Source organism: Sipha flava, unplaced genomic scaffold, assembly GCF_003268045.1.
Source record: "Sipha flava isolate LNK unplaced genomic scaffold, YSA_version1 117_pilon_pilon, whole genome shotgun sequence".
Classification (NCBI taxonomy): domain Eukaryota; kingdom Metazoa; phylum Arthropoda; class Insecta; order Hemiptera; family Aphididae; genus Sipha; species Sipha flava.
In genome coordinates this window covers 1,404,477-1,548,655 of record NW_020271741.1, presented here as the reverse complement: position 1 = coordinate 1,548,655, position 144,179 = coordinate 1,404,477, and the positions used below count along the sequence as shown (strand labels likewise).

The 144,179-nt window shown below is 29.8% G+C and overlaps 5 protein-coding genes and 3 pseudogenes across 7 annotated transcripts in view; 7 read left to right on the top strand and 1 right to left on the bottom strand.

The window, feature by feature from the left end:
- The window catches only part of LOC112693319 (ADP-ribosylation factor-related protein 1-like), a 3,181-nt gene extending 2,677 nt beyond the window's left edge, over positions 1-504 (top strand). Inside the window, exon 6 of the mRNA XM_025568312.1 lies at positions 223-504. The gene's annotated coding sequence lies outside the window, so the exon portion shown is untranslated. The remainder of the gene's footprint in view (positions 1-222) is intronic.
- A 4,762-nt stretch (positions 505-5,266) lies between these two features.
- LOC112692973 lies at positions 5,267-5,867 on the top strand (annotated as a pseudogene).
- An 11,176-nt stretch (positions 5,868-17,043) lies between these two features.
- LOC112692964 (tigger transposable element-derived protein 6-like) lies at positions 17,044-20,104 on the top strand. The gene is made up of 2 exons (XM_025567810.1): positions 17,044-18,498; positions 19,928-20,104. The coding sequence occupies exons 1-2, from the start codon at positions 17,044-17,046 to the stop codon at positions 20,102-20,104; spliced, it is 1,632 nt and encodes a 543-aa protein (XP_025423595.1).
- A 5,907-nt stretch (positions 20,105-26,011) lies between these two features.
- Positions 26,012-31,675, top strand: LOC112693403. 2 transcript variants are annotated; one of them, XM_025568451.1, is made up of 3 exons: positions 26,012-26,145; positions 30,493-30,756; positions 31,000-31,675. In XM_025568451.1, exons 2-3 carry the CDS (start codon positions 30,534-30,536, stop codon positions 31,146-31,148), a joined length of 372 nt encoding a protein of 123 aa, XP_025424236.1. In that variant the 5' UTR covers positions 26,012-26,145; positions 30,493-30,533; the 3' UTR covers positions 31,149-31,675. The 2 variants fall into 2 exon arrangements, 1 of the variants encoding a protein (XP_025424236.1); XR_003149473.1 differs by lacking the exon at positions 26,012-26,145 and having other exon boundaries at positions 30,500-30,756; positions 30,922-31,675.
- A 7,673-nt stretch (positions 31,676-39,348) lies between these two features.
- On the top strand, positions 39,349-40,554 carry LOC112692957. The gene has a single exon (XM_025567798.1). The coding sequence runs from the start codon at positions 39,349-39,351 to the stop codon at positions 40,552-40,554; it is 1,206 nt and encodes a 401-aa protein (XP_025423583.1).
- Positions 40,555-56,292: 15,738 nt separating this feature from the next.
- Positions 56,293-59,102, bottom strand: LOC112692951 (annotated as a pseudogene).
- Positions 59,103-59,882: 780 nt separating this feature from the next.
- Positions 59,883-118,918, top strand: LOC112693357 (leucine-rich repeat-containing protein 70-like). Of its 2 annotated transcripts, none has more exons than XM_025568374.1 (4): positions 59,883-60,117; positions 110,432-110,540; positions 116,504-116,887; positions 117,952-118,918. In XM_025568374.1, the coding sequence occupies exons 1-4, from the start codon at positions 59,942-59,944 to the stop codon at positions 118,627-118,629; spliced, it is 1,347 nt and encodes a 448-aa protein (XP_025424159.1). In that variant the 5' UTR covers positions 59,883-59,941; the 3' UTR covers positions 118,630-118,918. The 2 variants fall into 2 exon arrangements, with proteins under 2 accessions (XP_025424159.1, XP_025424169.1); XM_025568384.1 differs by lacking the exon at positions 59,883-60,117 and adding an exon at positions 109,892-109,917.
- LOC112693366 lies at positions 113,798-114,355 on the top strand (annotated as a pseudogene).
- Positions 118,919-144,179: the final 25,261 nt, after the last annotated feature.

The window sequence follows — 144,179 nt, the reverse complement described above, 5'->3', positions numbered from 1 at the left end:
TAGTTGACTTCCAACTCCGATTTAAAATTGTATATATTTTATCATTTTTTTTTTTAGCACACATTGTTAACTAAGCTTACTTTAAAGTTGACAGTCCTAAGCTTGTAAAACTGAGAAGGAAAATGTGCGTAATTAAACGGGAACCAATTCGGCTGTACTTAATAAAATACCATTTTCAAACGGGAATCAATTCGGCTATACCTAATAAAATACCTTTTTCAGATGGGAAACAATTCGGCACGGGAGTTGAAGCTCGGGAACCAATTCGGTACCAGCCAGGATTAAATATTTTTAAATTAAATGAAAGTCGTGAAGCCCCTAAAATGGCGAAGCTCTGCCCTTTCTGTCTTGCCCTTCCGCCGGCTATGCCTTACTGGTAAGAATGTGCAGTTCCACCGATTACTTAATGAACAAAATCATTAGGCCTTGTATGCTGCTTGCCAGTTTGGGTCGTATTACATTTAATTACCTATTGTTATAGATCAAATATATTTAATATATTATTGTTTATATGTATGATTATTAATGTTGATAAATTATGTTCACCAATTAAAATTATAATTTTTGTGAATAAATAGCACCTACTGTAAAAATAAATAAATATTATCATCTGTCGGCAATGAATGTGTTATTCAGTAAAATAATGAAAACGATTTGTATACTATATGAGTGATCAGAAAAAAAAAAGATGGTAAATTGTGGAATGCTGTAACGAAAATAACGATAAATTCAATACAGTACAATACAAGACCATGGGTTTGATCCCAATCCGAAATGTTTTTTTGGAATTTCCCACCTCTTTTTCGTTACATATATATATACACTGAATTAAATTCTCTCATTTTGTCTCTCGTATTTGCAGAGATTGCGCGTGATCCGAATTTTAATTTTATAAATTAATATTCCCATGCAAAACCGACATATATGAACGTATCATATATTGTGCGATACCTATTCATGTGTATATAAATTAAAAAATATCCATCTGAACGATCATATGAATTTGGCTTTCTAATTTCGAGATAACAATTATTTATACACAGCATATTACAATATAAAAAATATTTTTACACAATATATTATTAAAAATATATATTTTATGCACAAAAACACACGTGTAATTCTATGCGAGTATTTTGTTTTCTAATTCTATTGTATTTTAAGTAGGTCGTAGATAGATGTTTTATTATTTCACATGTGCAACTGTAATCGTATATATCATGAATTATAAAAATTTCGTTACACGAAGGCCGATCGCATGAAATATAGGCGTTCGAACGAATAAAAAGTTTTCAAATAATACGATTATACCAACAGATAAAAATGTTCAACTCTAGTTATCCATTTCGAAGTAACTTTAAATGTTATCGCCTGAACTTTTGTTTTGTTCTTATTTTACTTAACGGTTTTTATCTGTACCTATAAGAAAAATTATATAAGTATTATATATACAGGGCTGGCAAGAACTTTTAAGGGCCCCGGGGCTGATCGGTTCCAGGTCCTCTTTACCTGCACTTGTTTGACCAAGATGTACATACTACTTTTACATATTTTAGTACAATAAAAATATTGTAAAAAAGGCTAAGACGATGGGTCCCGGAACTCTAGCCCTGCCTGCCCCACCCTCTCGACGGTCTTGAATATATATATATACAGGACCGGATTTAGACTTTCGGATGCCCTGGGTAAATCGATTTTTCGAGGCCCCTAGCAGTACAAAATTAACATTATCCATGTAGTAAAGAAAAAATTAAAAATTTACATACTTGCTCGTTAAAATGATCAGCCTAAACTTTTTTATTTCAAGTTTAAAATACCACTGTTCATGCTTCAAAAATCACAAATTTCTGTATGTATAATAATATCACAGTTTAATTAAATGTAATATACAGTAAATACTAAATAGTTAGTAATAGTAAATAATAAAAAATAAATACATTTTTATAAATGTGGTACTTTTAGAAGTAATAAGTCTGACTTAAAAAAATTAGATATACATTTGGTTTTTTTAATGTCATTTTAAATTTTTGATTAGTAGTGCCACTTCTCTGGACTCTTTTCATATTTTGAAATTCAAAATATTTCATACCTATCAAAAATTGTTACTAAGACTCAAAAATAATGCCTATAAATTAAGTTGCATTAATTAATATATATTATCAAAATTTAATTACAAAAAAAATTATATAGTATACTTTAAAAATTGTTTGTCAAGCTTTTTTGTTTAAATGCTATGGTGTATATAGGATTTTATTTCCAAAGGTCAGTAGCGGTTCGTGTCTAGGTGTACAGGTGTAATAATGACTCGTATCAAAACAATATATCCGGTTCTCTATTTGATAAATTTTACAGTAGTAGCTTACTGTAGTAGACTATATATTAGATTCATATATAAAAAATGACGCTGACTTTCCACCAGAAATATGGTCAGAATATTTATCATCAACATTACGCACGACTAACAATAACGAATCTTTCCATGGAAATTAAATAGTTCGTTTAATTCTATAGATATTTTAAAAAATATACAAATTGATACTTATATGGCGTTACGAAGTCAGTGCTCAAGGAATAGAATAACAATTGAAAAAAAAAATGGAAGAATTAGAAACTAAAGAACTAAAAAATTACTAAAATTGAATTTGTGAAGCAATTTTTATTCAAATTTTTATCTACATTTCGACATTCCGTAAATAGTGTCGTTTTTTTGTAATTTTTCATAGGTTTTCCGCAATTATTGGGAAAATGATTGAGAAGTATAAAATGAACTAATACAACATTTGCTATCGAAAACCACCTCTGATGTTGTTGATAGGATCAATTTTACTAAGAAAAATCGTGTCCACATTCATAAAAAATAAAAATATGTATATATATATAAAAAAAAAAATATTTATAATTGTATAGAGTCCATGGAGAGTTAAACCCCCATCCTTGATCATGCCCATGTATATAAATATATTCATAAAAGGGTAATATATAAATAAATATAATATACTAAATGTCTATACGCATAATTCGAGCATAAAGCGATTTATTAAATAGCGCAGAAATAAAAAAATAAATAATTTGTACAAAAAAGAAAAAAAAATGAAGACGACAAAAAACGTATGATAATATATTTCATTTTATAAATGGACATTTACATTACAATAACTAAATTACACATAATTCGCTTTGAACATCACGAGCCGCCACTGTTATAGGTACGAGTAGAATGTTGTGCCCTATTTATTTTAATCATTGGTTTTATAATATCAAATCAATACTTAAATCAAATTTAAGAATAAGTTATTATGAAATAGGTACCTGTATAAAATTAACTAAGCAGGGAAGTGTACATAACAACACAGTTTAATACATTTTTGAACAGCATGGAATAAAACTTACAAAATGTATTTCGGATGCGGAAAAATTCAAAGTTGTCTGCCTCCACACAGTGGACTTGAAATTCTATACCAAAACACCTAACAAATTTACGCACACTAAAACTGAACAGTAAACATACATAAGTGTCGCTATTTTGTTGTACGTACATCCATTCAGACAATAAAGAGCATAACATAGATAATGACGAAAAATCAAAATAACATGGACTGCGCTTTTTTAATATGGTAAAGTGATACGTAGAAGTCAATGTTATGCTTCATCATTATCAGACTGTTTTCCGGTTACTACCACCTCGGTGTTTAAAAATAAATCATTTAACGATTCGAAGGTTTATAGTTTAATACCATATCATTGATTAAAAACATATGTATATTTAATCAAAGCCTATATACTAATATATTTGTGCATTCGCTAGATGCCCCAATCCCATACTGTTTCCACTTAACATTTTGACGTACTCATTTTATAGATCAAATAATTCGAACATTTTGTAAGCAATTAATGGCGCAAGCGCCATTCAATATACTAGAATTAGAAGCTGTAGTATCAAATACAAATCCTTGTTTTTTTTTCTAATAAACCCCATATTACTAATTCATCAAACACTGTCGAACATATTTCATTGCCTGTGGCGCTTGAAAATTGTGGGACCTCCAAAAGTTGTTTGATTTTTAGGTCATTATGATAACTGGAAGTCTATCACACTTTTCTTTTCCAACTAAAATAGGCATAATCTTAGAATCCCAATGCACAATTCCATAACTTAAGTTTAAATCAGTTAAATCAGTAAATTTAGATTTTATATTACTTGTAGTATTTTTTCTAATTAACTGTCGTGCATTTCTTAAATACATTCGGGGTTTATTGTAAAATCGTTTGAATCTAATCACACCTGCTTTGATGCACGCCGTTAATAACTCTATTACTGAATAATCTATGAAGACAAGACAATAGTTCGTTTTCTAATAGAAGTATGTGAAGTTTGAATATTTAATTCGATTTCGAGTTGATCAATTATTGTATCTTCAACTTCCGATACATCAAAATCGTTTTCATTCAAAATATTTGCTAAAAAATAAGTTATTTATGGTAATAAATAATACTTATAATGTATTTTAAAATGTAATTAATTATAATATTATATAAGCAATAAATATTAATTACCAGTTTTTAAATATTCAGAATTTTGTTTTTTTTTCTTTTCTTTTCTTTTCTGTGTTTTCTCGTGCGGCTTTTCGTTGTTCCTTTTCAGATAATTTCATGTCTCTACCAAGCATGCATCCAACACGTCCTCTTTGTCTTTGCAATAATAGGAATTTTTTTTCTTCATCAATTTTTATTAAATTCATTACATTTGAATGGACGATGTCAAACAAATAGTCTAAGGTTTCTTCAAATTGCTTTTCTCTTACTCGATATATGAGTATATTTCCATTTTTTGTTTGATTTTTTTTTAAATTTTGTATCTCAGTCTTCGTTCGCACTGTGCACGAAGCACACCTCTTCATGTTAGCTCCGCGGAATCGCTGCTGTTTCTACTTTTTTGTTAACCGATAAAGTTAAAATTTACATCAAATAATAGCTAACGCTGAATGCAATCAATTGTCAATAATTGAATCAGCTTTTATCCTTATTGTTTCCGTCGTACTTAAAAATGTAGTTTTTCTAATATTTGACAAGTGCAATTATTTAGTTATCGTTGTGCCGCACAGGCAGAACGTTATCGCGTTTACTGGTCAACGGCTCGTGACCTTCGCTCATTAATTATGCCCCCCAAAACAAACATTAACTATTTATAAAATGTGAAAAATAACAAACGTGATAAAAATCCAATACTATACAGCCCGCTAGTCTAACAGAAACACAAAACTCTGAAATGAACGACCCAGGCCACAGCACTTAACACAACATTACGAACAGCCCTGAAAATGAAAACTGGACTACTCAAACAGGTAAAAGAAGCCTGTCAAGCTCATCATCCGGTTCTACCACCTCCAATATCTTTTCTGCAAAAAAACCTCAACCAAAAACCAAAAAGCTCTTTTTCTCAACACGTAATCGCTATGAACCACTTACGATTGCTGAACCTACCAACTCGGTTTTTGACGCATGCGGTATCCGAAGATCCCGACATCACGGTCCGAGCTAAACCACCTCCCTCGATTTTTATGAAAGGAATAAATGACTTTCCAGGCTTCTGTATAACTTTAATTGAGTTAATAGGAGTTGATAACTTCATTTGCAAAGCCACTACAAACCGCTTAAAAATACAGACCGCCAATCTCGAATCTTATAGACTTCTAATACATTATTTAAATGAACATATCGCCAAATACCACACATACCAACTTGCTGAGGACAAACCCACGAGGATAGCTATCCGCAATATACACCCTATTATGCCAATTGAACTAATAAAATCTGAACTCGAGACGCGCCTCTTCGGAGTCAGACAAGTCACGAATGTCCTACACTAGCAAACGCACACTTACGTTGTTCTTTTTTGACTTAGAACCCACCGACCACTCTAATTAAATCTAGCAATTATCTTCCCTTCTGCAAACAAAAATTAAGGCTGAAGAACCATACAAGCCTAAGTTAATAAGCCAATGTCAAAATTGCTAAGATTACGGCCACACCCGAGCGTATTGTGGTTATTCTTCACGCTGCATCAGATGCAGCGTGCATCATCCATCGTCCGAATGCACTAAGTCGCCCGATTCCCCAGCCAAATGTGTACTATGCTCCGGAGATCATCCAGCCAACTACCGTGGTTGCAGCGTCTACAAAGTACTCCAGTGCCGAAAAACGCCGACCACTAAAAGTAATTTCTTACATGATGCTATCAAACCAAATTTTAAACCTTATAATGTAAAAAAAGCTATCCACATGCTAACCTTTCAAAAAAAATGAATCTAATTTCATAAAAACTTATGCACAGGCCACAGATAGTCAACCAACTCAACCTTCTCCTCCCTCTGACTTAACTCAACTCATGTCCTCCTTTGTAGGTGAACTAAAATCTCTTATCAATCCATTAATTGCTCTCCTGACACAAGTTATCACTTCACTCCTAAACAAAAACAATGAATAACTCCTACATTAATAACTCATTATTATGTTACTGTTTAATGCTAACGGCCTAAAAAATCATGTTAATGAGCTCAAGACAGTACTCTTTGACAAGCGTATAGATATCGCTTTAATCTCAGAAACTCATTTTACCAAATATTCTCATATTTCTATCCCAGGTTACCTACTTAAATCTAACCACCCTGATGGCAACACACATGGTGGAGCAGCTATACTTATTAAAACTAACTTAAAATTCCATCCTCTCACTAAAATCACATCCAATCCTGTGCCATCTCAATCACATTTAATAACATTCCTATTGTTATTGCAGAAGTCTATAGTCCTCCTAAGCACCGTATAACAGACACTAACCTCACCAAATATTTTGAAACATTTTCTAATAACTTTATAGCGATTGGTGACTTAAATGCTAAGCACCAAAGCTGGAGTTGCCGAGTTACAAATCCACGCGGCAACCTACTTCAAAACTTTACCAATATTAAAAATTTCCAATTATTTGCATCACCTGATCTTACATACTGGCCAATATCGCTTAAGAAAAAACCTGATATATTGGACATATTTGTCTCAAAAACTCCGAGTAATTTATACGGTTCTGTAAACAACATTTTAGACTTAAACTCGGATCACTCATCTGTGATACTAAATTTCGATGCGATTTCTCAAAAAAATTCAGTTAGTCACTCTTTTTTCTCACCATCGACCAATCGTTATATATTCCATAACATAATTGCCCAAAAAGTTAATCTTTTAGTTAAAAAAAGTTAAATAAAGTTAAAAACTGAGCACGATATTGACGAAGCAATCAATAACTTATCCAAACTTATCAATAAAACAGCCTCCTTATCCAATATCTTAACTTCCTCCAAGCACTCAACGCAGAAGCTGACTCCCCTACCTGAACAGATACGTTCAATAATTGTGGAAAAACGTAAAGACAGAGCAGTTTATCAACGCACGCGACTACCGTCACACAAAACCGTTTATAATAAATTAGCCAACTCCCTAAAAAAAACCCTAGCTAAAAATAAAGCGGAGACACTCGAACAAAAACTAACCAATCTTTCATATTCTGACAGTAGTTTATGGAAATAAACCAAAAATTTACTTAGTCTTAAAATTTCTTCTACCCCTTTAAATAAACCTGATCATACACTTGCTTCTTCTGAAACCGATAAAGCTGAAGTTCTTAAAGCACACCTTCAGGAAACCTTCCAACCACATCATAAAATATTCATACCTTAATGTATCGACTCGGTAAAGGCTGGTTTAGAACTTCCTTCAACTTTCAATCAACTTGAAAAATATTTCACACTCAATGAAGTCAAACAGGCTATCCAAAAATACTCCTTAAAAAAATCACCGGGCTACGACCTATTAACGGCAGAAGTAGCTAGATGCCTCCCCAAAAAAGCAATATTATTGGTAACATACATATTTAATGCAAGCCTAAGACTCTCCTACTTTTCAATCCTCTGGAAATTCTCAAAAATTGTATTATTTACTAAACTTAATAAGCCCTTGGACGACCCATCCTCATATAGGCCAATAAGTCTCTTGCCCTTCTTATTAAACATTTTTCAAAGACTTATCCTCAAATAAATGACTCCATATATTGTCAGAAACAATATTCTGTCGAACACCCAATAAAGATTCAGATCCTCACATAGTAACATTCACCAAGCCCATAGAATTGTCGATGAAATATCGCTCTCGTTGGAAATAAAACTTTACTGAACCAGCGTTTTCCTTGATGTATCCCAAGTGTTTGACAGAGTTTGGCATGACGGGTTACTATTCAAACCCAAAAGTTTTCTTCCCTACCTATTCTTTCTCCTAATTAAATCTTAGTTAACTGATCGACACTTTCAAGTACATTATTGCTCTGCATACTCAGAAATAACCAAAATCAATGCTGGCGTTCCACAAGGAGTCATCCTATCTCCAACTCGATTCAACGTCTATGTCGCCGATCAGCCCGCCACGCCTCAAACCATGGTGGCTGATTATGCTGACGATAAAGTCATTTTGTCAATTAGTGAAAATCCGGTAACCACCTCATCAAACCTTTAATGTCACCTCAACCTAATGACTAACTGGTACGACAAATGGTGTATCAAAATAAACCAAAACAAATCAAGTCACACTACATTTACTCTCAAGAAAGACATATATCCAACTATTACATTAAAAAACATCCCAATTTCCCCATCGGACACAATAAAATACCTGGGATTCAATCTTGACAAACGACTAACATGGAAAAATCATATACGAACCAAAAGACTAACACTCAACATCCGTATGCGCATCCTCAGTCTTCTAATATCGAGAAATAATAATACTAATCTGAAAGTTAAACTTCTAATTTACAAAACCCTTCTGAAACCTATTTGGACTTATGGCATACAGCTCTGGGGCTCAGCAAAAAAGTCTAATACCAATAAAATCCAAGTATTCCAAAACCTAGCACTTCGTCGACTCTCCAATGCACCTCCATACGTCTCAAACCTAACATTGCATATGATTTACACATGAAAACCATCAATGAAGCAGCTTAATCCTTTTACTTGCGTTTCCGCATTCAAACTATATCCTATCCCACGTGACCTCCTACAATTACCAATTTAATATATATATATTACATACATAATATATACAATTCAACCACAAAAAAAAAAAAAAAATTAAAAAATATATAAATAATTCATGCTAAGTGTTGTCAGTGGGTGGCTTCTTATTCAATTTCTCACGTCCTATATTCTCTTAACATATAAGCTTATTGTACATTACTTGTATAATTGTAAATAATTACTTGTATAATTATAAATGTTTATTTCTAATAAAAAATGAAAAAAAAATGTTGTAACTCTGAATATAGTTTTTTTTAAACTTTTTTGAACAATTATCACGGTCTTGAGTTGGAATCCGTGCTTTTTTCCAGTATGTTAAACATTCATTAATAGTTAGCCAAACACTTGAGTTTAAATTTAAATTAACAATTCGCATATTATAAGGTACTTGAATAGTTACGTTTTGAAAACAGTTTACTAATTATAATTTGGTTATTCATTGTACCAACGAGAATAATTTTATTTTGTAGGGTTTTAAATAGTACTACTAAACATTTAACACTATGTTCGTGATAAAATCGAATCATAATGATGAAATACAATAATCGAGTGTTCAATTTACTAATATCTGAAAACTAATTTGAATCTGCGATACAGGGGTGGATCCAGTGACGGTGCTAGAGTTTGCGAGGCCCTGGGCAAAATAAATGTTGGGTCTTATAATTTAAATTAAAAAAACATTTTAAGTTCATTAAGTTCAGTTAAATCAGAACTACAGGGCCTTAATTATATATTATAATATTTCTTATCAAAATTAATAACATAATGACAAAATGGTATCAAACATGAACATAGCATGTTTGTGTCATAAGCAGGTAAATTAAATGATAAACAGCTATATAAAATTAATTTATCCTTAGACTCAAATTTAAAAATGATATATGAACTAGAATCGAATGTTGCTGTTTCATTAAATGAAAATGTAAAAAAATGTAAGAAAACAAATAATAGATGACTTGAACGAAAAATACGGGTCTTGTTATATCCATATTGATTCACAGTTTGACCATGTATATGGAAAATAAGACAAATAATATTATGCTACAAAAATAATATTTTTATAACAATTTTATATTTTATTTTATGACTATATTAAATTGAAAACAACATTATTATTATTATTATTTTGAAAACAATATTTTTATGACATTTTTATATATTATATTTTTATATTTTATGATTATGACTATTATTTAAAAAATATAATTTATATTATTATTAATTTTTTGTATGTTCATGTTGATACCATTTTGTCATTATGTTATTAATCTTGATAAGAAATATTATATTATAATTGATAAGGAATTTGCTCGTGGGCTGTCTCTAGACGCTCAGGAACGTTCAAACACAGGAATGCACCTTATGCATTCTGTGCATGCGCGTAATTTATTCACCACTATCTTAATGTTAGGCTGTTATTAATATATTATATAAAATCACTATAATACGATAATAATATTATTATAATAATATGAGTTGAATCAAACTATTTAAAATTTGTATTTACTACTTACGTATTTTACATTTTTTTTTGTGCTTCGACCATTTCAGTAAATAAATTATTATACATACCAGATACATTTGAAAAAAAAAATCAAAACAGCAATAACTGTCTAATATGTTGAGATGGTTTTTAATAATGTTTATTTATATCTAAATTTACCCAATTACCTATTTGAACGTTTCATAAACCAGACTTTATCAAAATTTATTACACAAAGGCTATTCACTAAATGTTTTATTAAGTATTAACAATACAATTCACAAACATCTTAAACATAAAAATTCAATATTATCTAATATCTATATAAATGACATTATCTTAATAGTAAGTACAAGTATGAATTATTAAAACCAACTAGTGTAGTGTGCCGAGTTGTGAGTTCGACACGGTTACGCAATATTAGGATGTAAGGATTTTAGAGTTAAATTAATAACTTTGAGAGAGTACAAGAATACTTATTACGGTATTACTGATATTTTATTTAACACTTTATAAATTAACATAAACATAGACAAAGTAAATGATAGTAACAAATATAAGCAGAGCGTATATACTGGATGGTTGGATATATTTAGTTGCCAATGCTGTTTTGCAATTTTTTCTTATTCGAGATTTTGCTATTCGCACGTGATTCATATTACTTATATTAATTTGTTTATGGTTATAATTGTAAATTGTAAAATCATAGTAACTATAAAATACGTATGAAAAAATATAAAGTATACATAGTACATTACACTAGAGTTGAAACTAAACATCTCAATAATATACTACTACAAAAAAAAAAAAAATTATTATTATAAATAATATAAATAATATAATTATTATAAAAAATATATTATTTACTTAGGAAGTACCTATGTAGTTAAATTTTGAATAGTTTGATTCATAACTCATATTATTATAATAATAATACTATCGTATTATAGTGATTCGATATGATATATTGATAACAACCCATAGAATAACTCTATAACTACTGGGTACCAAGAAGTTTTTATTTGTGGATCATTTTTTAGATAGTATGTTGTACCATAATACAGGCCCATTTGCAGGGTTTCAGAATGGGAAGTGTTTAAAAAAAAAAAAAAAATGTATAAAATAGATTCATCGATGGTTAAATAGTATTATACAGGTATTTATATACATTTTTTAAATATACTAAAAACGTTTATATCGATATTATATTATAAAATGCAAATAATTGTTGTAGTAAATTTATAAATACAATTGTAATATATTTATAAAAACACAATTTATATTTTTTTTGTTATGATGGGAGGTTGGGGATTGACCCATAGTCATACCACAGTATAAGACTTATAAGCTGCCCAAATCTCAAACTCTTATTGCACCCAATACCTTGAAAAATAATACTACTATTAGTAACATTTAAAAATGCGCAATAGCTTATAAAGAATATTGCTACCGTTTCATGATGGAATAAAATGTTACTAACTTCCTACTGTACCTCAAATAAAATGGCTGACTGATTTCTTTATTGTCCTATGCTGCCCATGTAATTTGTTATCAGTGTCCATTCTATTTTATTCTGGTAACAGCTTAACATTATGATAGTAGTGAATAAATCATGCGCATGCGCAGAATGCTTAAGGTGCATTCCTGTGTTTAGACGTTCCTAGACGCTCGTAGTACCCAAAGATATCTATATTATACTAGATAACGAACTACCGATGTTTTCCATTGAGATAAGTGAAGCCCGGGGACGCAAGATTATCATACGTCCGCCATGTTTTCGGTTGGCGAAACAATATTACTTTATACTATATAAAATAGTTGAACACACTAAATTATTAAATTAAACATTTTTCATTACGTTTAATCAAAATTAAATTTCATTACAGAATTGAGAATATTAATTTAAAATTGCACTATTAATTATTTATATAATATATATTGATTATATTATACTCGTAATCAATGAGTATACAATAAATAAAATGATTTATTTAAATACACAAAACCAAATCACTATACTTATTATATTTAGTTTTAACTATTATATATATATATATATGTATTAATTAAAATATATAAAATAAATGTTTATGTACTGATATACTGTAGTAGGGTTTGTTTTCCAAGTTTGGTTACTAAACTTAGCACAATTGATTGAAAAGCCTGAATTGGCCTAAGGTTCGAGGGATTTGCTGGACCCCAGATTGCTATTCCATAAGACCAGACTGGTCTTATGATTGACTTATATATAATAAGTTTGTTTTGGAGTGTTATTTTGGAGTTTAGGAGTGGTCGGAGGAGGTGAAGTCTGTTGTTTGATGATTTTCTTTTTTTTTTTTGATGGGGCCCCAAGTTAGTCTTTTATCAAGCGTTATGCCTAAGTACTTGATTTTGGTTTGGACAGGGATTGGGGCGTTGTTCATAATTAATTGAAGGCACTCACAGGGGGATTTTTTTAATGTGAAAGTAACTTATACAGACTTTTCCGTATTAATTTTTATTTTCCATTTTTTAGCCCATTCTTCAATTTTATTAGCATGATCCTGGAGTTCAGCTGAAGCTAAGATAGGATTTGGACTGGAGGAAGGAATAGCTATGTCATCAGCGTATGTTGCTAGACGGGTGTTACTAGATTGAGGGATGTCTGCTGTGAATACATTATATAGATCAGAGGATAGATCACTACCCTGTGGAACTTTAGCATACATTGGGTGAGTAGATGAAATATCGTTCCTCTGTCGTACGACCAACGAACGATTTTGTAGGTAAGATTTGATAATAAGATAGTAGGGAGCTGGCATGAAAAGTTTTAATTTGTATAGTAAGCCATCGTGCCAGACTTTATCGAATGCTTGAGCAATATCTAAAAAAAATCCGGAACAGTATTCTTTATTTTCGAGAGCAGTTGAGATTTCATCAGTAAGACGATGAACTTGATGGATTGTTGAGTGCCTGTTTCGAAAACCAAACTGATTATTCGGTATGATATGGTTGTTTTGAAGGATGGGACGTAATCTTTTCAGGAGGGCTTTTTCGAAAAGTTTACCAAGGACTGGAAGTAAGCTTATGGGACGGTATGACGAAGATAAGTGTTTAGGATTATTTGGTTTGTGTACAAGTATAATGACTGCTAATTTCCAGATTTTAGAGGAGTGGGAAAATCTTAGCATAGAATTATATAAGTGGGTGAGCAATGATAATATTCGAGAGACAGATTTTTCAGAATTTTGTTTGTAATGAGGTCATTTCCAGGTGCCTTGCCGGAAGGTAATTTTTTAATTATTTACTGAATTTCACCAGGAAAGATGGGTTTTGCAGGTAACGACATAGGTAGCGAAGCTGATAGAAATTGTTGAATTTCAATAATTGTGTCGTTTTCGGGATCGGTGCACGAATGAGGCTGGAATGTTTCAGCTAATTGAGAATATACAGATACAGAGAATGTACAGAATATACGTTGCAATTAAAAATGTAAAAGTTGAGGTGTTTTTAAATCATATTATCTATACTTCATACGTACCGAAAAAAGTGAATTGAGAAATTACTTTTAAAGCGAATTGAACAACCGTATGCAACACAAAAAACAGGCATATTTAATAAATATTAGTTACTAAATAGTGTATGATTAATATTGTGATGTATGGGGAATAGTGTTGATGCAATATTTTGCCAACCCAAAATATGGCGGACAAATGATAACATAATCAATGCGTGCTTCAAGTGATATCGGAAGTTCGTCATCTAGTATAATATAGATATCTGTGGTGGTACCGAACGATTTTTACGTTGGTCATTATCAGTTATCACGTTTCGGAAACACCGACAAACACAAAACTTGGTTACGAATATTTAACATCATGATAGTAGTATATAACTATATCAGTATATCACCAAATAATAAATATAAGTGATAATATAGTACCAGCATAAGTTTGGTATAAGAAATAATAGTTTAAGATTTCCCTATTTACCCTTGAATTAATTACGTCAAAAACTAAAGTCTGCTACAGTGAACGGGGGGGGGGGGGAGGATCACCTCAGTCGCCCCCCTCTAGATCCTCCCCTTCTGCGATATAGTATGTATTTATAAGATATCAAAATAATTTATAATAATAATTATTATTATTATTATAATAATAAATAAAAAATAATGTGATAGTTTATCGTTATCCAAAAAAATGGGTTACTAAAAAATAACAGTAAAACAGTAAAACAACCCTCAATTACAATATTTCAACCTTGATTCAGCACCTTAAGGGGTTGATTCACATCTTCAAAATTATATCGAAATTACTTTCTCATGTAACTTAACAAATCTATGGGGAACAAATTAAAAAAAATTAAGTTAAAAAAATAAGGACCATCCTAATATATATATTTATAATATGTATACTAAACCTGATTCATAAGCATGAGCACAGCCAATTCCATGTATAGGAAAACATAGGAAATTAAACTATGGCATTTTTCAAATTCTTCGTTTTAGATTGAAAAAGAGGGTTTTAAAATCACCTGTAATTCATAATCGCAACTAAAATAAAATAAAAAAAAAATTGAAATCAACATATTTAACTGAATCTCGATTCCTGAGATTCCTTTCAAATTATGTTTACTTATACAAAACACAATTCTTTTATTTTGTTTTATAACGTTGAAGATACCCATGAATCGGAATCGAGTTATATAGTAGGCATTATACAGAATGTATGTTGTAGGTAATAACTTGTTACTTGTCAGTCGTCTACCTAACGGTCAATATCTAGTTTTCTTCCGTTTCTAAGTCATCTCAGATGTATATTAGAATAATAATAATAATAATAATAATAATAATTATTATTACAATCAAATATAATATAATGTATTATAATAATGAATATTGACATTTAAAAGTTAGGTTATGAAAAATAATGTTTAGAAACATAAAATGGAATAAAAACTGATTATAAACTGTCAGTTATATTATTGTAAATTTGGGTCTTCTTGAAAATTAAAATACTGGATATAACCAGTGAGAGGGAGATAGTTCGAAAGAACTTCAAGTTCATTTTGAGAGGATTCTCAATGTTTACATATATTATGTATTATATTATATTTAGAGGGCCGGATACAGGGGTGTTGAAATTTGGGGAAAGAAATAAAATTACTTAATTTTTTCGGTAGGTAACACACTTTTTTTTATTATTTTGTTGAAAATAGATATTAGTTTACGTTCATTTTTCTAATACATATATATTACAATAAGCTATTGATTTAGAAGACAGTTCTTCATTTAACAATAAATTTGGTATTTTTGATAGATTACACCTTTTATTTGTGGTAACTATATTTGAAATAGTCTTACGCTTGGGCTTATGTTTCCAGACTTCCCATTCATCTGGCTTTGTATACTTATAATAATTCTATTATTCTAGTATTTGAAGAACGAACGAACAATGTATTTATTGGTATTAAAATATTATACTTGCAGTTTTTATTATATTTATTTGTTATCATTATTGCCTTAAATTAAATATGAATTTAACGAACTATAACAGTATAGCCGTAGTATGGTATTAATTTTAAAATCCCTAAGTTTTTAAATCAATTAAAATGTTACTTACGCTGAACCTCACCACTCACCAGTCATATAATAATAATAATAATATAAACGTAAACTTTTCCATAATTTTTTCTATTATTTAACCTTCAATAAACAATGAATTCGAGGAAATTATTAATAAATCATCATATTTATTTTGCATGCCAAAAGTTTTGAAAATTGAATAATTCACGAGTTTCGAAAATAAACACAGATTTTAATTTCCGATATTATTCCATGAGATTAATGAAACAATACTGCGGATTTCTTTTGTGGGGAAATTTATTAATACTGAAAAACTTTACATCAAAAAGACATAATTATGCGGAAATAAATACAGCAGTGTATAATCACAGATTACATTAATACGATTTATAATACCAATTGATTGGACTCATAGTCTATTAGGAAATATACTATTGGCAAAAACAAAGATACAGTGAAACCTCTCTTAACGGACACCTCTAATTAGCGGACACCTCTAATTAGCGGACACCTCTCAATAACGGACAAAATTTCCGGTCCCGGCATTGTCCCGTTGAAAATAATAGATAATGCTCCTCTAAATAGCGGACACCTCTGAATAACGGACGCGGACAGGTTAGGTAGTCCGAAGTGTTTAAATATATCTAAATAACGGACAGCTGTCCAAGAAATACAAACTTATTGTGTAGATATACAATACAATATGTAATATACAATATATTTTACCGATAAAGACATTTATCTAAATCGTAATTTAATGAATACGATAAGGTATGAAAAATTACAAAATTAAATAAGAACCTATACGAACGATAGTGATGTTATGACTTAGGTATCAGTACCTATCGATAGCATTGTCCGTTAGTATCGTATTTACCATGGCTCCGGTACGGTCGCGTTTGACGATGAAAAATAAAATCGACATAATAAAATATTATGATGCAAAAAAACAAAGTGTTCGTGAATTAGCGACTCAATTTAAAGTTGGTAAAACTCAAATTGGAACCATACTCAAGTCCCGGGTAGATCTATTGCGTAAATGGTGTGATGAAAACGTGAATGGAGAGACAAAAAAGAATTTTATTGAAGGTAAGGGCTTTGAAATAGACCATGTGTGTTATGAATGGTTCTGCCGCGTCCGTGCTAAAAATTTGCCTATCTCTGGTCCTCTCATACAGCAAAAAGCTATAGAAATTGCTAAAACTTTGGGTAGAACTAATTTTAAAGCGTCTAATGGATGGCTCGAAAAATTTCGCAAACGTCACAATATTGCTTATAAAGCTATCTGTGGAGAAAGTAGTTCCGTTGACCATGATATTGTGGACGACTGGAATAATAAATTAGTCGAAATATGTGAAGGATTTGTTCCAAAAAATATTTTTAATTTAGATGAAACTGGCTTATTTTTTCGTGCTTTACCCAATAAAACAATGTGTCTCGAAGGTGAGAACTGCAGTGGTGGAAAAATAAGTAAAGAACGAATTACAGTTATGTTGTGTGTTAATATGAAAGGCGATTTTGAAACACCTTTGGTGATTGGAAAGGCGTTAAAACCCCGGTGTTTTAAGAACATAATCGTCAACGATCTTGGAGTAACGTGGAAGGCTAATCGTAAAGCTTGGATGACACAAGAATTAATGAAAGAATGGTTATCGAATTTCGATAGAAAAATGCAAGGCCGGAAGGTTATCCTTTTTCTTGATAGTGCGACTAGTCATCCTCATTTGAATTTACAGAATGTGAAACTCGCATTCTTTCCACCAAATGTAACTTCAACTTGCCAACCTCTTGACCTAGGCATTATAAAAAATTTCAAAACTCATTACCGCATAAATCTTTTAAAACACGTAATTTCGTTTATAGATAACAAAAATATACAAAAACCAAATGTGACAGTTCTTGAGGCAGTTATGTGGACTACAGCAGCTTTAAAAAAAATAAACAAGGAAACGGTCACTAAATGTTTCATAAAAGCCGGGTTTCCGGGGTCAGATAATATTGGTAAATTAACACAAGTAGAGGATCTGAGTAATGAGATAACGAAACTAGTTTCAACAATATATCCAACAAATGCACAGGACTATTCGTCAATAGATGAATGCTTACAAACCGAAGACTTATCATTGAACATTGAAGACATAATCAATGATGGCATGAGTGAGGATGAAAGTCATGACGTGGAACAAGAAGAAGATAGTACAGACGGTGTAGACGAAGAAAAAATAACACTCAAAGAAGCATTACAGTTAGCGAATAAACTAAAGACGTTTTGTCTCAATAAGAGTGATGCAGTTTCATTGTCACTAGTTATTCAACTCCAGTCTAATTTTGAGGCAATTGCAATACAAGAAAAAAAACAAACTAAAATTTCAGATTTTTTTTTTTCAATAAGTAATTTTGTATAACATATTTTATTACGTCTAATTATAATAAATTATGTAATGATAAATAAATGTTTAAAAAGTCAATAAAATTTAAATTTTCAGACATAAATACATACATATTATTTTATCAATTTTTCCCAATAGCGGACACCTCTCAATAGCGGACAATTTGGTCGGTCCCGTGAGTGTCCGCTATTCAGAGGTTTTACTGTATATGAAAAAAAATAAAATCAATAGATTTTCACCTTATTGAAATACTAACTTATTAAGTTATTTTATTTGAAAAAATGATTTTAAGTGAATCCTTTGGCAGAAATTAGGCATTGATCCTGGGTGTTTTTTAATCACATAAAGCTCTGGTTAGTCCTTAACGTATTTGGCTGATGTTTTTCGCAACTAAAAATGTGCAGACCACTAATATCTATTTTTATAATTATTTTATATATTATATTGTTATGTTTTTAACTATTTTTGTGATCGTGAGGCGAACACCCTGTATACATGTCTTTTAGGTGCCTCCATGAAAGTGATCGGCTAAATTTCGGTCGGAGAAATTGATTGGCTGACTTCAGTTAAACTATACGCGGACTTAAACCGATAGGCTATACTGTGCAGCATTTTAAATCATCAGAAACGAGTAACATATATAATCTTATGAATAGATATGCAATGGACCAAAAAAGTTGTTCTTTTTGTGGTGAGTATATCACTCGAGTTATACGAATTGACATAGAGGAATTCATAAATCAAAGTCTGATGTGATTATAGAAAAGCTACTCGTTAAAGAAGACGACAAATGTATTGATTGTATAATATACAATAAAAGGAATGCTATGCACATATTATGTGCCTTTATGGTTAATTTGAAAATGTTTGTAAATCAGTAATTATTAAAAATTATAATTTATAGGTATAAAAACTATAATATAACTTATTTTGTTTAATTATTAATAATTATTATGAGTTTTAAAATATGATTAAGTCAAGACAGACACCAAGACATTAAGTCAATAACTCGTCTTATTTTGAATAATTATTAATTTGTGATTAATTTTTTATGCTGAAAACTTTAAATAAATTTTTAAGATTTTTTTTTTTTGTTATAAATCCGTAGATTTGTTTGTTGCAATTCTTCATGCTTCTCTATCGTAGCACAATTCTTTCAGGTCTGTTGAGATATTGAAGATATATTTTTATATTTAAGATATGTATATTATTAATGTAGGTAATTAAATATAAGAAGAAAACTGAATACATAAAGACTTATGTATTCAATGTTATATGATAATCGAAAGCTACTTATTATATTATATTACCTACCTATTATATTTTATGCGAAAAAGTGTTATTTTTTGAGTCATCACCACATTTGCCCCAGTCTACTAACCAGATAGATATAGTTTATGAGACTCAATTAAGACTTCAAAAAGCTAAAAATGTGATATTGTTTAATATCGTCAAACCCGCTATTAACGAACCTCAAATTGCTCTCGAAACAGCTAATGAATTAGTCTCAGCTCTAGACTTTCAAATTCCAATACTTACTGTGAGATGAATCGAAAAAGAATCGTTAAAAATTCGCCCACAACTAATCGAACCTAATGATCTTGATAGTGTTTTAAAAATTCTTAAACTTAAGTCTAAACTTCGGTCCTTAGAGAAATGGCGTAAAATATGGGTTAGTCCAGATTTGACAGTGTTCTAGGAGAATCAAATGAAGAAGTTAAGAAAAGAGCTAACCCGTTGTCGAGAACAAGGCGATTCCAATTTAGTTATAAAATACATCAAGGGAAACCCTTCAATCCGTTCAAAAAACTAATTCTGTATGCGAGTAACTATAAGTTTTGTATTATATCTTCTAGCAATACTGTATCTTCTAATGTAAATAATGTTAAAAGTAAATTTAATTCTGTTTATAAAAAATATTTATGTGGTTATTACCAAAATGTTAGGGGCATAATTACGCACTCTTCGTTGCAATATAGCTACTATGAATGGGATCACGACATTGGGCCGACAACCATTAGGCAGATAGATTATACGGCCGATGGCTGATGGGCCGAATAGTATATCGGGTTATGGCTGACGGTAGATAGGCTGACAAAATTATAATTGATTAAAACAACCAATAATAATAAACTCAATTATTAAAAAACTTATTTCATATATTACTTAAAAATATTAATTCAGGTAATTATTAAAAAAATAAGGAAAAATAAGAAAATTAATAATTTAATAAAAAAAAATTGAAAATTTTCAGAATAAAATTTAAAAATATCAATGTCTAAAATAATTAAAATTTAAAAACATATGAATTAAAAATAGGTTATAAATTTATAATTTTTTGCTATAAGCTATACCTTTTAAAAATTCATCCAAAGGCCTATTTTGTTTGTCATTTATAACTGCATCCAACCGCTTTTTGCGTAAAACATTCTTTGGATTCTGTCGAAGTTTCGGTTTGCCAGCCAAAATTAATTAAATTTGTCCTACAAATAATAAAATAAATATATATGTATGAATGTATAAATAAATAAAATATTTTTACCTAATATATGTTATTGTTCTTTTTTCAATTCTGAAATGATGCGTAGACAACTTACATGATTTGCTCAAATCAAAATGTTCCATTTTTTGTGCCAAGACTCTACCTTATTCTGAGCTCGAGGGATTCCATTTTCATTATTAAAATATATTGACCAAAACGAAGGTGGAAATAAAGGTGGTGATCGGTTTACTGTGCCGTCTCTTAATGGTCGTCGAATTTTCCCATCTATATATACTTCATTAAACCATACAGAATTTCGGTTGGTAAATCATTTTTTATTATTTTAAATACTTGTTTAAATTCTCCTGGTGGTAAAAGTGTTAGTGCTGGAATATTTCGTAGTTTTACACTAAAATCTTCATCACTGCCATACTGTATAGCAAGTCCAATAGATTGTATTTTTCTCCATACATTTTTTCCTAAATAGAAAAAATAACCTTTTTGAATACATTGAGGGAATATGTTTGATACTGCATTTATTGCTGCTTTTTTAAAATATGTAATTATACACTTTGGATTGAGTTCAAAACCATAACTGTCACATATGTCAATTAAATCTTCAAACAACTGTTCATTTCTACTCGACATCAATACATAAACAAGAGATAGAATCCTAGAAATTATACCACCAACAGGAGCGTGAATTTTATAAATTTGTAAAAATATATTTGGAACTGTCTTGAATGTCCCATCCATAATCCAAAAATTAGCTCTTATAAGTTTTTCTAGTTCAAACTTGGTTGAAAATATTAAAATCATGTCGTCTACAACTTTCGATTCTCGTAATAAAAAAGCATCACCATTCAAAGCATTTCGAAGTCTATTAGGAATGTTAATATCTTTTAATAAAGTTGGTTCAGTTGGTAACTATTTTCTTATTTGGCGTTTTATAATTTTTTTTGCAGCTTCTGTTGAAATCATATAAGGTGCAGTAATAAGTGGTATATTAATTGTTACCTCTTGTAAAATTTGTGATGGCTTATCATGGGTGGATTGTGCATTTTCTTTAAGATTTTTACGTACTTCTATTATTGTTTTTCGATGTGCTCAGGTGCATGTAATAAAGGAGTCCCGTAAATATTGTGTACGCCATTAAATACATTTGTTATAGCTTTAGCATTACAAAAATTGTCGAAAGTATCCCGTGATCTTTTTTTGTGACACCTTTTTTCACATTCCCAATAATATCGGTCATCCCGAACTTTATTTTTTATCATTACATAACCGTTTAAAATTAATTTATTTTTCACAATCTCCATTATAGAATAACAAATAAAACTTAAACTTAAAAAGAAACGTGACGCGATGTATAAGTACTTAATTGTAACTGAATGAAAACGAAAAACTATCATTTCGATGCAATAGGATATGATTATTTTTGATATTATTAGCGTAACATGTGAAACAGCTCCGTTACGCTGGCACCCGTATATTGAAAATTTGACTCGAAATTTGCGTCAACGATTGTTATATCATTTGTACAGGTTTGTAACCAAGGCTTTGCACCCGAATAATTTTTTCGGGTTTTGGGTGTTAATAACCGTTATTATTCGGGTTAATATTGATTAATACGGGTGTTAAGTAGTCAAGGAAAAATATTATTTTTCATTGGTGGAGGGTGGTTGAGGAATTGAGCTCCCCCTCCAATAATGAAATATTTATATTTTTTGTTACCTGTCTATGTAATAAAATATAAATTTCTTATACAACTGTGCAACAGTTTTTTAAATTAAACTATCCTTATGTTAATTTAAAATAATGGTGTAACTACAATTTATTTTCGGAGAAGAGGGGGTTATTTAATATGTTTATGAAGCTTATAAATTATAATATCTATTAAAATTAAAAATACTAACACTATGTCCTACTCCTAGTTAGTGCGGGCATATCGCATGCGACAAAAAACAAACTATTTTGTATTCTGCGTTTGTGGTTGTGGCATAGGCGGAAATTGGGGGAGACTTGAGGGGACTAATCCCCTCCTCAGAAATATAAAGTACAGGTCTTAGCCTCCCTAGCCCTAAGAATTGTTAAGTGACTAAAAATACAATTATTATTATAATTGTAAAATGCATTTTTAATAGCTGAATTAAAAAAAGATATTCTGTTATTAAATCAAATTCGTAAAATTTTACAAACTTCTTGTAATGACTCGGAACCATCTCAATTAATGTAATATTAATAATATGTAATAGTACCCGTATACGTTGTTTAATTTAATAAATTAATAATTTTTTTAGAATACCTACTCCAAAAATGTTTAAGATAAGGCACCTAATTGTTTTTTTGTTTAAATTGTTGATTAAAAATGTCAAATTGTCAAACTTCGTGAATTGCCTTGTTGAAATAAATAATTGCGCACAGTGGTATCTATAGGTGTAATAAGTAAATAATGCTCACCCCCCACAAATTTCACCAAATTTCCCTTATGGTTTGTGGTGTATGCACACACTAAAAATGTACTAGCTAGGATATAGCGTAATACAAAAATAATAACAATTTGTACTTATGAATGTTACGATGAAATTATTACACCAACAAAAATTGACAATTCACGCCATAGACATATATACTCCATGTCATACACTGAACAAATACGAATAACACGAACTACAATTTAGGTAATCATACGCAAGACATCAATTCTATTTCAGACTTATAGTATTGCAATAAATAACGACTCGGTGATTCGTAAAAGATCTATTACCTATAAAATTATAATAATACGACGTATCCGCTTGGGATAATTTTAAAAATAGTATCCCAGTTGTTTACACTTGAACATTCAACATACCATACCATTCATACACATCTGTCAATATGATATATTGCTATTGTCTTTATTTAGATAAATTTAGATTAATTAACAATTTTGTATATTATTTATGAAATTATTCCTGTGAATAATAGTTTCACTATTAAACAACTAATGACAAAATTGAAATAACCATAAAAATACATACAAAATTATATGTCACATAAAGATTGTAAAATAAAAAATTATTCGGGTTTCGGGTTAAAATCAATATTTTATTCGGGTTTTGGTTAATTCAAGTATTTAAAAAAAAAAAATCATTCTGGTTATATGGGTTTTGGGTGTTTGATTTTTTAAGGGTTTATAGGAGTGTTACGGGTTCGGGCTGATTAGGGTGCAAAGCCCTGTTTGTAACCACAAAATTATAATTTGTGCAACCACCTAAACTCAATGATAAATCACCTACTTTGTAATTGCTTCGTCGAAATTCACTATACCATAGTGTTGCATCATGTGAACTTCATTGTTAGTAGTAAATTGTTACAAATCATCTAAATAATCAGGTAGATAATATTGGTAGTTTCAAATGGGCACCCGTAGGTTTCTGCCATGCTCGGTTGTGGGATGGAGGTCTCTCTCTTTAGACAGTTGTCTGCCCAGGGAGAAGTGCAGCCTGTGACTGAGGTTCGAACCGGTGATGGTGCACGTTGCTACAGATGCTTTAGTATGTTTGGACACTCCGCTCCCTTTTATTTATTTATTTTATTAAAATTGTAGTTGATGAAGTTTACAGATCCCAACAAATTATAAAGTAATATAATAACTATTTAAGTGGAAGTTAATTTTTCAATCAAATGGAATTCAACTTTAAAACACTAGTTTTGTATAAAAAATTAAATTATTTGCAGTTTAATAATATAGTGTCAAACATATTATCGGCGGCGTTTAGAAAAGAGAAAACGAAGCAATTACAAAGTAGGTGATTTATCATTGAGTTTGGGAGGTTGTACAAATTAAAATGTTGTGGTTACAAACCTATACAAATGATATAACAATCGTTGACGTAAATTTCGATTCAAATTTTTAATATACAGGTACCAGTGTAACGGAGCTATGTGAAACAGGCTAATTTATGTGATGACGGAAGTATTTACTGTTATCATAGGTGATAACCTTATTGTTGCAAGTATGCATCGGATACTAAAAATACAAAACCTATCGAAGACAGTAAATATTAAAAGATTTTTGTGGAATTTTGTTATCGTTAATTTGTTAATCGGTTGTTAAAGCATGTCAAGCCAAAGGTTTGTATTTTTTATATTATATATAACAATTATTTATCATTAATTGGTCTATGAACTTATGACACTAAAATAGTAAAAATTGATAGGTAAAATGAAAGATGTATCAATTGTATCTTTAATTAAAAATAAAAAAATTGTATACGTTTTTAACTGAAAAAAAGTTTGTAAATGTACGTTATTTTGACGATATTTGTTAACATTTGAACTTCAAACGCTTATAAAAAAAAAAAATGTACTTATGTATCTTACTATTTTATATATTTTTTAGTTATAGAAAGTATAAAAATCACTATTATATGAAATCATGTATTAATATACAATTAAATAATATATAACATAAAATATCATTTATATTATATCATGTTTATTAGCTCTAAACATATGTAATTTGAAATATATAAGTTTAAATGTATAGGGATTGGACATAGTCAGTTGAACGAATTCACAGCTTTTTTAGAACTACCATCATTATCGTGTAGTATTTTGTTAAACACAGGCTTTTATAGCCGAAATTGTTCACGATACTGCATGGGAATAAATGCAAAAGGCCGTTGAGGAAGAAAAGAGAATAACTATAAATTGTGGTAATATAGATACAGATGGCATTCCTGTAATTACAGTAATTGCGGATGAACAATGGTCCAAACGCAATTATAAAACAAAGTATGACGCGTCATCTGGTGTTGTGAGTAATTTTAATTTGTACTCAATATGTGTATCTGTTAATAGTTAGTTTAGTAAATAGTAATTAAGTACATTTTAACAGGCGACCATAATTGGCCATAAGACCAAAAAAGTTTGGTTGTTGGTATTCACAACAAGTATTGTGTTATTTTCCAAAGATCAGCGTCGAGGAAAGAAGTTGTACCAGATCATAAATGCTTCCTAAATTGGAAAAAAATCGTCCACTAGTATGGAAGCTGATGGTGTGGTTGAAGGCTTTTTAAAAAGTCAGGAAATGCATGGACTTAAGTTTAATCAAATTATTGGTAAAATAAAAATGCTAACATTTATTTGTATAATAGAGAGATACTTGGTTTAGTATTTAATATAACTCGTAACATACTAACATGTTTTGATGTTGGGGATGATGATAGTAGTGTGACAAAAAAGCTTCACGAAGTTCAGCCGTACGGATCAAACTTTTACATAAAAAAAATTGAATACATCTAAATTGACAGCGTTAGCTAGAAATTCAAAATATCCGCAAATTTATATTTACAAACATTCTTCGGTTCCGGTCTTATGTCACAAAAGCTGCTAAGCATTGGTGAAATTTAAATGATTTAACTATGTCACAAAAAATTAAAGATAGGTGTATTATTTTAAAAATTTTTTATGAAGCCACCCTAACTGGGAATCGTAACTTTCTATACGAGAGTAACAGATAAAAACTTACATACGATTTTTACATATGTGATGTGTATATAAGTTCCTACACGGCAGAAGATAGGCAAAAAAAATACTAAAATTTTATATAAAATTATTAGTTTTCTAACTGATGATACTGTTATAAAAAAAAAAAATAAAATATCATAATAAAAATTTTATTTTTATATATTTTAATTTAATATTTCAATTGTAGTTATGTTGAAATTATTTTTAAAGTATTTGAGGTAAATACACACATAAAAATAAGAACTACAGATAGTCACACAAAAACAAAAATATGCAGAAAAATAAAATTGTATAAATGAAAAAATTGTAGAGGTACTAACATATAAAATTAACCAACATGATTATATAAGTTTTTAAAATAAACCACATAAATGTATATTTTTTTCTTTTATTAAAATATATGACAATATCATCAGATTAACAATTTATTATAAAATATGGTTGTGTTTATATGCAGGTACGGTACCTATGCATAAATCGTTATATGCAGGTACGGTACCTACGTATAAAACGTTATATGCAGGTACTGCGTCAAAATCATTCAGACATGAAAATCATTAAATTTTTTTAAGGTATATTACGTCATATTATTTATTACAATATTACATATTTTATTACATGAATAAAATGCGTCAAATAGAATATATATATATCAAACTATTTGATATGCTGTCACTTATTATAAGTACCTATATTATAATTACCTGTATTATAAGGTATTACCTTCATCACTTTTTTTGTTTTTTTGAGGGTGGCTCACTGCTATGTTTTTTTTTAGTGGCTCTATCAACACTTGTTTTATTGAAGGAGCAAAGTTGTTAACTTCTAACTTTCAATTTATCCTTAAACTTCAGTAGTAATCGTCCAGATAGATCAGCAGGCTTGCTTTCGTCTTCAAGTGTGGTTGATGTTCCTTCGCTATTGTCCTCTTCGTTCAATGTTTGTTGTACTGGAGGCTCGAATTCGATTGCGAGTGTTGACTTTGGTTTAGTTTCTATAGATGCACAAGCGCTCGCTGCAAGTAATGAACAATTTTCAATTTCAGAACCAGATCGTATGATACGTTCAATTTCTTTCATACCCTTAAGGTAAGCTTGAAATTGGTCTGTTCCATGGCAAGCAGATAGGCTAGCGATGCTGAGGGCGATAGGCAACATCATATTGTATTTTTGACGGTTACTCAATACCGGAACTTCTTCCTCATCTAGACGTACTCTATTTTCTATCTCATCTAGTTGTACTTGATCTTCTATTTCATCTAAATTACGCGTAGCTGTATAATTAAGCTCTACATTTCTTCGTTGATGATAACGACTATGAAACAGAGACAATTCGAAAACGGCTGAGAGTGACCCACATTGTTGTTTTCTTATTAGTAGTATATGGCGGCATGGAGACTGATTGTTAGCATAGAACGTACAGGTACATTCAGTATTCGAACATTTATAAACGACTTCATCCTCTTCATATCGTTCTCGTACACCTCCACATTCCAACTTCATAAACTCTTTCCGGTCTTGTAAAGCTTTCAAGCTTTTATGAAAAAGTACACAACCACGGTCATTCAAGGCAAGTGATGCTTCAGCATTCAATTTACAGATGTTAGTGTCTTTGTCATGTATTTTCAGCGATCTGAGATTTGCCGTAGAAGGGGATTCAGTAAGTCTTTCTGAGCAGAACGATACAAGATGAACGATACTTTGAGAAATTTCAGGAAGCGAAGAGAACCTTGTATGAAGACTTTGTTTTAATGTCCAAAAAGATCTTTCAATTCTGTTATTTGTGTTGTCTCCTAACGTCGGAAGGTTATTTCTAAAACATTTAACCCACATGTTTTTGCAACTGTCCCAATTGTTGTTGAATTGGTCTTTTAGTGAAACGTACTTCATGTTGACTCGAACCTGAATATCATTAACTGAAGCGAGAAAAATATTTTTATTTTCATCGTAGAGCTTTTCACTCTGAGCATACAACATATTTTTGAATTTACTCATAATGTCATTTTTAATTTCAACCACTACGGGTGCTGTTGCTACATGATTTTTAACATATTTTATTACATGAAATGTGCATAGTAAAATGGTTGCTTTTTCAAACACTTCCTTCAAAACAGAAATTTCATTAAAATCTTTGTCAACTATGAAAATATTCGTATCTTGAGTGCATATCGTTTTAAAAACTGAAAAAGCTATGCGGAGATTACTGCTGGTCTCTTCAGATAGAAACGCCAGCATACACATCTCACTTTTATTGGTAGTAGGATTGAGATAACAAAAGCCACACAATTTATATTTGGACATGTCAAAATCAAACGATGTGTCAATTTGAACGACAGTTGAGCATGAAGCTTCAAAAGATTTTTTCATAATATTTGAACTAATACAAAGCACTGAAACGTTTCCTTCAACATCTAATTTACTGACTACGTCACCTCCCGCTTCCTCAATTCCTTCCAGAAACATCTGCAGTTCCGATTCATCGGACGATTTGGGAACTAACTTTTGAAGCAAATTTCGAATTTTTTGCGATGAAAGTTTTTTGTCAAATTTACTTTGAAATACACGACTGATCTGACTGACTTTACAGTTTGCGTCGTGAAGATCTGTCAACACGTCTTTCTGTTTACCAGTGAGTTTCATTCTAGTCGTTCCAAACGCAGACCTACTTATTTCGTGATTATGTTCTAAACTAACACTCGTTATCTTGACCCGAGTAGAGTTAGCAGGCTTGAAACAGGTAATTTTAGCTTTGCACCCAATGTAATTGTAGTATAGTTTAGTTCGTTTACCCGTACTATTTGAAGGCCGGTTGTAACCATGTCGGCAAAGAATTGTAACTTGACGCTTATTGTTGTTGGTAACAATTAACGGTTGGTAATTCTCATCACAAAACGTTTTAAAAGTTTCAAAAAATTGTTCATGACTGTTGAATATTTGGCCCACTTTAATATCATTCTTAATATCATCCATGATAATGAAAGAACTCAAAAAATCACGCTTCACACAAAAAAACGCAAAAAACCGAACAAATAACTATGCATAGAACACAAAATTAAACACAGAAAGGACCACGGAGAATCACGGAGCATAGAATAAAATGCAGACAAGTGTCTGCGAGCAACTGGTTTCATGTAATATACTTTTGTACTTTAACTTTACTGTTTTTACAATGTGATAATATTGCGATGAGTACAATTCAAGACTGATTAACGGTGTGGTGGAAAATCTTCACGTCACCTTATCGAGACAGTGATAATCTTAATGTGATGAAATAATCTGCCAATTACTCTTATTAAGTTTTATACCAAGCGTGCCTAACCTTTTCAACTTGTGGGTACATTCGAAATTTATATTTATACTACGGGCCGTATACACTTCACGGTTTTTTTTTTGTTCATTGTGATAAAATGTACATAACAATAGACATGATATTATCTTTTTTCACTTATCGAATTTATCACTCTAATCGTGTATGTTCAAACTGTATGTACTTCAAGTACCTATTGTATACAATATCCATGATTACCGAGCAAAGAATGATTGACTGTTTTTTTTCAGTTTTATATTTTATTTTCGATACGAATGTACAGTACCTGCATACAACATTTTATGCGTAGGTACCGTACCTGCATTTAACGTTTTATGTATAGGTACCGTACCTGCATATAACGATTTATGCGTAGGTACCGTACCTGCATATAAACACAACCATAAAATATAGTATTTTTATTATTATTCAATATAAATGTATGTAGTGAATAGGGACTTATACATACCTTTTTTTTACCTCGTGGAAACTTACATATTATATGTATATCTATTTTTCAGGAATTCGAATAGATTTGGGTAATAGTCCATTTCATCGTTTAGGCAAACATACCAACTGTGAAACTTATTTTTGTAATTGTTCAAAAATAAATGAATTAAATTTAATTTCAGAGGCTATTAATGGAGGAATTATGTTTGAAATCTAAAGTTGCATGTTGAGACTAATTATGAATGCGGAATATATGTTGGAAAATAAAGACAACAATATTTGTGAACAAATTAATTCGATAATTAACAAACACGTTGCTAGCAAAAGAATTAATTTTTCTAGCCGAGGGAACTATAATACACGTGTTGAAGCTGCTGTTGTTTCATTTAATAGCAAACAATTTTTACGAAAGCTTCACAAAAAAATGACAAATAATATCAGTCCAGGTATATTTAGTGTTATTATTTAAAATTAACTTAATTTATAATTATAAAATATCAACGAATAACAGTAATGTATAATAATGGAACTTCTCTAACAATAAAAAAATAAATACTAAATAAATATTATTAAAATATATTATACAATCGATTAATTATGTATATGTTTAGGAACATTTGGAAAAAATATTTAAAAAAACCATATTCGAATAGTAAACAATACTAAACGAAGACGAGTATTATTTCTAGAAACCCGCATAATTAAAAAATCTCGTACGGAAAACGGATCAGATGAGGACTACGGTTTGGCAGAGCCTCTAGTCGAAGAATTGTCACTAGAAATGTTTGAAAAAAAAAAATCAATTACTTGTTTCATTAAAAAACTCAAATCTGGATGAAATTGAATTGGAAACTCGTGGACAAGCCGATAGTGACGCACGGTACAGATAACGTAGATTACGTCTTACGGTTTTTCGGTTTGGTCAGATTTGTAAAATGCGTAGAACTATAAGTTGTAAGAACACAATGTATAATATATTATATATATCTGAAGCTCAATAAAAATCATTAAAACATGGTCGTGACATGGAGGATATAGCTCTATAAGAAGTTCAAAAAATTATTGGTGAACAAATTCAGGCCAGCGGTTTAATAGTAGATCCGATAATTTCATTTCTAGCTGCTAATCCAGGTATAATATTCTTAAATTTTAGTTTATATAGTATGAATAAAATATATTATACAATATATTTAATTGTTTCAACATATTATTTTTTGATGGCTTAGTTGGAAGTAATACAGTCGTAGAAATAAAATGCCCGTTTGCATCACAAAATACTATTAGTGCACTTGACGCAGTAAAAAAAAAACTAGTTAGAATGAGAATTAAAAAATTTTAATTAGATTATAAAAATAATTTGATACGTTTATTGTTTTTAAATATTTTAGTTACAATATTGAAGTTTAATTAATAACAAAGTTGTACTAAAACACGATCATGCATATTTCTTTCAAATCATGGGACAGTTACATATTTCAAAGAGAGAAATATGTTATTTTATTGTACGCACTTTCAAATGGATTCATGTTGAAATAATCCAATATGATAATGTTTTCTGAGAAAATAAAATGGTGAAAGCACTACAGTCGTAATATTCCATCATATTATTTGCAATAAAATTCGAGTAAGTTTTTAAATAATACAATGATATTATTTTTTTAGATTTTACTGGGAATGTTTGTTACTAGAATTAATAGACCCTCGGTTTCCAAAAAGAATGTTAAAGTCGGACATTCGAGAACCGATTCGAATTAAAAATGTTATTAAATCAAACGAACAAAAAAAAAAAAAAAAAAAAAAAAAGAGGAAAATATAAAGTCATTAAATTAAATAATTTAATTTTGCTCTTAATTCTAAGTTAAAACGTATACCTAAATGTGTTTATTTTTTTTTTTGTATTTTATTATTATACATCGTAATTCGTAAGTAAATAGAAAGGTAAGATCTTGTATAAAAAATAGTTGATTTTGATATGTGCAACTGTATCATATTTATAAAATACTTAAAAACTGTCATAAAAAAATATACGTGGTAGCAGATACACATAAGAAATTATGACATAAAATAAACGCAATAATGCAATATATTTAGATACATACACTAGAAATCTTATATTTAGATATTTATGTAATATTAGTTAATATTATTGTTATAAATTAGGTAAAATATATATTCCTTTTAAAGTATCTAATAATGCAATAAATAAAAAATCGGGTGAGTACCCGCAGATATTAAGAATATTACGACTGCATTTACGTGTATATTTACGCGAATCGCCATCGACAAAGGTTCAGAAAATAATAAACGTCGCTCCCGAATGAGCACAACCGTATGCCGGCCGCTCATTATGAATAGTGGGCGTGGCTCAAACGTCGCCTGCTTGCGGATTGCAAAAACACTTAACAGTGCGTTCTCTCGGCGGTTGTATACGTTCGCTTTATGTGTAGCCTGTTCTTAATACAATTAAAATTATGAATATTTTTAATTATCAAATTTTAAATTTTATAAAGTATTTAAATTGAAATTATTAATGTAAGTTACTGGAATAATAACGGGTATTTCAATACAGATGCTCGAACTTTGATCGTTTATATTGGGAATGTCGTTAAAGCTTTACCTGCTAAAGTGTTGTGAATTCTTTAGTAGTGTATGGCGAATCACTATGAATAGTTATAGCACTGAACAATGTGTGTTTATAATTAAATTTTACTATCAAAATCAGTGGTCTGTTTTAAAGAAACGTTCCACCCATTACTTGATTTTTATTCTCGACACAACTGTCCCGCTAAGTCGACTATTCTTCGTTTGGTGGCCAAATTCGAGTCAATCGGTTCAATAAATTATCAGCCAATACCCATGCGTCACCGAAATGCAAGGTCCATTGAGAACATCGCGTGTGTGATAATATAGAGGAAAACCCAAGGTAGTCAATTTCTCGTCGTTCACAAGAACTTAGTCTTCCTGCGACTTTATCTTGGCGAATTTTGCGATTTGGTTCTGCACCCATATAAAATCCAACCAACACAGGAAATTAAGGTAAACGATCATATATAATATAACGTGTATTCGTTGATTGGGCTCTGAAGAAGTTGGAAGTTGACCCAAATTTCGCTAAAAAAATATTTTTAGCGACGAGGTCCATTTTTGGATGAATGGCTAGGTCAACAAACAATATTGTCGGGTTTGGGACGATACAAATCCACACGAGATACACCAGAACAAAATGCATCCCGAGAAAACCACTGTTTGGAGCGGATTATGGTCTGGTGGAATCATCGGTACTTCTTTCAAAACTAAACAGGTATTGCCATAACCGTAAACGGCGGGTGCTACAGATTAATGATCAGCAACTTCTTGTGACCTAATCTGGAGAATGTAGATACTGAATACATGTTATTCAAACAGGACGATGCTACATGTCACACAGCGTATGCAACGATGGACATTCTACGTGAACGATTTGAGGCATTTTGATTTCGCCCAACGGCGACATTAACTGGCCTCCGGATTATGTGATTTGACGCTTTTAGATTTTTTTCTTTGGAGCTATCACAAATATAGACGTAATTGAATTTTGATGCATCGTATCTAGTGTATTCAGTGTGCAGATTCGTATTTAAATATGTAGAATTTATTAAGAGCTCATCATCGCAACGGACGTCGATGTATTTAGTGTGAGAATCAGTGATGGGAATAATCGAATGATTATTAATTGATAAAAAAATAATCGAATGATTAGTAGTCGAAAACAAAATAATCAAATAATCGAATGATTCATGATTTAACTGCTTGAATTGGTTGTATAAATCAATGGTTCTCAACCTTTTTGTTTTCGCGGACAACCTAGAATCTAATATCTAGTTTTAAGTAGGAATACGGACTACTTTAGGTTTTGATTCAAAAGATAAAAAAAGTAATGCTTTAATTTTTTAGTTTTGCCTGCAGATTAGTGTATTAAATTTAATAAAAAGTTAATAGCATATATAAATATAAATAAAATATATCAATACCGGTGTATCAATTATAAAAATAAAAATAAATATAAAATTTGTAAATATTTAAATTAAAAAAAAATATTTAATGAGAGCGTTGTACTTGTTTTGTTTTGACTGTTTTATCGAATCTTCGTTCCAATGTAATAGTCAAAGTTACACGTAGACTATATGTGGCATCGAGCCTATATCTAGTTTTCGTTTTTATGTGGGTCATTCCAGAAAATCCATCTTTACACAAATATATCGAACAAAATGGAAGGAGAATTTTCATTGCTTTTTCGAAAAACACGTAATACTCATCCTTGAGTTTAATCCAAAATTTGGTTACAGACATAGTTTTAAATTTAGATTGTAGACCAGCATCTGATAATAACTCTAACAAAAGTTCTTGTTCTTTTAGGCACAATTCATGTTGAAAGTTTGTTAAAAATGGATTTTGTATCCACAAATATCCGTCTCGTGGATCTTGATTCATCGGATAATAATCTTCAAATGTATCATGTAATGATTGCAAATGATTTTCAATAATAATTTTGATACTATTATTATCAATGTCTACCTCATTAGTTTCTATAAATGACGAAAAAGATTGAAACATCTCATAGTTTTCTTCTTGAATAGGAGTTATCCATAGTTTTATTTTTATTTTTAAATGCATAAACTTTATTATACATGGTGAAAATTGTTGTAAGTGGAACTTGTAAATTTTAATTAAGGGTATTTATTATGTTAAAAATATCAGATAAATAAATACATTTTGCGATCCATTCAGTACTATGAACAATTGAAATATAATTGATATTTTTTTGAATTAAAAATAATTCTATTTCTTTTCTTAACTCAACAAACCTATTCAGGACTCTAACATGGGATAACCAACGAACAGAGGTTCGTATGTATCAATAAGTATGTATCAATAAATGACAATGCTCAGATCCCACTTCCTCAGATAAAATTAAAAATAACCTTGAATTAAAGACATTGCATTTAATAAAATTAATTATTTTTATTACTGCCTCAGTCAATACTTCATTCAAATCTGGTAACATTTTTTTCGCAACTAAATGTTGTTTATGTATAGTGCAATGTATATGAATAAAATGTTTGTTTGCTACATTTTTAATTTTGAAAACTACAACAGAATGTTTTCGGGTCATACTTGTTGCACCATCCGTGTACACGGACAGTTTTTCCAGTTTAGTTGGATTTTTTTTACGTACTCATTTAATTGTTTAAATACTTCACTCCCTGTAATATGTGAAGGTATTTCACAACAACATAATAAATCTTTACACAATTCTGATATTTGAAAATCAATAAAACGCACTTAACATAGCAAAATGGCTTTTTGAGATATATCTGTTGTTTCGTCAAGTTGTATTGAAAACCATTTCGATAATTTAATTTTATCTATAACTTGTTCTTTACTATCCACAAAAATATCATTTATTCTTTTACAAATTGTGTTATTAGATAAAGGTAAATCATTCATTTTTTTAGCAGTGGAAGACCCTAAAAGTTTATTAGTAACATAAAGTAAACAAGGTTTTATTAAAGTTTCCCCAATATTATACGTTTTTTTTACATTTAGCAATACGAAATGCTACCAGATAAGATGCTTTAATTAATGAGTATTCAACCTTAGAAATGGTAGACATAATTTTTTTTTTGAGCCGTTAACTCTTTACTTTTTCGAATAAAAAAGTAAAAGTTTATTATTTAATTCTTTATGCTTTGATTCCAAGTGATGAATAAGTTTAGGCTTCATTGCTTCATTAGATATAATCACAAAACACAATACACATTGTGGTTTTGGTATGTCGTTAGAGCCAGAAGAAAAACAAATAAATCCATATTTAGTATAATTATCATTATAATTACGAACAAATGTACCTTTTTTTCTTCTTCTTAGGTGGTGACGCAATGTTATTATCAACGGACTCCGAAACTGAACTAACAGCAATATCAATATTATTTTTTTTGTAAAAATTAAATAAGTAAGTTTGTTTAGAATTCATTTTTGAAAAGTGTTTATTGAACAGAACAAACGTCATATAGACGCAACGGCACAATGACAATTGAAAACCAATATTATTATTTGGACGTAGATACGTTGCGATAGTATGATGAGTAATATAATATGGTACTGATAAATATTTCTTAATATACATACACGATTTCCAATACTACACTAAAAATAGATTAGATAACAACACAATACGGACCGGCATCTTTTTTATTGCAGACAGGTGATTGAGAACCACTGGTATAAATGATTAAATAATTATTTATAAGCGTGAAAATGAAATGCATTTTCAATCCAAATATTTATACGTAACGGTAAACCAATTAGTGTGGTGATTACCGATACCGGGAATTATACCAATGATTAAAAATAAAATAAATAATAATACAATACTGATGGATAGTCGACTTCTTAATTTAGTACTTAATGGACAATGAGTAAACACTCAATTTTTTCGAATAATTCAATTAATTTACTTTTGATAAATATGTCTGGTACATTATTAGGACTATAAAAATCATTCTATTATTCCATTCAATTATTTCCATCACTAGTGGGAATGCCTTAAGTAATTGTAAATTCTTAAGACGTCACTGATTTTATTTTTATAATATACATGATTACATATTTTAATTTTAAATTATTTTCACCTCTACATTTTCTATATATTTTTTTCTTGCAGCTTAACTTATAAATAAATAAAAAAAAGGGTATTATTTTTTTTAAGAATCAAGATTGAATATAACATTTTAATTCATTTCATAGTCATGTATATCAAAGAAGTTAAATATTCTAGGTTAACTGTTATTTCACGTACCTAATTTTTCTATTTTTCATATTTTAGAATTTGTTTTATGTTAAATTGGGTTTCTTCTAAGGAAGTATCATAATATGATTTGAAGAGAGTTTGAGTACTGAACAGTACTCAAAATGTCAAATAGGTTTTGCATATTTCTCGATTACTTGTTAGTTTATAAGTTATTTTATTTTAATACTATATACAAATAACGCACTGAATATAGTGTTTGAAAAGTCTCCGTATTCATAATATATACACATACAGGTGTTATCAATAGAATTAAGACCCAGCATGTATTAACAGACTAACTTAGTGTAACCATTAAATATTAAAAAAACTCATAAGATATCAGATATCAGTACTCGAATCCAAAATTGTAATAACAACAACAAAATTAAAATATTTTAAATTATCGACCATTCCATCCCTAACAGAAAATAAAACGCTAATCAAGCCACCAAAAAGCTTTCTCACAAACAGAATTATCCTTATTTTGAACTTTATCTTTCATTGATATGTTACTCTTAGTTATAAACAGATACACATATACACATATAAACATCTAAATTCACCAAACTTAAAAAAATTAAACGAAATATATCGCTGGCCTTTCCTCCTTGAATTATCAGGAAAGTTTGAAGTCATTGCCACCAGACTCCAAATGGACACATATATATCACATAGATTTCTGAAGTCCAATGAGGACATATCAACACGGGTCGCATGTGGGATTCATATCAATTTAAAACACATTTTACTGAAAGTTGCTTAAGCAACACGAATACAAAATATTATAAAAAATTTCTGGAATCTCTAGAACCAGGACTCATATCCAACAATATACATTTCATCATCTCAGCAAGCTAATTCAACCGTATAATATACTTTAACTCTATGTATTTCTAGTATATGAATAAGTTTTTGTAGACACTTGAAATTTTCGATTTATTCAAATTCTAGATGCTTTTTTTGTGTATGAAAATTAGAATTTAAAATGATCAATATACCTTATTAAGAAGTGTGATTCTTCTACTATATTAACCATCATTTGAAATATAAACTGATTACCAAGACTTCTTTCACATAGAAACATCTTTTTGAGAGCAATAGTACATTGATTTTATGTTTAAATATATGTGTACGTCCATTCCCTGCCCCCCCCCATCCAGAAATGTGTGATTTTTTTCATGCTTATAATTAGTACGTAATTTGTATGAATTTGTACGACTATTATCAGAATTTGCACGGAGCTCGTTCACCAAAAAAAAATTCGTTTTTCGCGAGAGGGACTGGAATACAGTTATTCCAGTCCCTCCCACCAGTAAAAATACACGTTTTACAAAAATTTATTTCGCGAATAATTAGTAAGTACGTAATTTGTATGAATTTGAACGACCGATTTACCGCTTTTATTGATTAGCAGTGTTATATTAACAAAATATAAAATATTTTTAGAAAAATTCTGTATGCTTAAAATCTTTTATATCATTATATTCATAATTTTATTATTAGTATTTATACAAATTTCCCTGTGGTCGGGGGCTAGAATACACCAACAGCAGTCTATGCCCATCGTAAAGGGCGACCAAAATGGATCTAACAATGGGTAGCAACATAGTTAGTATCAAGTAGAGATTCATCTCTACTTGAATAGCAACCCTTAGTAATAAGATATGTCATTGCGATGCAGAAGGCAACGGGAAACCATTGCATTAATTTTCCCAATCATCAGGCAATGAAGGTCAACCATAAAAATATTAAACAAGATAATGGGATTCGGAACCCGGAGTCCGACAGGGGGAGACTGAGCATGGCTACCTAGGTCGTCAGCCAGCGAAATCCATGCCAAAACAACAAAACAAAAAACAACAAAAAACAAACTATTGGAAGTAAATTCGGAAATAAATTCAAAAACAAAACTATTCCAACTAAAATCGGAACGTGGAACGTAAGAACGTTGTTAAGACCGGGAAAGTTAGAAGAACTTAAACAACAAATGAAACTAAATCAGCTTGAAATTTTTGGAGTGTGTGAAACTAGATGGGGTGATAACGGAGATTTCTGGAGTGATGACTTTCGAAAAATACATAGTGGAGACAAGCAAGGAAAAAACGGAGTTGAAATATTATTATATAAAAAATGGGGACTACAAGTATAAAATACCTATCATGTGAATGATAGAATATTACTAATAAAATTGAAGATATCCACAGTAAACATGATAGTTAATCAAATTTATTTTCCAACCTCGAATAGTGAAGACGACGAAATTGAACAAGTGTATGACTCTTTAGATGAACTGCTAGGAATTTCTAGAAATAGCGATAATGTAATTATTATAGGCGATTTCAACGCAGTAGTAGGGGAAGGAAAAGACAATCAAATAATAGGCAAACATGGTTTAGGAACAAGAAATATCAGAGGTGAAAGATTAGTCAATTTTTGTAAACAGAACAATTTTTTAATTACCAATACAATGTTTGAAGTACCGAAAAGAAGACGTTTTACATGGGTAGCATCAGGAGATATTAATCGTTACCAAATTAACTATGTATTAGTAAGGAGTCGTTTAAAGAAACAAATAATGACAGGTCACAGTTTTCCTGGTGTGAAAATAGATAGCGACCACAACCTAGTAGTGATGAAATATAAAATAGCACACAAGAAAATTACAAAGCGACCCAAATGTAACATATGGGACGTAGAAAAACTCAAAAGTGAAGAAACGAAACAAGAGTTCCAAAATAAAGTTTATAATGGACTGAGAGTTGTTGGTACCGATTCCCTATGGGATGAAGTGATTAACAATATTCGACAATTTGCTGTAGAAACAATTGGATTTAGAAAACTGAATCCTAGGAAACCATGGATAACGAATGAAATAAAGAACTTAATAAAACATCGAAATAAATTAAGGAAGAAAGATGAGGCGATGTATAAAATAATAAAGAACCGTATTACTCAAAAATGTAGAGTTGAAAAAGAGAAATGGATGGATTTAACATGCGAAAATATTAAAATAAATATGACAGCAAATAGAATGGATAAAAAATATGGAGTGATTAAAAGATTGTCAAGATTATCGAAGCTAAGAAGCAAAATTGTTAAAGATAAGAATGGGAAACTGGTCCTAGATGGAGGTGAAATAGTAACGAGATGGAAGGAATACATAGAAGACCTGTATGAAGGATTGAAAGGAGAAGACATGAATATTGAAAATATAATCGAGTCAAACAAAGAGGACATAGGGCCAATTATAACAAAATACGAATTCATTAAAGCACTAAGGGAATTGAAAAAAGGTAAAGCAGCAGGTGTAGATAACATTTCGGCTGTATTATTAAAATACGTTGGAAAAGATACTGAACATAAGATATTTGAAATTGTTTGTACGCACCGTCGCGGAGCTGTTGAAAAATATTGATCGCCAGCCGGCCGCGCGACACTCGCGAACGTGCGCTCTGAAGAATATTAAGTAATATGGTGAGAGGAGGAGATGATGGTGTTTAAGGACAACAAAGGGCCATAGAAATAATAGACCAATAAATAATAGGCCCTTGGGCACAAACCACACTTATTATTATTAAAGTTTACAGACAATGAGTAAATAAAAACAATCTTATCTCGAGTGGTGGTGATAAGGGTCCAACTGAAAATCGTTACACCTGTCCCCTAGATGGCAGCGTAAATACGTAGTGCTACCAACCAGCAGACCGCAACAGACAACACTCGTGGCAATGGATTGCTTGTGTCGGGAACGAAGTTGGTACTACTGGCGTACGCGACGCGCACCACGAACCGACTTGTAAAAAGGACCACGGGTGAAAACCACGTGGACGCCAACATAACTAAAGTGATCGCGACCGAAAAACAGGTTAACGTACGGGAAACGCACTCGAAGAGGTGGTATCTAACACACACAAAAGCGAGTTCGTGAAACACGGGTGCACGGTGATGGCACAATACCACTGTCCACCAATCAACCGACGCGATAAACAGGGCGTACGGATGTAAGGCTGCGAAAGTGACCACGAGGTCGATATTATATAAAAAAGGACGCGTTGACACTATACGCGGTGACACACAAACGAGATCGACCAACGGTGGCGGATCAAAAACGCACGACCAAACGACACTCGCGTACAAAAAAGAAGGAATCGACCTTAAGAAGACAACACACACGGAAAAGGCGGCGCAGGCACGATAGTTATCCGCCGGCCGAACGCGAACGAATCCAGAACCGAAAACAAGTTTTTTCTCACACACCACCGCGATCGACAGCCCGGGCGACCGGGTGCGCGTAACCGGTGGGGGTAATAAAGAGGGGTGCCGACGGTGGTCTTGGCGAATCCTCGACGACCGTCACGATGGTGCATAAACAGAAATGATTGAGAAAATGTACAAGGATGGCAACATTCCGAAGGACTTTACTAAAAGCAAAATTATACTAATCTCTAAAAAAGGAAATCCCACAGAATGCAAGAATTACAGAACAATAAATTTATTAACACATGCGTCAAAGATACTTCTTATCATTATAAAAAATAGGATATGAAAAAAAAAATCGAAGAAGTGCTCGATGAAGATCAATTCGGGTTTAGACAGAGAATTGGTACAAAAGAAGCAATTTTAGCTCTTAGAGTACTCACGGAAAGAAGGCTAAATGTAAATAGAAATACATTTATAATTTTTATTAACCTAGAAAAAGCCTTTGACATTGTCAACTGGGCACTATTGATGAACTCTATGAAAAAAACACGAATAGATTGGAAAGACAGACTAATAATGTAACTATACAAAGAATAAGATACCTTAATAGAAGTAGGAGAACATAGTATCACAGCAAAAATTAAAAGAGGAGTAAGACAAGGTTGTTCCTTATCTCTTTACTTATTCAATTTATTCGCAAAAGAAATCATAGACAAGTATAAGAGAAACTCTCACAGAATAAGCATAAATGGAGAAAAGATCCACTGAATACGATTTGCAGATGATATTGCCTTAGTGTCTAGATCAGAAAAAGATATGTAAAAATCCTTAACCACATTCAAAAATATATTACAAGAATACCAAATGAAAATAAATTCAAATAAAACAAAAGCAATGGTGGTGACTAAAGCAAAAGAAATTCCCGTAGTGAAGCTGAAGGATAATAATAACTTAATAGAGCAAGTCCAACAATTTAAGTATCTAGGAAGTACGATTTCAAGGGATGGTAAATGCTCAATAGAAATCAGACAAGTAATAGCTATGGCAAAGAGAGCATACGTCAACTATTTGTAAACAAAAATCTTAATATAAATATGAAAAAAAATTTTGCCAAATGTTATGTGTGGAGTGTATTATTATATGGCTATGAAATATGGACCATCAATAGGCAAGACAAGAAGAAGTTGGAAGCCTTGGAAATGTGGATATGGAGAAGACTGATGAAAATCAGTTGGATAGAAAGGAAAAGTATTTGAAGGACGAATAAATGGTTACAAAGGGAGAGGCAGACCAAGGAAGGTATATATAGAAGAAATGATAAAACAAGCTGATTGCAGTCGATACATAGACATGAAAAGACTGGCTTTTAATAAAGAAGAATGGCGAACCAGATTTGCAACGACAAGGCAAGGCCATTAGTAGAAGAAGAAGATTTATACAAAGTCGTACTGCAAACATACTATTTCTGTTTTAAACATTTATATGTTACATAACAATGACATGGGATAAAAAGAGAAATTATTTTTATTTTCTTAAGAAATATCTGATTTTTAATTTTTTTGTTAATATTCAATTTACATATGTCGCTGCTGTCAGCTCTTATAAAAATAAATAAAGGTGCCTTAACAGCTGTATAAAAAAATGGAAAATGTAATAATATGCTGTGTGAATAAAAGAAATAGAAAAAATAAAATTAAGGTTTAAATGGATTGTATAATTTAATAATGATGATAACAATAGTGATAAAAAATATGTAATGTTGCCTGGTTGGCACAATGCACTAAATATAAATTTAAATAATGAAAAATTAGTAATAAATATAAATAATGAAAAAATAATAAATATAAATATAAATAATGAAATACGTGGCCCACACGGCGCACACTAAATAAAAAATCAATAATTTATAATAATAATTTGCCTATGACGGCACACCGCAGTGTATGAATAATTATAATAAAAATAACAGCCGTTGGTGGCTAGGCTCGTCGGCCTTTACACAATGATAAAAAACAAATATGGTCGACTAATACTCATATGTGACTATGTTGAATGACTGATTTCATCCACGCGACCGCAACAATTCTGTGATTAGACAATTGCCTACGCCGCAGTGTATAAATAAAAATAAATCACAGAATTGGTATGTGCAACCACCTAGCCCTGGACAATGACACAATGAATGAAAAAAACCACGTTAATCACAAAGCGACCGCTAGTAAACTGAAAAAGCAATGAATTACTCGCTGGACAATATTAGATTTCCTCGAACGATACGTTACCAGACGGTCGATTCACAAACGAAAATAACACTATTCGACAACGTGGTTTGAACGAAAATGGCTGCGAACGTACGAAGACTTAACAAAAATGAAGCTTGATGTGCACACCATGAAGACACACAGAAGAGAGCGAGACGGTGCTGACGACATTTACCACGAAGGCTCTGGTCGCTGGATACCAAAATGAAGATTAAATGTCTCAGTGCCACCCCACAAAATTGAAAAACACTCGAAATTAATGAAATTTGTGGCACTGAGAGCATGATTTAAAACTTACACGAATCATTACCGACAAATTTGAAAACGTGGAATAACGAATACATTTACGTGCGATGATAACAGCGCGATTACGTACCCGTCCGGTTGCGCACGGAGGCTTATCGCCGCCGACGGCAATGGCCGCAGATACGCACCGCACCGCTATGCATCGCACGAAAATGACAACATGGCAAGTGTTCGCAACGTGAACAACATACAACAATTTGACTTAAAAATAAAAATTCTACTAACTAGTTTTTATATTGAATACATTATAATTTCGCATGAAATATTAGTAGTTTCATTGACAGGTATTGGTTTTTTTTTTAGGTCGTCAAATAACTCCCAATGTATGTTACATCTTTCCATAAACATCAAAACATATAGATGTTTAAAGTAGAAATTGTATATTTACAATACGCCTTTGTATAAATATTAATAATAAAATTATGAATATAATAATATAAAAGATTTTAAGCATACAGAATTTTTCTAAAAATATTTTATATTTTGTTAATGTAACACTTTACTAATCAATAAAAGCGGTAAATTGGTCGTTCAAATTCATATAAACTACGTACTAATTATTCGCGAAATAAATGTTTGTAAAACGTGTATTTTTACTGGTGGGAGGGGCTTGAATAATTGTATTCCAGCCCCTCCCGCGAAAAACGAATTTTTCACAGTGCACGAGCTCCGTATAAATTCTGAAAATAGTCGTACAAATTCATACAAATTACGTACTAATTATAAGCATGAAAAATATCAGACCTTTTTTAATTTATGTAAAGTGGATGATTTTACAAAAACTTTGCTCTGCCCAGAAGCACCTACGTACTACCTGTATACTACGTTTGAGAACGTTGAAGGCTGGCTAGAAAAAAGAGTTCTCTCTGAGTAGAGCTTATACTGTTTATTCGAATAATACAGAATGCTATCACCTTTGAATGATTCTTCATAAGATCGGGACCTGATTCTGTATGAAGTATTGAAAACTGTAAATGGTCAGTTTTACTTACTTTTTAATCTACGTGCAAGGCTTTAGAGTTAGGTACTTGACTATGGTTAGTATTTACATATAACACTAGAAAAGGTAGCATATTTTGCCCATCACCACACATGATTTGGGATCTATTTACAATTATTTTAGTGTTCTGCCGAGTTAGTTAATTTCCCTGCATGTTTGGAGGAAATTTAATGAATATCTATCTGAAGATTTAAAAAAATAATTAAAATGACAGGGAGCTGTTGGTGTAGAATACTTAGTGGACGCAGTCATTAACAAATGCCTATCGATAAAAGAAGATATAGTGTTAACATTAGGTGGCCTCTTAAAGAGTATGACTTACTTTAGCTAAGCTAATCAAACAAATTTGCAAATAGAGAGTATCAAGTATGAAATGTAAATAAAAAAATTGTTTTATGAAAACAAGTTATGACTTAATAGTCTTAGAAGACGCTGTAAGAAATAATGAAGGATTTCTTAATAATGAACAAAAGTTATTACTAATTTTAAAAACTTCTGAGACTCCCATTTGTAATGAATTAAAACAAAGTAATTTTGTGGGTGTATTAAAAAATAATAACGTGGAACGAAATTACAATGGTACATTATGGTGGTGTATAGGTTTCAAATTGATCTCTAAAAGGTATAAGAAGAAATAAAAAGTTGATGTGTGGTGTAACGGTTTTCCTGGCTAGATACTTTAGGCAGACTCTACCAGTAGTGCTAAAAGCGACCAGAACTTATGAAGTCAAGTTGTGCCGAAAGAGATCTACATATTGGTCTCAGGTTAACATACTCAAGCTGTTAAAAAATATGAGGGTCCTCTTGTGAAGAAAAAAGTGTGCTGGTAGATTTGTAGATCTCCTACTTAAATTGGCAACGGTGTTTATTCTATATTTTACCGGAAAATGTGTGCACAGTTGTAACTAATTTTAGGAGTAATATCAAAAAATGTATTCAGATATTGGTCATATTCACGATTAACCTATAAAATGGTTGTGTGAATGTGTCATACTTACTCCAAAAAAAGATTAAGCAGCTATCAATAATAAACTGCTGATTTCTTTCGTGGGGGAAGAAAATGTACTCGTATATGTTTGGATATTAATCATTTTGTTGAATTTTTAAATTTGTTGAAACCACAGGGTCAGGGCCGTCTCGAAAGGGGGTCTTGGGGAGTGTCTCACCTCTCCCTCAACGAAAACACCAGTCGGTGGTCGGGCTTGTTTCGTTATAGCTTAGAAGCTTCGTTATAGAAGGACCTAATTTTACTTACGGAAAACAAATATTACATATTTCGTAATACAGTGTATACACGAATAAAATATATAGAGCTATTTATTATAAAATATAAAAAATTATTATATACGAATATATATATATATATATATATATATATATTTATATAATTAAATTGTTAATTTTAAGAACGTGCGACATTGACACATATATACAATATATACATGTTAATTAGTAAAAATACGACTACATATAGTTAATTCTTCTACATACATTAAGTAAAAAAACTGAAGTCGGCATTTTTCATATTATAAGTTTATGCATGTGGGAACTCCTATTATGTTGTGAAATTTGAAACACCTATATTGTGCAAAGGGATCAGGCTTAAAGTTAAAGCCTTACATTGCAATACAGTGGAAACTTTTTTTTTTTACTGGATGTGCGCAAAGGGAAACTATATTTGCATCACAAATTTATTTGATTTAAAACGATATTCCGTTCGAATTTAAACGATTACAGGTTCTCCTCAAAGTCTGATTTGTAATGATTATAAACAAGTCACAAAATTAGACTCTCAAATTTGTTGAAATAGACTCAAGAGAAAACTGTTTTTCGTATAAGAAAATTATACGTAGCCTGCTCACGCTTAAGCTCACCAGTATACCTATGTTACCAAAGTTTAGACAAATTTGTTGCTATGATAGTCTTAGAATATCAACCCGTATTATATACGCTCTACATACTCGTTATATATTCCTCACCATCAACAGAGATTTGTTTAAGTAGTTAACGTACAAATAATTTCGTACGAAAAGAATTATTCATCCAGAGATGTATTTTTCTTCCTTCTGCACCTATTCGTATTATTTTTTTTACTATTATAAAATATCAATAAAACAAAAAAAAATATATATATAAATAATATAACGGTTTATAGTTTCATCGTTTAGTATTATTTTATTATTTAAACTATTATACTACTAGGTACGCCCTCACCGATGGGAACACGTAATATTCATTCGGTGATGAAAATATTTACCCAAATGGCCTAAAACTGACCGTCAAGAGTACGAGTACATGATCCATGTTTTCCTACATCAGTCACACTTTTTTCCTAATTCGAGCGCAAACTACAGTAAAATCTCATCAAGACGCTTTCGAAGGTTAAGTTGTAAAACCACGTATTATGCGGAATGGCGTAATATGCGGTATTCTGCACAATACGCTCTTTAAGCGTGTTATGCGAGATTCCGCCTGATTAATTTTTAAAGCATTTTAAATGAGATGATAGACAGAATAAATAAGAAAAAAAGTTCATAGTATTAAATTTTATTTATTACATATAAATAACACAAAAATGTATTTATAAAAATAGAATGATGCATATATGTTGTTAAATTATACGATATATATATTATGTTAGGTTATATTATGTTATATTATGTACATACTATGTATTATTTTTTTTAAAAAGTGGTAACAGTTTATTGTTTCACTGAGTTCGTTTTGTAATTATTTAAAAGTACGTTTTCAGTCATAAGTCGCAGTAAATGTCTGTCTCAATGAAGATACTGATTATATTGTATACAAATTGTAATTTTTTATAGACGTATAAATTAGGGTTTTTTCAATGTATAATAGGTACGTGTTTCAAGGAAAGGAAGCGTATTATGCGGGATTGTTTATCAATTGTAGTTTATTAAACGTGTTTTTTCAATATTAAAAGACCTACACGTACTGGGAACCGGAAAAAAACCACGTATAAGGGGGAGCTTCTTAACGGGGTTTCACTGTACTTATTGCTAACGGTAAAATACGATTGAGAACGCTCAATATTTAATTTTTTTTTCCAACGTTGTCAAATTGAACGATAATTGGCTATCGAACAATTAAGAAAATTATACCATTTGGTTGAACGATTGATATGGTTGATATTTATCGGATTAACCGGATGTTGTTAGTAACTTAAATATCAGATACCTACACGAGATACCTACAGGTGTCGTAGTCGTCGCAAAATTGGTCAACTAAGTATTCGTCAGTTTAAAAAATATATTACGTAGCATATTCCTTTTCGTGAAATAATGGAAAATAATGAAATTAAAATTATACGAAGTGAACGAGGTGAAAATCTAGTATTATATCGTTTTATTTAGAAAAGTAAAGACACAAGCAATATTTAGAGTATGTTTGAATTCAATAACCTGCTATAACTAATTTATAGATACCTCATTTCTCTTTACATATTTTTTATTAATTTTTATAATTTTACATTTTTGAGATTTTTTTAAACATATTTACTTTACATATATATATATATGACTATATATAATTTACAAATATATAACTTTTTTCAACAATATTTGATAAATTATAAATTATACGGCAACGTTGCACATAAAATCGTTCTCAATCGTATTCGTTTTTGTGTTTTTTTTGGGTCTTAGTGGTAAGTGCTTTGTTAATTTTAAGTGTTTTCAATCATTCGGCCAAAAAGCTATAACGTTCTTAATCGTTCGATAGCCGTTGCTAACATTGCGTGTATAACTATATTCTCAGACCCTCAGGTTCTGTAGTTCTTCCATGCATGTGACACTATTAGCAAGTTTTTAAAAAACCCTCTACATCCCCAGTGAATAAAATCTCTTAAAAATCACCGGCTTCTGGCATACAAGTGCTATTTTTCTTGTTTCCAAATGTTATTTCTTTTTCATAATTTATTACACTACGTGGGAACTTGTAGTTCTTTAAGATCTCTTAGTCTTTTGATTGTATCGATCACATGAATATTCACGAAAAAACTGTTGGAAATCAAAAGCCAAAGACGTATATACTTTATCTTGATTAAGTTCTATTAGAAAACTAACGATATGAAATACCGCAAGACCTTAAAAATACCAAAATCTACTCTTGTCTTTATAAATCTCTGTATAACTACGATAAATATTAAATACATTATATAATTTGTGTGACACCCATCATTCAAGAAAATAAGAAGAAGAACAATTGCTTTTACGTACCTTCGATTTTTTACGGATCGCATGTTCTATCTTGATATCATTTTACTATCAATAAATTACGTGATTTATTGCAAAATATTTCCAAAATAATAACAAATAAAATTATTGATATATTTATACTATTTAATTTATAATATGAGATTTGATTTTCTTTGTGATCCCTTTGAATTGTTATTCCACGATATATTGGTTTAAAAATGATGTTGTTCATTTATTACTATGACATGAGTGTCGTTTCAGTGAATTATATTTTTTGATGTTGGCTTAAACTCTAAATATACGACTTATACTCTTCTGAAATAAATACAAATATATTTAGTCCTTCTAAAATATATTTAGTGGCAAATTAGTAAGTATTATTATATCATGTAATTTAATTACCACCATAAGTGATCTCGTAATATGTATTAAGATAATTAAATGCTTAATTCAAGCATTTGACTCTCTCTTTCCATCTCACTTATACTTATACATTCACTTATTTTGTCTTTGCTTTAACAAATTCTATATTTATCAATTCTAATTTTATAATTATTTCCTGGAAATAACATGTATGAAAAATGTATTAATTTGCATTGCTTACATATAAATTATACGAACCTTAGAAATGATTTGATATTAATGATTTAATATTAATAATTATTATATATGTGGTTTAGGGATGTTTATTATAAAAGAACATATTTTAATAAAATATACATTCATATATTATAGTTGTTTACAAGCCAAAAAGTTGAATTTGAAGAGTAGAGCACATGCACTGTGACCAATTATTTTGACCATATAATGAAGATCGAATGTGGTGTGAAACGAAAAATCAGCGTTGCAACGACATTGATCATTCTTATCTAGTTTTGTATGTTTTATAATTTGTTCTAAAATATTATACGTAAGAAATATTCGATTCATTAACGTAACTTCCGTCGACGTTATACTTAATACAGTACGCGCATATGTCGTACACGTCAAACATAGGAACGGAGAAAAACTACCAGTTCATCCGTTTGTAGTGAACGCCATAAACGTTATATCACTTATTTAACCAAGTAGACTATCTTAACATTTATTTTTTTGCAAGTCTTCAGATAGAACGTAGCCAATTTAAAATAATTTTTCCTTCTCGTACTTGCCTAAGGCTGGCATATATAAAACTGGCTATAGCGTGTTTCACAATTATTTGCATCCAATATTTTGATAATGAAATTGTTGAATTTCAAAAGTTCTTTTAACATGAAAATGCTTTAAACTTATTTTACAGTATTATAACTTAAAAAAAACTCATAATAAACATAAATTTAATTATTTTTTCATAATTAAATAAAAAATATTTGAAAAAATAATTAAATATTTTTAATTTTAAAATTGTATTTTATAATATTATATAGATAAAATAGTAAATATTGTTGTGATATTTCTAAAAAAAAAAAACTGTAATATAAGCAAGAAAAGTCCAAAAAAAAATCATGTTTCCAAAGTGATGATAGTTATTTTAAAATTGTATTACAGAACAAATAATGTAGTCCACCGAATGCATTGATATTCTCAGTACATACAAAAATATGTTTGGCTCTCATTGCCGTTTATTTTATTTATAATTTGTAAATATTTCTTGTATATAAAATTTGGTTATAGTGAAAAGCTAATTAATACAAATTCATGTTTTAGTGTAATTGTTACAGTAACTTTTTGGTTTCAGATTTATGGTCATCATTAAAGTAAATTATTAAGTTTTTTCCCTAAAATAATACATTTTCTACAAGTTTACAAAATATAAGGTAATTTCTGTCTCTGAAAAAATATGATACTTATTTTTAAACATTTTTTTTTTGTATATGAAAAATACATTTTTTTATTATATCTATTTACTGGCATGCAATATATTACTCCTCATATCTATTAAATGTATGGTTTTTTTATTAAATCATTTGTTATATGATTTACTTTGATAAAACCAAAACATTTTAAGAACTATATCAATAATATAATAATTTAACTACATTTTATTATATAGTTCAATTATAAAATATGTAATTATACTTAAAATTTTTATATTCTAGTTGCATTATTTGGTATGATCATTATGACTTTATTTCCTTTACGTGCAGAATTCAATTTATTTATATGATTTTGTGTAATATTAAATTATACCATAAATAAATAATAATAATATACGACTTTCCCTATTGTTTAACTGTTTACTCCTTGTTAATTTCAAAGTAATTTCTATAATATAACACGTAAATTTTCTCACACTCTATGGAAATATATAATTAGATTCCTTGAATGTCATATGTTTAAGAACTATTTTTTTCATATATTTTACTATGGAAGAATATTGCTTTAGGTATTTTGTCATCACAACTGAGTTATATTTATATGTATTTTTATTTTTAAAAGTTATTTTTTTTGTTCAGTATATTAAAATATACAACAATAAGAATAATTGATGAAAATAATCAGATGAATATAAATAATAATAAAAAATAAAATAACATATTAGACAGACCGCAGAATTTTCTATGTGCAATTGACATATTTTGCCATTAGGTATTATCAATTTTTAAAATTAATATTTAAATCATAAAAATGCTCCAGTAGCACTAAAACCTCTTCTAATGTTTATGGCGAGTTACCTAATCACCTACCTACTCATTTACCAAAACACTGTATCTTCTTCTTCTTTTTTTTCGTTGTTCGATTTCGAACGTCATGGTTTTTATGCAATTTTGTTGTTTCTATTGGATACATTTCTACAAAATTCTCTGTTTCCTGTATTCCGGTTGCTTTCTGACATTGTCATTTTTGTTAGGGTCTTAATTTGGTCTATATAGCGGATGGGAGGCCTGCTTCTGCTTCTCTTTCCTTCGACTTTTCCTTGGATAATATCCTTTTCGATACTATGTTTTCTTAACACGTGGCCAAACAATTTAAGTATTTGGTTCTAAATTGTGATCAAAAGGTGATCTTGGGCTTCTATTTTAAGTTCCTGTATTATAGATATGTTCGTTTTATGGTTGGTCCATGTAATTCGTAACATTCTTCTATATACATAGATTTAAAATGCTTCTATTCTTCGTTGACACGATAAATTTAGGACCCATGATTTGGAGCCATATATCATTATAGGGTATATCATTGTTTTCATAAAATATAATTTTGTTCCTTTCCTGATGATCCTTCTATATTTTGACAAGTTTGGCAATCGCAGTTTTAGCTATACCTATTTTTCGTTTAATTTCCTCTTGCGAGAGAAGATTTTTGTTTTCAAGATTAAGATAAAGAAAACATAATTTTAATTTAATTTAAGAAAATAATTACTGTAACTTTTCATTTTAGCGTGATTGTTTTGAGTCCAGGGCAGATTTAGGAAAAGTTCAAGTCTGCTGACCCGCAAATAATATTTGTTGATAAAATTGGCCTCTTGAAGACTTATTATATTAAGTGTACTGACTATAAGTTTAAGTTAAAACTAAATTGGCAAATGCTCCATTTTCTCTCTCCCCCTCCAAATGATGCTACTGGTTTAATTGAATAGTAAAATAAAACATCTCTATGCCAGACTCTTATGAATAAACTTAAAAACAAATATTACATGATCATATTCTTTTTTTTGTTTCAATAAATACATTTATGATTTAAATATAAATACTTTCAGCTCTAATAAGTAGCCTTTTGAAATAGCCTGACCCACAATTCTCTAACTGTGGATCCGCTCCTGGTTGGACACTTATTTTAAGAATAAATCTTAGGGCCCCCGACAATTGCCGGGTATTCGGGTGGACCAGACCGATATTGCGTTGTACAATTCCAGAAAGAGGATAAACCAACAGAGGATGAATTCCCTAGTGTTTAAAAATAATTGGTATATGATATTAATATTAATTCTAATGACTTTTAAAGTATAACACGAATAAAAAAAAATTGTATTATTGAAATAACTAGTAACTCCCAATGGGCATGAATTTGGTTAAACTTTTGCTGATGTTAAGGTCCAACAATGTGCTGTTGCTTATACCCTTCCTCATACATACGTATACAGTAACGGAGAAACGACTTCTATGAATATTATATGTTTTGACTTATAACTAGAAATTTTACAAGGGCTTAAAACTTTTTCAGGTAATATGTTCCTCTGAGGGTTGCCTCACCGATAATATAGCGATATGTTTATGGAGTAATTACTGGAAATTTTACTTTCAAACCTAAATTGTTGCTGCTACACCTCGTAAATGTATATTATATTTATTTGTACGATTTGACTAAACAAAATAAACGAACACAAAGCATTAAAAGTATCTGATAAATCTTATTTTAGTCTTTAATAATTCAATTAGGAAACAAAACGTTTTATTGGATTTACGTATTTCATTTTACAAACTCATAAATCATGTGATTTTATTGAAGGCACAAGTATTTGGTATGCCCATAAAGTGTTACTTATTATATTATTTGATTTATTTATTGGTTAATTGTTTATATATATATAAATGTTAAATAATTATTTTCAACCCGTTCATCATAGTCAAAGAAAATAATCCGGCAAAACAGATTTATATTCAATAATAATTTATGTCGATGATTTTTTTATTTTTTTATGTCACTGGTATAATAATCATGCAATATAGATTTTGTATTTATTTTGTAGTTAATACATATAACAAAGTATAATATATGCCTACTTTAAGAATAAATTGTAAATAAATTGTATAAATATAAAATTTTCCGTGTTTATGATTATTGTGTTATGATAATATCGTTTTTTAGATCATTAGATAAATAAAAATTGTGACATAAAGGGTGATACACATTAAATTTTTTTTTACCATAAAAATATTTAATGCGAGAAAGTTTACCCTAAAGGTTTACATAGTCGTGAGTTATAACTAAAAAACCATATTTTATTTTTTCTCGAAAAATATAGATGAAAACTTAGCAACGGACAATAACATAGCCGTTTTTTTTTATTGTTTTTAATTGGAAAAAGTTTTAAAATTTTTAAGACTTGCATTATATATATTTTTTATATAATGTATAGAGTAAGATGTACTTATAGCAGCAAAAAAAAAAAATAATAAAAAAAATAAAAGAAAAATACCCACATTATTGAACAGTAGTAAAAATAATTACAATAATTTAGCTTGTTTGAAAGTTTAATTTTACTGACTATATCACTTTTAGATAGTTAATTATGAGGGTGTTGCTAATGGGTCTCTTTTCCAAATCATGTTACTTATATAAATTATATTAATATTACTATCATATTCACTTATTTTTATGTTATTGTATGGATTGTAAATTTTTTTTTGATAAAAAAAGATAGTTGATTTCCGCATCGATTGCTAAATATTCAGTGATTATAAAACAACGGATGATATAATAAGTAAGTAGATTTAATTGAACATTATTACAGTTTACATTTCTTGGTTATTTTGTCTGAAGTAAATCTATAGAACCATCTATATAAATATAGTCATTTTTGTTGTATTTCTATACTGAAAAATTACGATTGTATAAACTCTAAGAATTATATTTTGACAAATATATGTGAATAATTAGTCTCAATAGTCAACAAGAAACAAAAAATTAAAAGAAAAGTATTGAGAAGTCACTAATGGAAGAATAAAATAAATTATTTGGTGTACATTAGATATTCATGGTTGAAGGAAGTATAAAAATTAAGTAAGATCGATAAGTTAATTTAATTAATTAAGAAAAATAATTAGTGTATTTTATTAAAAATATAATGTTACTTTTTAAATGGTATGTTATGAAGAAAATTATTAAATTTGGATAAATGTCAATAGATATTACACTTATAATACTATATATATATAGTTAATGTTTGGAAAATACGTTTAAGTGGGTTGCGGTTTAGGGCGAATATCTATATTGTAAGCATGATATCAATTTGAATGACAAAAAAAAATATTGAATACTGAAAAATAATAAGTTAACTGTTCATCGTAAAAATTCAAAATTTAAAGTATTTAAAACTGTTTTTATGTATTTATAAAATAGTAAATTGTAAAGATTTGCGAATAAAAAAATGTATCACCAATTAAACGTTTTATCTCTTCCTTTATCAATCTTATAAGAGGTCTAAAAATTAACCATTTTTAAGTACTCAGTATATTTCCGATTTTAGAGTTATAACAAAATTTTGAGGTTGCTTTTTATAGTAATAAAAAATGCATTAACGGGTATAACAAAAAGTAACATATCGTAAAAACTTAATAGTGTCTTTGTTTCTTGCAGTAATAATGACCGATTTTTAACTACAACTATTATACTCGTACATGAAATATCAACTAAAAATTATGCTTTATCATAGCGATGTGTGCTATTATGTTATAGTAAATAGTATTGAAAATATATGAAATATAACGAATATTTCTTGAAGACTAGAAAATTATTCACTATTGAATTATTAAACTAGGTTATAGAAACTCAAATAATTTGTGAGATTAATTTATAATTAAGTATGTTGAATAAATTCTAAATATTTATATAAAGTAATGTTTTTGAATTATTAAAAATAATAATAATTTATTTCGATGTGTTTTATGTTAATCGAACATTTCTGGAATTTAAATGAATTAAGACCAAGAAGTTTTATCGTCAAAAAGTATACGAGTACGAATCGAAGAAAAGTGTAGAAAAAATGTAATTGATCAAATTAGTTTTTTAAAGTTAAAATTAAAGGAAATAATCTCTGAAATTATTCTTATTGTCTAATATATTAATTAGTGCTGAAACCACTTAAATAATATGTATATATGTATATAAATATACGCGTAGGGTTGTGTTTACAATCAGAAAATATAGCTTTGTAAACGATATTTTAACATTAAATTTTAATAACGTAATTGCTTTTTTTAATTATTTTATTTTATATTATTAAATATATATATATTCTAAACTTTTTATGCATGACTCTATAATATAAATGAGTCCAGAAAAAAAATTATATCATAGTTAGAATACTTAGAATAGAAATGTACACAAACATAGTTTCCAATGACATTTTTTTTTCTTATTATAAATAAGCCTCGGAAGAGATGGCCATTGGCTGATATTTGATATTAATTATTTCTTAATATTAGTTTTTTTGTAATTTTTTTTTCATATTATATTTTAGTCGTTTACAATTAATTTTCAATATCTATATCTTGGAGGAATTTTAATGTCTGCTTAATAATTGATTTGTGCGGACCTAAAGACTGATAGAGATACCCCAGAATGTTATATTTGGTTCTAGTAGTTTCTGTTTGTCTGCATTAGACGAGGATTTGTTTAATTTTTAGATGGACTTTACATGTTGTGAATTTGATCTGTTAATCGTTGTTCATTAGATATCCGTGTATGTATCAAGTATTTCCTATCCTTAAATGTGTTAATAATACTTCTTCTTTTCTATTAAATTTAGCTACATTTTTCTAACGTTCTGTTATGTGTTTTTTTTGACTTAAGTTTGGTTTCTTTTCCTCTCTATTTGATTAATCATATTTCTCTAATCGCAGAATTAATACATCTTAGTGTATCTTCATAAGTATAGTGTTTTTCCCTTATCTATATTTGCTCATTATTGGCTGCTTCCTTTAATAGACAGTCTACTCTTTCGTTTCCTTCATTGTTACTATGTCCTGGTATTCAGAAAATAGTTATTTCATTCTTATAGGTATTTACTGCTTCAATTATTTTTGATTTTAGGCTGTTGTTGTTTCTATGGTTATTTAAACATTTTACGGAGATTAGTGAGTCAGTGAATATGATGTTAAAACAAGGTAGTCCAGAACTTTTTGTATATTTTATGGCATAGTATATTGCTAACATTTCGAGAGAGAATATCCAATGATATCTGTTTTCTCTCCCTTGGTAAAAACTTTTTAGACAGTTATAAGCTTAAAAAGTTTTCTATGTATAGTTTAAGGTTGGAAATTGAATACAATGATTGTATTTTAAAGAAGTTATTTTTCGAATTTATCTGTATCATTTATCAAAAAGATCATCAATAAATAATAAACGAAAAAGTAAAACAAGATTTATTATACTTGGGTAATGTGATTTTTGTTAGATGTATTTAGAAATTTCAAATGTGATGATTATTACGTTGAATTAATCAAATAAAATAATTTATCTCCCGTGGCTAGTACTCAGTATAAGAGTATTTATAATAATTTAAAGGGTTTATTACATCGAGTTTTTGAAATGAGATATGTCTTTTAATTTGATAATAACACCATAAAAACTAAAACTGTAGCAGGGGCGTATTTAGACTTATTTCTAGGGAGGGGGAGGACTCAAATTTTTCTTTAATTCAGACTCAAAATGTACAAGTCATATATTGGTAATATTTAAATTGGGCAAATCCTTAATATTTGTGATTTTTTTTTTTAATCTAATGTCGGATCCATTTATAATCGTCTTTTGTGTAATTCTTTTTTTAACACCTGTCTATATTTTGAAAATTACGCTTGTATTTTATTTGATTTTTTACTAAGTATAGACCCAAAAAAAGCACAATTCAGTATTCACAGCCACGCGTAATTTGATTTCGCTATAAAATGATCCACATTAAAAAAATTTGTAATGTATATCTCACATACTCGTACAATCGATTTCTTAAATACGGGTTCAGGGGGGAGGAAATCGCCCCCTTTAACTATTTCTAAAATATGCGCCTGAACTGTAGTGCTTGCGATTCTGAAAGTCTAATAGGAAAAAAAAATCAAATCGTCTGCCGAGACGGCATAATATTTTAGTTACACAAGTGAATTATGATAAAAATAAAGAAGTTTACTAACTATACCGGTTGCAAAGAAAACAAATGCGTCGTTAAATTTTAAATGCGCCCAAATTCAATCTTTGTATCAAAATAGAAAAGCGTTAAGTGTTTAGTAGAAGATAAATTCTTATAGCGTGGTGATACGCGTACGTATATGGACGAATTATGACCGTTTCCGGAAACAGGCTCGTGCATTTAAATACGGTTAACCTAACCTACCATTCCACTGCCCAATAAATCCACATCGTTCTAATGGAGAACAGTGTAAGGTTTCAATTTCGCGCGAATCAAAACTTTACGTATATAACCTAAACGCACGCAAACACAGCGAATCGAGGATTACGTTCCTTGCAAACTCGCGACGGATTTCGTCGAAAACGGACGCGGCTACATAGATATAATGATATGCACCGGGATGGGCAATTATTCACAACGACGTACAGAGGAGGGTAGGGGCGATTCGGTTGCTGGGAGAATTTGAAAATTATTTTCGGGATACTCGTATGTACGAGCATACGTTTCATAGCAGCGTTTTCCTGAATAGGTGATTTGTGGGGGCAATTGTAAACTGCCCTAAAAGTGCAGTAGTTAATCCCCCAAAAAACTTTTTTCTACTGAATTATATGTATGTAAACTCCCTTAAAAATATTCGCTACTGAATTTATACTAATAATATTACATTAGGTATTTATATTTTAATATTAGAATCATTTGGCGTTATCCAGTGAACATCACTTAGAGATGGTTCCATTATTCTCCAAACAATTTTTTTTCTGGTAGGAGAACTTTTATTTGTATATTTGTAGCTCGTATATCATCATATGATTTTTTATTATAATCGTCAATAGTTTTTGTTAATTTTGTGATATTAATGTTTGAATGAGTAATAATGTAAGACTGATCTTATGTATTGGAACTTGGTAACTATTTGTTGTTTATAATTTTCTATTAGCTGTTTTAAAAATTTATGTCGTATTTTTGCGTACGTTTGCGTATCTAAATGTATTATGCACATTTATAATATGGTCCACCTTTTAAAACTGTAGGGTTTTAAAATAATATTTCATATTATTGGCATAATGCATTAGTATGTTCTACAAAAACAGGTTTATTTTTGTACAGTTTATTCGTTATATAGAAACATATTCGGTGAACAGAGATAAATTTACTCATGATTTAAAATGAACACTAAGGTTTGTAAAAATATTTTGCTATACATAAAATGACGGTAAAGAGAAGTTTTTTATTGGGCGGTTTACATACGTGAAATTGAGTAGCAATATGTTTTCAGGGCAGTTTACATACGTGTAATTCAGTAGTCAAATATTTGTTGGAGAGTTTTCATACGTGTAATTCAGTAGCAAAAAGTTTTTAGGGGAATTTACAATACTTTAGGGCAGTTTATATGTACTCATTTGTGGGTCGACGTCAGAGCGTCCTAAGTTGTGTTTGAAATGAAAATCATCAAGCATGCGGTCCAATTTGGACGTGACGATGGACAAAAAATGGAACGTTTCACCATCGGTTTGGTGAAGATGGAAAATTAATGCGGTAAACCATTCGAGTAACTATTGTTATTGTATGTCGTAATGGGATTGATTTGGTAAGTAACAACGAAACAGGAACATAATTTTATGAAAAAAAAAAAAAAAAAAAATAAATAATAACAAAAACAACAAAAGTGCGAAAACAAAATAAATGGTAAAAATAATTGCTCACTTCGTGAGTGTAACGCGTGTGCAAATCGGTGTCGAATTCGTGATTTGTAGTTTTAATTATTTTTTACCTAGTCCGATTGATGCCCGGTTCAATTCGAGTGTTGGCGTCGACCGACGACGAGAACGGAAAACGACAATGGGTTTTAAGGACGCGTCTCGCGTTCGTCGTTCGGTCCGAAGACCCGAGAAAACGCTCACCGTTAAAGTTTCGTCCGTGGCGGTGTGCGGGGAGGAGCCAAACAGTCGGTAGACGCGAAACAGTCGGCGCGTGTTCGTAGTCCGCCGCCGCCGCGTATGAATGAGCAGTGCACGGCCGTTTTGTACGCGGGCCAACGTGCCGCCGACTCAGTGCACGGCATGCGATTAACATGGTCACACAAACGGTACCGTCGTCCACGTGCGCAGACGACGACGACGACGACGATCGCTACCACGACCACGGCCGTTCCGGCACCCGTTTACCGCACGAGGTAAGTGCCATCGCCGCCGTTCCGGTACCGTAGAATATCATCAAGCCCGGAACCCGGGGGGAAGGGGGGGGGGTTAGGATTCAACTCACCCGAAATGTTTTCTTTAAATAAAATTCGATAGTTTTAAATGTCTTTTACATTTGAAATTTTAAAATTTGCTACCCGAAAAACATACGTATTTATACGTTAAACATCTCTAAAATATTTTGTTGGCTATCATCTTGAGCACCATCATATATCTATAAAAATATAATACCCGGGGTCCGTCCGACACCGGTTTGCTTTTCGTTGTGTTGATGGTTTTTTTTATTATAAAAAAACCCAATTTATTTACCTTATCTATTCAAACTGTCCCGTTCGTATTAAGTTGAGTTTATGTTTTGTTTTGCGTTTTCTAGAGATCTTGATAATACGGAAATATAATAAAGTTATTATCGTTAATAACTAACCAACTAACTTGACTAGTTGATACCAATCGATGACCAACGACATGTAGTTAGTGGCTTGTTTAAAATTGTATCTACTTACTAATTACCTATAGAAAACTGTTCGAACTAAAATTTATAACGTACTTTGATTTAAATAAATAACGTACGGATAAAGTATTTACTCCTGTCATAATTTTAAAAATATTAAACTCGCATGAAAGATCTAAGTTACATTATAATATTAAAAAAAACTTTTAGAAAAATATAAGTTTAAGGTCAAGGAACTTCTACTACTCCTGTAAATACGCCACTGCACATAATTTTCTCGTCTTCTGGAAAGCCTACGCACAGAATAATATTTTCGATATCCGATTTCGTCGAAAACATTTTGTATAATTTAATACACGTTTTTTTGACGAGATTTGCAGTAACAACTATATCGTGACAAAATAATTGTTAAAATTATTCTTTATCCGTTTCGAATATAAATATAAAAATTTCTAATGAATATTCACACAAGTTGTTGCGAAATGAAGAATTCAAATATTCGTTAAGGATTGTATTTATTATTTTTATGTGTATTAGACACTTATGAAATTAAACGTTGTTCTAGTTCGTAGATTATAATTAATCATTTTAATTAATTATAACTAGAGCGCGGATTTGTTTGTATTTGCATATTTATTCTGATTAATCATATGATATGCTAAGTGAGCACAAAATTTGTTTCATAACAACAAATTAAAAAATGAAACTTTTTTAGCGTATATTTTTGCATATATTGACATTTTTCTATTTTAAGGGCTTATTTTACAATTTTAATAGCGTATTTCGATGTTTTTTGTTTTTTTAGATATTTTTGAAATATATAGTATTATAACATAAAAAAAATATATTATATTTTTATAGTTTCCATTAATATCAAAATAAATTAATAGGTATACTTGTAGGTATAAATGGTTTTCCCAAATATAACCTTAGATCAAAAATCGGGGATATAAAATGCGTATACTAAGATAATATAATAATATAAGATAAGATATAAGATTTTTTTTTATTTTTCGTGGATATTTTAACATATATTTATGCATATTTAGGTTTTTTTTAGCGCATTTGATTGGTTTTTAATGCATACAAATCCACGCTCTAATTATAACCTATTAAAATAATTGTATTTAAATATAGTTTCCAAACTCAAAAGTTTAATCGAAATATACACTGGAATAATAAGTAAAAATAAATTGTCCTACGTCTATTGGACACACTGACATTGATTCAAATTACACCTTGAATTTTGTTCGGGGTGGCAACACATTATAAATTTTATTAAATAGTTACAGGAAAATATACGATGATTATTTTAGAGAATTACTCAAGAAATTTAAAGTCGTTAAACCTTATCAGTTTTAATCAGTTATTACAAGTTACATAATTTTATTGTGTTTTAAATATTGATGCTCATACATTATACTATACAATTATAATTTGTCATTAGTAAATCAATGGGTATAGTTGAATTGCACTTAATTTAGTCGAATTGCACTTGGGTTCAAAAAAGGTAATGGTCGAACTGCACTCGGATAAAAAGCAGGTAGTGGTCGAACTGTAATTGGGCTCAAAAAAGTATTTCAATAAAATTGTCATGTATTTGAAGGAGTTAGATTTATTTTATTTAGTTACATTTATTACCATTTAGTAATCATTAGCGTGGTTAAAAATTATTGTTTTATATATCACATTATTATATGTTAGTTATATATATATTTACATTATAATTGTTATATTATACATTATATTATATTATATTATATTATATTATATTATAATAAACATATTATTACTATTAGGTATACATTTTTTTTTTAATCGTCAAATTTAATTATTGTCATTATTATAATATTTTGTAGTAATGACTAACTGTATTCAAAAATTCTACCCTGGTAATACGCTTCTGAGTATATATGTTATTATATAATATTATCTGCGTTATCTAAATGGCACGAACTAATATATAATGCTATTAAATAAGTACGCTGTAACATTCTTCAACAGTAAGATTCATGATATTTTTAGAGGGTTTTCCATTATAACTCTTTTTTTGAACGAATGCATTTCGACCACTACCTGCTTTTTATTGGAGTGCAGTTCGACCATTATTTTTTTTCAATCCAAGTGTAATTCGACCATTTATCTGTAGATAATAAGTGCAATTCGACTATTCCGAAATCAATTTATTGAATTTTCAACAAATTTAAATTTTTAGCATAAATTAATTGAGATTGAAGTACATTTTTGTTTTAAATATTTCGTTGATGATACACAATCACATAATGTATTTATTATTATTGATTAAATATAATATAAATTATATACTTAAATATTGCAAATTAATTATTTTTTCTGAATTCTACATAATTTCATAATTATTTTTTGTATTATATTAATATTTACTAAGTATATTATTTTACAAATCATTAAATTACTATCCAATATAATTTATATAAAAAAATTAATAATTTTGCTATGCTCTTATGACATTAAATGCTAATACGAGTATATAATTTTATCATTAAAAAAGTCCTATTAGGATTAGTTAAAGAATAACAATAATTTTTTCGTTGTGTGGATGATCGAGTTTTATACACGTGACTCCGTAAAATGCTATTTTGAAATTTAATTTTTGTATCGATACTGAAAATATTTTCCCTCTTTTGTACATAAATACAGCATAATATTTTTTCAAAAAAAGGTTGGGGAAATTTTCAATTTTTTTTATCTTTATGATACTTATTCTTGATTAATTTTATTTTTTGTTTTATCGTTAAAGCATGACTTGATTATAAAAGAATACCCACCTTGGAAAAAATTAGAATACTAAACCTTTAATTTTTTTATTTTAAAATTCTATATTTTAGGGGGGTAAAAGGTCAGAAAATATAATATTTTAAGACATGCAAAACAAAATTATACACCCATTTGTAAAGTTGCTTATTTATTAAACAATTACAAATAAAAACTATCAATATTGGGTAACATGCAGAGTTATTGGTATATTAGTCGTTTTATTTTAGATCCCTAATTATTACCCAAGTATTTTAAAATATCGTTATCGTTAGATAGTTATTTAAAACAATGCAATTGATCGTTTGAATATTAATATATATTAAAGTAGGTTGTAATTGAAGTAATTATATACGCAGTATTTTAATTTATTTTTTTAATTGATTATTTTAATATTTGGAAGTTAGAAACAGCTAATTCGTACACATTAGACTTGTCCTGTACATTTTTATATTCTACTTTTATAGATAATTCATCAATCATTGATAGGTTTGTGACATTAACCAAAACTTTAATTTATTTGTCATACTTATACTATACGAATTGGTATATTGTTCTGTAAATGTTGTTGGATTATTTATTAAATTGAGTTCTAAATTAATAGTATACACATAATTGTCAATTAAAAGTCGAAATTTATGTTTAAATTCCGTTTTTGAATAAATGTTTTTGTTTTAACATTGTATCTTACGAATGGGAATGGTTTCAATTTATTTCACGTATAGAACACTCATGATTAGCATACATTTATATGCATGAATGGATAAATGCGACGGTTTTTTTTTTATTGATGATATAGGTGTTTCTGTTAAAATATTATTTCTACAATAAAAATCAGGTCATCTGATTTCTATCTTGGAGCGGGTTTCGGTTGACGATTTTTTAAATACCACTTTTTTTTCTAAACCGCAAATTATTTTACGATGCTATAATGACCGTATGGATTATTAATTATAATGTTTTTTATAATATTTTATTCGTTACAATAATTTTCAAAAATATGTCGTAGGCAATACAAGTTTTCTTTTAAGCATGATTACGTTAAACCAAATTCAAAAAAATTTATCATCTATCGTAACGTATAACCTGCACTATTTGCCGGAATATAAAATTTATATTAAGATTATTCTTTTTGAGAATTTTTCAGTGTTAAAATTTAACACTTAATTAATTTTCAATATTATCGATAATTTTTAAAATGTCTTCATACTTTGTACTGTTATAATAGATTTATAATATTGCTTTAGGGTGCAAAAAAATGAAATGAAAAATGTTTGACAAATTGAATAATGCGTATTTTATTGTTTACACATAAATAATAGTACTGATTTTAATATCTGTTAAAATGGATTTATTAAATTTGATACATGTTATACTTTAGTAATATTGTAAAAATAATTTTGTACCATGTACTCGTAACAACTGTATACATACAGTATTCATACTATACATGTTGGTTAAAGTCGTAGGACTAACGTTAATTCAGACTTAAATGATCGAATAATAAATAATTATTATACATGAATTTGAAAACCATATTTAAAATTAAGGATCTTTATTTTACCTATAAAAAATATAAACAGATATTTAAAAAATAGTAGTTAAAACTTATCTTTTTAGTTGTATTAAATTTTAGATTATTTGCCATCCATAATGTTTTGTAGTATTTAACGGTGAAAATTGCGATTATCTGTAGACATATGTTCAGAGTGGGGCCGTGAAACAGACGATTTTAAAATAACTCAAAATAACCAACAAGAATTGTTTTAATACCTTTATTCATTCCATCTTGAAGTTTATAAAAATTGATAATTTTTTATATTATTTTTATAAACAACGTCTGCAAGATAGCATTCATTTGATAGAAAGCATTCGTCAATGCGTTTTTTAAGACGGGATATAACATTTCGTAATATTTCTCAAAAGATTTATGTGATCTCTTCTTGTATTCTTTGTTTAAGATCGTCGATTGTCCTTGATGTTGTTTGATATACCTTATTGTTGATATACCTAAGAAAAAAATCACAGGCTGATAAATCTGAAATAATCGTATTTTTAGAATTTATACGGTACGGAAACAAATCTCTCAAAATTTTTATGTTCACTCTAGCTGTATGACTCGTAGTTCTTTCTTATTAATAATATTCAGTTACTCCGTATTGAGCAAGTTGTGGAGTAAAAAAAAATTTACAACATCTGTTAATACTCTTTTTAATTTACGGTGGCTCTACGTTTACTATCGAAAAATTGTCATATCCAGTTTTAATAATAAAAACTTCGACGAATGCTTGAATTTTGCGGACATTGTTTATGAAAAAAAAATACAAAATTAATACTTTTTAAATGCTTCTTTATGTTCTTTAAGATGGTATTAGTATATTTATTTAAATCATTATTTTTGATTATTTTTAGTTATTTTTAAATTGGCCGTATAACGGCTCCATCCAGTATGTCTTTATGTATATATCATAATTTATTTTTATTTTTGCATATAATTTGAATTAGAAAAGTTAACGAAGAATTATTTTGTGGAATAATAATATTTGATATTAAAATAAAATTAGAACAATCAAAAAATGTTAATGTGTTTCGAGTACATCGATATTATATTTGTACGGATAAATTATTTACCTACTTCTTCGCATTTGTCCAGTATGCTTAATTCGTATCATTTATATTTCATTGTGTTAAGTACAAATTGTATTATACAATAATTAATAATTTTATTATGGAATTGATGAAAACGTTAAAAATTAGGTCATAAATCGTGGCTATATAAGTCATGGTTACTACGTATTCAAATGATATCGCTTTTGGAAAGCAGTGCGGCACATACAACTAGAGAACCGCTTACATTGTCCGATCCCCCAGGGATGGTTCATAAATTGCATATTGGATTGGTGCCGAAAGAGATTAAAAGAAAACCCTTCGGTATAATACCCGCGAATCATTTTAAAAATACAATCGCGCATCACGTGGGAACAAGAAGAACGATAGACCGTATTAATTCGCACGTTTTTACCTATTGTTTATGGGCAGGATCGATGCATATATTATGTGGTCCGCGCCAAATTGGTAATGTTCGTCGGTGAAGCTTTAAACATTATATTTAAATAACGATATTTTCACAGGCATACCAAAATACATCCATGGGTTCATCCTGGGAGGGGGAATGTTAGTTAAAATATTTTCAAGCTCAAGTGAAGTTGAGATTTATAAAAGTTTGACTAAGATTTCAAATCATTTATTAGGATTAGAATTTTATTGAACTCAATAGTTCATTTATGATATATTCTCAAGAAAAATGCAATTTAAAAGTCGACTAGTTGCGAAAGAGTAGTTGTACATCGATTTTTTTTTTTTTTAATTTTATGGTTACAAAAATTATCTTTTAAATTCCATATATTTTTCACTACATTCATATTTGCGTTAGTTAATATTGCAATTATTAGTTTTAGTAGAAAATTTTGCTCGATTTGTCACAATCCAAAGTTTTATAAATCAAAAGCCATTTTGTTTTTTAATCGGCAGTATGTAGCTAAGCTGACGTATCACGAAGACATTTTTCAATGATGTATAGAAAAAAGAGAAAGAAGATTAACTACGGAACATATCTCTGATTTTCGGATGGCCCCCGAGCGATCTGAGGCTATGTTTCCCTCTGTTTTGTTCAGTCATATCGTAGTCATACTATCACCGGTTATATTTACCAACGAAAATAAAACATGAGAATTCGAAGAGGAAATTATCCAGCGGTACGTCCACGAAAACGCGCATAATACATATATCTGAGTGTTTTTTCATCGTGCATAACAAAACCGTGTGCGAACGCGTTACGAGTGTGTTCGCCGGGGGCGCGTTACTTGTGTACAACCATTATTGTACAATGTAATGTAATGATTATTGTACGATGTAATGTTTTTATGCATCGTGCGGCATGAAATGTTAAATTCTTTAGTAACTATTTTACTAAATTGTTCATCAAAGTTTTCTACCCTTAGTGCCACGGCGACCGTTTATCTTAATATTTTTCGGTAACTCAAATCAACTAATATTTTTCGTCGTTCCAGAAAAATTCGTTTCACTATTAATAAAAATATTTAATTTTTTTTTTTATTATTTAAATGTAACATAATTTTCAAACAGTTATTTTTCGTTGATATCTGAAGGTATTCTAGGATTACACATGATTGTAATAGATATCTAATATACCTAATATGTGTAATTAAAATGAGTTACTATAAAATTATCGCCTTACATTAATATTTGTTAAGCACGACCGCATGAAAAAAACTATTCCACTTCAAATAATACGTTTAGCATTCGGGAGCGATGGGTGAGTCGAGGTGGATAGGGTTATGACAGGGTTGAGTTAGGACGAACGAAATCGTTTAAAAAAATATTTTTTCGAGCGATGCTTTGCGCCGGTGCGGTCCACGTTCATGAGATAACGAGTGCAACGTGCAGAACGCGTGTGTGTACTATATGTGGACTGTTGCTGAATTAGACAAATCCGTTTAGCCATGCTTAATGTTGGTTAGGTATGTAACGTATTATACATTTAAATATAATATGTGCGTGTGCGTGTTCGTGCGAGTGTGTATACCTTGTATGAGTCGGATAGAAGAATAAATTAGCGGACCGTTGCGAAATATAACACGAAGGCGGTGGTGGTCGAAACACACAACGACAATGGGAGCCGCTGAATCTAATCCTATTAATTGCAGTAGGTCGTACACTACTCTATACTACTACTACTACTACTGCTACTAGCCCTACTGCCACTGAAGCCGGTGCCACCACTGCTATCCGGGCAGATCCCATTGAACAATAATATCCAACAAACACAGGTAGATTATTAATTAACGATAGGGTCCACCGCTTGTGTATTTATGTGCGTGCGTGTGTATGTGTTTGTGTGTGTGTGTTGTATTTAGGTATATTATAATAATATATGTATAAATAAACTATATACATCACGAAGGTACCGTCGGGAGCACTCGTCATAAATATATATATATATATATATATATATATATATGTGTGTGTGTGTGTGTGTGTGTGTGTGTGTGAGTGGACTATAACGCGCGTGTATTGCTGCTGATGTTGCGACAAAAGGATTTTAAAACAAGTGGGCGGTTTAATGTTTCACATGTATACGTGTGACCGAATTACAATGATATTGTAATCGTATACCACTGTACGTACACCGGCTATTACTGCACAGCAATAACGATAATAATAATAATAATGAGAACTGCGGTATAAAAACAACAATAGTAATAATAATACCTGTGTATAATCGTTATAGGACATTATTATATACGCGTCTGCGTTTTGGGCGCCACTGTCGCCAATCCACGGTCTTAATACGTACGTTTGCCAGCGCAGTGCATTTACAACTAGATTATAATAATATATCAATATTGCACAATGATTCACGTGAGTATGTTTCCGCATGCGTATGTACTACTAGAGCAGTGATTCTCATCCTTTTTCCGTTCATATCGCCTTTAGCCACTAGAATCAAACATTACGTCGCCCTAACATCAAAACAATTTTAATTATATAATTTTAGAATTATTCTGGAAATAACAGAAAAATAATAAGTACACCTAAAATACATTCGAGTTGCAGGATTCGATAAACATTGACACTTTAAAGTTTAAATTTTCAAATAAAAATAAAAAAATAGAGAGAAAAAATAATAGTGATTTGTATAAAAACTAATGAGAAATTTGATCCTGGTAGTTTTTACAAAGTTGAGTAAATCGAGAGTTATTGGTGGAAAAATCTAGTCACATATTGTCTTCTAGAGTTGTAGAGCTGTAATACTATATAGCAACTGCAGAATAACTGACTAACGAACCCGGTTAAGTTGATAAGATAGTTGATAATGCAGTGAGCTCTCAAATCAAAATACTGCATGTGTTTATCGGATTTAAAGAGTAAATATAAATAATATAGATACAAACTTAAAGGTATACTATTTACATGACAATTTGGGCCATAATATGATTTTATTCAAATTAATTATTTTCTTATTTTTTTTTCCTTCTCCCGTGGAGATTTCATGTCACTCCTACACTGGGTCCATGTCACCATTTTCACCTTTATTGAGATCCACTGTACTAAAGGGCCCATCAGAAATCGTTTGTTGAAGAAAATGTGAGAATTTATGGGATAAAAAAAAATTAAATAAATATAAAAAATAAAAGTGACAATCGAATAAGTATAATTACGAGAAAACAACTTGCAAAAGACCAGCGCCAACGGAGATGGCTTCATTACACGATTATTGAACGCATTTACTATAACGGTAATAATATACAGTCAAGTCGTGATAACTCGAAAAACTTGACAACTCGATTTTACTCTTATTCCTCTAGAAATTCTCATGACACTCAATGTATTATAAGTTTTGGCAACTCGAATTTTAAAATTGTGATAGATAGCTAAGTCGAAGTACATTATTATATCAGTACTATATAATAAAGAGTAAATGAGTAGATAAAGACTGATTATTAGCACATGCACGATAACAGTATGTATTGGTTAGTATGTCCCGTAATGTACAACCAAATACAACTGTCAATTGTTTCAAAAAAGCTAGATTTTATAGCAGTGTGATGATGATGTATGTTTAGAAAACAATGACGACGATGATGGCGGTGATTGGCAAATTTTAGTAGTTATATTCCGAATTTATTTCAAAAGTATGCTACAGTTGTTGATAATGTTGTAGTCAGTGGACTACATTATATTCTTGTATTATATTATATAGTTTATATGATATATATTTTTACTGATAACGAAATTATTGGTATAAATATATCAAATAATGATCCCTGATGAGCTTGAAAGACCTTTAAATATGATTACGGAGAATCAAGCAATGTCATCATTACTTTTCAAACTGTTAGGCAATTTGTTGAATCTGTCGAATGCATGAATACTTCTACATTCGAAGCCATAGTCAAATTAATAGATTTTGTGTTAACATTTATGTACATATATTTATTATAACGTTTTTTATCGTACATTTTTAAAATTATACTGCATTACATAACTCGAAGTTTTGATTTAATTTTGATAAATTCAAGTTAGTTATCTCGAATAATACATATCTTAAAGTGAATTTTTATCCCCCTTCAACTTCGAGTTTCGTGAGCCGACTATATTAGCAAGTGATTGAATTCGGATAATGCGTATCGTGAAACAATTGTAAGCAATACGTACGATCCAGGCTGAAATACAGTATTTGTTCGCTAATATTATAATTATTTTCAATTTTACTTGTTATATTCCGAAAATACGATCTAAAAAATAATTATTATTATTGTTTTATAAACAATTGTTTTGTAAACAAGTGATAACGGTAAATTGTTTGAGTAAAAGTAAATATTGCGTAACGTAAAATTTTTTGATAATTTGATGTTATTTTTCTGTCAATATAAACTTTAAAATGAATTATTTTAAAGTGTTTTATTATTGTTTAATTAGTATGAAATAAATTAGACAATTTAAGAAAATACACACGTTATACATTTTATGCTACGGTCCATCCCACTTATCATATATATGATTTTTCTAAGTTTGAAAATGTAATGCAAGTTTATTAATCAATTTTCAAAAATGTTTGTGATAGTTTTTTTTAAACATTGATTGTTTGATTCTTAAAATAAGATCAAGCTTTTGATAATGCAATTATAAATGTTTCATATTTCTTTACCAGTCACGCTATAATAATTATTTTATAGGTTCTCATGAGTTTTTATTTTAATTTAATTTTAAGTGATTTTAAAATTTAATTACAATTACAGTTTTCAAAAGATTTAACTATTTTTAAAATATAGTAAAATCTAAGTTAAAGTTGACAATTTCTTACAATGTGATTTTCTGAGTTCTGACGGAGACATTTAAGAAGAATAATTCAACTGAAATAGTATTATATTGTGTTTGTTTATAGCTTTAAGGCTAACAATTTCCGCTATTTTTTTAAGCATAAAAATTAGGACTCGAAATTGTGGGAAACCCAAGATAAATTTGAGTTTACCACACGCTTTTGAAAAAAATGAAGTATTTTGTGGTTAAAAACAAAGGAACAATTTATGAGTTAGATTATATGAAGATTTCATTAAATACAGATTTATTTAAATTTTCCACTGTCGACCTTAATTTTTCTGAATAAAAAATAAAGATAAAATATCTGTTTAATTCGCAGTATGTAAAGTTTTCTAAAAAATGGTGTTACGATGTTAAACAATACGAATACAACACACATATTTGTATAAACGTTTCACTGACACATATAAACATATATATTTTACACTATGCGGACTAAAAGTGCATGTTTATGTGTATGTTTAATGTTAGAGAGAGAGAGAGAGAGTGAGAGACAGAGAAGTTAGAAGTTGTAAATAATTTTTAAAAGAATGGTCAGGTATATTATCATCTAAATAACTATTAATAATATTTATTTGATGTGCACAGCATCTTTGTAGATCACATTTATATTAATTTAATTTATTGAATAATCTATTATATTAGGTTTCTTAAATTACATCTGCATTTTATCGTATTCATAATGTTTAAAATTATTCTTGGATCACACAATATTAGATATAACCTAGCCATGTGACAATAGTAATTGTTCAAAAAAAAAGTGTTTATTCTGAAAGAGAAATATAAGCACACATCGTCAATGAGTAAGGTCGAAATCTAAAAACTAATGGCTTTAAAACAAAAACGTGTACAATGGGTATAGATTGTTATATTATAGAGATGACTCTTTCCTTTAGCCCGTTGGCTACGCACCATTGAAACGTATACGTGGTAATGGTGTCGCGCTAGAATACAAGAGGGGACAAAAAAAAAAATAGGTTATAAACAATAATACTGAACTGAAAAAAATAAATAAATAAAAAGTTATTAAATATGTCACGTGGTATATTATCTCCTTCACGATTAACGAAACTAATAAAGTTTGAAAGCATTCGCGCGAGAACATGGCGTTTACGTTGGATAATTAAAAGATAATTTATAACAATATTTTTAATGGATTTTTCTCCCAAAAAAATGAGAAAAAAAACAAAATAATACAAAAGAAAATAATAAAGAGGTAAAATATGTACCGTTCGTCTGAATGACACGTTGTACAGATTTTATTATTATTCCAAAGTAATATTACGGTTAAAATTTTAAGTATTTCGCTTATTTCTGATATACGTACACAACGTAAATGATTGTATTGTATGCGCGCGCGGTCGGTCGTGTCTTATTGTTTTCGAGTAAATATTTGGTATCGCAGTTATAGTATTACAATATATGATGACGTATCATTATACGTTTTTGGCCGTGCTATTCTCTACACAAATTTTCGTAAAATATTACGTTGATAATTAATATTATCATTTTATATTTAAAAAAGGATACGCTAACGAATGTCTCGTTTAGTTTTTAAGCGCGCACACATGCTTGAGTGGGTTTTAAAATTTCAAGTTTTTCACGGCGATAGTGGCGTAACACCTCTCGTGTAATTCATTATGGTATATGCTGGTAAACTATATAATATCATAACGCATTACAAGAACAATAATATTAATACACTCGTGTGTACAATACGCATACGAGTAAGTCGCATCGACTTGTACACGCACACACCTACCGAATAAAAGTGCCCGCGATATTATATTAACGTAATTATATCGTATTTGCGTACAATTTCATAATCTAGATTTATGTAAAGGATTTCCCAAAGCGTATCATAGATATAGTATATATATATATATGTACGAATCGTACTGCAGTTCCTTCTCATGGTAAACTACTCGACGTGTTGCACTACCACGCGAAAAACGCATACGCACGCGCGCGCGCGCGCGCACACACACACACACACACACACACACGAGTATACCAGTACCCGGTGCAGAGATTTCGGTATAACGAATAATATCATACGCATGTGTGTGTACGTTTGCACGCATGTAATTGTGGCCGTGTATGTGTATTTATGCATTTATTCGCGTATGTGTGCGGGGCTCAGACCGCACTATATTCGTGCTGGAAACAAACGTGCATGCGCGTGTGTTGGTTTCCATCTAAAGCCGTAAAATAAACAAGCACCCCTGCTGCTGCCTTTGGCCCCGCCACCGAGACGCGATGCGACTTAATACAATTAACTCTCGTTTTGTACGTCGTATTATGCGCCGCCGCTCGCCCGGCGACTCTTCGGTAACAATATGTAACCCCGGTCGCGAGGTACGGTAGACAGTACACGGTGTGGCGGCAGCAGTGTAGTCAGTAGCGGTACACAGCTACGGTAACAGAACCAGCACAAGTAATACGACTACACGAATATATATATATACACAGTTCTCTTGGCTATTCTAATTTGTTTAATGCTTTTGCATCTTTATACACAGTAGTACTTCGTACCTGCCACCCCCGTGCCATGTACATTATTCTGCGGCGGCGGTGAAGGTAAACTTGTTTTTTTTCTACTTAAAAAAAAGGTCGGATGAGTATCATACACACATACATATGCATAGCGTTTATATATATATAAATTAATATATATATATATATATATATTCACACGCGTCCGGTAAACGGGAGTCATTATGGCGTAGTCTAGTTTTTATGTCACTCTTTTCGGGTACTGCAGTCATTGTTTGACTCATTATTCGAGCCTTTTGTGTATGGATTTTCAAGGGTGCAACAATTATTCATGGCTCGACTGATAATCGTTGAAAAACTGAGCATTTATTTTTGTAATCGGAAGGAAATAAAACCGACGGAACACCTATATACCACCTCTGCTGTGGCTCACGGAACGTAGAGGATAGACTTTATTCGGCCGACAACCAGTGCCGCATTTAGAAATTTTGCATCCTGGCGCAAAAAAAAAAAAATTGGCGCCCCTCTAAGGGGCCTACTCACGGAAAATATAGGAGATAAATCCTCATGAACCTTTTAGATATTCTAAAATCAATGCTGATAGCTATATCGCTATAAATACATTAGTTCATAGTTGTTTAAATTCCAAACAGTATAATACATTAACGTTAATTTATGATACTATTATTAAAAACAAAAAAAAAAAATAATAATTTCAAAAGTTCAATAATTCGCAAGTGAGCAAATTTCTGACCACAACATTTTGGCACCCTCAAAAACTAGCACCCGGGGCAGTTGTAGCCAGTGCCCCCCCTAAATGCGGCCCTTCTGACAACGAAGATGTTGCTATTTCAACAACGATGTAACGTACATTTATATATTGTGTATAGTGTTATGCATTAATGACACAAACTACGAATAAATACTTCATAAGTAATACAACGTTACCAATTGAACGCTAATTGAAATTATTCGCGTTGGACGTGAAACATGGTACTTTTGCTACTGCATACATATAAATAATATACAAAACATATGGTAATAACACAATAGTTCAATTTATTTACAGGTTATCTTGTATAATAACATATTGACGCCAAATAGACTTTTGATTTGAAAAATGTTCATTAAATGCGTTATGGACAGAATATTTTTACTAACGATCATTTGCTGTAACCAGTGATAGCGTTACGAGAAATTTATTTGTTAAATCTGTATTAACAAATTTTGAGATTATTGTCTTAAGGCAGTTACAAGACCTTACAGTCGTAACGCTTTCGGAGTGTACGCATAAGTCTCTGAATCTAAAGTTTGATTTTAGCGCAGGAATAATAATAATAAAAAAAAAACTGGGCCGCTCATTATGGCTTTCGACTACTTCGGTTTTACGTACCCTAATATATACATTGTACTATGTCCAATTTTTAATAGACTGCGTTCAGAAATATCTATGGGTCGAATAAATGTACTTCGATTTTTCTCAAATGTACTTCATGATATATGGTTATTATAGTGGTTGTCGAATAGAAAGAAATAAGAAAGCCATCATACGAACCACACTCCACGTCTCGACCGATCGAGCCCGGAACAATAACCGTATTGTCATCATATAAATAAGGTCTCAAGAGCGTCATCTGCATAGTATCGAGAACCAATCGATCGTATAGACGGGTTGGGTCGTCTTTCTTCGATCGACGAGTACGTGTGGAGAGATGTGGATAACTCGTTTGCTGGTGTAGATCTCGGCACGAGCCCACTATACACCACTCGGTCGCGATTTAATATGCATGCGATGCAAAGGTACGTGTACGAAGTTAAAGCGAATTTTAGCATGACGTAATGAAATTTGTAACCGGAGCGCAGTAGGTTTCAAATTCGCTCAACGGGATGATATCATAAAAAGTACATCCCTCTGACTTACCGACACCGCCACCAAGTGATATGCTTTTAAAAGATGGCTCGACGTCTCCGAAATACTGAAGTTCAGTCTTTATATATATATATAATGTATATGTATCGTGCCAACACAATGCAACACAATATAATAGGCATCCTATACGCGTGGATATCCATTACAAGTTATTATATTATGTCGAAGCGACTTGAATTTATGTATTGCGCGAACAGTGAGGATATGAAACTGGTCGGAATAATTCATTTAGCAGATTCAAAGAAACATTATACCTATTAATGAAACGTTTGGAATACTTGCAGAATCTAGCGAGTCTTACTTTTGATTATTCCGTGTAGTATTATATTGCTCGCGTTAAACGCTAAATCTTGGAAAATCAAGTGAAACCAGACAGTGTTGTAGGAAAATCATAAAACAGTTGATTCTGCTTCCCTCTTTCGTCACGGTTCTTCTGTTCGGTTTAAGTTGTGCGTATATTTTATAACATGACATCTGCCGTTATTTACTTAAAAATAAATTACATTTAAATACTTTACACGCATTTTATAAAAACTATTGACGAACACTAAAAACAAGAAATTTTACGGAGTAAATACAATTTAAATATTATAATATTTAATATATTTTATGTTTAAAATATAATTATTTAAATATAAATTTTATATACGTTAGTGCCCTAACGATGTATATGTTATAATCACACTCATCCGTTTACGTAAATGACTACTACTGCTTATTTCGAATTAAAAATGATAACGATACTTTTATTTTGTTCTTCGTTACCAAAAGTAAAGAGACAAATACTGAGTGAAAAAAATAAATAATTCTAAGTTTCAAATTTCAACGTAATCGTGAAAATTAATTACTTACATTCTTTCTATAGGTACTACAAGTTTTTACTTTTTTCCTCAACATAAATTGAAAGATCGTATTACAACTGAGTTAAATAATTAACTGTGTACATTTTATTTTAACTGTGTTTTGAGTTGACTGAAATTAATAAATTAGTACTTATTTGACCCGAAAAGAGTTTTCAAACATTTAGTCTTCGAGTTGACATTTCAATATAAATAGTTCCAGACATCTATTCAGAAAATGTAGTTTATACGAGTTTGGTCATCACGGTAATCAGTATAATATATTAGAACAATTTTTATGTATAAACCTAACGCTTCAAAAATATCATTCTGTTTGATATTATTATCTGAATACTTCTTGGATTGTTTGTTGCTTTAAAACAGTAATATTTTAAAAATAAAAATATTGCATTGTCTTAAACAAATGTTCTCATATGATAGTTTAAAAAAATACAGTAATTGTCTTTCAAAATTTCTTAGTTTGTTTATTGAATTACACGTCTATACGTTAAAACATGTAGTACATAAATATATAAATATTATTTATTAATGCATTGCTGATTATTGGTTATTTTAATTTATACTTGATAATACGAAAATAACAACAAAATAAAAAGGTATCTCTATGGATTAAAAATTTAGGGGCATCAAAAATAATAAAAAGTTATATGTACAATTATGCAAAATAAAAATAAAATAAAGTAAATAATGGTTAAAGATTGCCTCTAATTTATGAAACACAAAAAAAAAATAGAATACTTATAATTGCAAATTTCTAATTAATGTCTACATTATAGTAGTATTTAACTCTCTCAAGAATAATTGTCTAGTGGACCGTGTTATTTTTCAACGTTTTAAACCAAAACATTTTTAACTACCAACATTGTTATTGTGTACATTTTTTTTTACTTTTTATATACAACGCAAAATTACTTTTCACATTTATTTTGTATAAACTTATTTGGGATTAAAGTTTATGATAAAAAATAAAAAAATGTAACTTTTAATGTTTGTGAGTATTTATATATTATCTACATTTGTATTAGCCGAACAATAGTAGAATTTACGAGTTGACGAAGTACCATATTTGTATAACTTAGAAATAAATGTATATTATCTGTTTTTATAAAATAATAATCATGTATTGATATCGCAGAATCGTTTTCGGTTAAGGTTTATTAGTCGTTTGCTAGGAACATTTCTATTATTAACGGATTCATTTGTGTATAATATATTTGCATTGAAATATTTTGCATAAGTTTCTACAATTATTATAATTTCAAAATAATTTGTTATGGGTTAATAACTAAACAATATAATATAGAGTTTTTGTTTATAATATAGTCACACTATAGTAATATTATGTGCGTATAACATAATATCTAAATATAAATGATTTAGATATTACATTTTAACAATTTAATTTTCCAAATTTCTTTAATTTCGTAGGCAACTTTTCATGCTACGAAACAACTAAATGCATGGACATAAATATTTTTAGCATGTGAATTCAATTTTGTTTAATATATGGCCATTCATTTTTGAATTGAAATTAAAAAGTTCAGCATAGGGCAACTACAAAGTCATATTTTTGAACTGACTTAAGATTATATCACATTTTTGATCTATGATTTTTTATGTGCCTGCAAAAATTAAACAATTATACAAGATCCTTGCTCTAATCGCGTACTACACGTATGGGTTTCAACATCCTTGTCTGTTACTGTTCTATAATTAGATATAGATATAATGCCATATATATGTTTAGATTAATATCAGAAGTATGAGTCCATTAATATCAATTGACCATTGACGAACCTTTTAGATTAATATGGGTAATGGAATAATCAACTTATTATAATTGTTTGCTTCCGATGCACATTGTACTCCTAGTTCGGAGTAATCAACAATTAAATAATATTAGTATTGTAGTGTATAATTTGTAGTGTAATAGACGTGTCGACATAAAATCTATATATCTAGATCAAGGATGGCAAATCCATGGAATGCGAAAATTTTTACTATAAATATTATATAATGTATAATATTATAGGACCCATAATATAATATAGTATAAATAATTAACAAAGAAATATTATTATAATTATTATTATTATTTATTATATATTATTATTATTATGTACCTAAACTAACCTTTTTATAATAATACATTAATTATACAATTAAATTATAATATAACAAAATATTATATTTTTGGCACGCTCTATAAAAAAAAAAAAAGGTAATTTTGGGCACGCAGTATTCAAAAGATTTGCCATCTCTGATCTCGATCTACTAAGCATCATCAGAGGATCCAAATTGGTAAATGAATATATATATATGTATTTGTATATGATATAGAATATTAGGTAAAATTTAGGAATGTTCAGTGGCCTGCAGCAGTAAGTAGGCCCGAGACATTTCGTAATTATTCAACTGGTAAATTTGAAAAATAATATAAAAATTAAATAACGCGTAATACCTAGTTTGTGCACTTGTTGTATCTACTGTATACTGTATATTTGTATAATACACATAAAAAGTAGGCTAGCTCAATAGCATGAAATTTATAGTTTCACAATAACTTCATAAGTGGTAGTTTTACTCATTTTATTCAAATTTAAAATAAAATTTAAATTTTGAGTGTTGTTGACAGTAAGTTTAACTTTCAGTATTTGAAATATTTAACACCAGTTGATAAATTATTTTAAACAAATAATTTATATTCTGATTGAAGCTCGAGAATATTTCTTGGATTATATTGATTTTTATTTAATATAACTTACGGGTAGTAATTCTTAACCAAAAATCTCATAGTTTTTATTATTAAATGAAAGTAATTTCTCAATTATCTTTGTAGTTTTTCTAATATCAACAAAAAAATCAATCTTGGTTATAATTATAAGAAAAAATTATAACAAAAATAAAAGAAACTCGTTTATAGGTATTATAACGTACATTTTAGTTTTCTACGCATGGTGCTCTCAAAAATAAAACATTATAAATTGGTGTTCATAAAATATTAATAACAACAAAAACCACACAGTGGCTAATTTAAATTTACCGTTTTCGTATAAACGTTATACCTTCAGAAGATGTTCGGGTACCTAATAATTTGTTTACAAGAAGTACCTTTCTACATCATCATGCCTACGCCACATTGCTTATAAATCAAACGTTTTTCTGCCTTTTGACGTTCAAGACCTGTCTTTTTCCTAGTCGTTCCGTACAAATTTATAGCACAACAGTCACACCCATGCACTATACCTTGTGCACTTGAAACTAAAAAGCACTTATAACTGTTAGAAAGGACGTTAAATTATTCGTTATATGTATCTGCTTTTGCAACGCAGTGCGGCGCATGTATGTAAGCTACTTCGTATTAAGAACACCTTAGACCTGCATGGAAAGATTCTCTATATTTTTATATTTTTATATCCAATCTAAATATACATTAGATTATGTTTAAGCTCCTACTGTAATAACGTTATGGTAAACCATAACGATAAAAATAAGTATAGTTGAATGCGTTTGTAAGTTTTGAATTCAAGCGCGTGTTTTTGAAAGATTTCGAGTGATTGGGTTGATTTTTTAAGATGTTTAAATAGATTTTTGTAGTCACATTATTTAACATGATATTAATTTATGAATATAAAGTATTACTCATTATGTATTATACTGATTGTTACTATAAGTCTTCTATTACGTGATATTTTAATCAATGTAAATTACTATGGTACCTACGACTTGATTATTTTTCGTTTGTCATTTATTAAAATAAATATAATTTATTCTATTGATAATAGTTTTATTCATTGATTCAGCTACAATATTAATTTTTCATTTATTTTATAATTTAGTTTCTATGGCAACATAAAGCAAGGCCAACTTCAATTATAACTCGTCAAAATGTGTTAAGTAAATATTAATACGTTTAAATGAAAATTTAATTTAATCTAAATATTTGTTTATACACCTGTGTGGACTCATTTATACGCACTAACATACGCACACATACATATATATATATATTTTTTTTAATTATTTGATTTAATTATATTATATTACATCCATGATTTAGAATTGGAGGTTATATTAAATAACATACATATAAATCATTCATTGTGTGTGGGTTAAATCAATATTATACAATATTTAATTGGATATTCTCATATAGTGAAATGAAAGATTTCACAAAAAGAGTAGGTAATATAAGTAATGATATTAAAGATTTATTTACATGAAGTTTGTCGGGAAGACTTAAGTAACATAATAAAATAAAAATTGAATAAAACTAAACAAAACCGAGAGAAAAAAGTTGATAAGTAAATAAAACAATTCCAATTAATTTGTTGATTTCATGTGAAAGTTACATTTTACTCTATAGATTAAATATTTTCATCACTCTTTATAGTTGAAAATTAAAAGAAAAAATAATCACTTGGAAGAAAATATGATCAAAATGTTTTTGAAAACTCGATGATTACGTGTATATTATTATAATTCTTAAATTTTTTACCGGTGATATTATGGCGTTACTTGTAGTAAATTATTGGTAATAATTAATACACATAAATACGACGAAAATCAGATAATTTTTATTTTTTATACATTAAAAACTAGTGGGTTTCCAGAAAAACAATGATGACACGTTATGCTTCAAATTCTGGATAAAAATAATCACGTCCATTACATTAAAATATAATAATTAATGGTTTCCTCCTGTTTGGAATCTAAATATACGAGCTTGCTAAAAAAACATCATTATAAAATCAATACATCTTCTGTTTACCTTTAGTCTACACTCTAGCCCATCAAGATGATTTATTTAAATTACAACGCATAACGTTATTTCATCATATTGAACATCGACCCCATTATAAAAATATCAATGTATATTCACACTACGCGTGTTATATTTAATGAGTGAACACATTTTTTTTGTAGATTTATATCTGGACAAAGGCATGTTACTACGTACAGCAATAAATATCGTTTTCGATATTTTGAACTCGTATATATTCTCTTCGTGATTTTTTTCTTTTATTTTCAATAATTGATAAATTGTTGCGTGCCGGTATATGGGTACTGGACAGTGCAACGAGAGATGAGTTCACTCAACTGTTCAGCTTCGTAATCAATATTATTCTAAATTATTTAGAATAATAATAATGTTGAAATAAATAACTCAAGACTTTAAATTATTAACTTTATTGAAATATTTCTAAGTCCAATTTATTTAATTTGTAAAATTATTTTAAGTCCAAAAAATTAATTTATAAAACAAACTGGCGTGAAGGTGCGTGCATTAACAAGACTAAAACACATCTGAATTAGGGCCTATTTGGGACCCTCTTATATACCCTGATCTCATGGGACCTCTAATCGTTTGGTCATTTTACTCGTGTGCACTACCGGTTGTGGTTACCGATATGTGAATTCCATACATGGAGTTTTCTCTGTTAAATAAGGATGTGGCCTATGTTTAATAATTCATGCGTGTAACTTCTAATTATTTGTCGCATATATATTCTAATATATTTATCCGTATGATTATTATTTTATACGTGATTTATACCTATCATTAACTGGTACATTAGTCATTATTTTAATATACTTACTATTGTTCACTTCTGTGTTTTACATTCATATGTATTCAATCATTGAAAAAAAATGCATTGAACACCCTTATGTTGTGGTTAAGAGTGTATTCTGATTATTATATTCCTAACTGTGTACCACAATGTGTAATTACTATACATGTTCGTCATAGTGGAATCATTGTGTTATTGTAGTGCAATCGATATAGTATTTACATATATCTGTAACCTTATGTGATAGAATGTATGCCCGTGACATTATAATATGTATACACATAACAAAATGGTATTTTGATTAATATAAGCAAAATATAGAAAAAATTTAATTAATTTTCTATTTTTTTCACCGTTCAGAATGGTATGTTAGATCAAAAGGACGATGGTATCTACTTTATAATAAAGAATAGTATTTTTGTTTGTTTTTATTTTTTATCATTTCAATCGGCACGGATAATTATTGCTAAAAAAAAAAAAAGATAATTGGATTATTATAGATTTTATTCTTTTATTTTAACATAACAATTTTTCCAAGATGGGATTTATCGTTTCAGACAAAATAAGCGGGCATCCCCTGTCGTTCTTTCCTGAACACGTTGAGCGCTGCAACGTTTTGGGTAAAAAAGTATTCGTGGAAAAAACCAAACAATTCTTGTATATTGAGTTATGGGAATTATATATGTATAGGAACAGTAAGTTTCTTTTATATATATATATATATATATATGTATTATATGTTCGTCTGTGTACATAATGGTAAACTCGCGCATGCAGCAACGTCTTGGCATTTGTAGCAAATTGTATGCGAAAACTATTACAATATCGTGTGATCGCTATCACTTTTGATCGCGGCAACAATTCAGTTGTGCATTATATATATATATTATTTTGATTCGGTGACAGAGAAAAAGTTTATACTTCGTACACGCCCACCCACCACCACTGTATTATACGCCATCGTTATACGATATACCGCGTACACACCAGTATACATACACGCACATATAAGTGTATACACTATAATACACTATAGGTCTGTGAATTTCAGGTAAACCGAACTTTGTGAGTTATATTCCCAAAAGTGGACAAAAACAAGAGACACATGCAAATTGAAACGGAGAATATATATGGTCTTTCAGGTAGAGCTAGTGGTGAAGTCGGAGACTAAAGCCTCTTGGGGGCGCCCGAGAACACTGTATAGTTTTTTAAGTAGTTCTAGTGTGTGTATGTGTGTGTGTGTGTGTGTGTGTGTGTGTGTGTGTGTGTGTGTGTGTATGCGTATGCGTGTGTGCGTGTGTGCGTGTGTGCGTGTGTGCGTGTGTACGTGTATGTGATTCTGACGAACATGTATATCTACCCCACGTGTCGTAGAAATAACACGCAAACCTATTCTGACATGTTTTCTTTCGGGGGCCACCGGATGCTGCGAAGTAAGTTTTCTCGTCCGTTTACGATATTATTTCACGCCCACTCGGCTATCGCGATGTACACACACAAGAATACTACAAATGTGTATTATATCAGATCGTGCCCGATGTGCGTTTTTGTACATCACGGACGGTTTTATTCTTTCATGAATTGAACAGCGTGAAGATTTTATTTTTGGCGCACGTTTGTCATGGTTATTTTTTTTCAACATTTACGAAATTGTTTTTCGATTAAACTTATACCTTCGGGCGCATCAATCAATTAGACAAACTATAACTGAGGAACTCGTGTGTTCGTATAATATATACTTTCGGACATACGGTTATCAATGAAAGAAATATGAAATGTATATAATTGCTTCATTCAATTGATACGCATGTGATAAATTTTTTGTAATTTTAAACACACATTTTTTGACTCGAAGAAATCCACATAAGAAATTTGTTTCTTTTCAGATTCTAGTTATATTCATATCACGAGTTTATCCATCCATAATAATCTGACATGGACAATCTTAATCGAATTTTCTAGACGTCCATACGTGATAAATCTAAACATTTTCTACGAGTCAAAATTATATTCATAAATGTATCATTTGATCATTTGTAATTAAACGGTATTAATATTTGATTTTTTTTTTTTTTTTTGTAAGTATAGTATGTAGATATTATAGGTTACTCAGTTTGTGTTTTAATTATGAACTTGGGTCTTGAAAAATGACATACAAATTTGCATGTTTCTTGTTTTTTTTATGTTTTCTGTCTATAAAATGGTGCTAGTAACAAACTAAAATATTATTATTTTCATTGAATAACTCATAACTGATTAAGCATGATAAAGATTTTAGAATTAAATTTTTATTATTTTATTTATTTAATTAAAAGTGTCTCAGAAAATTAATGCTCTTTACGTAATAATGTTTTATATAATATAGCGTATAACATTTATGTGATCAAATAAAATCTAATGTTTACAAAGCAATTTAAGATTTCAGTTATTTGATGTACAATATAGAGAAGGAATTAAATATAGATAATGATAATTTTAATGCGGTTTGTGAATAAGAGATTTGATTTTGAAATTACTGCCTATTATCGGAAGTTTATTATAAATTTGTTTAAAAGGATGGTAAATAGAGAGATCAAAGGGTTTAATAATGTTTTGAATTCGTTCAAAATTCTTGAAATTGAATCGGAAGTATTGGTAGTTTGGCATCTGTTATGCTGGCGTATGATTTATTTATTTATCTATTTATTATTTATAATACAAGACTAGCTTAATTCAAATATAATATCAATTTGCATAATTAAATAAATCAGATTCAAAAATGTATGAGCATTTCTTAAAAATAAAAATTTTACACTAAATAAAGTACAAATAAATAGTAAGTTAAATAATAATAAGTAAGTAGATTTAAGAGTATAATTAAATATAATGTAAATTAAATTTAAATTAAAAAAATTTATAAGTCCTTTTTATTCCGCTTTAGGTTATAATATACAATTTTACAATTTTTTTATAACCCTACTGTTATTATGATCAAAGGTACACATATCGAATAGTAACAATAATATTTATTTATTGCAAAAAAAAAAAAACCCAAGCACTAATGAATATAAATAAATAAAAATTGTCAATTTTAGTTTGTGCAGTTTATGTTTTGCAAAAAAATAAAAACAAATAATAGATTCAAAATTAATTCAAATGTTTAACGTGGTAATATAATTCAATATAGCGTGCGTTTTCTGAGTCATGGTCAATATTAAATGTTTAGAATTAAATAAGAACGTCAGTTCAACCATTTTAACTTCTTATAAAATGCAATATTACGTAACCGTATACATATATAATTTAATACATGCATTTTTTCGAAACTTGTTCAAGAACAAGAGACACAATATGATCTTTCAGGGAATAGTTATAAAAATATATAATACTAATACACGTCACTCAAAAAAATTCAAAAAATACTTGTAAACATACTCGTATTATTATTACACATGATACACGTTAACAAAAAAAAGAAAGATAATTAAAACCATAATGTCGTTTATGTTAACATCTGACGACAATAATTTTAATATAATTACAATAAATAAATATTACTACAGACATTTAAATCGACCATGGAAACGCAATATAATAACTATGATGTTAAAGACCTATGTATGGTTTTTTTACCTCTGAGTCTTACGCCATAATGAATGCTCTATATTTAATATTTTTCTAGAATTCCAACAATTTTTTATAATTGTTGATTAAAAACCAAGCCTCCTCGCTATCTCTTCTGATTCGTTCAACTCTTTCATATCTTCTATTATTCTCATCATCAAATTCTTAATTGTTTGTCATGGTTTCAATAATAAAATTACGAAATATTTTATGGGCTACAACTCGTTTGTGCAAAAATGCACAACTCGATTGCGCACATATATTTTGGTTACCTGTGACGAAAATTCCTAGTAACAGAACTCGTTTGCTTATTATTGTTAATTATTACGACGACTCAAAAAACCGCAGACTTTTAATAAAATACAGGAAAAATCTACACACTTTTTGTAGATGAAAACCGCACATTTTATAATGATATATAATTTATTATTATTATTTATACTACATATTTATTGAAAAACAATTTATTGAGGTTAGTTTATAGACAAAAAATTTAAAATATAAAATTTAAAAAAATATATAAACATGTCAGTGGCTAAAATTTTTGCCGACGTTTTTTCAAAAAATAAAAATATAAATAAAAAAAATTAAAATTGCCCTCTTTATTACTATCTTCTTCTTATTTTTCTTATGGTTTATTGGACCTTTAAGACCATCCCGTCTCACAACCTTTATTACTATCAATAGTTTTAAAATCCATTTATAAAAATAATTTTTTTTTATAATATATATTACGTTATACCACGCGTTTCGGTCGACAAATTTACTGGTTATTTTTTGGGCACATAAACGTGCAATAAGATTTTGAATGTCATAATTATCTTTAAAATGATAAATATACGATATTCATCTATACGAAATACATTATATAGTGAGATTTTTACCCACTATAGGTGTGTGGTATTTGGCTGTACGATATACTTACCTGGAAATCCATAAAGTGTGCGGTTTTTGTATGCAACCAATTATTATATTCCTCATGATTATGAGAGTTGATTACTTTTATTATTTTATTTGATTTATTAACAATAATGCTCACAGGATATTTTTTATTAGTGCTTCTAAAATTTGAACATCCACTCATTAAAACTCATTAAACCACGGTATTCATTAAATTTATAATTATCAATATTAAAACATCGTTTTCCTCACCGAGATTCAAAAATATTAGAAATTTCTACGCCATATTAAACTTCATATTTACGTCGACACCCTAGTCACCAATATACCGACCATATACATAGTCTATTCCTATCGAAACTTTATTAAAATTTGTTTGGAAAATCCAAATTTATATGATATACAATCTACACAGTCGATTATTATAAGATAATATTAAGATAATATATTTGATAATTTGTACTGCAGTCTGTGACGATATATGTATATATGATATATACACGTGTCATGTGTGTGAATGTGTCGTTGTGCGCAAACGAATTATCTATTTTCAAGTAAACGACTGATTTCGTCGTGCGCAAACGAATTGCAGCGATTTTAGGTCTCTAGTCAAGTTATTATCGCCGGCAATGAGTGAGTCATCTATATGGCTTTTTTGACAAACTTCTTAAATATCTTTCTATCTCTAGTATATAATTTCCCGATGTTCTTCCAATTTACAATAGACTTCTGCATAACTCTTGGCTATCCAAATAATCATATTTATCACCTAATTTTGCCATATGGCGTACACACATTTTTTTCACGGACACACTCGAGTTGGGTCCCAGATTTCAAAAACAGCATGAATTGGGTCCAGACGTATTTTATGGAGTACATGAGTTGGGTCCCAGTATATTTTATAGAGTGTATGAGTTGAGTTCCGATATATTCTAGCCTATTAGCGTTACCCAGGAGACACCACGAGGAGGTTGGCTAGAACATCTCCCAAAAATGTCGTTTTTGTTACTTTAAGGTAACGGTCTGATGTAGAAATTATTAAAATATTAAAATTTTTAATAAATATGAGACTTTTTTTTTTTTTGTTACTTTTATTGTTTATTTTTATCGGAAATATTTGTACTATTTTAAACTAGGCAATACATTTAAAAGACACATCTTTTACAAAATTTAAGTGGCTCAATTCTCCACTAGTAAAACTAAGCATCTTTTCTCGTAAAATTTTTTCTTTTTCTTCTCTTTTGATTGGCTGTGTGGCTGAGCTCCGAAGTGATACGTAAATTTTACTTTGGATCCCAAGTAAAATTTTTATTAAAACAAAAATTTTAGGATGAGCTGCACTGAAACCAACATTTAATTTTGCATGAAAACTTTCACAACTATTTGTGGTGCGATTTGTGGTTGCTACAAACTCAGTCCAAATATTAGGAGGAAATAATGCATCTTGCTCAATATATGTTTTTAGAAGATAATTACAAAATTTATCGACGTTTGTATTAATTGGTTTGATAGTCATTAAGTCATCAATAAAACAATCAAACACCTCCTCTGGTTTCAAAAACGGTAAATCAAAAACACACTTAAGATAGTCACTTATATCATTATCGTAACGTTTATACGCGTTTGATAGTCCAAGCTGTTGAATTTTTCGCCACCAACTTTGCGCTAAGTGAAATCTACAATCCTTAATAATAGTGTTTGGCCAAACACACTTGACAGACGTATGAATTGACACCTCAAAATCGATATATATTTCGGTAGGTTGAAAATTCAGTTGAAGAGACGTGCAATAACTCACAATATACTGCAAAGCTTTAGTGTACGTTTCTAATGTTTTGTTAGGTAATACCAAGAAAACCAATGGTATATACAATCCATTTCGAAATCCATGAATAGTAAAAAGTTGTAAAAAGTATTTCGTACAACTTTTAAACGTCCCGTCCATGTATACTTTAGTAACATCACACAAAGCTTTCAAATTCGTCTCAGTTGAAAAACCTATGATATTATCTACCAAATTATTACAGAATAAAAATTGTTCGCCTCTGTAGTTATTGTGTTTGTAGTTGTGTCTGTAGTTCATTGTGGTTAAACAATTATGGGTGTCTTGTATGCTTTTAGGTAATTTAGGATATAGTACTTTACGAGCATGATGGATGTTGTTTTTTATTAATTTCAAATCATTAGTGTCTATCAAAAGTATATCGCTGTTTTTCAACTCAGATCTAATGATCTTTGAAGGTCGTGTAGAAATATCATTTTGTGCTTTTCTTTTAACCGAGTTACTTAACTTTTGTCTATTCAGAACCTTCTCATCACATTTTTGGTGATTATCCACGTTACATTTCTCTATTATGTCTAAAGTGCAAGATAGTTTTAAAAAACACTTACTGGTATTAAGATAACACTTCCAACGTTATACATTATTCCGCAACATTTTGTGGAAGCGAAATTTAAATCCGTCTTTAATCATAATTTTTTTACCATTTTCGCTTGACATGAAATCCATAATTTAATTTTTATATGTAATATAACAACAAAAAAAACAGCCTATACTTTTTATATTTTATATTTTATTAGATGGACTTTTAGCCATGACACGTGCCGGTATACTGACAAGTTACAATATGATTATAAGACTGTAAGATAAGATATTACCGATTATTATTAAGATTACTCTTATAGCCGGAAATTACCACGGACCCAATTCGAGTATTATCGAATAACATCGCGGATCCAACTCATGTTTATTTTAAGCGATCAAATAGCTTGGGACCCAACTCGCGTTTTCCCTTTTTCACAATTCTTTAATACCATAGTTTCAGGAATTTAAACATTCCTATGTTCCTGTGTATGGGTACAGTTATGGGTACAGTTTACTTCACCACCACAATTCCAAAATTTTTTCTTATTCTTCTCCACTATGTACTCGACATCGTAAGGAATAAATTTGCAATTTAAACATTTAATTTTCAATTTCATCTCACTTATACCCAACGGATGATTTTTTTTTCATTTCTATCTGTCCTAGGCAATCTCACCCATTGCTCATATCTTTTTAACTGTTGCTATACTCCGATTATTCATTTCATATTATTTGTTTTTTATAAATTCTGCTTACTTTCTAATTTAATCATCTGTATATAATGTTAATATCTGTTTTTACCATATTATTTGTAATTCAGTTGCTGTAATGATGTTTTTGAAAAAGCGAAAAAAAAAAACCTATGATGTTAAGTATAAGTGAAAAGACCGGTGGGATTTTTCATTGTTATGTAGTTTTGGTCTTATCGTAGTTATTACGATTATCACGATTATTACTCGGTGTGATCGCGCGCGGATGCACACGAAACCGAAACAAAGCATGGTATATCGGATTTAATACGGCAGTAAACTGCGTTAGCGTTTAACGTATTAATAATTAATAACGACGATAATACACTGCATTACGTATCGACGTAAATGACCGATCGATTGTTATAACTATAAAATATATGCACTCCTACAGGTACATATATTATATTGTAATACAAGAGTAATGTCATGGTGTAGTGATGTTGGATTAAATTTGCAACGCAACATCTATATACAGTCGTTTACCTCTATTCTTAACGGATTTAACGGTTCTTTGAAAAAAAAAAAAAATGTTAAATGGAAATATTTTTTCTGTTAGAATACAGAAACATTTTCCGATGAAAATATCACGATTCCATTGAAAGAATTTTGTAATGTACGGAAGTTGGTCGGATAAAAATGTTCGACGAATTGTACGTATAAAGTTCTGTGTGAATTCAGCGGATGTTTATCAATAAGAACAAATCAACATAAAATATTATTAACACCTGTGGTGGAAATTGTGACGTATAAATCGTAGTACGTACATGTGCGTATTTTAGGGGGCAAAGGGACGATCGCCCCCCCCCTTGAATCCATATTTAAAAAGTTGATTATATGTGAAATACACATTTTAAATTTTTTAATGTGGATCATTTTATAACGAAATCAAATTACACGTTGCTGTGAATGCTGAATTATTGCTGAATTGCTGTGAATGTTTTTTTTCGGGTCCATACTTAGTGAAAAATCAAATAAAACCCAAGCGTAACTTTCAAAATACAGACAGGTGTTAAAAAAGAACTACACAAAAGTCGATTCTAAGTGGATCCAGCATTAGATTAAAAAAAAAAAAAACCACATATTATTTTAAGGATTCACCTGATTTAAATATTACCAACAATTTAACTTGTAAATTTTGAACTTGAATTGAACAAAAAATTTGAGACCTCCTCTAGAAGTAAGTCTAAATACGCACCTGGGCACGCTGTGTGTATAACCATCTGTCGATCGGAAAAACTATTTTATCCATTTTATTGCCACCGATAAAACGATTATTATTTATAATAATTGTAATGTAAGCGAAATTGGCACGTAAAGTAAATAAGGTATATTACATAATGTTGTGTATATACCCGAGTGCGTATCGAACACGATGCGAATACGTATACGAATTCGTATTTAAAGAGAATAATATATGTGTACAATTATGTGTATAAATATATTATATTATTGTGCGCGGGGAAATATGGATTAGGTTATCCGATTGAACTCGCACGCGGAACATAACGAGAGCACCGCTCCGGGGAATCCGATGACAAGCGTTTCAAAAACATATTTCAATTCTCAGTTTGGTTTGGTAAATTAATATTGGCACGTTATTATTTGTTGTTGTTGTTTTGGTATATATGCATCTACTGTTTCTGTTTCCGGTGCTGGAGGAGGAGTGACCTGTCACACCAGTACGCTAGTGCGATAATTATCATAGGTTAATAGGTGCGAACGTTATAATAACGTCACTTGGATTCGTCTCCAAGGATATAGTGAACTCTAATTGCACCCTATAGTTATACATTTCAGTGTCCACACGCAGAGCGTACTATTGAATTATTTAAACTTAAGATAAACCGTATAGATATTACTGTTACATGTTTTTCCGCAAATAAATAGCAAAAATAGGCTGTGCAAAATTCTTTTATTCTATATCATGTATCCCTTATGGCTGTAACGAATTATAATCTATGAATTATGTCTCCTGCATGAAATATTAAGTTTCCATCAGCTGGTCTCCTTCAATGATGATAAATATATTCTTCAAATAATTATCTCACCGAATAAAAAAACATATTAAAAGTACCTTGGTTTTTTTTTATTGGAATTTATTCGAAGCCATAATAAAACAGTCTATGAAAAATAGGCAAATGGATATTTGCACAACCATCAAAATATTTATAAACTGAAGTCAAACATATTTAATCCGGGAAGCATAAAGCAATACATTTTTTCAAGCCCTATATTACGAACTTTTAATTCGGATAATACATATATGTAGTATACCTATTTACTGGTACATTTTTCAAATAATTTTAGTTTTCGGGAGGTATCAGTACATAACAGTCTGAGAATTCATTTTTTGGTAAAAATAAAACAAAGTTAACTTTTTCTATTCCTGCCCTAAATCAGCATTATCTATGATGTATTCAGCATAAAGTCAAATCACTACGATTTTAGAACAGGTACAACACTGTCAAGATTTTTCAGAATATTGTGTGATATGGATAACAGTTCGGATAAGTCTTTTTTTTTTTTTTTATTCAGACCAAAATTATAAGAATAGGTTGCCGATAAAATCCCAATTACACAAGGGTTACAAAAGTTTGTAATATTACACAGTAGATATGTACATGATAGAATAAGTAAAACATATTTTAGAGATAATTGTAGAAAAATAGTAGTATATATTATAAATTATAATAATAAAATGAATATACCCAAGAGACCGATAATATGACTGATAATTATGATTTTCGATTTCTACGGATTTTATTCTCACGATTAGAAAATATGCCATACGTTTTACTGTCGTTTCAAACTTTTGTCGGTTTTAAAAGAATCATTGCAATATTCACAAATAAATTCATTCAGTTTTTTTAACTAAATTTATGGCTCACATTTTTATTATTTTCTTAAAGAAATGTGTAGTATTTAAAATATTTATCGTATTAATTAATTATACGGCTAGATTGCTTTTTGGTTTCATAAAGAATTTAAGGTATTACTGAATTCCGTGTTATGTTGAACCATATATTATAGCTCTTTAAATAATTCGATTTTACTTATTAAATTTACAAAAATAACTTTTGAATTCCACAAAACTAAAATAATTTTCAACGGAATCAAGAATGTTTTTAAAAAGTACTGTTGAAAGTAATTTTTAATTTAAGAATTCAAAATACGTTGTATATTATTTTGTTTTTTGTTTAGAGTGAAATAAATTGTTTGACAGTGACGAAAGTGTGAACACAAATTATATTTCAAAGAGTCGAGTTTCATATAAAACTTTTTTATACATAAAACTATCAAGATATTTTAACATACAAACCGGTAAGAAAAAAGAAAAAGTTAAATACGAATTTACTAGGATTTTTTTAATAATTTATATCTTAACTTTTATTTCTCGTTTTATCTTATTTGAATATAGGTATATATTATGTGTAGTATTACTTTTTTTTATTAATAATGTATATGAAAAAAAAACCTATGATCGTTTAAAGTAGTATATATACACTACATCTTTATTAGTGATTCATAACTGTTAAATCTTGAACCGAACCCTTGATGTTTGGTTCGTTTTGAAATTCGAACTCGGCATAAAAAAAAAATCGAACCGAACTATCAAGTATCTTTTACTGTTCGAAAATCGAATTTGAAAATATTTTCGAATCAGACTTACTGGCCACGATAGTTCGAAAACCAAATATTTGTACAATTCTTCAAAAGTTATTTTTGAAAAATAAAAATTGATAATGAGTATTTAGAAAAAATTAGATTATTGATGATAGAAAGTGCTAATCTTTAAAGGCCACGTTTTGCATTATTTATAATAATAATGTTATTTTTCCAGTCGCAGGTTACACATTCACCCTCCGCCGACCAAAACATTAATAAGTTGTTTATCACTAATAGAGGCAGTGTATCTACATTCATAAATTAGCTATTTTTATTTTAATCATATTAATTGTAGAGGTTAAAATATATTTTGGGTAAATTCATGGTAATATTCCGATACCGCGACTGTGCTGTTAAAATCATAATAGGTTCGGTTCCATTCGGTTTGGTAGAAAATATGAAGGTTCGGTTCAGTTCGAGTTCGAAAAATAATTTAAAGTTCTGTTTAAGTTCGGTTTGATTTAAAAAATCAGAGTTCGGTCCATCACTAATCTTCATAAATAATTGTATATATAGTTCTTGATATATATAGAACCAGATTAATTTAGGATACATGACGAGCTTAATAATTTATATGTTTTGAATATGAAATGTAAAAATGTAGTTGAAACTATATTTGTTTCAACTATAAAACACGTTTTCGGATAGTATAATCATTATTAAATTATAACATAATTTTATTTATTACCTATATACACAATGCTTACAGTGGGGAAGTATACGTTATAGATATAGTTTGTTAATTTTGTTAATTACAAGCAAGAAAAGAATTTTACAATTTATTATTTGTTGTATAGTCGAGTTATTGGCCAGTTTACATTGTACACAAAAAACCCCGTACAAATAAGAATGGAGAAGGGATCAGTTTACATCTAGTTATTATATTTCTAGTTGAATTTGAAACAGTAGTATTAGTTTACCACTTGACGACGTCTTCTATGGGACATGTACAAAATTTGTCTTATTGCTTTTAACAACATAGTAATGTGTTTAATGAGTAGTAGGTACTCTTTTATAGTGAGTACAAATAAAAAAAAAAAAAAAAAAAAAAAAATGGCCGTCGAAAAACATTAATTAAATAGTAGTGTAGTAACCATAAAATACGTTCGTTTAACATTTAATTTAAATTGTGCATTGCTAGAACGTTATCCGTTTTAAATTTAAATTTTACTATTAATATCAAATCAATAATTTGGAAATTTAAAGTATACCATATGCTGTTACATTACGTGAAAGGAAATGTACTTTAGCTCATAGTATTTTATTCTCAAATTTATTGTATATCTATTATAAATTATTGTATTCAATACGATTAAACACGAGTGTTTTTAATTATTTTTGTTTCTTTTTAAGTTATTGTGTTGTCCATAAATAAATGTTAAAAGTATACGGATTTTTTGTTTCCGTATTGTTGTTTTTACTATAGTAAAGTTATATATCAAAGTATTTTGAAAAATTGTTTTTTCAACTACAATAATAATATTTAAAATGTTTACGTAATTTTTAAGAACGAAAAAAAACTATTAAAATTTTTGTATCATACTGGCAATTTTTGTGATTTATTGAAATATTATTATTATATTGTATTAATATACCATTTATATTTAGTATTTTCACATTATTGGAAATGTAGGAACATAAACTAAATATTTTTAGAACAATGTATATATATATACAAATTTTAAAATTTTAAAATTAATAAGGTAAATTTTTTGTTTTAAATTTAAAATTGCTATACATAAAACCCAAAGTATAACAGTAAAAAATTAAAATTTTTAATTTCTTTAGTAGTCAAACTATTAATATGAGCAATTATAACTTGGTTTACGTTTTATCATTAAAATTAACTAATTCATGGTACTAAATAGTAAAAACTAATATAAAAATAACTTTTCGTCAAGTTTGAAAAATAATTTTTCAATTATTATAATGTCTGTGTACACAAGGTTAAATACTTTAAAATGTTCTAAGAATATATTATAATGCCATTAAGAAAAAGTCTTTAGATATTTTCTTCTGCAAAAAACTGTTTTGAAAGGCAACTTTTGACGTTCGGAAATATTTAGCTTGAATGTTGGCCATGTATAAAATATTTTAATGAATAATTATTTCACACTTTAAATCTAACTAAATTTATCATTAATCTTTACTTAAAATATATTTTCATTTACATTGAATATAAGATTAAATTATGAAATAGGTATGTAATTTATAATCATTATCAAATGAACATTACGTGTAACGTTGAATATATACATTTCATAAGATATAAATATTTTAAGTTATTTGTATTATTCCTAGCTTATAGTTAAGTTAAGACAGTTGTTAAATTTTTTTTAGAATTGTTTCTGTGCATTGTTTTATTATAATGTTATACCGTATCGTACTTAGAACTACTTGCCCTCACGGGCGTTACTATTATTATTATTAATTATTAATAATATAAAAAAAATAATAAATCATGCAAAATTAATCATTTCATTGTATTATATATTCTTATAATATTTATTAAATTAGTATCAAAACTTATGATTGCTATTTAAAATAACAATTTTTGTATAATATATACATACCTACGTATATCCAAGATAATTTATTTTTAGTTTAATTTTTATTTAAATTTAAAACAATCTATACAAACAAGCACTTTTGATATCGTAATGAGACAGTAGATAGTAAAATGACACGATAAAGTGATTTTTATTTATATTGTGTCTTAATAAACAATACTTTATTGATATTGTATAAATTAAATATTAAATTATATTTTCCGTAATTAAAAACATAACAAACAAACCAACTGTTTTTTAACATCGGTAAAAACATTAACATTAATTATATTTAAATGCTTCAAATAAGCTATAGTGATTATTGAGTGTATAATATTAAAGTTATGAGTTAGTATAGGTAATATTCAATTAGTTTATTTATTAATAATTCTCATTCATTTTATCGCCAAATAATATTATGATAGTGAATGGATGAAAATATACTGAAAATATAAAAACAATATGCATGTCAAAAACTGGGTCATTCGAGTCTTACACGGTTTTTTCTTGTAAATCAAGTGGTTCAAATATGTAGATGTATGTATAGATGGAGCAGCAGCAGTTACTGGTAGAGTATCAGGGTTTAAGGCAGAAGTATTGAAAGTAAGTCTTAGTATACAATTTTTTTATTGTATTATACATAGAGAACATTTAAATTTTCCAAAATTGGTTGTAAACTGAATTGAAATGAATGATGATTGTTTTACAATGATAAATTTAGTGAAAATACGTGCTCTTAATTTGCGAATTTTTAAAACTATATGCAAAGGTACGGGATCTGATCACAATAAATCCTTTTTCCACATCGAATTTCGTTGGCTTCCCCAAAGTAAGGTTTTAAAAATAGTTACATAATTAAGTGATGAACTTCACTTATTTCACCGTCATATTAAACTAAATTTATTTGTATTTCTAAGTGATGAAAATTAATATAATTAACCACATATAGTGGATGTATTTGATAATGTTAATGAACTAAACCTATCACTTTAATATCAGAGTATCAACATTTTAGCACTTACCTCAAAACTTCAAGCATTTAAACAAAATATTGTCTTCTTGGTCAAATGCTTTGAACAATAGAGATACTGAAATGCTTACGAGCTTACATGATTTAATCATTTTGATTATGTCTCCATTAATGAGTTTTCAATAATAACTTCAGTTTAAAATATTATATCTGATCATATGATTGCGATACAACAATTTTTATTTAAATATTTTCCTAGTTTAAATGAACATATTTGGATAAGAGTTTTTCTATTTCCTTGAAATGTAATAATATTACACAGGCTACAAAAGAAAAACTAATTTAGATTAAAGTAAATTCCACTCTTGATACTAAATTTGACGAAAATGAACTAACATAATTTTGGTTGAGATGACAGCAAGAATAACCATTAATTTCAAAAGCTTATATTAATTCTTTTTGCATCAACGTAACTCTGTGAATCTGTATTTTAACAACTTCAAATAATAAAAAACAAACATAAGTTTTGTTTATCAGAAGAAACTTTTGAAAAAAATTTGTGTATCACTATTTCCAATATTACGCCGCACATTGTTTTATTATGTAAAATTATGTAAGTCCACATTACATTAATGAAAAAATATATCATTTAATTATCATGCCGTTTTTTCTAGTTATAATGTCTTAATGTATTTATTATTCTTATATTTATGCATATTTAAAGTTTAAAAATTATTATATACTTTTTCAGAAGTAATAAAAAATATAAGTATTTATTACTTATTTTATTTATTATTCTGTATTTTTAATATGTCTATAACAATTTAACTTAAGTGTATAGTTAAGAAAATTATTCATTATTATTTTATTGATTTTAATTGTAAAATAAAATTTTACTTAAGACTTAAGAGGGAAGTGACACAACAATTTTATATTCAATTATGAGGGTCGCATGACAAAAAAGTTTAAATAATTATTTTAACTTATTATTGCTAAAATTCTAAGGCTACGCAATCTATTTCCTTTAAAAATTTTTAATGATTAATACTCCAACCAACAAATCATAGTTTAGAATAAAAATTTTAAAACAATTAAGCGTCGCAAAAAATTATTTGTTATGATATGTTCGTTATATATATTTGATTTATTTTTCGTAATCTTACCCATTTTAATTAGCTAATGTTGCGTTGATTATTTTTTTTTAGAATTCCGTGTTAAAGTCTCTATTCTCATACTTACTTATTAAAAGATTGGGCAATATTTTTTTAAAAATTATTAACTACTTTTGTTTACGTCTAAAAGTGTTTTTTCAAATAGTAAGTGATGCATCAAATACGACACAATAATTTCGACTTTTGACTGTAAAATATATTTTTCTTTTGCGCCCATTACCCGACTAACACCATGTATCTATAATACTCCGACTATTAATCTTTTGGTAAATTTTCACATGGTTAATGTATAACGTACCCCATAAATATGTTACAATTATTGTTCTATCTGGTTATATTGATTTGGATCTCAAGCATATTCCTAAGCATTATTGACGTTTTGTTTATTTTATTCTGTTAGATTGTAATAGCTGATATTTGTGTAATCCATTAGTGGGATTGTTAATCGTTCATTCAACTTCTTGTTTCGAAATTCAGTGATATGGTTTATAGTTTTATAATTTTGTTACAAGTGTTTTGCCAAGGTGTCCGTCCCGAATTAGGCCAAACTAAACTATAATATTATGTTTGAATCATTTTTTTGGACGCACTCAAAGTTGCTCGTATTCAAACAGAAACGAAACGCTGTAGCGATCGCGTAAAACCAAAAATAAAAACAAATCCCTTTTTGGTACGGAACTACCATATTATAATTTAATACCGCAAACCAACGTAGGACCCTAGGAGTTTGTGGAGTGCGTACTTTCAATACGGTTGAAACGGACGTCAAACATTTTCGGGCAGGTAAGCAATTGCTCGCACTGCTGTTCCTGTTTCTACAATATTGTCGTACTGCACCCACATAATAGTTTGTGACAATAACCCTTGTTGAAATCGTATTAACTGGTCGAATCCACTAAGGGACGACGACCACAATGACGTTGCCGCAAAACTGTGTGCGTTTCTCAGAATCAGTCCATTTTTTGGTATCCATACAGGTCCGTTGCGAGTACGTGAAAACGTAAAATGGCTTGAAATTCGACCAACGATAATGGTCATCATTACCATGGTATAGTATTAATAGTTGTAATATTACATCCGACCGATGCAAATTTTATGTGGACGGTTACGATTTCTAATGATCGTCGCTCACTCAACGATAAATTATCGTAATATAATTTAAATGCCCGGGTAATTTGTGGGTTCGGTCAAATTTTTGAGTTAGTGAAATATGTCGATCATAGCTGTTACATTTCTTAAATTATCAAAAACAATACGTATTGAATAATTACCAAACAAATAGAATAATATATATATATATATATTGTGAAAGTCATATAATTTTCAAATTTCAATGAACTTATGCAATCGAGAAACTCATTTACTCGTTTTACATTTTCTTCCGGTCCTACTCACGAGTTTTTATTGTTGATAACAGTTATTCTATTACCATAATTATTTGGTATATTATTTTGTTTGAGAGTAAGTATTATTTATAGTTGACAACAATTTAGTTAAAAAGAAAAAACAATTACAAATATCGATAAATTCAAAGATAGAAAAACATAACTCCAATTAAGGGAAAAATCTGAAATGTTAACAGCCGACAGGCAGGTGATAAAGTTATAATCATTAAACGATAAAACAAAAGTGGTTTATTTCGCCGTTGATGTTCTCGAAAACCGATAGCATCCGGAATCGGGACCGGGGCATCAAGAAAATGGGTCGGACAGAAACGTTGTCTCGGTCAGGGCTTTCATTGGACGTCGTACTCGTTTTGGAAATGCGTACATGTTAAGCCACCACGACGTGTGCGGTGCCCTTGGCCGGCGAGTGAGTAGCGGACCTCCGAACCGGAACCGCTCCTGTGGCCGCGTCACCGTCACGCCGAGCGCGTAAATCGTTGTCGTACACACCAGCCACCCGCGGTTTTCGCGGTCCGCCACCAGGAGCAGTTGACCCGTCGACCGTCCCTTTTCCTCTGATCAGTCGCCGTCGCGGCGGTTGCTGATTACGCGCATGCGACCGGTCCTCATCGCGTGTGGTCTTCCGCGTTGCTTATAGCGCCGCGACCCGTCCACCACGGCCGACCGTTGCTGCCGTTACCACCGCAGACGCGCCTACTCTCCGGCTATTACCTTGTCGGGCGCACCGCGCATTAACCGAACGCAACCGCGCTGTCCACCCGCCACCGCCGACGGGCGCCGGACCGTATCTGCGGTCAATCCTTACACCACGTACATGGGTACCTTTCAGGGATCCGGTAAGGAGCCGATCTTTTGAAATACTCCGCTGCGCGAGGGGATGGTACGGCTCTTAATGAAATACTCCGTTGCGGGACCAATTGTTATTGCGATGGCCCACCAACTCTCCGGGGCCGAACACACGTTACACGATCGCGCTCAGGTTTCGTACTGCCGTGGTCCCGGGTAACCACTATTGTCCGGTAGATGCAGAACGCCAATTGAGGGAGGGGTTCATTTTTCCGAAAGGAATAAAAGATAATACGCAATTACAAAAGAATAAAATGAAATTATTAATTAAAATTAGAACGTTATTACGTATACGAAATTGTTAATTTTTAAAATTAAACAACAAAGTTTTAATATTCATTGTTTTGTTTTTTTCCAAATTTAGAAATAATTTATTCAACATTTTCGGGTATACTCTTGTGAATATTGAGCAAAGCGAGACCGGTGGTGAAGCGTTCCTCTCCCATGTTTGAACGAAGCCATGTCTAAAGACACCTGAGAATAGAGAACGATCGAATGTATTGTATTTTGTAACAAGTTATTAGAATCTTAAATAGCGATTTGCGGTGCCGTAGCAAGTGCAGTAGTTACTCGATAATTCAATGTTGAAGGGACTGAGTTAAAAATTCGATTTATAAATTTTCGATTTACCGAGTGTTCGAATAATCGAGAAAAAATAGTTAATTCGAATTATTGTGAAAAATTATATGTATATATTACATTTATTTATTATACATATTATGTATTATATTTTACATTTTAAATAAATCTGTTATTTTTTTTTTGTGTTAAATTGTTGGCCAAAATCTGGTCCATAGCGTTATCTAACTTACTGATAGCATTGACATTTTATTTCAGACTGCTCGAAGTACATACTATGAAACGAGTAATTAGGCGAATACCACGATATTGGCGGCTAATACGAGTAAATGTTTCCAGGTGTGTTAGGTTGCACTCGTAGTAGTGTTTTATTACGAATATTTCAAATACTTATGACGTGATAACCGTGATTTGCTATTAAATTACTGTAGAGATGATGAGCGCAATGAATATTCGAATTGGTTCGATCTAAATGAATCGTTTATCCGGCCAAAAACCTCTAGGAATTATGTTCAAAAGTTTTAATCGATTGTTTCGTGTTGAAATTAAACGTGTTTCTAATACTGCAGTAATTTTGCGACAAATATTTAAAAAAATATCCTATCATGAAATTGAAAATTGAACGAAATTCGTGAATAAGAAATTAGAATAAATTATTTAAAACCTAAGAAGACTTAAGTTTCTTATATAAGCAGCTAGTTCCAGCCCTAGGGGGGGGCAAGTGGTGCGACCTCACCGGGCCCCGTGCTTGTATGGGGCCACACAGTGGTATATTTATGGAGGGGCTAAGGGGTCTTCAGCCCCCCTCCCCGAAATCCAGGAATTGTTTATTAAGTCTGCTTAGTATGTCCTATCAAATGTATATCGTAAAAGTTTAATATAATTTTATAAAGAATTATTAGTAACAACGAACAAGTTATTCGTGTAAAGGTCTGACGGTTTTGATTGTAACGATTATACCATTGAGATCGGTACATTGTGCTTTATACTCGTATTGACGTACGGTACTGTTGCATTATCGTAATTTCGATTTCTTTTATCTAGAATTGATTTACTGATATACACGCGTTGTAGCGTCTCAATCACCGTAAAATTTTTATACGAACCCCTAATGAGCTAAAAAATTTCTGAGAAGTGACGCCGATGACCAATAACACTATCACTGTGATTGGTTTACGTTGTATAGTTGTTACTTGTTTTCGCTATTATAGGTAAATTTTGTATAATAATTTTCTAACTTTTGTTTTTAATAAGCTGAATTGGGGGATTTCAGTTGGAGAAAATACCACAGCCCCCCAAAAAAAAAAAAAATTATTTAAATACGCCCTTGGGGCCCCACAAATTATATATTACGATTATTACTTTATTTGTAAATAAAAATAATATAGTCCCAGTACGCAAATCGCCACCCGCGTGGTCGTGTGGTCTTCTCAGTAAACGGGATGTTATCGATGAAAATTAAGATGGTACCAATTACGCATAGCTTTGAAGTATTATAGGCGGATGCACTTGTAAAACTGTTTATCGTCGATGACAGTTCGAAATACAGTTATAGTATATATTTAGTTATATAATAATACGAAAAAACATAGATTTATATAAACAATTAATAAATTAATATATTTGTATGGGGCCCCGCAAAATTCTGCACCGGGCCCCAAAAACCGTCGGGCTAGCACTGTATGTAGCTTATGTTGTTGTATATATATATTCTATACAATATAATCTATTTTTCTTTTATTTTCTTTATAATAATATTACATATGTCTAGTCCATCAAACAAAAATGTACCATCTCTATATGTAGATCAAGACAGCTGCTTAGAGAACTAAAGTTGCGAAATATAAAAAATTTAATTAAAATAAATTAAAATATTGTAACAATGAAATAGGACTCACGAACATTTTAAAGTTTTAGTTAGGCGAGATGTTAAAGTCTGACGATAATGATTTATTTTATTTTTTGTAAATCATTATTCGTTTGATGATAGTAAAACTGCTCTGTAATTCACGTGATTAGAAATCGTATAGGATTATTATATTTAGAGATATGATTCTTATATATTATTTATTACCGGTGGAAATCACTGATTTAAATACTATACCTCAGGAGAAGTGTATAAAACTGAGTAACAGTAACAAAACTATTCATTATAACCATCGTAAAACTTATTTAGACACTGATTGAGATTTTGAATTACTTTTATTAACTACATCTCGTATTTTTTAATCCTGTACTGTGCAATGCATAATATACTAGACTGTGGAGTTCGGGTTATTGTTACTATAATTCCTTTTCAGTCGGCTAAAGGATCGATTTAATTTAGAACAGACACAGGGAAAACCACGTACTTATAAAATGTAATAGAATGCTTATATTGCAAACCCTGAATGGACGTTCACTGCAGCGTGAAACTATTGAATATATAGAACGTAAACGCACAATATCTACTAACAAATATCTAATCAAATATAATAAATGGCTGAAAACATGTGTTTCAAATGTTTTCATGTTTAGTTGACCCGCTGATATCGAAGTATTTGTTCGATAAGTACTATACGAATTTCAATATTGGATTTATAGATCACGTTCTCGGAACGAGGAAGAATCTATTTGAATTCCAGTATACATAATATTATATATTTCAGTTTATACTGCTCCCTTTTGAATATAATTTTAAATCCAAAGTAACCGTTAGTGCAACAATAATAATGTAACAGTTTATGTTAAACAATATGAAATTTAAAACTTCAACTAACTTCCATAAGTACGAAAGTTTTCTATTTCTTTCAAAATGCCAATGGGAATAACATAGAAAAAAAGATATCGTAAACCGACAAAATAAAAATGTGACAGTTAAAAATTTCAATTATATCGTAGAAGACAAATAATTGATATATTGATTGATATACTGATGTATATTATTAAAAATTAATCAGAAATTTTCAAAATTGTATCTTTATTATTTGATTTCATACGACTACATAATTAATAAACAAATTTAGCACATAGGTTAGGAATATTTATGGGGGGGAAGGATTTTGGGGTTTCCAAAAATCTTCCGGAGAATTTTCAGACCTCAAATTTTTTAAATTTTTAAATTCCATCAATTTGAAATTTGTTAATTTTATAAAACTATATTTTATAAAAATTAACGAAACCCGACTAATATTAATGTTTTTAACTATGTAAGTCCAAATAAATTATACACTTCACAGAACAATGCCTATTTATGTAGCATGTAGTTCACAGAAAATTGTTGTCCACTACCTATTTGTGCAGATAGTTGAATAAAGATTTATCATTATTACAATATCTGCTACTTATTCTATCAATCGTCTTTCTTGAAATCTAATAATGATTAGATATTTTCGACAGCCAAATTGTACTCGTGTTATTCTCTTGTTATTCTTATTTTAATTTTATATTTATGTATATTTTATTCCATGTTTCTTTAATCTTTTATTTTTATAATGCACCAAAAATTAAATTAACCATACATATTTATATATAATTTTATATTTTCAATAAGATGATAATAAAACAGATAAAAATTTAATGTTGATAATTTTTTAATGATTTTCAAAAAAGAAAAAATTATGACGTCAACCTTCCCAAGAATTGCTTGTAAATACTTCATTACATAGGTAATACGTAAAAAATATAAAACAATGGCTAATGTTGGAGAAAATATATACTTACTTTACAGTCTTACTCAAATTCAATCTAAAATTTAATAGGAAGATACCCATATTTTTGATAGTCGGACAGTCATTTGTTGATCACTCCCATTTTATACAAATCAAAATGATCAAACTATAATACTTACCGTTGCCTTTTACCGATTTTTTTCATACTCAAACCTACAGCTTTCTTTTCAGTAGATCTTTTTTTCGAACTAAATTTTTAGGAGACATTTTTACAATAAACAAAGTCTAGCAAGTCGAAGACAAACATTCAAATAAAAGCAACATACTGTCTGCTGTATAGGTGTTCTTATATTAGTAGATATAGTAAATATAAATCAATCTTAAATTATTGTGGATCGAAATCATAGACAATATTATTATGTTTTTGATAGAAACTATTTCTGGAAATTATTATGGGCGCGCTAAATGCCGATAAACATAGGGCGAGGCGTGGCCCAAATCCAGACTAATATAATTTCAGTTTATCATGGTGGGAAAAATTATGTTCACTATTGCAACGACCGTAGCAGTATATTATAGCCAAAGATAAATATCATCTTATTAAATATAATTAATAAAATTAAAATGATTACGTAAAAAATGCTTCATGTGGGAAAGAACCGAGAAAGTTACAATTATAATTAAGAATTAAAATTTTCACCACATAAAAAGGAGAAATTTATCCATGCAATATCGTTTTAATTTTGTTGATTTCACTTATACGAAAAAAGTCCTGAATATTTCAAAATCTATTATTTTTGTATTTTTTAACATGAATAACTTTTTCTGTAGTTCTGATATCGAAAAAATAAAAATTATATTACACAGACAAAATTTTCCTTTTTATATAGTGAAAATATCGTTTCTTAGTTATTACTGTTGCCTCCTCGGTTCGTTCCCGTGCAAAATGGTTTTACGGACGAATATATACTTGTAAGACGTCCTCTTAATATATTTGATTTGAAAGATCAAGTGACAATAATTCATGGTGTACAATATATATTAAATTTATATACATATATTTCTAACATAACCTTTTTTTTCTTTATTTGAACCGACGGCAAAGATGGAACAGGTTTCCCAATACTTCCTCTACCTAACTTAATTTTCCCTAATATAATCTAACCTAATGAAACCTTACCCAAACGTGAAAAAATTATTCCGAATATTGTACATTTTTTGTGTTACAAAACATAACTTGTGTTATAGACTATAATATTTATGAAGTATGTAATATTTTGTTTTATACTATGCCTAACGCCCGTAAGAGCTGCAGTATTTAGTATGTATAGTAAATTAAGCGAAACGGGAAATTTCTCAAAACTATTATTGTATAAATACTCGTATATGCGCATGCTATACATATCAGTTACTACTACTACAACTACTACTAATAATAATAATAATAATAATATTATTATAGTATATTATAATGTCGATTTCAATTTGCCGAAAAATATTTGTTTAAGACACGTATAGGGGAAAAGTCTTTCAGATACATTATACTCTCATTAGGTAACGTATTCGGAAATTATTTATGGCAACTCTAATGTGGTAATATAACGGTTCGTTGATCATTGTTGTACCGGGAGAATTTTGAGCTCTATATATACGTCATGTTAGGTTCAGAACACATGTTTCGTCTTTCCTTTTAATTAACTGCAGTAGAAAGCATACAACCAAACGAATAGTATTGTCGTGCGTTTTTAGAATAAAATACTTATAGAAATAGCAACAGCCTACCGTCGTATAACGACGGGGAACGTGCAATAAAATAAAAAGGAAATATTCACCCACGATTCGATTTAGTCCTAGACAATGGGGGTTGGCACGAAAAATATGATATAGTCGGTTAGGGTCGAGGGTGTGCATGGTTCCCGGGTGGAATACTCACGTAATAAAGACAATAAAACTGAGTCGAGCATTACCTTAATAATATCGTAAACGTTTTTTTTTTTTTTTTTCAGTAATAAAGAGGTAAAACGTATTTTCATCTCTCCCTACGCGCGTTCTCGAGGATGACGGAATATATAAAACAATCAAATTTGTACATAAAAGAGCTTTAGCTAATTCCGAAACGGGTACAAGATTAAACTTCACCGACTACAGACAACCGGGACGCGAATGGGACAAAGATCAGAAATAAATACGTGTATTTTTATCTTGAAAAACTGAAGAAATTTGTTCCCCTTTTAAATCGTATTATCTACCGTTATAAAAGATTTCACGAATATGATTACGTCCCCACTGCTGCTATTCCCGTATATTTATACGCATAATATATGTTCGTATTCTAATAATTCAGCTGGCGCGTCACGTGAACCGAACCTAATCTCCGTGTTATTGCTTTTCGCGTGTTGGTTTTCTTTGCGTTTCGGTAATTCAAGATTTCGGATGTTTTTAAACCTCATTAATATTAATTAATATATTCGACGCGTAATCAATCCAAAACAAATACCAATTATACGTGTTGTTGAGCACAGCGTGTAATTTGCACGGCAAAGACAAAAATATAATAATTTATATATCGTGTTACTGTATGCACGATGTAATATATACAAGTACGTGATGCACATGTACGGTGATTGCGATGGATAATGTTTTTTTTTCTCAATATAACAGTAGTTGCACTTGTATTTGACGCGAATTTAAGACTCAATAGTTCAATAAATTATTACAATTTTATTAAAAATTGCTGAAAGATAGGGATGGAAAAGATATAAGCAAATATAATATAATATGCGAATAAAAGAGAAGGTTATCGAAAGACTTTCCAATTACGCGGAAAGGCTAAAGGGATATTTTGTGTGAAACGCAATTTGAAAAGATACAATGGGACTTGTCTGAAACTAGTTTGATGTCGGATTTTTAACCATAGTACATTTAAATTTACCTTTATTACCTGCGTCGAATAGATATCATTGTGCGCTGCGTTGTAATTCTATATGTCTATGTTGAAATATAGTTATGTACTTACATAAAAGGGGTTGAGTGACGGTTTTGAGATTTGCGTTACAAATACTGAGTTATGAACATTTATTATTGAAAAATTCAATGCTAATAATTTTCAAGAATAACCTTTTATTGTTATTATTTTAAACGATAACTGCAATATCGAACCGTAGAAAGACGAGCTCGTGCACAAATTTAAACGAGTCGATAAATGCACGTGCAATCTGCTTGCATTCGGTACTTTTATAATATTGTAAAACGTAGTGTAACGATGAATAAAAACCGTGTTAAAAAATACTTGAAAAATGCATTAGTTACATGAGTAAAAAAAAAAAAATAAAAATAAAAACGAGCTTAACAACGCGTTCGCGTGTTTTACTCGCACGCGTTTTTGTAAACGATTGTAATGTATTCGAGTGGTCGAGTGGTCCTCAATGAGAGTCATTGAATAGTTGAATAGTGCAAATCTACAATATGTATACACACAGACACACACACACACACAATATATGTAGTACACACGATACATTCTGGTCGGAGAATGCGCGCAAGTGTTTTTTCTTGTATTCAAATTTACCCACTTAAAATCCTTCACCTATTAAATATCCTTCGACGATGGTATACCACAAAGGGGCCAGAGGGTGTAGTGTATATTACAGCGGCACGAAACAACCACGTTATACACAAAACACGTGACGCAATAACGTACATGCACATTATAATTATTTTGTACAACGAGAACCGTTTTATTATCTGTTAAACACCGTATTATGTTCTTTACGTTGTACTGTACGAGTCCCGAATTTTGACTCTTGAACTTCCCCATAATAGATTTCTTATGAATTCCCGAAAAAAAAAAATCACGTAATACGGTATACAAGGAATTCATCGCACGTTACCACAATAACCATATATGCGTTGCCGAAAATTTTGTTTCTAACTTTGAACGTGTGATTATTGCAGATTTTAATAAATTCTATGAAGGAATGATATAATATTTAATTATGATTTATTACCCAGGTAGTAAAAAAATAAAACAGTTGTCGTGGTACATAAAGTAGTCGGACTTATCTAGATGAATTTTTTGTTCATATTTTATCTTATCTTAATAAATAGTTTCTAAGTATATCTTATTATCTAAATTCATAATTTCGATCATCAGAATTGTGCAAAAAATTTGTGTAATTTTTATTGAAATTCTTAATCAAAGTTTATAAGTTATAGGACATTATTAATAATTTTAAAAAAAATGTATAAATAACGATAATGGTTTTTTACATTGCATGCCGATAGGTATAATGTTTATTGTATACATCTAACGAGATGAATTTTAATTAAAAACCAGTCGTATTTTACAAATATAATAACATTCTAGACTATGAATTTTTTAATTTATTTATTTACTTATTTAAGTTTATAAACTATTTGTTTATTTATTTATTTAATAATTTATGAGTATAAAACATTTAATATTTTTTAAATATTATTTAATTATTTATTAATTTTTAACATTTGCATTTTAAATTATGGATGATTATAAATTGAATTTCACATAGTGAATATTTAATTTATGTTTTAATTATTTTTAATCATAATCATTATGGAATTGCTAAATGTTAAATTTTATTATTATAAAATATTAACATTAATATTTAATTAAAAAAATATGTTATTCAATTTTACCAGTTATTTATCCAATGTTTTTTTAATAAATAATAATTTATAAATTCTAAAAAAAAATTATTTAACATATAATCTGTGTTTGAAATATATAAATTTGCTATAGTGGTGCAAGGAAAAAACAAATAAGATAATTATAATAATAAAAAAAAAAATTCTAAAATGAGTTGGGTTTGCACTTGTTTAAAAAGATTTAAAAAAATATTGTATCTTTTTTTTTTCATCTAGGTAAAAGGGTTTTTATCTTTGTCTAGATAGATATGAATTAATTTATCTTTTATCTTTATCCATATAAATTCGAGTCGCATTATCTTTACCTGTATAAAAAATTACCTATCTAATCCGAACGATGGGTACGTATTGGCATCACTCGTTTCAGAATGTGGATGGTATAATGTGAACCCGACTGAATACACCGCGTGACGTAGCGATGACGGTTAGGTGGACAAGGAGTGTCGGCTCGTGTATTGTTTTCGATACTGCATCAGGACGGTAACATGCATTTGCCCAAGAGGACACGTGGCAAGCACATCCGTTAATAGAACGCATTACGTAAACCTATTCACGGCGCTGTCGGACGGACGTAGACCACTCATGTACTTTTGCCATTGCTCGCTCGTTCGCGATATGTTTGAACGGTAAATTTTCACGACTGTTTATCTCGTCAATGCCTTTTTTCCACTTGCGCCATGGCTTCATCAGTACATATCATAATAAACACCCAAATGTCCTCGACTCGGGTTTTACTTTTCCCCGTTTTATTTGGTTCGCACTTTCTCTTTTTCTGGCTTCTACAACCGGCTGACGCGTCGGTGACGACGATTTCTCACTACAGTCCGCTACGTACCACTTTGTATTTTAACCTTTTATGAATGTTTAATAAGTCGTCCGAATCTGTTCTACCGTCCCGTCGTCGTGACCGAAAAACTTAATACTCCTAACGACGAAAATAAAAACAAACTCATGAGTTATACAACTTTATGATGTGTGTGTAGAGATGCTTTGCGCACGTAACTCTTGCGGGAATTAAACATGGTGACACCGCATGCGAATTAATTTTAAGTGTTTTTTCAAAACTTTTTTTTTCCTTACATAAATAAATACATTACGAAAATTTTGTTTTTCTTACTAAAACTTTTTTTCGTTTTTCAGACAAATGAACGGCATGCGAGTTTTGATGACACTGATTTTAATAACTACCAACTCAGTGGTGCACTCGTGGTCATGTCATTCAGACTGCATATGTTTATCACAGAAACAAGTATATCAGTATCCTAAATATTATTAAAATTTTTAGAGTTTAAAATTATTACGCTCCTTGTATATTGTATGCGAACCGCATACATGATCACTCAGTGGAAGTTGTATTATTATCGTTATTATTATTTTTATTAATGTGTATAATGTGATATCTCCTTTGGGTTCATTCCAACTACTGAACCGGACACTGCTGATACAATATTTAAATCCACTATTGTGTTTCACCGTTTGCGCGCGTCCGATAGTTTCACCGATTCAGCGTCGCATCAATTATGCAGATACGTGTATACTACGTTATAATATTACAGAATGTCAAATTCTCGTTCTTTATTTCACAAAACACTCGTGATGATATTAGACATACAGGGGTATATATATATATATATATATATATTAGGGTGGTCCTTATTTTTTAACTTTCAAAATTTCAAGCCAGGTACCTGTCATATTGTTCATTATAATCAGTAAGTAATTGGAACTAAATTTGGTCATGATGATTCACTCCCTTCCCGTGCCTCAAGAGGATTGAAAATTTGTCATAGAGGGCAGTTTTGTAGTATTGTGAATTAAACTCAAAAACTATAGTACATAGCGAAAAAATGTATAGAAGTTTAATTATATATTTTAATGTTACTCATAAAATATATATTTGAAAAATCTGTCGTAAGTCTGTAATTTTCCAAGAAAAATAGTAAAATACGAAATATTTTATTTATTTTGCAAAATAAATTTTACATTTATTCAAGTGTTTGATAAAATATTAAAATTATGATGAAATTTCATACATAAAAATCTATAATATTGAATATCCTAAAGAAGGTGATTGTTAAATTTTCAATGGAGTAGCCATTGTATTGTAGTAATATTTGGATTATATAAAATAATAATTTTTTTTTTTTTTTAATTTGCTTTTTTATTGTATAAACATTACAGCAAGGCAATTATGATAATAACAATAAAAAAAAAAAAAAAAGGTTAGACAGACTTATAATAATAATTTTGGAAATGATAATTTTAGTCAAATACGCAGAAGATATGTATATTAGATTTATCATGATTTTCAGTAATAAGAGATAACCATGTATTGAAAACTATTTATGACCACTATACTTTATCATTATCAATATTGGTGTCATTAAATACCTATCGTCAAAATGAAATTAACTAACATGTTTAATTTTCTGTTATTCACCCAGTGTATGGCGATGTATACAAATTGTGATTATAGTAGTGTTCATTGTTAAATATTGTATAATATTGTTCCTATATAAAGTATAGGTTTTAATTTACATATTCAATTATGTCAAGACAATTCATTTTCTTGGTTGGTGTTATGAAAAATCAAATAACTGGTAGTAAGCTTCCATTAAAAAGAGATATTTTGAACGTTCTCTTTTACAATATGCGTTTAGTCAAACTAACATTACACGATAGCGCTAGTCTTGTGTTTGATGAATGTCAAACTTTTTGGAGATAAGCGCGTAAAGCGCATATACCAATTTAATATCGATTAAATTGCATAACAATAATTAAAAAATTCTATGACGAATGGAGAAAATTAGATAAAAATAAAAATAGAAATACTGATACACAAAAAAAAAAATTATGAATAGGTACGTTTAAAGAAAATTTAAATGACTTATTTGACATTGCGCATAGTAATGCTTTAAATATTATAAAAATTCACGAAGATAAACTATTTTTAATAAAACAATGTGAAAAAAGACGTCGTGGATGTATGATGGGTAAAGATTCAAAATAACCGGCTTTGAATTTCGAAAATTGTTTTTAGAAAAACAAAAATATGAAATCGTATCGAAATCGACAGGTAGTTTATATAATTATTTTATTTTATAATTATATTTTTAAAATTACTGTAAATTAATAATTTGAAATCATTACTTTCAAAAACAATGTTTCTAATAATTTTTTATACTACAATCGTGTCTATGGAGTATACATTAGATGAAAACTTCACTGATGAAGATGAAATTATAAATCTTGAAAGTCCTGGCCCATCAACAATCAAGCCAGCAAGAAAGGAAATTATAAACCACCGTTTATCGGCGGCATTAGATAAATGCAAGGCAAGTAACCGAGATGCCGTGCATTTACTTACAGCTGCAGCTGAATCATTTGATGTCAATACTAGTGAGTATATAATTAATAGATCTTCAATTAAAAGAGCTCGAGAAAAGTGTCATGAACAATTATCTGAAGCTATAAAATCTAATTTTTTAAATGTAAATCTACAATATTGCGTTGTGTATTGAGATTCAAAATTACTACCAGACTTAACAAGTAGGGACACAATATATCGTCTTCCTGTGATTATCACAGCTTCTAATGTTGAACATTTATAAGGAGTTCTAAAATTACCATCTGGGAGTGGAAATGAAATATGTTCAGCTATGTATAATACTTTAAACCAGAGACGGCCAAACTTTTTTCGGTCACGATCTACTGAAAATATACTTCACCTTTGAAGATCGACTTTCTTGGAAAATTTTTTTATAAACCAGAATAAAAGATAAAAACTTTACAGGTGAAACTTATCAAAAATTTGTTCAGAACCACCACGATTAATTTTTGTGCACGTGGTTTAAAAATAAATTCTAACATGATCTACTCTGAAAGCGTCCACGGTCGACCGTTTGGCCGCCCCAGCTTTAAACGATAAGTGTCTATTAGATGAAGTTGAAGCATTTGTATTTGATACTACTGCATCAAATAGTGGCCGTCTAAATGGTGCATGCGTTCTTCTTGAACAAAAGTTAAACCGAAATATTCTATTTTTTGCTTGTCGTCACCATATTTTTTAAATTGTTTTACAAGCTGTTTTTGTTATATCAAAACTATCTGTTACGTCTGGACCTGATATTCCGATGTTTAAACAATTTAAAAGTAATTGGATGAATTTAGATGTACGTAATTTTAATACATGGACATCGCAGACATAAGTACTTGAAGAATTAAAATATGTAGTTGAAGATGTTTTATTATTTTGTATAAAAAAAAAAAAAAAATCGATGGTAATTATCCAAGAAATGACTATAAAGAAGTTATTTAGAGGTATGGATATGTGCTCCAATAACAGCTCCACTTAATGATATAATTTTTTTAAAAAAATTAGTTGATTATACAAAACAAAATAGAAAAATAGGAGAAGTAGCATTAGAAAAATGTATCAACCATTTGTGGTACTTAAATGATGAGTGTGCCGTATTTTCTTTATTTTATGATAATACAAAACTTAAAATGGTAAAACAAATATTAGAAATAAATAAAGAAGAAATCAATGCTGATGAACAAGAAAAAGAGTCTTAAAAAAAAATTGTTTTACAATTTGATGACGTTCAACATTTTGTATGTAAAGATCTTCCATTTGAATCAATATCAAATAAATTGTTACAGTTCTTTCAAAGATTTCGTATCTCTCCAGATTTTTTACAATCCAAGTTTATGGAAAATGACCACCAAGTATAAAGAAGCAAAGAATATTATAAGTACATTAAAAATTGTCAATGATAACGCAGAAAGAGGTGTAAAATTGATGGAGGAGTTTAATGACAAATTTACGAAACAAGAGGAACAAAAACAATATGTGTTACAGGTAATTTTTTAGTATTTTATGTTCGTGGAATAATTAAGAATTTATTGAATTTTTTTTTTTTTTTTTTTTTTTTAATTTGCCTTTGTTCGCACATTACAGCAATTATTGAAATTTATTATTTACAATTTTAGATTGTTCAAGATTATAAGAAGCAATACCCGGGATTTAGTCATGACATTTTAAAATAAACTTATAATAAATAATTAAAATACATTATGTTGTAAAAAATATGTTGTATAATAATATGGGATTATTAAAATAAAATTTTACTATAACTGCTATAATATTAGAATAATTTACATAAATCTGACTATTACAAATTACATTTTTTTCACGAAATTAAATTTTATTCAATTTTTATGTAAGAAATGTTTTTGTATTTTTAATATTTTATCAAATACACTTGAATAAATATAAAAAATCTACTTTTGCAAAATAAATAAAATATTTCGTATTTTACTAATTTTCTTTGAAAAATACAGACTTATGACAAATTTTTCAAATATATATTTTATGAGTAACATTAAAATATATAATTAAACTTCTATACATTTTTTCGCTATGTACTATAGTTTTTGAGTTTAATTCACAATACTACAAAACTGCCCTTTATGACAAATTTTCAACCCTCTTGAGGCATGGAAAGGGGGTAAGTTATCATGACCAAATTTAGTCCCAATTACTTACTGATTATAATGAATAAAATGGCGGGTATCTGGCCAAAGAATATTTAAAATAAATTTCTTCTTCTATAACTAAGGACCACCCTAATATATATATATACAGGGTGAGCCACGGAATAAGAACGAAAATAGGTAACTCAGTAAATGTTAGATGTATATTTTGTCAATATTTTATTTTTTATATTTTTTGTAAATTAGTACCATTTAATTTGTTTTAAATAACATAATTTATATGACACCCAAGTCTTTCCAAAACATTTGAACTATCGCACTGAAGCAATTTTTCATTCATTATTGAAATTTCCGTTTTAATTTTCTCCTTATGGTCATCCAAGGTGCGATGTTTTGATTCATAACTACGTGTCTTAAGATATCCTCAAAAGAAAAATTCGCATACCGTCAAGTCGAGTTATTTAGTCGGCCAATTCACATCCACAAAACGTGAGATGCGATGACTGGAGATAATCTTACGTATGAGATTAATTGTGACAGTGGCAGTGCGAGAAGCCTCATATTGTTGAAATTAAATATTAATGGATTGATGGTTTGCCTTCTGCGCAATTCTGGTTTCAAGAAAATATTAAGATTATCTATGCGATGGACATTATTTACAATCACAGTGCTTTCTTGTTTCTCATAAAATACAGACCGATGATTAGCTTTTTTGGGACAGTACACTTCAATGTGCCATAGTGGGAACTAAACGCCATTATTCGACGGATTTAATGACCTTATTTAGAACTTCCTACCCGTTTATTTTGGTCTTATTCCCGTGCCCACCCTGTACTCCGTGAAAGTCATTCTTCAGATATCAAATTCGCATTCAATAATATATATATATATATAAACGCATATATGTATAGTTATATTTTATTAATGGGAGGAAAAATAAAATAAAATAATCGATAACTGTCAAGATTCTGTCATTGAATAGTTACTAATTTACATGCGAACAAGCACACAGAGTAGGTATACTTTTATTTGACATATCTATATTTTTGATCAACTACTTATATTCAACTGTTCAACATTATATTTCGTATGTGAAACAGACGTTGCAAATTTGTCTCGTATTAAGTTATCTTACGATAATTTATCGTTTTCATTATATCTAGTGTTATTTTACATAATACTATCTTTGTACTTTATGAATATGTTTTTCGAACTTAGTTTGTGTAAGTCTTCCGTATTAACTTATGCTGGATTTAATAACATACTTAATCCAGATTATTATTTATTGCGAATTCGATGCTTGTTCAAATCATAAGTGCCCCTTTTTTCGCATTTTTTCACTAAAACTATAATATAGTATAAAAAAAAGTAAAAATTATTCGTACATCAATATTTAATGTAATTTGAGTAAAAACGGTTGAAAGTGCTTGTGAAAATATATGAAAACCGACTGATATTTATTTGTATTTAATATTTTTTTCGAGTATGCAAAATAAAACATCACTGTTGGTTTTAAATTTGTAATTCTTCTTACGGCAACCAATCTTTTGTCAACAAGTTGTCATTACGGAACATGTGTATCTTTAATAATCACAACGCCGATCCTACCGATATATTTATTATTACTACGGGAAAATACCAACATTTATTTTTAAATTTTTGTTCTCTCCCCCTTCTCCTTTTCTCCTCTCTCCGTTTCTCCATTGATTGTTTCAGATCCTTTGTAATTCCGGCCATCTGACGTTCGTGCCGCTTCGCGATCTACCCAACACCCTCGAACATCTGTCGCTGACCAAGAACAACTTGACGTACTTGCCCACTGACGCATTCAGCGGGCTTCGAAACCTGCGCAAGTTGACCCTGGATGCCAACAGTATAAGCAGCGTCGAGAGTTTCGCATTCCGCGGGCTTAATCGACTCCGGGAGCTGTCCATTCAACACACACCGCTCAGCTCGCTCAAGAAGTTTTCATTCTCTGGTCTTCAGAATGTCACGGCCATCCTGTTGGGCTATAATCAGATCAGCGTGATCGACGAGTATGCATTCACTGGTACCAGCAACATTAGACTAATATTACTGAACAACAATCCGCTACACACGGTAAGGACACGATGTTTCACGTGGAGTTGGCCGCATCTAAAAAGTACAAATAAAAATAGATTTTTGGTGAATAGTGATTTAAAACTGTGCAATCACCGCTCCCCGAAATTCCTTAATTGTGAAAACTAGTTGGAAATATGTTTGAAATTTATTCTTTAAATTTATTTACAGACTGATCCGGAGTGAATTTTATAATACAAGGGGGCCAACCTCATGAATGAACATTATCATATGATTATGCTTATTTTTGATGGGACCCAACCTCATATTACATGGACACAGAACAAGAGAGTTTTTTCTTATTACCCCCGCAGAATTTCTTCTTTTAAATGTCCTTATTTTAGTTGAATGGAGGAAATGTTGAATAACTTTATGTGCAGAGACGCTCTTAAATTAAATCTATACCTTTTAGAATTTCGATATTGCTCCAGGCGAAGTTTTATCTTTTGACCGTGATTGATGATCGCTGTTTAACCTTGTACCTGTATTATATGAATTTTAAGTGAATTTTAAGTGAATTTTTCGTGTGAAAATCGTTTGATATATTTTTTGTGTACATTTTTTATCGATACAATTCTATTTTTTTCTTGCAGTACTTATCCTACATTTTTTCACGTGAAAATCTTTGGAATTTTTCGGTTTCGTGAACATTTTTTTGGTCGTTTTTTGGTGAAATAAATTAATTCATCAGTGTTTGTTGTTTGTTAGACTTTTATAAAAATTCCTGTTTCCAATCGTCGGGTGTTGTTGGTTAGGAAAAATGGGTTCCAGAGTATAATATATTTTAGATATGTTGAGACACATTTGTCGACGGTATGATGGTATAACAGTATATACTAAGAGCAATAATAGAGGGTAGCGTAGACTGAAGTCATGATTGTTGTGCAAATAATGCGTGTAATTAGTTTAAGATGTGTACCTGTGATAGAAATTAGAGAAATAAAATAACCTTTTCCATTCAACCGCACTTACACATCTTGGCTGCGACGAAATGCATTTCCTCCTCGTGACACCGTCTCGGTCCAAACATGGTGATCAAGTTGTTTATGATTATCCGTGTACAGGTGTCCGCTAACGCGTTCTCCGGGCTGACCAACGTAGAACACCTGATACTACCGTCGGGCATCCGGCACTTGCAGCCGGACGCGTTCAATGGGATGGACTCAGTGGGACTGCTGAAGCTGTCGTTCATGGACCTTACGTCGTTGAAGCCACACACGTTCCGAGGGCTGAGCCATGTGCACGTGCTGGCCATCCAGGACTCCGATCTCGGCGTGATCCGGACGGACGCCTTCGCCGGGCTTAAATACGTTGGTAGCCTAAACGTGTTGAACAACAAGATCGACTCGGTGCAGAGCCTGGCAGTGGTCCGCGGCAACCACATCAAGCATCTGCGGTTCAACGGCAATCACGTGCTGGTCAGCCCCGGGCAGGGCGCGTTCGCAGTGGTCACGTCCGATGGCTTCACCGTGGTGGGCAATCACTTCCCGTGCGACTGTCACCTGTTTCGATTCCTGGACGGCCGCCCGTTCGGCAACATGTCGGCCGACCTGTTCGCTGGCAAGAACTATTGCATATCGCCGCTGGAGCTCAACGGGCAACCGGTCAGCGTCGTCAAGCAGGCCACCGTGGACAGGTGTTTGCAGACGTCACCGTCGGCGGCCGCGGCCACGTCACACGTGTTCGCCGCGTCCATAGCGGTCTTGTGCTGCGTATTACTGCTGCACCAGGTGCCCGTTTAATACTCTCACCACGTAATCGTCTACGTTATATCATCATCATTATTATTATTATTAATATTATTATTAGGATCATTATTATAATTATTATTATAACTATCGTTTTTATTATTATTATTATTATTATAAATAATATAATTATATCGTAACAAACACTGAAATCAACGTTTTGATCGAAAAAGTTTAATTATATATTAAACAATAATAAACACTACGAAAAATAGTCCTCTTGTGATTTAAAATCAACTATATGTACTATATGCGTAAATACATCGATGCGGTATACCTAAAAGTTGCATTTTCCGTCGATTCTATAGCGCAATACGGTCCCAAGTAATATTGAATCAATATTTATTTTATTTTTTTTTTACTCACCAATATTATTTTTTATTCAATATGTAAATATATTCCGGTTACAGATTTAGTTTGATATTTATGAAAAACCTGTTCGAACCTCATAGAAATGTACATGTATATAATATAATCCTGAGCAAAATTGTATTTTTTTTTAATTTGTTTTTATTTGATTTTAATTCACCAAACTTTATTGCTATATAAACTGAAATTTGATTTTGGAAGCATATTCAATGTGGTAAACAATTATTTGTTGATGTTCAATTTCAAATTCTATAGTTTAAAGATTATTCTACAGAAAAAAAAAAGTTAATTAAATTAGATTTATTGTAAAACCGTATAAAAATGTTTTCAAATAAATATATTGGGTCTGATTTTCAGTGTTGGTAGACGAATTCAATGTTTGCCGATAAGACGTTTTTTTATTATTTCAAGGTTTCGTGATAAAAATAATTATTCTTCTCAAAAGTTAGTTGATCAAATAAGAAAATTCTAAACATTTAAAATTAAGACTTAAATAAATTTTTTTTTTTTTAATTTTTATACCTGTATTATTAATCATTTTTATAATTGGCCAAAAGTTCCAAGTTAGTTAGGAATATATAGTTAATTTTTAATTTTTTCTTCCTTTACGGCATTTAATTGTTTTTAAGTTATATTACGCAACGTTTTATGATTGAATGTTAAAAGAAAATCAATAAAACCAACGGAACATAAATAAACGTAATTTATTTTAAACGAAGAACACGGAGAATTTACAACTTCCTCAATAAATTTAACTAGGAGCTCAACTCGAATTTTCGCAAACAAACTTGTCGTTATATTGTCAGTGTATACATTTTATTGAAGTACGTATTTTGTGTTATATATTTTAAGATAAAATGTAGTATTTATTTTACGTTTAGATTTATAAATAATAATTTTTCTGCACGTATCCAAAACAGTCGTTAAATTTGAACATTTTAAAATTGATAACACGATTACGAAATTATTATCATTGACATTGCTGTAAATCCTTCGGTCTGCATAACGATGCAGCAACATAGCCGTATTCATTTGAAGAAATCAATCAAATATTAAATCATATCATAATTATTAATAAATAATATTATACACGTAATAAATTAAAATAAAAAACGATTAAGTAACATTATTATTTCTATATTATATCTACCATAAAATATTGTGTCTGTAAAGCAATATGGCTATAGTAATAATTATAATCGATTTTAGGAATGAAAAAAAAAAAAAAATACGGCAAAAGTAAGGACAGTAATAGAGCATGATGGTTTATTTTTATCCACAAAAATCCTTTGTAAAGCTAATGCGCTCTTGTATATTATCTAGTGCGTCCGAAACCAAAACTTAAATATTTAATTTGTTTATAAGGGACAAACGGATGGACGCTGAATTCCGATACACAGTTCACGTACACATACATTCCATCCGTGTATTATAATGACCATTAATTAACTGCGGAGGGTTATGCAAAGTGTTGCCCATTGGGTTTGTTAATTATCGTTACAGTGGTGGTATTCATAATACATTTTGTGAATGTGAAGCCCACTGCTGTGTAACTGTAAAGTACATATATACAGGTATTGGACTGCGCAGGACACGATGGTTCGATTTCCAAATATACGTACGTTTGTTTAAATACGCTTTGTAAAAAGACCATAAGTTTATTTTGGTAAGGATCCTCGAGGGTAAACAGTTTTGGTGTTTATTATTATAAGTGTGTTTTTTCTTTTATTTTTTTATACTTTATACTTGGAATGTTTTCGCTTTGTTCTTCTCGTTTTAGTTTTCATATTTATTTTTATTTTTTTTTAATACATAATTCCATCGGTTTATATCTAATTTTCTATTACCAAACTCCGATCGAAACCCAAAGCCATGAAGTGCAAAAGAAACCGAGATCATCACCGGTGCCGCCGTACTATATTATTGAATTATTTTCTTAGTGTTTTATATATTATTTTTTTAGTAAGTTACTCGATTCGTGAGTAGGACCTCATTCAATACGATAATACCGTAGTAGTTTTGATTCGAACGAAATTATTATTGTCGACCACGGCCATTCAAATTAATATTATTTCACCATTGAGTAATGTAAACACCGACTTTGGTAAGGATTCGAATTATTAACGAATTAATCATCGAGCGAATTCAATATTTTAATTCATCAATTTAAAAATGAACAGGACATAAATCGCATGTGGTATTGATATAAAATGTGTTTTTATTCGTCTTGGTAGAAATAATAATATGATTACGCCGCTCTAGTACGATGAAATAATTTTCGATGACGGTTCCTTATATACAAATTCATCCGATATTGTTCCTAGTACTGAGATAAGTTCTTTATATTTTAAATAACTGTAACGGTAACAAATATTCAATCATCTTACAAAAAATATGAGATAAAAAGAATAAAGATAATATATTAAGTTACGATTCAATTGTAAATTTCAATTTTATTTTATATTTTGTATAATAATTACACATACTCATGATTAATCTTAAAAAAAAAAAAAAAAACTATTATCCATATTGATGTTCCTTATCCTTTACTACTTTTTAAATAATGAGTTTAACTTATTATATTTCGTATATATGTATAACAACACCCGCCCAACGACATTCGATTACCGAATAAATAGAAACAAAGCTAACTGGCTAGCTTTTGACAACGAATTCGTCGCAATTGAGTTCAGATCTTGTTGACGAATACTTGGCTACTTCATTGAACCCTTGCTCACGCCACTGTCTGACCCGAGGGGGTAGGGAATGTGATATCGTGCTGGTGCGTTGGTACCTGGATCGTATATTGTATATCTCGCGTCTCGGTGGCCGCGGTGTGCGTGGAAGTGAGGGTTGGTTAGCAGTCGAGCAATGGGGTAGCCGGCCGATAGCCTTTATTTCTGTTCGGATTATAAATTTATCACTGGGAAATTCAATTAAAAACGGCCGTAATCGAATAAAATCGTCGTACGGCATATACAATGGGCGCAGGTATTATTCAGCGCGGTTTGTGCGTGCGCAAGGAACGCGATCGTAAAATATTATTACCCGAAGATTGCACTACACGTACGTGCGCGTGCGGTGAGGGTACCGTGGAATGGGTTCCACAAGATTATGATGAAATTCAAATCCTCCCGTCATCGCAGTGGGCGAATAAAGCAACAGGTTATTTTCGGCGCCCTCGTATCCATCCTGCCCTTCCTCTCATCACGGTGTAGGGCTCTTAATTTATAGGCAAGGTTGACGGTGGGGGGAGAGCAGTACGCGAATGATCGTTAAAAAAACTGTATTACATCCGGTGAAATTGTTTTTCTGGTATTTCTTTTTTCCTACCGATAAATCACTGCCGCTCTCCGCTGTTTATTTATTATTATTATTTTCGTTTTTATTTTTTATTTTTATGTCGAACCGATAATTTAAATCCGACCAGGGTGAATCTGTATAAATTATATTTATCGTTTCGCTCTCGCATTTCGTTCTGAATATCCATGTGAGCTCAACAATTTTCCAATCAGCTGTTGTCGGTGCACATCACATTTTCTCTAACATCATAATAGCCGTCGTCGGCGTTCTTTTATCGATCCTCTAAAAGTGTCTCACTCTTTCTATCCGTTCGAATTTTTTTGAATTAAACCTCCAACCTCCGTCCCCGGCAATTATACGCAACTGCTCTCCGGTATTTATCTGGTCCGAAATACTTTTGCCGTATATGCGTACACTGCATTCACATGGTTAATATTGTTCGTCGTTTTTTCCGTGTTGTATACTTATGTTATTGTAAAGTGTGTAGATCGGGCGATTGCCGAAGCTTTCACGTAAGTCCAAACTTCGTGTGTATAAGATTATATTAATAATTATGCAATACGTTTGGAGAGCCTGTGTGGTGATGATGGTAGTGATTGGTAAGGGGCAGTGGAACTTGTGGCAGAATCATATGATGACAAAGTAACTATACAACGTTTAACAATACGATTCTCTGTTTGCGTACATAGCTAGTGCACAGCCCCAAGTGAAATTGATTTATAAAGCAGTTTTATTTTTTCATTTTGTTATTTTTTTTTCTATTCATATACCTTTATCGGCTACCGCATATCACATTGTATAGCTCGACTACTCAACACACATACACACACAGAGTATCCGAGAGATAATATAGGATCTATATAGATACGTTATATACATATATATTTCATTATAATATATTGTCTGGTATATATTTTTTTTTTCGAAAAACGGCGTTTACATAGACGAAATACAATAGAACGATAGATCGGCGTTATTAAAAACAAAGCAAAAAAAAAAAAAAACAGATTTCATTTTAAGTTTTTCAAACGATATGCGTTTGACATATTATTATTTTTATTTAAATTTCAGAATATTTTCAGTGAGATATTATGAGTTATATAAATGCAACAGTGAACCAGTGCGATTTTTTTTCAAATACATTGAACTAAAATCGTAATTACGTTTCTAAACCGTCCTTTTTATTGAAAAACTTCTTCGTCTATAGAATCAAATATTAACATTTTGAACCAAGTGATTATCAGTATGAACTTATTCTTATATAAACTTAATAATTCAGTAGCTTCCAACAAAACGATTGGCTTAGTTCGTCCTTGAATCACTATTTTCGATATCAATCTCAAAAAACTCACAAAAGTGTAAACTAACATTGAATGTCTAAAAGTCGGATGTACCTATACACATTTTCATAAAAGTCATAATAATTACGCGTGTTGAAAATAATTCACGTAATTTCGTCAGCGTATTATAATAGACTTTCCGTAACAAAGTATAAATAATTACTTATTAAAAGCTTATAATAAAACAAGCATGTAAATGAGAAAAAAATAGTCTTAGTTTTTCTTTTTAATTTAACCTATAATTTTTAATTTTGTTCAAAATCACCTGGATCCTCATTCGCGTCATGTTATATTTATATATGTTTTACACTTCTAAAAGATCATAAACATAAAATGACTTTAGAATCCTGGATGATATACTTTGCGTACAATTGAACGGTGTATATAATGTTTAATGTTAATTTTCATTTTATTAATGAAGACCAACAAAATTTAATCTGTAATACAATGGTGAACAAAACATTTACGTGCAATTCAATGTTTTGAAAATAATAATATTAACCAGACCACGGAGCTACGGCAATGCGATTAATATTTAAAGTACGCTTTTCTTGGTTTCGAGTTGCAGGCATGTTAAATGTTGTTAACAAGTTTGCCAAATAAAGTTATACTGCCGTTTAATTTATTAATTTGTTAAGTTCAGTTGTTTATATTAGATCGGAAATACCATTAAATTAATGATTTACCGAGACTGCAAGAAACAGGGAAAAAGTATTTCACAAACATTTATTTTTCTCGAATTTTTCGATCTATTTTATTTTATTTTCTGACTGTTTTAATTTCAGCCGAACACCAATAATAGATAATCGAAGTGTGACATAAATTGTTGCGACTGTATAAGCATTGACGTTTTAAAAATGTCTACGGACACCGAGCGATTACATTTTCACGCCTTTGAAACATCGTAATTTTATGTATGCCAAATTTTATAATAAGTTGTCAGTAATAATAAAACTCTCGGAAAAAGTAATTCTCGATGCTAGTGTACAACTAAGAAACTAAAAAGAAAGGGAAGTTATTTCGTTTGTTCGGAATATTGTTTGGTGGCATTATGGTTAAGCCAAATGTATTAGCCGCATAAAAATATTTCCGCCCTCGATCAATGTATCAAAATTCTACAGCTACGGGAATCAAGTATATGTGTATGCGTTTGCCTTGAAATCACAAGTAAGTTGTTTATATTATTTTTTAGGAAATATTAATCGACCAGAGGACTTAAATTTTTTACTTTTAACGTCTACGTTTAAGTTGTCATAATGTCCTATTATATACCGTCGATTCCAAATTGGTTATATAATACAATCTAATTTACAATTTAAAATTTAAAATTACTATTGTGAAAATATTAAGTATGTTGAATAAATTGAAAAAAAAAAATAAATATAAAATTCAAATGAAAACAAAAAACGTTATTTTTCATAGAACTGTATGGGATCGAGGTGCAAGTAAATGCAAATAGAACACCCATCAAGTAAACCATTTATGACTTTAAATTGAAATTAAAATTGTAATATTAGTTTTGAAATAGTGAAGTTAAAAATGTTATTCATTCAGAATTTGGTGTTCTTTACTCTATAACGTGACTCTAGGTCTAAATTTATTCGTATGATATAATACATATACTATGTATAGTAGTTATATTTCTTGGTATACAAATTTATTTATAAATTATTGAATACTGATTATAAATTGTCAAGATACTGGTCGACATTTTTAGAACGTATAAAATCGTAGTTGCGTTTCTTGTATTAAAAAAAAAAATGAATAGTTGAACATTTTATTAAATTGGTTCTATGCACGTAAACCACAGTCATACCGAAACTAGCTTTTTCATAAGGGATTGTTCTTAATCACATATAATATTAAGAACATTGTATAAAACGTGTGTGAATAATAAAGAAATGATCAGTTGTAAATAAAACAGTTGCTGGGTACTGATATTCCACATTAAAATTTTAAGTAACACCATCTATGGAATGAAAGCCAAAAACTAATAATTGTCATTATAAGACCAAATGCCGGTGGAGCCCATCACACGCAAGGGCTATTCGTTCATCAGTATTAATTATCACTAGATTGCTTATGTTTATCGTTGCGTCTGGTATCGTCAAATTATGACATAATAATATTATCGTTCCAGGGTACGTTTTAATCCGTCCGTTGCTTGATGTTTACGGTAAGACACCGATGATGAAGCCGACGAAATCCAAACAGATTTCGTGGTGTACGCGATGATCGATTAGAACATATTGCGCTGTATGGTAGATTCTTGGCACTATAAAGACATCTAGAAAACGCGTTAAAACACGAAATGGAAACGTTTTAACGCGTTTCGGAAAGCTTCTCGTCTCGTTGTGTTAATATGCCACAGTCGGATGCGTGCGCGCGTATCAAACATTTTAATTTTTGGCACCGAGTAGTGGCACAGAAGGTGATAGGGGGGGGGAGGTTCTTGGAGATTAGAATTGAGTTGAACACGGAGATGGAGAACATGTCGTACGTATTCCAACGGATGCTTAGTGCCGCGACAAACAATATTTTTTCTCTTTTATTTTCCACAACGCAATCGTAAAAGCTGCCGTCGTTAATTTTTACTTTAATTTTATTTCTTCTTTGCTTCTTACCGTGTATCCCTTTGACCATTTTGAATAAATGTTTCCTCGGAGAAGGTTCAATCTGGCTTCAGCGTGCACGAACGGTACGAGAGAAAATACTAATAGTAATAATAATAATGTCGTTATAATAATGAAAACCAAGCATGGCTATGCTACCACCGTTAATGATTACAACATAATTAAACATGCGTTTTCAGTCCAGTTTACTGGGTCATAAAGTGTGCACGTATGCCGATTTATGTTCCGTTATCAATGAAGAGTTCAAAAGACACCATCATTATGCGCACGACGGAATCTCAATATTATAACAGATATGGTAATAATTAGAAAAAGTCATAGATTTTTCGTCAACATTTTGGTAGAGAATAATTTCATCATAGGAATCGTTGAGAGTAGAGATTTTTTTTTGGTGGAATATACTTTTAATAATGAGTTGAAATGTAATAAGTTATTATATTCCAACACACATTATAATTGTATTTTATCACCTCGATGTTTAGGGTTTATGATTGCTTTAAATGGCAACCCGTGTTTATAATTTTATTTTCGGAAGTAAATAACCGCCGTGGTTCCAGCTCACGTTAACGAAAGGTGAGGGTAACGAAAAAGAATACATATTTAGATACCTGCTGGTAAATAATGAGTTTTTAATTTATATGCATATACATGCATGTACAATTTTAAACAATACAATAATACAATTCCTTATCAATGAATACTTTTTTTCGTAAACGGCATTGAATTTCCTTTATTCAATTGTTTCAGATAAAATTTAAAATCCACATTTATCTTATAAAATATCTTTTCATAAAAAAAATGTATTATAAACATTTAAAAATAAATATAACATTTGGTAAGTATGAATCAGATGAAAAATTCCAATCTTGTGTTTGATCGAGCAAGTATATTTACATCTTTATTATGGTTTATAATGACATCTTGATGAACATGCAATAATGACAGTCCATTTAATCATTTTTCTACTATTTTCGACATCATCCATTATTTGATTTATTATAGTGATGGCAAATTCCGTTAAGCTATGACACCTGTAGCGGGTAAAATAATGTAAATTTTCTAGAAAAAGCAGTCTGGGAGAAATCATTTGAAAGCTTCTAAATTCAACGAAAATAATGGTTTGTCTTGTAAATAATAATTATGTAAAGATCAAATGTATCAATCAATTAAGATTCTAGGTTTACTTATTTCATAAGCAACTAAATTGATTAATCACATTTTTTGTTTTATTTACTAATTTGTATTCATCATCAAAATGGATTTTATTATATTACTACGTCCAAACCATAAATTGACATAACATTTTCATCGACAATAGTTTCTAAACTGTATAGTTATTTATCAAGAAAGGGAATAAAAAGCATAATTTTAAAATGTGCTTCAAAAGATTTAGTTCGAGAACATTCCCTGTTTTTCATTACTTTAGAGGCTAAAGTTTAGACAATTTTGGAGTTTGTTAATTCCGTCTGAGATTTCCAAGTTAGCTTACTTGACTTTCAGTGGTTTTAAATATTTTATTAAAAAAGTTCAAACTATTTTGTCGTTTTTTTTTTCAAAATGGAAATTATATAAACACAAAATATTGAAATTTAACACACGAAAAAATGAAACAATGAATTTTAATTCGAACAACAGGGGAGGAGAAGGAGGAATGGGAATGTCACTCATCCTGACTCCGTGCCTAGTAAAGAGGAATTATTGACATAAGTTTTTATTTCTTTTATAGCCTCTTAATTTTTTCTACATTAACGATATTTATTGTGTATTAGGAAAATGATTTTCAAAATATGGAGATCGAATAAGTCATTCAGATAAAGAATTAGAATAATTTCATATTTTGAGCATATTGTCCTTTATTCATTCAATGGTATAATAATAAGATAGAAAATGATCTAATTAGATTCCAATCGATTACGAAATCGAAGTTAGAACTGATTTTATTATATTTAACCGGCTTAGCAGGTAAATAAGTTTAGTTTCACTAATCCCATATATATTACAGAAATTATGTAACGCAGATTTTTTTTTTTAAGTAGGTCAATTAAAGTTTTTGTTTTATTTACATTAAAATTTAACAATACTATTCGATAGCAATGCAAATGAAACTCTATAATTACATTTTAGTTTTAGTAGATATAGAATTTTTCGTTGAATTTATATTTATATCGGTTATAAAAAAGATAAAATATTACATTAATATATCTGATTATAATTTATTAATGTAATTAATAATGTAATTATGTTAAAAATAAATATTGTATGATAATTTCGTTAGATTAAGTTATAAAGCTGATAGAATTAATAAAAGCCAACGGATTAGTGTACCAGATTCATCGCTATAATTTAACAGATATATATTAAAACCGATGATTGCTTTATTTGTTTTCATAGTAGTGATATATCATATCTTATGTTTTTAATTATTATTAATAAAACCCATAAAATAGTTGAGGATTGATGAACCAATATTTGATTTATATGGAATAAATCAACATAATCGATATTTAACAAGATTAAGTTTGAAAAACGATAAGAATGTAACGTGTAACGGAGCACATTTATAGTAAAACGATCCTTTTCAGGGCCACAAATAACATCGTCTACGGGAGAGATAGGAAACCGACGAATGAGAATGAAGTGTCGTTGTTCGATTAGGTATAAATATCGGTCATTTTTTCGAGCATCGCTACTCCATTCTTCTATTCAACACTATCAATATCTAAAAATATCAAGGTAGGAAGAATAGAAGCACCCAACGGCGATTACGACGACGGCTGCAGTAATTATGGTGATGCGGCAATAACGACGACGACGATTGCAGAGATCACGGCGTCAACGGTAACGGCTACGACGAGAACGAAAACTACGTCGACGACTGCACGGTGGTTGCAGCAATCGCGACCGTGAAAACACCGACGAATACGACAACCACAAATTCGGCTCCAGCGGCACTTACACGCGGGGCTCCGAGATTCGTGGATCTATTCACCGAAATTAAAACTGCCCTTTTCAGGGCCAATACTTACGAAACCTTTCCGGCGCGCTTGTTTGAGCGGTCGCTGGTAAAGTGGTTACGATCGGTACCGCTCACAGTCGCGCCTGCATAGGCCCGATATCACCCGCCGCGGCCGCTTGTTCAAGATTGTTGTTGACAACAATGTTGAGAACCGCTTGTTCTAAATCATTTTTTACGAGGCTAAAGAGATTGAGCTTAGAATAAATTGGGGGGAAAAAAAATCGTGAAATTATTATAGTTAATGATAATTAATGGTGAGTTCAATACAATCAGTGACGATTATAGGAATAAAAAAACAAAGTAATGTTTACGGAACACCAACTTAACACGGCGTTTCAAATATGCAATATTGTTACTTTCGTGCGTAAGTGTCTATTAACAGATTATAATAAAATGGTAACACATAAATAGTATTAACATATAATTACTATATAATGTATTCGAATTATAAATGTTTATTTTACCATGAATTTAATGATGCGATGCAACAATTCTTAGAACTCTTAGAAATGTATCGTTCATAAACATAGTTGCAGAAAAACTTTTAAGTATTACAACGAACGTAATTTAAGATTAATATATTTAATCGTAACTAAAAACGATGCTGAATACTTATGTTACTATTATAGTTTTACAAAATGTTTTTATTTTCAGAAATTTAAATTTTTTTTAATTTTTCTAAAAAATATAATTGTTGGGCGATGTACCGTGTACGTAATTGTAAAAGTCAATACGGTTCAATGATCAGTCATTACAAACGTTATACAATAATAATAATGCTGTAAACCGAGATGTGTAGTAAAGAAACCATCATTCTTTTCGAACTCCAATACAACAACGTAATATACTGGCAAGCATCTTTGGTGATCGAAACGAGACGAGTGCCCAACGCTCGTTTTCTGAATCCTTTTATTTAGTTTTTTCATCGTAATAATTAAATTGCAAGCGATTCGTTAAAACTCCTATTTTTTACTTTTCATTTTTTCAAACGCATTAATTATCATCCAACTCCACGTGATATATGTATAACGGTTTCATTTTTAACGCCACTACGTTTACGTGCAGCGTTCGTGTACGTGTACTTTGCTCTGCATATCTTTCGAAAAGGTAGGTTTTATTTCCTTTATTCGATATCAACGTACATGCAGATGGAAAAATGAGAGAAAGAGAGAGAGAGAGAAAGAATGGGTAAACAAATTTAATCATGGATCAAGAACTTATCGTTCTGGTGTTTTTAAATAAAACACCTATAACCGTATATACGGTGTGCAAACCTTGTTTAAGACTATTGCGCCGGTCTTAACGATCCCTTTCCTCCAACCACTGGTTCCACATCTGCCCAGCTAATGCATACATTCAAATGGCAGGTAACATTATGCGCATTACACGTCTACGTGTGTACAGGGCAATTTGAATAAAAACAAAATAATAAAATGTTCTAGAGAAGTCAGCACGTTTGGTTAATTAAAAAAATAGACTTTGCAGGAAGTTCACAAAGCGTCGTGAAAATTTAATTAAACCATCTCCACAACGTTCCGCAAAGTTGGCGGTGTACACGTTTAAAATGGTCATGGTCTTAACGTATGATTGTTACCCACCCTATCCCTGATGTACATCGTATATAACTACGGTGCATAAATTTTGGTTGTATGTGCTTTGGCCACTTGAGAGCTGAAACAACACGCTAACGTATTCTGTTTAATACGTTTTCTGCAAAAACACAAAGACCAACACCGTATTATAATAGGATTATATACGTACAAAGTTCAGCATCGCATATACTCATGTGTTAATAGACGTTAATACGTCCAAGTGAGGTGTAAAAATATGGTATTCAGCGTCGAACGATGTGTATGAACCTATCCGAAGAGATCGACGACGGGATACGTCCCGGATCCAAATGAGTCTCGAAGCCAATACAGAGTCTCTTTTTATCTATTACGCACGGAGTGAGGGACTAAAGTGCGTAAATTGTACTAGGTGATGATTTTTTTCACCGCGTAGATGTCTCATTGTTTACTTTACTGTTTAACTCTACAATTTGTTGGCTCTGACAATAATTATAATTGATTCAATTATTGAAGTCATCGGTTGTTCTATATGATTTTGTATATTAGTTATTTTTATTGTTTGAAAATCTATAACGTCTGTTATGTGAAATGAAAATATCTTATGGCACTTTATAACAGCAATCAGTCGTACGTTTGTTTATTTTTACTTTTGTTTAAAGAAATTAATATTACAATTATGCAAGTCGAAGATTGCTTACGTACCACAGAGTTCTGTAATAGGTTTAATTTTTTTTTCCTTTTTTATAAGATCCCTAAATAATGATTTTTCTCTTAATATGTATGCATCAGAAATTGGTGTTTTTATTTAATTTATTGTATTATCATAAAATATTATTTAAAATCATTAATGATAAATGTATGCTGCTATAAATGTAATGACTAAATAATGAACTTGTAAAATACTTCAAGTACAATACAAAATGCTTATTGAGGTAATCATGAATGTTCGATTTCCTTAGACTCCTCTTTTAAGATTTTTTTATAAATATCAAATTCTTTACGAAAAATATCTCTGATCACATAGTGAAAATCGATTTTGATAAATGTATTAGATTTGATTTTTTGACAGTTTGAAATCGATTTTTTGTGTACTCAAAAATTATTACGATAAATATAATAAAAATTATATCACATACTGTTTTTGAGTAGTAAAGTATTAACAATACAAGAAATGTTTTTGAAATATTTATTCATTGTTTCAAATAATATTGATTATGAATATTACCTTTTCTAGAATTTCTCCAGCCTTTTAACAATTATTTTATTTCTTCTTGTACAGTCAATTAAAAATCTTTGATCAATTCATATAATAACAAAAAATGAGATTCGTCGCACAGAGAGTTTTTTCTAAGAAATTCCTTTTAGTGGTAAGACATGGCAGCTGTTGTTTTGTTTAGTACGTGTGAACTTCGGAAGTCATGTCTTATTAAATTACAATATTTGATTTTTTGTTCAGTTAAGATTAGGGTCGGTTTATACTCGACTTCCGGATTGATTTTTTGGCAGTATAACATTTTAAATCATGATGGTTGACGGTTGGATATTACCGATTCCGTAAAATCAACACCAATAGCGATGTATTTCCATATAATTAATATCGCTTTTAATAACAATCACTTCTATAATACTTCAAAACTATTCGGTTTGCAATAAATTAATATGACTGTAATCAATGTCACCGTAAATAACTGCGTTAACCCATGAAATTAATGTTCACCTCATTTCATAGGTACGGTTTTTACGAACCAATAAGTGGCACTAAGTATTTAAAACAAAAATTGAATAAATTGTTATTGAAAAATATATTATAGAAGCTCTCGGTTCAGATAATTTCAACTTGAGAAACTTACTTCTCCATATTAAGCCAGTGGAAAGCCTGCTTAAAGTGACTTGGTAATTATTTCGGTGTACTCCTGGATAAACCAATTAAACAAAAGTTTTCTTTGTAATTATTTTCGCTTCAAAAAATATAAAAACCGGGTTTTTTTTAGAAGTTTACAATTAAATTTTGTATGTAGTTTTGTAAAAGTGTATTAGCGTTAGACATTTACCGACGGAACATCGTTTACCTATGATTACAATAAAACGTGTTTTTTCTCCTTCTCATCACATACCGATTCCATAAAAATGGTTTGTATGACTATGTGAAAATTTGTTACGATAGCGGCATAATGTTATTTTTTCATGGCAACGATTTACCTTAATCGGTAGACTATAGGTTCCACTAAATCAATGATATCGTATAGTCTTGTTCGTTATCAGTTCACGTTCATTTTGGTTGAACTTCGATCAAGCATCCTTTCTAAGTAGTTGGATGATAAACTGAGAATTAAACGGTGCATATTCTGAAATGTAGTAACCCAAAAATACAAAATAATAGTAATGGTAGAGTGTATGAATGAGGTGGTATATAAAGATGGTGGTTTTATATAATGTATTAAGAGTTGTTACCTTCCTCCTTATTTAAGGGAGGGCTCTTATGGTGGTAAAAGTTCGAGAGCTGATCGTGAAAATTGTACAGTATGCCAAGCTAAATAAAGTTATACTTGTTTTCCGTATACCTTCAGATATTGATGCGAGGTTGAAAAAAAAGACAAATGCAGGATTTAATGCACCGGAGCCGGAATTCTTCAACATTCGTACGGAGAAACACAAATCGAATGGATGAATATTAAAAGTCAAATAAATCGCACGTATAAATTGTCTCGTTAATCGTATGATCGGTGTGCATGTACAGACGACAAAAGATAGAGAGCTGCTCCATTAATTTTACGATCAGTGCGCATGTACTGACGATCTATGATCAAGAGTCCAGGGGTGGGTTGTATGTCCCTGTTATATAGGGACTTTTGGTGGCATGGACCGTGGACCGGTCCTTTGGAAGATTATTCTTTATTGTTTGATTGTGTTGTCCGTGCGGATATCGAAAAGACCGTTATTTATTTATTTCAAATGGTTTAAAATTACGTACATATGAGTAGTATACATTTATACATTATTATAAAATATTTGCAGTATTTTACAATTGAATGATGCACATCATTACAGAAATATCGAAATACACGGTATAGTGTAGCCGAGTAGTACTATATATTATGACTTAAATGATAGTTATCTTGTCAACTATCTTATTAGTACTTCGATGATTTACATTTTTATTGTAGTTATGAATCGGCGACCATTCGAGACTGATTATCATAAACAGTCTATATTTTTAGCAGCACTAGTATAGATATTACAAAAAATTCAACCAATTATATTAATTTAAAGTCACATATTTTTATATTGCTTTCTTATTGTAAATGTTCATTGTGTGATTTTGCTTCATATATATTACGAAAAATTGATGTGAGAGAAATAATCGCAGAACAAGTCAATGAAAATGATATCTTATGCTAGTTTACTTATATTTTTTATTTTAATATAGATCCAAATAATTAGTTATTTGTAAAAAAGTATTTGAAATTAAATTTTTATAATACAAAATCCGGTGATAATAATTCAAAAGTACATTATACATTTCAAAATAAACGTACATATCCAATGCATATTTTATAGATACAAAAATACTAATGAAATAAACGATTGTCACTTTTAGTGTGTACTATCGGCTCTATGCACTGAAAATACTTTCAAAATGTATACTGTCAATTCTGTAAATTTAAACGGGGTATCACATATATTATTGCGCATATACTTTTTTCCAAAATAAAAAAAAAAAAAAAACTAAACAAGTTTTATATTTAATTACTTACAAAAAAGTTTTGAAATAATTTTTGAAATTTACTAATGAAATGTATTACGTAAAAATATTAGATTTGTAATGTCACATTTTATTAAACACCATCATCCTCTGGGTAACTTTTTTCTTTCCAATCGTTCTCCCCGGTACAATTTTCATTTCATTATTAAGTAAATTATTAGTAACATGACGGAAAAATAATTTTATCTTGGAAAATGGTTAATTAATATTTATTACGCAGTACAATATGTTTTTAGTTTACAGTTAAATTCGTCGCCGCGTTATAATGATATTAATTTTCTTACGTTATTTTTTTTTTCCCTCGCTCGGAAACATTTAAACGATATTTCTGATGTGACATACACACACTGTTAAATATGACAGCGTTGATGTGGAAATATAAGTTCATGATGCAATTTTTTATAACTAGACAAAAACTTTTTGGATTGAAATGATATTCGTTCCATACACTTAATGACGTGTATCGTTTGATTGTTGTCTTTGTCATTGTCCCAGACCCGTAACCATAATACTTATGGATGTTTATAAGCAAATCACGTAAAACACATGTAAACAGACGTAGCGTACTGTAACGTGTTTGTTGTACATGAGGTTAATTACCATTACTGTTAAATCGTACATACTTTCTCGATAATTCACTCATACCCGGCTCAATATTTATCGTTTGCCATGGAAAGTGCTAAAAAACTTAAATTTAACATTATTGATGTTGAACGTACTAAACAGACATTGATTTAAAAAGTCTTTAAGAAAAAATTAGCATCTTCGATCATAGCTTTTTATAACATAAGCTTTTTTGTTTTAAACTTTTTTGATATTTTAGTACCCTATTACATAAATAATATATTTTGGTTATTTATTAGATTGTATTTATTTTATACTACTTAAATAATGTACCGGGTTTTATGTAGATAAATCGTACTATCTACAATTTATTAAATTATTAAATTATTATTATGATTCAGCTAAAAATCGATTTTTATTATATCAAATCTACTAAGGAATATATGTCTGAGGTAATTGTATAGTGATTGACATAACAAAGTGGGTAATCTATGAGTAAACCACTTGGTTAAAAATATGTTATATTACGAGTCTCCAAACGACAAGCAGGTAATTTGATTGACTTACAACTAATACATTTTTTACGATTAAATTATTCCACTTAAGATTGAGAAATACTTTGAAGCTATATTTTCTATAGTATACAATATATTTAAAATTATTTGCATTATTTATTTCTCACTCATATTCAAATACTGCATAATTTCATTTTGCAATATACTATCATCGATATTAGTTACATTATTATTTACAATGTTTATAAATAGGTAAAAGAAAACAAGACGATTTACATATGATGAAGATGAAATAAAAGTTATTTATTTAAAAACAATTATGAAAAAAAATAAAACATATTTCTGAAACTATTATGGTTTGTGGTTTTTTTCCACAATAATATTTATAATATATAATGTATTATTTTAGCATATAGAAATTTTCGAATAACCTTCAAAAGTACAGTTAGGACTGTCGTTTTATTGCAAGTCATTATCAATTAATAATTGTTGTGTTAAAATTATTATAAATTTGAAAAAAAAAAACAATCAGAATAGTATATAAATATCTTATTGATTATCTGAATAGACCAACTAAAGTAGCTTATTTATTTAGCAAAGTTACATTAAAATGTGTTATCATTGTTATCAAAATAATTGTAGAATATACAAAATATTTTAATTGTGAAAATGATTTAAGTATCAATGAAAATCAAGCGTGTTTAACCGGATATATAAGTGAGTATATTTATATATGCATTGACATTTTTAATTTTTAATTTTAAAAATATACTTGGTTGTACGTCATAGGTATCTGAATTGCCTTCTTAATTCTATTTGATATATATTCGAATGCTAAATATTTATTTACACAACGATAAAAATGTAAATTACTATATTTAATTGATTTTTTTAAATACATATATTGGATAATTTTTTGCGAGGGAGTAAAAATAATTACTGTTTTATAAAAATATATAATTTGTTAATTAATAATTTGTTATTTATAATATTTTTTTAAGTGGAAGAACTTTGTTCGTAACTCTGTTATTCAATCGTTCACAAATTATTTAATGTATTAATTACATTTATGAGGTTGTTATATGCATATAAATGCAAATTTAGTATTAATTTACTTAAAATGTGTCTATTTATCTGTATTTAAACGTAATAGTTATCCATATCCTAATCATGGTTATTATTTTATGCTTGATTACACTGTATATGCTATTGTTGATAAAATAAGGTGTACTATATTTGCAAAATTTATGGTTAACTATATTTGTTTTTTGAGGTAAAAAAAGTAATGGATTAGTTAAATAATTTTTTTATTTTTTCTATAAAACTTTCTTTACGTCAAATTATACAAAAAAAAAAAAAAATGCATTGAATAAATAAAATGCTGTTTAGTATTTTTTCTACATAATAATAAACGGCACATTATTTCATATTTATTCGGCCATCACTGTCTTTATTAAACAATATTACATTAAATTAAAATATTTTATAAATGTTGTTTTCGACATAAAAATAACGGGAAGAGTTTTTGATCGTTTTCCGGACGGCTCGTTTCTGTTAATCCTCCGGTCAACTATAGTACTCGGATGATTGACCATCCAAGTTATTAAGCGATTGAGTTTGCTATGTTTTTAACGTGTGATCGAGTCTCAAACAACACCAATTGATTTGATAACTTCAGATGCCGAAATCATTCAAAAATTTAATTAACATTAAAATAAGATATAAAAGGATATATACATGTATAAGCCATATGCACATTTATTGCCTATACACTTTAGGTTATGTTCTTTGGGATCTTCCAGATCAATGAATATCCGATTATGCCCCGTAGAACTCGTGATTAAATCCATAATCCTCCAATAGTAATAAGTTTGAATTTCCCTGATGATCAGACTTGGAAAAATAATTCGACACGTTATTTTTGACATGGTATATATTATGATTATGATATCATGTTTCACAACTACAACAAGTATGATTTGTTTTCGCTTTGTTAATTCAGATCGAATATAGGATTACGATTTCAGAACACAGTGTAATATTTTCGTGTGGAGCGTATTATTACGTTTCAACTGCGACGTATCTGATTTCTACGCTTGGAACAAAAGTCCTATTCAAAAGTAATTTTAGAATGTTTAAAATTCATATTTATCTTACTAGGGAGTAATTTATCCGCAGAAACGTTCAGGATATTCATAAGTCTCATCATTTAATTTATTGTGATATTGACATACTTGTATTTCGTGTTGGACAATTTTTTTGTGTGGGTATTTTATATTTTCATACAAAATAAATAAATCAAAACCGACACTAGAAAAAATAATCTAAACCTTATAACAACATATTAATATATACGATTAAAATTGTATTAATAATTTAATTATTTTTCATACATAAGATATGATCTTCGATTTTAGTAGAAAAATATTTCCTGTTTATTTTTTCGATATGATCGATCTTTGGTTTTTAATTTAGATATTAATATATAGTTTGACATTTTTTAAATTTTATGGTTTAAACTTCTAAAGAATGTAACAATAACTTAGATATATTTTAATTTTTTATTTTAAATTATTTTTGTTGAAAAGTGACCAAAAGTTAAATTAATTATTATTAGTGTTGGCTAATAATAATGATTATAATAATCGTAATGGTTGTTCTGAAGTGCTATTAGTGTTACACTTTTCAAATAGAAATAATAAGTTAATAATAATTATATTTATGTTGAATTAAAACTTATCGAATATATTGATGGGTTTTGTGTTAAGCACACATAAATACATTTTTAAGTATATTTTGATCATACCGGGATTTATTTTAATATAATGATATTTCGTAAACTATTATAATCGCTCATCCATATACGTTTTCAAAACAACCACGATTCCGCGCGTACATGCCCTCCGTTCGCATTGTTTTATCGTCATCGTCGAATTTGACATTGTTTTTACTTGTTGTCATTATTTTCGTAGTAAAACTGTCTGGTCGAATAAACCCCCGGACGCGTGATGCGCACCATAGTATTATTATGTTATTATTATTTATTTATTTTTTTTTCAAACGCCCGAACTTGTCGAACAAGTATCGAACTATAACCATATTATGTGGACCCGAATCGTCGCTGCGCAATATACGCGTTGGCCCCTCGCACCGGTTCACCGATCGATTCAATCGTCGGCCAAATGACAATAGTAATAACACATCGATATTGGATTACAAGCGTTTCCATAATTACGATAAAGATGAATCCACGTTTTCAAACGGTCCGCGAGGTCGAGCACAGAGGATGTTTTTGTAACGTCGGATACTTAACGGATTCGAAATTTTATTTAAATGGGACTGGTGGCGTGTCGAATTACGGCGAAAGTATACAATCAATGTAAATGCGTGTTTGTTACTAAAATCAACAATATCGGGTGACAGAGTTGATATATGGATATACGTATTAGCCGCCGTCGGTGCATCGCGTTGGACATGTGATCCGCTGAGACTCGAATAAACTGTCATATTATTCGAAAACTGCCCGAACCACTTGCCGTACACGTCTGACATAACCAACGGAACTAGTTTCCGACTATGTATAACTGTAAATAATTCTGATGCGACGTGTTAAATGTTCGAAGTATTGATGTCAATCATTTGTTCACTAAAAATACAAACGTCACCGAGGATTGTACAATAACAGTATGAATATCGTCCACCATCCTCGCCGCCATCCGCTGTTAAATTATAATACATCGTAACAGTCCAGTTGGATTTGCACACGATCAATCCATTCGTTGCGTTCCGATCTATACGGACGCCCGAATGAATACTCCAAAATGCGTTATGATATAACCACTATATCATTTCAACGGTCTGATTGGGTAGATAAATAATTAGTGTTTAAAAATCTATACGGGGGCCACAGCACTGAAGGTCTCAGTATAATTTTGGTATATTGTATTTCCATGATTATTTTTCGAGGTTTGTTAATTGATTTTTATAGTTCTACTAGTATCATTATGATAAATCATTATTATTACATATCATTATGTCATAACAAAACGGTACAAACGCAGTGCACGTAAAGTAGTACGTAATAATAATGGAAGCAGTCACAAAATTTTCAATTTCCATTATTATTATTTACCGTTAATAACGTTACTAAGATAAAAGGAAAAATAAAGAATTCCAAGTAAATTTTTTTAATTTTATTTTTATCAATCTACATTATTTACCTTTGTAGTGTTCAAATCGAAATGTGAATGTGCAGCTTTAGTAACGTGAATTTAATTTCATCCGCGAACAGTGTAAGCATACAATATTTGTGTTCCAATCCGACTGACATGTCGGATGTACGAGTATGCTAAGATAAGCACGTGTCTAATAAACAATGTAAAAAATAATTAAATATTTTAATATGTGCGTGTGTCTCTCTGTACATTGCCGTCGGATAGTTCAGCCCGTGAACTCTATACAAAGTTACATACAGCAGGTTTGCTCAGTATTCAATGAATGCAACGTGTAATGATATGATTTTAACTTTTATCCAATGAGAAACAATAAAATTAAGTCTGCCGACTCCGTATATCGTGAGAACTCGATGGGTAACATAATTCATTTTTTACATTAATTCTAATCGCTGTTTTAATTTCCGTATTAAATTTAGATCAGTTTCGATTAATCGATGAATATGTTAATTTACAATCTTTATACTTTTTTAGTCTTCATCTAATCCTATTTCACGTAAATAATCTCATTCCATGTATTTAGATGGGATAAATACTTTACGCGATACTACTACTACTATAGTTAGTTTCCGGATATTTCACTCGAGCCGTACAAGCCATTAGCATTCTTCGCGGGGCCCATTATCGTTGGGTCGGAATTATGAACACGGAACTCATGTCGATTCAATCTCACGGAATCACGGTTATATCATCGCATATCGTACGCTTTACGTTTGGGTTGTCTGCAGCCGCACGAACTGCGAACCGAATATTTAAAATTTCCACCATCGCTTCTCCACCGGCAACACTGATAGCTATTGCGTGTGTTGGGCTATGTGATCGAATGAGGTGAATGTAAAAATTATTGTAATTTCGACGTTATAACAAAACTCACGTTCGCATTGGTTTTCTGTAGGCCGACCTGTGTATAGACAAAACAATTATACCACACGTGTATACGTTATTAAAATGATTTGCATACTTTGAAGACTTTTGCATCGGAACAATGACGCGGTATATGTATACGTATGTGTGAGTATATTTATGCATTTATGCACATGGACGTTATGTGTGTGTGCGTATAAGAAACGTACAAATATGCGCTCGTATTTATACACGCATAATTTGTTTCTTTTTTTCAATTAAAATTCAGGTCAATTGTTACTCGTCGTTCTAGAGTACGTAATTTACTATAACAATATACTTTTTAAAATGCTATGTATGTATACATATATAATGAAGTAGCACATTATTATACGTCTGTAGAGTTTGAAAATAAAACATTAATGACGATATTGTTGTATTACTATCGCTATTGTCATGGTCACCGTCAAAATATTTAATACGGTTTATGATCGCGACTAATATATTATTTACAACATATTTGCTAAGTGATAAAAATATAGATCGAATTATAATATACTAATGGTTTTTTTTTATTGTTATTATTATCCAATATAATACGCATCGTAACATCTTATCGATTTCAATATCCGAGTTATAGGATTTGAAGTCAAAAGCTGGAAAACTATGACTGGAAAGCTTCATTTATGAGAAGCTTTAATATAATCTTATCAAGCTGAAAAATTTAATCACTCGGGATTTGTTTTTATGTTCAGAGTTCAATATAATAAAAGACACCAAGAACCAAAAATATTGTTCGAAAGTGGAAATATATTTTATCGAAATCAATTTTCATCTATCTTAATGTTATAGTAGCTAATAATGTTGAAAAAAAACTAGTTGTTTACAAAATTAGTAGGTGAAATATTTTTTGTCTATTCTTATTGATTTCGTTGAAGTTGATAGTATTAAGTTTTTTCTAATAACCAAACATATAGATTGTTCATAGAATTGTATACAGTTTTTTTTTATTTTTGTTATTCGTTATCACAGTAAATTTTTATTTTTTAGTATTCAATCTTATCAAGATCAACCATATTGGTTTATCAAACTATTGTAATATTTCAGTTATAACATATCCGATAAGCGTCTGAAAATAAACACACGGTATAGGTAAACTTTAAAGTAAATTATATTTTACATATGATTTGCTTCCGTTAAAAATCTGAAATGTTACTTTATCGGGTCAAAAATGTGTGACATCAAAGAATGAACTATTGATGTTATCAAACAATATTATGTAAATATCTTAAAAATGTTTTCTTGTCGATGGACGAAAAATGATGCCAACTTTTGATTAGAAATCACCATTGTATTGTGATAAAAAAAAAAAAAAAAACTACACACTTGGCTGCAAGACATTATTTACGTATAAAAATAGTTTTGTTGTATCATCCGTAAAAGTTGTCTACAAAATAGTATACCTTAATGGAACGCACAATAAATGTTTTCCGTAAAACTTACATAATATAACATTTGAAAATCATTACAATGACAACACTGTGACAGTTTTATTTCGAAAACTCAATTACGCTTCGTTTTCTCCTAGTTCGAACGCTAATGTATGAACATTTTGAGCAACGATTTATACCACGTAATTAATTGGAATTACCCCTAATTACCCAAATATGGTCAAGATTAGCAAATTGATAAAATTTAAATAATAACCACGCACTCTCAAGGCGTCATCAACAAAATGCATTCCGAATAAAACAGACGTAGTGGAGTCTTGGTTTCAAATATTATTTGTCAAATGTTAATGCGCAACGAACTCAATACATAACATTTGATAAAATAACGAACAAACTGATGAAATTATTATTTATTATTATTAAAAAATAAGATAAATATTGTGACCTTCCGTATATTGGTTATTGCATACGGTCAATTCGAACGGATCGCTAATCGCATTACGATATCTGAACATAACGGATAAAATGTTACTATAATAATATATATTATATTAGTTGTTTTATATTCAAAACATTACAAATCTAAAAATAATATTAAACTACATTAGTTATTGGATTTTATGCATCTACTTACATTTTTAACAGTTAATCCAAACAATCGAGTAGCGATTTAAACGTGTTAAAATTAAATTCATTTATTTAATACAAAACCAATGCAATAATGTTTGTACATAACAGCTATATAAACAGCTGTACAATTTTTAAATAATTTAGTTAAAATAAAATTAGATATTATGGAAATTCGTCGGCAAGGTTATTAAAAATAAAAGTTAATAATAAGTACAATAATATTAATAAAATATTATTAGAATTTACAACACGAAAAAAGTATAACATGAAATGCACATCCTTTTTTTATAATATATAATTTCGTGTAATAATAATAAAAAGACGTGTGCATAACTCTTTTTTTTCAATTAATAATAATATTTGATAATTATTTTTATGAGAATACAATGTAATTCAACTGTATAAATCCTTTTCCGCGGTACACATGGTGTAAATAAAAAAATTATTCTTAAAAATCGTGCATATGTGATAATTGCAATGCGAAAAGAGTACAATACGATATGATTTCTACGTTCATGTTTCTGCTTTCAAAGAACAAGAACTAACACGAAAATAAATCGATTTAATTATAATGATAGGGGGCCACATTTTTTCATCATATACACTATTAGTATAAAATATATACATGACACACTTTAACGAATTCGAATACCGTTATTATTTTACAATTGCAACTTTTCATAATAATAATTTAAAATATTAAACAAACCATCATGGTCTGGATGCATCCATTATACATATAAAATAAAAATAAAATTCATAATAATTTATTTAAACTTGCGCCAATATTGTAGATATACATTAAAATTATTACAGTCAAAACATAATGATACAGTTTTTTTTTTTTAATACTTATCAATTTCATTTTTCCCTTTTAACTTAACCTATATCTCTATCAATTAAAATACATATAAATGTATACTAAAAATAATGAAAATTAGTTTGGTCGTAAAGGTTAATATGAACGCATGTATGTCGTGCTGTTTTCGCTCCACTATCGCCCTAGTGTGTTTGTTAATTATTATATTTATTATATTGACAACATTATCTCAGTTAGAAATAACAAATTACGTCATTATGAACAACCAAAGTCAGAAAAAGGGTTTTTGTTTCAACACTGCCATGTACTCCCACTAAATCTAAACAAAATTTACCTAATTCATTTATATCACCTATGATGATAAACAATCTGAAATATTTATTTCACCAAACGGGTATGTCGTTTTCAATTATGACGATTTTAACACAAATGTAACTACGAGTAGCAGTCACATTTGTTATGATATCATCATAGTAGTTACTAACTACCATGCC

Excerpts from the sequence above, each read along its gene's own strand:
- LOC112693357 (XM_025568374.1), top strand. The coding sequence starts at position 59,942 with ATGAATGAGCAGTGCACGGCCGTTTTGTACGCGGGCCAACGTGCCGCC. Across the intron at positions 110,541-116,503 it reads TATGTTTATCACAGAAACAA|ATCCTTTGTAATTCCGGCCA; the intron begins GTATATCAGTAT and ends TGATTGTTTCAG. Across the intron at positions 116,888-117,951 it reads ACAACAATCCGCTACACACG|GTGTCCGCTAACGCGTTCTC; the intron begins GTAAGGACACGA and ends ATCCGTGTACAG.
- LOC112693403 (XM_025568451.1), top strand. The coding sequence starts at position 30,534 with ATGTTGAGACTAATTATGAATGCGGAATATATGTTGGAAAATAAAGAC. Across the intron at positions 30,757-30,999 it reads GACAAATAATATCAGTCCAG|AAACCCGCATAATTAAAAAA; the intron begins GTATATTTAGTG and ends TATTATTTCTAG.
- LOC112692957 (XM_025567798.1), top strand. The coding sequence starts at position 39,349 with ATGATAGTTAATCAAATTTATTTTCCAACCTCGAATAGTGAAGACGAC.
- LOC112692964 (XM_025567810.1), top strand. The coding sequence starts at position 17,044 with ATGGCTCCGGTACGGTCGCGTTTGACGATGAAAAATAAAATCGACATA. Across the intron at positions 18,499-19,927 it reads AACTCCAGTCTAATTTTGAG|TCTACTAACCAGATAGATAT; the intron begins GCAATTGCAATA and ends CATTTGCCCCAG.